This window comes from Sceloporus occidentalis, unplaced genomic scaffold (assembly GCF_023333645.1).
Source record: "Sceloporus occidentalis isolate IW3139 unplaced genomic scaffold, rSceOcc1.0.p SCAF_8, whole genome shotgun sequence".
Classification (NCBI taxonomy): domain Eukaryota; kingdom Metazoa; phylum Chordata; class Lepidosauria; order Squamata; family Phrynosomatidae; genus Sceloporus; species Sceloporus occidentalis.
Window position 1 is genome coordinate 29,815,923 of NW_028316988.1, and position 144,179 is coordinate 29,960,101.

General features: G+C 44.3%; 2 protein-coding genes across 5 annotated transcripts; one reads left to right on the forward strand and one right to left on the reverse strand.

The window, feature by feature from the left end:
* Positions 1-7,482: 7,482 nt before the first annotated feature.
* On the forward strand, positions 7,483-65,146 carry CRTC1 (CREB regulated transcription coactivator 1). 4 transcript variants are annotated; one of them, XM_089537074.1, is made up of 15 exons: positions 7,483-7,639; positions 36,221-36,337; positions 37,024-37,161; positions 38,238-38,299; positions 39,959-40,053; positions 45,538-45,623; positions 46,315-46,358; positions 47,727-47,947; positions 50,230-50,357; positions 51,301-51,552; positions 54,988-55,089; positions 59,096-59,182; positions 61,377-61,445; positions 61,725-61,920; positions 64,217-65,146. In XM_089537074.1, exons 1-15 carry the CDS (start codon positions 7,511-7,513, stop codon positions 64,426-64,428), a joined length of 1,938 nt encoding a protein of 645 aa, XP_089393200.1. In that variant the 5' UTR covers positions 7,483-7,510; the 3' UTR covers positions 64,429-65,146. The 4 variants fall into 4 exon arrangements, with proteins under 4 accessions (XP_089393200.1, XP_089393201.1, XP_089393202.1 ...); XM_089537075.1 differs by having other exon boundaries at positions 61,740-61,920; XM_089537076.1 differs by lacking the exon at positions 61,377-61,445 and having other exon boundaries at positions 61,740-61,920.
* Positions 65,147-81,344: 16,198 nt separating this feature from the next.
* On the reverse strand, positions 81,345-119,165 carry COMP (cartilage oligomeric matrix protein). The gene is made up of 18 exons (XM_089535836.1): positions 119,080-119,165; positions 106,557-106,608; positions 102,901-103,073; positions 101,803-101,940; positions 99,594-99,671; positions 99,075-99,233; positions 98,023-98,127; positions 96,359-96,466; positions 96,003-96,162; positions 94,302-94,420; positions 93,968-94,020; positions 92,989-93,182; positions 91,703-91,881; positions 90,978-91,026; positions 89,977-90,173; positions 87,976-88,148; positions 83,389-83,528; positions 81,345-81,795 (listed from the first exon to the last, which is right to left on the reverse strand). The coding sequence occupies exons 1-18, from the start codon at positions 119,143-119,145 to the stop codon at positions 81,746-81,748; spliced, it is 2,193 nt and encodes a 730-aa protein (XP_089391962.1). The 5' UTR covers positions 119,146-119,165; the 3' UTR covers positions 81,345-81,745.
* Positions 119,166-144,179: the final 25,014 nt, after the last annotated feature.

The window sequence follows — 144,179 nt, forward strand, 5'->3', positions numbered from 1 at the left end:
TCTAGACACTATACATTGGCCTTGTTAGCTGCCGCATCGCACTGTTGACTCATGTTCAACTTGTGGTCTTCTTGGACTCCTAGATCCCTTTCACATGTTGTCTCCTTAAGCCAGGTGTCCCCCATAATCCTATATCTGTGCATTTCATTTTTTCGCCCTAAGTGCAGTACCTTTCATTTCTCCCTGTTGAAGTTCATTTTGTTAGCTGTGGCCCAGCTTTCTAGTCTATTCAGGTCATCTTGAATTTTGATCCTGTCCTCTGGGGTATTAGCTAATCCTTCTAATTTGGTGTCATGTGCAAATTTGATAAGTATGCTCCCAATTCTGTCATCCAGGTCATTGATAAAGATGTTGAATAGCCCTGGGCCCAGGACAGAGCCCTCTGGGACCCCACAGGTCACTTCTCTCCAGGATGAAAAGGAGCCATTGCTGAGCACCCTTTGGCTTCGGCCGGTCAACCAATTACAAATCCACATAACAGTTGCCTTGTCTAGCCCACACTTTACAAGCTTGTTTGCAAGATTGTCATGGGAAACCTTGTCAAAGGCCTTACTGAAATCAAGATATACTATATCCACAGCATTCCCTTCATCTACCAAGCTGGTAATTTTATCAAAGAAAGAGATCAGATTTGTCTGGCATGATTTGTTTCTCTGAAACTCATGTTGACTTTTTGTGATTGTGGCATTGCCTTCTAGATGTTCACAGACTCTTTGTTTAATGATCTGCTCCAGAATCTTTCCTGGTATTGATGTCAGACTAACTGGACGATAATTGTTGGGATCCTCTTTTTCCCCCTTGTTGAAGATGGGGACAACGTTGGCCCTCCTCCAGTCTGCTGGGATCTCTCCTGTTCTCCAGGAGTTCTCAAAGATTATTGCCAATGGCTCCGATATTACATGTGCCAGTTCTTTTAATACCCTTGGATGTAGTTCATCTGGTCCTGGAGACTTAAATTCATTTAGGTTAAACAGGTATTCCTGTACTATCTCTTTACTTATTTTGTGCTGAAATTCCCCTATTCTGTCCTCTGCTCCATTATCCTCAGGTTGAGAACCCTTTGCCTTTTCTGAGAAGACTGAGGCAAAGAAAGTGTTGAGTAATTCTGCCTTTTCTCTGTCTTCTGTTAGCATTTTGCCATCTTCTCCACGCAGTGGCCCTACCATTTCCTTCTTCTTCCTTTTGCTATGGACATATCCAAAAAAGCCCTTTTTGTTGTTCTTAACCTCTCTAGCGAGCCTGAGTTCATTCTGTGCTTTAGCTTTTCTGACCTTATCTCTACACATGCTACCTATTTGCTTGAATTCCTCTTTGGTGATTTCCCCCTTTTTCCATTTCTTATACATCTTCCATTTAAAATTTAGCTCAGTTGAAAGTTCCTTGGTCATCCATCCTGGTTTCTTGAGACACCTCCCGTTTTTCTTTCTCACTGGAACTGTTTGAGATTGTGCCTTCAGTATCTCCCTTTTGAGAAACTCCCATCCGTCCTGAACTCCCTTCTCTTTTAGTATTTCTGACCACGGGATCACCCTCAATACTTCTCTAAGGCGGGTTATAAACCGCCGCTTTGCGGCAATCTGCCGCTGCCGCTGTTTGCTCCGTAAGGGAGCTGCTGCAGCCAAACTGCACGGCTCCGTTACGGAGCAAAAAAGAAGCTCCAAAATGGAGCTTTTTGCCGCTGGCGCACTAACGACGTCATAGGCGCCGCGACATGTCTGGACGCTATGTGTCCAAGACGTAAACATGGCGGCGGCCGTCTGGAACGGCCGTCACCAAAAAATACGTAGTCATTACGTATTAGGGTTAGGGGGGTGAGGAAGCACCGCACCTTCCTAACCCTAATACATAGTCACTACGTATTTTTTGGCGGTCTGTAACCCGCCTAAGTTTACTGAAATCCGCTCTCCTAAAGTCTAGGATGCGTGTCTGACTATGCCTGGCTTCTTTCCACTGTATAACAAACTCCAGGAGAACATGATCACTCCCACTAAGGATCCCACCATTTGCACCCCATTAACCAAGTCATCCTTGTTGGTTAGGATCAGATCTAAAATAGCTGACCCCCTTGTTGCCTCTTCCACCTTTTGGACAATGAAATTGTCTTTGAGGCAAGTGAAGAATTTGCTAGACCTTGAGGATTTTGCTGAGTTTGACTTCCAGCAAATATCAGGATAGTTGAAGTCACCCATCACTACTACATCTCTCCTTTCTGACTGTGTGGTCATCTGTTCTAGAAAGGCATCATCCAATTCCTCCGTCTGACTTGGGGGTCTGTAGTAGACTCCCACCATAACATCCTTGTTGTTTCCCTCCCCTTTAATTTTTATCCAGATGCTCTCCACCTGGCTTCCGGGATTGATGTCCTAGATCTCTTCACTGGTGTAAATATCTCTGACATATAGTGCTATTCCTCCTCCTTTCCTCTTTGGCCTGTTTATCTTAAAAATATTTCCACATTCCAGTTATGAGACTCATCCCACCAGGTTTCAGCGATGCCTATTATATCATATTTGCTTTGTTGTACTAGGAGTTCGAGTTCATCTTGCTTATTTCCCATGCTTTGTGCATTAGTGTAGAGACATTTAAGACCATTTGTTCCCTTTACTTGCTGCCTGTGCAAGGTTTTTTGCCTCCCACTTTTGGGTCCTTGCACTGTTTGCCTTGTTCCCTCTCTGTCAGTTTGACTATTTTCTCCAGCTTTTTTGCCTTCCATAATACTGTCTCCCTCCCCCACATAATTCAGATCAAAGCCCTCCTGATCAAATTCTTGAGACTATTGGCAAAAACGTTTCTGCCAACTGGTGTGAGATGCAACCCATCCCTTGCCAGAAGTCCCTCCTCATGGAACCGCAGCCCATGTTTGCATAGGGCTGCTTTTGCTTGTATGTAATGGCTTTCAGTCAAAGCTTTATGACATGGATAAGTGTGATGTGGGTGATCTCCAAATGGAGGCAACTAGGCTTTCAAAAGAGGCACATTCTGATGCCTGCTTCTGTTGGCTAGAGATGGGTTTGTTGTTATTATATGCCTTCAATACAAGGGAGAACTGAAGTACGTGTTTTATCTTAGTACGACCCATTGTAGCAACCTTCCACTGAATGATGCCTACACAGATCTAAAGGCATCCAGTCAGTAGTGGCACACAAATGTGGACAGTGAAGCCCACGTTTCACCCTAGAGATCCTGCCGACTGGTGCATTTGTGGCTATGGTGGCCAAGATGGTGGCACTGTGGAATGAGTGACAACTGTCCCCAGCAGTGGAGACCCAGACAATGAGTGGCATAGTGCAATGCAGGCTCTAATCCATCTTGTCAGTGTCGATGTTGACACTTCCTTCCCCACTGCTAATGGTCAGAACAAGACAAACATGCCACCTGAAACTCTTGAGTCGCTTCGTACGGCTCGTGGAGACTTTCAGTGCCCTGCATATGCCACAGCTTCTCCAAGTCCTTTGTGGGATATGGGCAAAACGATGGCAATGCAATCTCCTGCACTATGTGGAAAGTTGAACTTAGGTATAAACGTTCAAGAGAAAGGCAGTGGCAAATCTCTGAATAAATCTTGCCAAGAACAGGGTCAGTCAAGATTTATTCAGAGGAGAAGCAAAGGCAAGCCTCTGAACCAGGGGTAGGCAATCTTTTTGAGCCGGGGGCCGGGTTGCTGTACCTCAGACAACTGGGGGGCTGAAGCCAAAAAATAAATAATTAAATATTTTTTAAAAAAATTAAATATATAAATAAACCAGGACAAATGTAGGACTAAATTTTCAAATGGAAGACACTTTTTTAAAAAAAATGGAGGACACGTGAAAAAATTTGCTGATTTTTTAAAAAATGTTAATATAAATGCATGTTTCTGAGGCTTCTATAGACAATTGCCCCTGCGCGCGAGAGGCCAAAGGCCCCGGTGGCAATCGGCGGCAGGACCGGGCTGGGGCCGGTCCCAAGGCCTCGCTGGGCCGCATCTGGCCCGCGGGCCGCAGGTTGCCTACCCCTGCTCTGAACAAATCTTGCCAAGAAAGCCCCAGGATAGGTTTGCCTTAGGGTCGCCATAAGTCGGAAATGACTTGAAGGCACACAACAACAGGATGGTAATGAGAGACCTTGTAGCACCTTTGAGATTAACTAAAGAAAAAAGTTGGCAGCATGGGCTTTCCTAGACTTTAGTAAAGGTCATGCTGCCAAATTCTTTCTTTAGTTAGTCTCAAAGGTGCTACAAGATCTCTCCACATACTGATCCTACAGACTAACACGGCTGTATCTTTGAATTTTATCATGATAGTATGATGTTAGCTGGATCATTATGATATTAGCTGGATCTGTCTATACCTACTCTGCTTGCTTCCCTGTTATGTGTGATAACGATCCAACTATCTCATCTTAGAGGAAGACAAGGGCAAACCTTCTCTAAGAATGTGGAGTCGAAGGCTTTCATGGCCGGCATCCATAGTTTTTTGTGGGCTTTTCGGGCTATGCGGCCATGTTCTAGAAGAGTTTATTCCTGGTGTTTTGCTGGTATTTGTGGTTGGCACCTTCAGAAATCGCTGGAATGGAAGAGAGTGGGATATATATATATATATATATATACTGTATATAATGTGTGACTCTAGGTTAGTAGAAGTGATTTACATGTTAAGCTGTGTATTGTTCTATTGTTGTAAAGTCTTGCACTTAGAGCGAAAAAATGAAATGCACAGATATTGGATGGGGGGCACCTAGTTTAAGGAGACTTCTACGTGTGAAAGGGATTTGGGAGTCCAAGTAGCCCACAAGTTGAACATCAGTCAACAGTGCGATGTGGCAGCTAAAAAGGCCAATGCAATTCTAGGCTGCATCAATATATAAGGATATCTGCTCAAATTTTGGGAATATTAATTAGCTCAACACACCAATATGGGGCTCCTTACAAGTACCCTTTTCGGATCGAATCCCAACAGTGTTTACCAAGGGACCAGAACTTCCAGGAACTGATGCAAAGGCAAAGTCTTTGAATTTTAATCTAGTTTATTGATGCACAGGGGGACACACTCACACCCATACATTCACTCATGCAGTCACTCAAGGCTAATAGAAGAAAGGGAGGAAAAGTGGAAAGAGAACACAAGGCCTGCTAATGGAAATACTTGCCTGAGATGGTTTCCTCAGAATCAAGGTGGATGCAGCAACACTATGAAGGGAAATAGGGAAAGGGGTGTGTGGACCCAGGTGTACAAGCAGACTGACAGAGTGCCTGCCTGCCACCAACATGGAACTTTGAATGAAGGAAAAACTGGACCTTAAATAGGTTCCTAGTCACATAGTCAGTGGAGGCTGTTGTCCTACATCAAAACAAAACCAAATTCACACATCACTTGATCCATAGGCATCCTCTGCCATGGGAAAACGACTGTTGCCGGATCTGTGAAACATCTCCCAGTCATAAATCTGTCTCATAGGTGTGAAGGAATCTGCCTTTATGCACCTGCTAGCTGAGGCCTGCTGCCTACATGGTCTCTCCGCTTTCAGATCATGACAGCCAAGGGGCAGGTCCCATAATGCCTTTTCATTAGGGTCATAAGGAGACATACTTCACCCTATAGATGCAGGACTTGCTTAGAGGCCTCTATGATCAAGTGATGCCAGGGAAAAAGGGGCACCTGATTACCTCCACAGATGCATTTTGGGATAGGGATTTGGGGGGTATTTTTATAAAATTCCAGACTTGATAACAAATAGAAGTATAGTGTCTAGATCAAGGGAAGTAAAAGTGTCAAGAGAGACAGTCTATGTTTTTTTCTTATCTCTATTCTCTTTCTGAAGTAACAGGACATGGGATCGAAGCAGCGGTATAAGGAGATAGTTTCAGATGAAACAAAGTCAAAAGAATACATAGAATGTAGTATCTGTCTGTTTGTGTGTAGGTGTACAGGTGTTAATGTAGTGTAGGTGGATTGCGTATGTTAATGTGTTGTATTCATGTATTGTATAAAAGCTTATAAAAATTAATTTTAAAATAAGGGAAGTAATAGTGCCCCTCTATTCTGCTCTGGTCAGGCCCCACCTGGAATATTGTGTCCAGTTCTGGACACCACAATTCAGACATTGAGAAATTGGAGCCGTGTATCCAAAGGAGGGAGACTAAAATGGTGAAGGGCCTGGAAAACATGAAGCCCTATGAGGAGAGGCTCAGGGATCTGGGGATGTTTAGCCTGGAGAAGAGAAGGTTAAGAGGTGATATGATAGCCCTGTTTAAATACTTGAAGGGATGCCATATTGAGGAGGGAGCAAGCTTGTTTTCTGCTGCTTCAGAGACTAGGACCCAGTGGAGCAATGGATGCTAGCTACTGGAACATAGATTCCAGGTCAACATTTGGAGGATCTTCCAGAGAGTAATGGCTGCTTGACAGTGGAACACACGCTTTCCTCGGAGATTATGGTGGAGTCTCCCTCCTGGAGGTCTTTAAACAGAGGCTGGATGGCCATCTGTCAATGGGGATGCTTTGATTGAGAGTTCCTGCATGACAGAAGAAGGGGGTTGGACTGGAACAAGGCCCTTCTTGGGGTCTCTTCCAAGTTCCAACTGTACGATTCTGTTGTTGAATGGCAAGGCCTCCAAGAAGCTCCCAGAGGTTTGACCCAAGTCAGTTGTCTTAAAAGCACCCAGCAAGATAAATGTCCCAAACATACTGCAAAAATAATCCAGTTTGAGACAGCTTTCACTGCCCTGGCTCAGTGCTAGGGAATCCTGGGAGTTGTAGTTTATTTTGGCACCAGAGCTCTCTCTGACAGAGAAGGCTCAATGTCTCACAAAACTACAGTTCCCATGATTCCCTAGCATTGAGACAGGGCAGTGAAAGCGGCCTCAAACTGGATTATTTCTCCAGTGCGTTTTGGACCATGATTCCAGGTCGAAGAGGAGGAAAGAGAAGGATTGAAATAATGGGATTAAAAAAAAGGCAAGTTGGGGAAACGGGGTGCGCATGCGCAAAAATCCCCCCTCCGTGGAGGGGTGGTTTAAGCCTTCGCGCGTGCGCATTACGACTTTGGCTCAGACCATAGAGAGGAGAAGGAAGCCTCTTCGCGTGACGGCTTCACACAAAGGAGCGGCGAGGGGAGCCTAGGGCGCATGCGCTTCTCTCCCTCTAACTCTCCTCTTACTGCGCACGCGCACAGGCGTAAGCCTTGCCTCCCTCCGCGCTCGCGCATTGGCCTGACGCTCTTTAGGTCCGCAGATAAAGGCGCATGCGCAGTCCCCCTCCTCCCCCATTGGTCGAGCATGCGCAGTAGTAAATCGAAGGGGAAGGGGCGGAGCTTGTGCGGAGGAGGAGGGGGAATAGTCCCTCTTCCCTCAGCTTTCTCTTTAGTCTTACGGCTTTGCGCGTGCGCATGCGCAGTAGTAAATCGAAGGGAAGGGGCGGAGCTTAAGGAGGAGGAGGGGGAATAGTGCCTCTTCCCTCAGATTTCTCTAGGTTTATGCCTTTGCGCATGCGCAGTGCAGATAGAGGAGGAGGAGGGATGCGGACGGGGGAAGATGGCGGCCTCGTCGAACAACCCTCGGAAATTCAGCGAGAAGATCGCGCTTCACAACCAGAAGCAGGCCGAGGAGACGGCGGCCTTCGAGGAGGTCATGAAGGACCTGAGCCTGACGCGGGCCCACCGGGTGAGGAGCGCCCCACGGAGCCCTGCGCCGCCCTCCGTTCCCCCTCGAGACAGAGGAGCCCCGGGAGGGGAAGGGAGCCCTGAGGGGAAAGGGAAGGCGATGGCAACGGCAAGAACGCCCCTCCCTCCGTATTGGAGGGAGATGGCCTCTCTAGGGATCTCTAGGTCCTCCAGCGCAACTCTATGGTCAGCCTTTAACTCAAAGTCGCTCTGAAAGACCTAGAGAGAATATACTCCACTCGGCCATTCGTAGCTCCTCAGCGCAGTTCTATTACTCACGGATTTGATTAGTATCTATTATCTATCTATGAATTACTGATGAATATCTATTATTCTCGGATTTGGTGAATATGGCCTCTCTAGGAATCTCTAGGTCCTCCAGCGCAACTCTCTGGTTAACTAAAAGCTGCACTGAAAGGCCTAGAGATTCCTAGAGAGGACACTCTACTAGGCGTCTGTAGCTCCTCTAGTGCAACTCTATGGCCAGTGTCTGTTGGACATTGACCACAGAGTTGCCCCGGAGGACCCAGAGATTCCTAGAGAGGCGTTCTCTCAGGTCAAAACAGGGTGCTTTTGTTATTCGCATTTTTCTCTATTTGTGGGGGTCTTGTGCCCCTGACCCTTGCGAATATGGAGGGACAAGTGTTCATGTCTGCACATGTTAATATTCCATAAAATACGGCAGACAACAACTTAAATCGACATTAGGTAATGCAGTCACACAATGCCTGGGGACACTTCCCTGAACGGCAGCGTCTTCAACCCATTGCCCCCAACAACAAGCTGCAGACTCGTTTTAGTGACCTCAGAAGGATGCCAGGCCAAGTCAAGCCTGGAATTGAACTCACAGCCTTGTGGTTTGTGCGACGAAATGCACAGATGAGTGGCTGCAGTGCAGGCATTGAGCCACTGCGCCACCAGAGTTGTGGGTATGGTTCCCCAATGGCTTCCTTAGGGTTGGGGTCACCCCCCCCCCCTTCATTGACCTCCTGCTTTCATTTCACACCCCACACAATCCTGAGGAATGCTTCTCTTGTAGTAGTAGTAGTAATAATAATAATACAGTTTATTTGTATCCTGCTCCAAAAAGATCAAAGCGGCGACCAATAAAACATGCATAAAACACAATAAGCATACAATAAATGCCCCATTGTCCATTGCATCCCAAACCCTCCCAGCCTTCCCACCCACAATAAGATACAATTAAGTTATTAATAAGTGTTAAAACGATTAGTAAAAGCAGGGCAGAGGCAGCGGGCGGTTGCTAAATAATGAGTTAAATGCTTTACAACGGGGTTGTTGGAATGGGAAGGCTTGCAGGAAGAGATACGTCTTGATGTTACTCCTCAGTCGTCGTTCCCATAGACTACTGAATTCCATGCTAATAGCTGAGCGTCAGGCTCATATGAAGTCGGAGACTTTAATGGTCGGCATCCATAGGTTTTTGTGTGTGTGTGTTTGTGGGTTTTTCTGGCTCTGTGGCGATGTTCTAGAAGGGTTTATTCTTGGCGTTTTGCCGGCATCCATGGCCAGAAGAAGATTAGGAATGGGAATGGCAGCCATGAAAGAACTAGAAAAGAGCCTAGAGAGGAAAGATATCCAGGGCTAAAGTTAGAATGACCATTCAACAACAGAACAATACACAGATGGACATGAAAATCACTCCTCCCAACCCAGGGTCACACAGTATAATATATATATATATATATATATACACACACACACACACACACCACTCTCTTCTATGCCATCATTCTCTGGAGATGCCAGCCACAGATGCTGGCACAATGTCAGGAAAAAACCCTCTTCTAGAACATGGCCACAGAGACAGAAAAACCCATTAAGACCCCCTATATTCATGCTAATAGCTGTGACATAAACAACTAGCGAAATTTGGAGAGAGAAAAATAGCTTCCTAATTACAATATCATACCCAACCACCTAAATGTCTTTACATAGAAGATTTGGTGAAAATGTGATATTTTAAAAATTCAACTTTTTAAATTTGAAATTGTAATTTCAAACAATTCTGGGGCCTCTCCTTTCTCCTCCCGCTGAGCTTCGCCCCCCCCCCCAACCGTCTCTTAAAGCATTCAAAACATCTCTTAAAGCAGTGGTCCCCAAACCGTGCTCTTTAAGCAATTTTGGACTTCAGTTCCCAGAATCCCAGGCTGTTGGCCAACATGGCTGAGACTTCTGGGGGCTGAAGTCCAAACTCTCTTGAAGGGCACAGTTTGGGGACTGCTGTCTTCAAGGGAAGCAGGTGAATGCCACAGCCTGTTTCTGACAAAAGGTAGGTGTTTGAGGAACAGTGGTCTCAGCCCCCCTTTGGGGTGTCATCTGGTGCGCTCCACACCCTTTTAGTGACGCCACAGTGGTTGTTTGTCATTCTTTTTGGGTGGCATGGAGGGACCCTTGCTATGTTCCTCAAAGAGAATGAAAAGGCATCCAGTTCTTCCCTCTTCTCAGATTGTATGGGGGAGAGAAAGGCGGTATTGTTCAGTAAATTTAGTGGGGTGGGGAGGATGGGAGTGACAGTCCCTCTCAGTGGCGATCTCTAGGTTGGTGCCACCCCCCTCCATTGACCTCTTCCCATCCCACGCCATACAGAATGCTTAGTACTTCCCAACTTTGAATCACAGCCAGAAGGTGAGGCTCATGCTCTTGAAATCCATATTATTTGAAATGTTATTACTACAGTTGTTAATTGCTTATTACAAAATAACCCTGTTAGTTACTTAATATTATGCTTTGACATTAATGTTAATATAGTGCACCTTTCATATGCATGGGGGAATCCATTCCGGACCCCCCCAAGGGAAAAATGTAGGACCTCAAGTCTCATTGTTTTCAATGGTGGTGTGCTCCTGTATGGGTGTGCTGCGCGCACGCCACAGGCACATATGCCATTAAAAGTGTTGGGGTTGCCATCCACATGACGTTGAGTCCATGTATGGCGAGCCCACATATGACGCAGGCGTGCTGTAATTTGATTGTAGTACAGTGTGCCTGTGTCATACGTAGGCGCACTATATGTGGCTTTCAGCATACGCTTAAAGCTGCGGGGGGGCGTGCGGGGCGACACGTCTCATTAAGGTTAATGGGACATGCGCATGCCGCTGCGCCATGCACAAGCCCCATTACTTTCAGTGGGGCTCGTGCATACACGTTTTTTGTTATGCTGGAGGTCCAGAACGGATTCCCCGCATAAAAAAAGGGCACACTGTACATCTTTTTGAATCTTTGACTTTCTATTTTTGAGACTCCCTTGAGTTTCTTTGAAGGGTGAGACATAGTTTCTTATGCTTGGCTACTTCTTTCCTTAATAATATAATTAATGTGTTCCTTCAGTGTTCTGTGCTTTCATATATTAAGTTGAGATCTTAATGTTTGCTGCTTAACGTATTTTGATGTTTTGACCATTCGTCAATCCTGTTCATTTCCAACTGTTCTTTCAGAAATTTATAAGCCACAGAAATGTCAGGAATAAACTCTTCTGGAACATGGCCACAGAGCCCGAAAAAACCACAAAAAAGCCTAGTGGAGTGTTCTCTTTAGGAATCTCTAGGTCCTTCACTATGACTTTTGGTTAAAATTGACCACAGAGTTATGCTGGAGGACCTAGATATTCATAGAGAGAACATATTAAGTCAAAGCTGCAAATGGGGAGGGATGAGTGTAAAATCAACTAGCTAAAACGGTATGAAATGACCTATAAAAACATTTAAAACCTAAGAAAAAAACCACTATCTAAAGCACACACCCCCATATAAAATATATACACATTTATATATTAAAAGGCTGCTTGGATAAAAATAACTTTGCCTGTTGGCAACAGGAAAGCAGGGAAGGGGCCAGCCGAGCCTCCCATGGAAGGGCATTCAAATGGTGGGAGCAGCCACCAAGAAGGCCCTCTCTCGTGTCCTCACCAAGTCAGCCTGCGATGGTGGCAGGACTGAGAGAAAGCCTTCCCCTATAGATCTTAGGACTTTGACAGCTTCGTATGTGAGATACGGACTTTCAGATAGTCTGGACTTAAGCCGTGTACTTAGTACTCGTACCTATACTTAGTAGTAAATCCCAGTGCACTGAATAGCATTTGCTCACTTACGCGTGTGTTATGTAGCTCTGAGGGGGGGGGGGTTAATAACTGTTACTGCTTTTTAAATACATTTGAGCTATTTCGGGGTCAGGGGGGTGAGATGCTTATTTAAGTCAATGCTGTATGTGGGAATTTTGTGGATTGATATGTCTGGAGTGTGTGGGTTAGTAAGATCATTTAATATAATGCTAACTGGTCAATATGGATTGGCACCAGATTGTTATATCCGGGAGCCTCGCCCATCTTTTCTAGTGCCTACGACCAGGGAATAACATTTTATTTCACACAAGAAGGAGTCTGAGCAAGTTTGAGACAGTTAATTCCTTTTATTTTCTATCTGAGGAGGAGATGTGAGATAACAAGGATGCTTAATTCTTGGTACTTGCAAAAGGATTTGTAAGATAAGGCATTTACTTACCACCTGTCTCCGTAGGTGTGATATTTGTGAGTTCCTCTAAAAGCATGTCAGTGATTATTTAAATAAATGGTCCAGAACTTTTTAATGCACTAGATTGTAGGGAAAGGGGGAGTTTAAACATGTGCACCCTTTCCAATTGTTTTGGAATTTGTTTTTGGTGTGCTGTTCATATGTGACAAATAGTACATTTGAGAGTGGTAGCTGTATCGATCTGTTGTACCAAAAAATCCCAGCAATCCAATGTCTTACATCATTTTTAGGACAAACGAACATATTATGGTGTAAGTAGCAAAGTTTTTGCAGTAGTAGATACTGCAACCATCTCTTTTAGTACCAAGGGATGACTGAATTCTTTTTACACATACTGTGTACAGTAATTAGTAGTTTACTTCTGTCCTGAGAGGAGTAAGTGCCTTCTCCTTAGAATGAGGTGGGAAACATACGACTCTCCTGATGTTATATAGTCCTGATGTTGTTGAACTGCATCTCCCAGCAACCCTTGCCAGCTTGGCCAATGGTGAGAAATGCTGGGAGTTACAGTCCAATAATACCTGGAGGATTGCATGACCCCCCCCCTCAAGTCTTTCATAGCTTAGCTGTATTTGAACGTGTGCTTTTGAATCAAAGTGGTTTCCAAAAGTGGATTTTATTTTATTTCCCACACTCCACAGCAGGGGTGATTAGTGGGTTTTTTAAAATTCAAAGGCATAGATATGTTACTCTAGAACAGTGATGGCGAACCTATGGCACGCGTGCCAGAAGTGGCACTCAGAACCTTTTCTGTGGGCACATGTGCTGTCGCCCCAGCACAGAGTTTGCCAGAGTTTGTTACTAGAAAGCCAGAGGGACATGGCACTTTGAAATTGATAAGTGGGTTTTGGGTTGCAGTTTGGGCACTCGGCCTCTAAAAGGTTCACCATCACTACTCTAGAAAGTCAGTCTGCAAAGGGATCTTGTGGCCTAGACTTGGATCTGAGGAAGCCCACTCAGGTTTATGAAAGCTGATGCTACCATGAGCTGCTTTTCTTTCAGTTATCCTCAACAGTGCTGCAAGACCCTTTTCTATACCTGTTTTTGGAGCGTGTGTATGTAAGACAACTGTTGGAATAGGACCTGGCTGGGAGTAATTAAAAATGTTTTACTAGTGTAGCTTGTACTAACTTAATTTGTATTGTGCATGAACAGTAGTAGTTAACACCTCACTTGTACTGGAAGGTCATATGGTGGGCACAAGTACCCTAACGTTGCTACCATAAAGTTATGACTGAGCGTGTTCTAAAGAGTTGCCAATATCCGTTGGCTGGTACAGAACAATCAGCCATATAGAATCTGTTTTTTGATGAAGGTCAAGTCTCAGCTATGCATAATCCATCCACAGGACATTGCTCTTATCAGTGAAGCTCACCCTGCAATTTCCCCCCACGGATTAAGATTACAGCAGGAACTACTTCAAAGGTATTGAAGTGTTTCATTCTTTCTCCGACCACCATGAAGCAACAGGAAAGAGAGCAGTTAGATTTTCATTCGGTTCGGGATGCTGCTGAGTATTAAGGACCTGAACAGACAGGCCAAAATAAAGCTGCTTTGGGTCACTTTGGAGGTATGCTATTTAAATGACACATGCATCTTAAGAGGCCAGAAGCTGTGCCAAAGCTGTGTTCCAGTCCTTAGGACTGCTGTTTAAATGATGTATGTGTTGATGTTCTGGAAGAGTTTATTCCTGACATTTCTCTGAAGATGCCAGCCACAGATGTTGGCGAAATGTCGGGAATAAACTTTTCCAGAACGTGGCCACATAGTCCAAAAAACTCACAAAAAACTATACATGCTGGCCATGAGAACCTTCAACTTCACGCCCAGGCCATTCCCATTACCATGTACGGATGTGAGAGCTGGACAGTGAAGAAAGCAGACAGAAAGAAAATCAATTGATTTGAAAGGTGGTGCTGGAGAAGAGTACTTAGGATACTGTGGACAGCCAAAAGATATACAAATGGGTTCTTGGACGGATCAAGAGCTCTCCTCGGAAGCTAAGATGATCAAGTAGAGACTATCATACTTTGGCCACATAACAAGAAGGCATGGATCACTAGAAAAAACAATAATGCTATGAAGGTAGAGGGTAGAATAAAGAGAGGAAGACCGCAGACCAGATGGATAGACCTGATCAGGGGGGTTATGGACAAGGGCTTTCAGGATCTGGACAAAGCAGTGGAGGAGAGGGATTCTTGGAGATGTCTCATCCACAGGGTTGCCACGAGTCGAAGTTGACTGGGGGGCAGCTAACAACAACAGTGATTTGTCTCTATGTGTTTTTTGTATGTGTGGATAGGGTGAGTTCCCTTGAGGTTGTTTTAGTCACCTGATGCAGCCCCAATACCCCTTTAATATCTTCTCCGTAAAATTATTTTTCATGTATGGGACAGGTTTTGTAGTCCAGGTATGCTTTTTACTCTGCCTCTTTTGTTGTAAATGCCACCTTCTTCTGCTGTGGAGAAAAGAATGCCATTTCTTGATGGTCTGAGTCACAGGTTTTGCAACCTATGTCCAAGGGTCACTACAAGGGGTCCAGTTATTCCCCATAAGATCTAACATCAGATGAGTTGGGCTATACAAAAGGAGCTATTTAGGGCAGGGTTGGCTTTTCTTGTTCGCTTGCTTGCTTGCTTTTTGGTGGCCTTCTGAGGCCATCTGATAGAATAATAGATGTGATAGACATGGAAAACTAAGCATGAGGGCTGTGAGGTGATGGGGCATTTATCAGTCCACCTTAACAATGATTTGTCACACCAAGCTGTCTTTGATTTTCTAGGTGCAGTGCTGCTTAAAAGTCTTTGCAGATACATAAGAATGTACTATTTGTACCTGTGAGACTATAGTCTTGTCTGTTAGACTGTGACAACACTTTGTCATAAGAAAGTGAGTAAAATTTTTGTACATTGGATAAAATCAGACAGAATTGTAGTGTCCATGATAAATGCAACACAGATTATATTTATCCTGGTAACATCTTAAGTGGCATCCAGGGTTTGAAAGTGTGCTTTCTTTCCAGCTTTTCTTGATCTCTTGTGGGGGTTTTTGGATGGTGGTGGTGGTGGGAGATAACTACAAATTATAGTGTTATTATTGGAGCTTGCACCTCTGGCTCATTCCTTGGGAAGCACTATCACTCCCATCCTTTAAAAGTGTATTTCTACTGTAAGGTTTTATGGAACATTGATTTTTAACAACCATTTCCTTTCCTGGTTTTTGCATTTTGGAGCAAATGTATCCTAATTGCTCACAAAATGAAATTGCTGGAGGCCTAGGAACAGTGTGAGCGTACCATTGAATTGGCCAGAAAGTGAATTTTCTTTTTTGATGTCCTTGATGTAATATCAATATTTGCTTTTTTGAGGTTCTCAGATAAGATAGATTAGAAGAAAAGATTGCCTATTGCTGTTATCGTTCTCTGATATATTCTTGGTAAAGAAGCAGACAGACCTCACACTTGGTGTAGCTGGCATGGTGCTTGGAGGTTCATTTGGCTAGCTTGCTTCTGGGCACTTCCTGGGTTTGAGTTCATTATAGATGCCATGTTTTGGGATCTTTTGGAGACGACATTCTGAGTACGCCTCTTATAATAAGCTCCATTCTTTCAGACTTCACCGCCCACCATCCAAGCATTGACAAGTTCTATTGCTGCAGTAGTTTGATCCATCAATCTGCCTCATCTTTTACCTGTAGTTTGGTGACAGGAGGAGGGTGAATCTGGACCAAAAGTAAGATTCTTGTAGCTGATCTCACTTTTAGAACCTCTTAGACATGCTCTTTTTTATTTTCTGGTGGGGGGGGGCATTGGAGTGACTGATTCCTATGTCTTGATACCTGTGATAAGATTGTACATGATATATGGAAATTGCTGTGCTTCCTTTGGTATTACACACCCAGCTTTGACTGATTTGAGAATCTAAGCAGGCTTGGTATAAGTTATTACTTGAATGGGACACCACCAGGAAATCACATCTTTATATAGGAGCTCTGTTGGCGCAGTGGTTAAATGCCAGTGCTGCAGCCACAATGTTGTATGATCCTGGAGGGCTCCAGGTCAACTCAGCCTTCCATCCTTTCATAGGTTGGTAAAATGAGCTAGCTTCTTGGGGCTAGTTGGCTAACACATTGTAAACCGCTTGCAGAGTGCTAGTTCACTGATAAGTGATATAGAAAAGTACTTGCTATTGCTATATAGGACTAGGAAATAGTCTTGGCTGAAGGCCTGGAGAGATACTGCTTCTAGTCAGATGATAATTTTAGGACTAATGGTTTCTCTCAATATAAGACAGTTTTTTGTGTTATATGGTTTTTGTGGCTTGTCTGTTTTGAAGCCTGTTTGGGCTGTTTACTTGCTTTCTCGCCTCTCCTGAGTTGGAATCTGCTCCAAACCACAAGGCAGTGAAGCTTTTGTAGGCTGTCAAGTGCCACAACTGACCAGTTCAGCATAAATAACCAAGGCAGACATCTGAGTATTTGGCTTTCCTTCCACTCCACATGATGAGTTTGAAGGCAGGTAGCAATTTAAAAAATAAGTAGCAGCAAGGTGTTCTTTTGGTGGCACAGCGGCTAAGTGCCAGTAGTGCAGCCATAAGGTTGTGAGTTTGACCCGAGGGCTCCAAGGTTGACTTAGCCTTCCTTCCTTGCATAGGTCAGTAAAAGGAACATCCAGCTTGTTGGGGGCAATTGGCTTACACATTGTAAACCCCTTTGAGAGTGCTGAGTTCACTGATCAGCAATATAGAAATATAAACGTTATTGCTATTATGGGCTCTTCTTTTTAAGGATAGGCCTGATGGTGTTGGGCCTGTCTTTTCACTCCCTCCTAGGCTGGATGGAGACAGATGCCATGGAGGGAGGGCTCTTCTTATTGTGGCAACAGGGCTCTCCAACAGAGGCAGCGAAATGTCTCACAAAACTACAGTTCCCAGGATTCCCTAGCATTGAGCCAAGGCAGTTAAAGTGGTCTCAAACTGGATTATTTCTAGATTCTTACTTGGAATTTTAAGAAGCATATTTTCAAGCTGTGGCTGGTTGAATCTGTGGAAGCAGAATCCATGGATACGGAGGGCTAACTGTATTACACAGCTTTCATCTTGGTATTGAATGTGTGTGACTATCCCATCCACCTTGATCCCCAGAGTCTTGTGATTGGACTGAGACAGGGACCCAGGGCATGGTTACCTTGGAAGTGTGTGTGGCTGTACATTCGCTCTTCTCCTTGACTCCTACCGCCTTGTGAACAGTTCTGCAAAGAGAGGACAATAAAGAAGAAAAAGCCAACAAGTCACTCACACTGAATCTCTCTTTCACAGCCATACACACACTGTGTGTGTATACATGGTGTTAGCTCAGTACAGTTGCCCCTCCACATTTCTGGCTTTGACCTTTGTGGATTTGACCATTTGCAGTTTTGACCAATATATTCCCTCTAGGAATCTTTAGGTACTCCAGCGTAACTCTGTCAGAAGTTGAACATAGAGTTGTGCTGGAGAACATGGATGTTCCTAGAGGAAACATCATACTAGTGTCTAGTATGATTCTGTGGTCAGTCCCTGGCAGGTGTTGACCACAGAGTTGCACTGGAGGACCTGGAGATCCCTAGAGAGGTGTTCTCGCAGAGAAAAAGAATAGTGGGTTTTTTTTATTTGCAGTTTTTCCACATTCATGGGGGGTCCTTCACTCCTAACCCCAGCTAATGTGGAAGGACCACTATACTGGCTTGCCACCAGAGGTCAATTGGCTGGTCATGGAATGATGATCAAGGCCTCCTTGTATATATGATGGGCTACAAACATGTGATCCACAGGGATTTCTGGCGCTGGCAACTTCTTTTTCCTCCCCTGGTTTGAGAAAGTAGCTGTACACCCGGCCACCACTCAGCTGTTTTGCTATTCTGCCTCCTCGCCCACACCCTTTGGTTTAGTTGTGAGTTGGCATTCAGTTTGCTCAGTATTGCTGTATATCCCCCCCTTTCCCGCTCCCGCCCCCAGTTTTCTTTTCTGCTTGGCAACCAGATGCTTGGCTATCCCTTTGCTTCTGCGGAGGCGAGGCAGCATTCCCCCCCCCCCCCAAGCATTTTGCAGTGTTACCAGTTGTCTGTGGGTTTGTGTGTGTGAGAGTGAGCAAGAGAGAGAGATCAAATGAGCGAGTGAGAGGTGTGTGTCTGTTTTTCTTTTCTCCCCTTTCTGCAGTGTTTATCATGTTAGCTCTCTCCCATTCATTGTTACGGCAAAGGTTACACACTGCTCCTGCACTACAGCTTGTTCGCATGTGTCTCCCCCACGAACACTCGTTTTGGTTTTATCTGCCGACTCTTGCACCAATCCACAGTATTTCGGGGAGCAATCTGTTGCTGGTTTGTAATGTCTCCTTATTCTGCGTTGTTGATTTTACTGGGGATGTGAGGCCCCCTGTCAGATCCTCCTTCCTTGGAAACAACTTCAGTGTGAAGAGGAGATAGCTTTCGGAGTGAGGGGGTGGAGGGGAGGTGTCTCAACTGTTAGCAGGGAAAAAGGAGTATTCTGACATTTTGCTGTGTTACTGGAGTGTGGGAGGTGGATGGCTGATGAAGGGGGCCATGCGGCACTATCCAAGATCGGTGGAAGGAGGAGGACTTTGCTCTTGTGGTGGGAATCCATCTTGTCACATAGATTGGAGGGAGGAGAACGGATGTGTTGTTTAAAGTAAAGGGGGTAGCAGCTGTTACCAGGAGGGAGGAGTGGCTGTGTCTTCAGACATGCAGGTCTTTCTTTTTCCCCACTCCAGTTAATTTGTGAACAGAACAAGGAGAACTTTGGCTTGCAGTCACCACCACAGTAAGTCAGTACTGTAGTTCTGAACCTTTTAGTCTCCAGTATGTAGCAAGATCTTGTAGCACCTTTGAGATTAACTGAAAGAAGTTGGCAACATGAGCTTTCATAGAATAAAGCCCACTACCTCAGATGTACATGGCAGGTCATGCTGCCAACTTAGTCTCAAAGGTGCTACAAGATCCCTGCATACTGTACTACATACTCTTAACACGGCTATATAGGGGACAGGGAGGCACCACTGCAACACACAGGAACAAGCGCCATGAGTAGCCCAGTCTCCCAGAAATAAAATCATAGAGTTGGAAGAGACCCCAAGGGCCATCCAGTCTAACCTACTGCCATGTAGAAACACACTTTAAAGCACCCCCTACAGATGGCCATCCAGCCTCTGTTTAAAAACCTCCAAAAAAGGAGACTCCACCACACTCTGAGGGAGTATGTTCCACTGTTGTACAGCTCTTACTGTCAGGAAGGTCTTCCTGATGTTGAGGTGGAATCTCTTTTAATATACAGTGGGACCTCAGTATCTGTGGACTTGCCATCCATGGAGTCAAGCATCCGCGGATGTCAAGCCCTGTTGTCCCCAGTGGTGGCATGTGCATGTGGCCACCCTACCAATAGGTTCAACCTCTATCGTCCTCAGAGGTGGCGTGTGCATGCTGCCAACCCACCATTAGAGAGATCGTGACTTCAGGTAAGCCTCTGTCCCCTTGTCCTTAATGGCAACATAGCTGTGTGCACAAGCCACCCTTGGGAATAGTGAAAATTGTCCCTAATGGCGGTGTGGCTGCGTGCGAGTGCAAACATTGGGGACAACGGGACTTAAGGTCTCACAGATTTTGGTATCTGCAAGCTGGGGTCCAGAACGGATCCCCTGTAGATACTGAGGTCCCACTATTGTTTGCATCTATTGCTCTGTGTGCTATTCTCTGGAGCAGCAGAAAACAAGTTTACTCCATCCTCAACATGACATCTCTTCAAATATTTAAACAAGGCTACCATATCACCTCTTAACCGTCTCTTCTCCAGGCTCATCATCCCCAGCTCCCTAAGTCATTCTTCATAGGGAGTGGTTTTCAGACCTTTCACCATTTTGGTTGTCCTCGTCTGGACACACTCCAGCTTCATCAGTCTTCTTTGGCCTATTCACTCCTGGGAGTACGCCTTGGTTTTTGTCAGTTGTTGTGGCGCAGCGTTCAAGGCCACATTCACCTTTTAGGCTGTTTCTCTTTCTGGCATCTTTCAAGAAATTCACCTCCTGTGGTGCTAAGGTTCCATTTCTCAAAGGGATCCTCCTCTTTGGCTATCAGAGACTCTGGGCCTGAAAGCTGCTTTGGGTCACATGGGAGGTATGCTGTTTAAATGACACATGCATCTTAAGGGGGCCAGAAGCTGCGCTCCAGTCCTTTGGGCTGGAGCATGGCTTTGGTGTGGCTCCCAACCTCTTAGGACGCATGCATCATTTAAACAGCATACCTCCAAAGTGACCTGAAGCAGCTTATTTTGGCCTGTCTGTTTGGGCCCTCTGTGGCATTTCTCTGAGTGTATAGAGGTTGTTTCAAGAACTCTTGCTGTCATTGCTAAACAAACCAAAGCCTCTCAAAAAGCTGTTTTTTGCCCCAAACAGTGTTTTATAGTCTTTCAAGCTTCTGATAGTACTCAAAAGGCCCCCAGCAGAGCAGCAATCCAGTCAGCATGAGGGCAGATAGCAATGGTATGCACAACAAACTCAGTAAAAAACTCCACCAAACAGATAAGCCAAAATTAAACAAAACAAATAAAGCAGAGCTTGAAAAGGCCAGGCAAAATAAATCAGTTAACAAATTAAGAACTTAAAACCTTAATAGAAGATGAAAACACTAGAGCTCTTTAGATCACTCCCTATAATGCCGCTGCCATTTTTCGGGTTTCCTCCTCAAGCTTGTCCACATCCTTCTTGAATTGTGATGCCCAGAACTGGCCAAGTATTCCAAGTGAAGTTTGACCAAGGCAGATCCCTTTGGCACTACTACTTACCATGATCTGGATACTGTTCTTGTTGACACAGCCCAGAACAGGTGGCTTGGAGCCAGCAGCTTTCTTCCTCTCTTCACTGCTGCTGGTTGTTTCTTCTTTTCCTTACCGTTGTAGCCCTTTCCTCTTGCTGCCAATGATTTTGCCCTTGGCATAACTGTGATGGCAGAACAAGTACAGTGGTCCCTCCACATTCGCTGGGGTTAGGGGTGAAGGACACCCGTGAATGTGGGAAAAGTGCAAATAAAAAAAACCCCACTATTCTTTTTACCTGAGAGAAAACCTTTTTAGGAATCTCCAGGTCCTCTAGTGAAACTCTGTGATCAACATCTGCCAGAATTTGATCATAGAATCATGCTGGAGGACCTACAGATACCTAGAGAAGTGCTTTCTCTAGGAACTTCTAGGTTCTCCAGCACAACTCTAGGGTCAACTTCTGACAGAGTTGCCCTGGAAGGCCTAGAGATTCCTAGAGAAAACATATTAATCAAAACCACAAATAATCAAAGCCGCAAATATGGAGGGACAACTGTCGTCTGTATGTAGCTAGAAGTCTTTGAACACAGCTTTTCAAAAACCATTTGAAATATCTTAGCATTCTCTCTAACAGTCTCCGTGGCTGTGCATCCCTCCTTTTGGGTAGAATTCAAAGGTATAGCCATGTTAGTCTGGAAAATCAGTATGCAAAGGGAGCTTGTAGCACCCTTGGGACTCGCTAAAAGAAAGAAGTTGCATGAGCTTTTGTAGACTTCAGCTGCATCTGAGGAAGTAGGCTGAAGTCTAGGAAAGCTCATGCTACCAAGCTCTTTCTTTCAGCTAGTACTACATGATCCCTTTGCATCCCTCCTCTTATCATTTATGTTCCTTTTCCCAGGTTGTACACAGTGGGAGAAAGGACTGAGACAAAATAGGAGTCGAGCAGTTTCTGCTTTCTCCCTGTCTTCTTCCAGGCCTTCCTTTGCTCTTTCCCAAGTTACCATTTGTCATGCCTTATTTGACTAGTTTAGTCTTCTTGACATAACTGATTTTCTGCATGCCTGAAGGCAGTTGTTTCTTTCTTTAAAAAAGAAATTCTTCTCCCAGAGCTGTGCATTTTCACTTCTGGTTTGAAGTGGTGTAGTCCCCTGCTGGGGCTTTACCATGTTGAACTCAGAATCCAGTTGAAATATTTTGATTTGAAGCATATCTTTTTCAACCAAATCTTTTTTTCAGTTGATGTACAGATGGGTTGAAAGCAGCATCCATCATGTGGGCGATGGAGATGAAACTTAAGTGCAGGTGAATCTCCACCAGGGAGGTGTATGTGTGCAGAGGCAATTGTCTGTAGTGCCAAGGAAGAACAAAATGTACATTTAATTGTATGCAAATCGAAGCATGGCAGAACTTACCCTGTTGCAGAGTGCGCAGTTAAGTTGTGAATTGCATTGAACTGAGTGGTGAGTGTATATGTATATACAACCAGAGGTATACCTCTGCATTGTATGTGAGATGGCATGCAGAGTTCTTTTGCAAATGGACCTGAAATAGCAAGGAGTCTTTCTTTGAACACTGGCTGCTGCTTCTTGGACTACATTTGTTGATGGAACTACAGTTGGGCCTCCACATTTGTTGCTTTGACTTTTGCGGATTTGATTATTTGTGGATTTGATTAATATGTACTCTCTAGGAATCTCTAGGTCCTTCAGTGCAACTCTGGTGGAAGTTGACCATAGAGTTGCTCTGGAGGACTTAGAGATTACTAGAGAAAACTAGAGAAAACACTTCTCTAGCCATTTTTAGGTCCTCCAGTGTGATTCTATGGCCAACATCTGGCAGATGTCACAACAGAGTTGTGTTGGAGGACCTAAAGGTTCCTAGAAAGGTGTTCTTGCAGTCCAAAAAAATAAATAGTTGTTTTTTATTTGCGTTTTTTCACATTCACGAGGGACCTGTGTCCCTAACCCCAGCAAACGTGGAGGGCCCACTGTACTTGTCTTTTTATTTCACCTCCCACCCTGCCTTTACAAATCCCTTGTAAATGGAAACAAGCACAGTATTAAAAGGACATATCATCCTTGGCAATCTTTGAATGAGCTTTTTGAAATGGAGGTGGAAACCGCTCATATCTTCACACCGCAACAGATCTGAACTGGTGCTGTATTGGCTGAGAGCTGGGGAAGGCCCTTCCTCCATATTCTAGTGAAACACTCATTTTTAAATTTGCCTGTTTTACTTTACCCAAAGAGGACAATGTGTTCAGAGCAAGGGATGACCATTAAGAGGAGTAATTGCTACTGCCACTAGACATATTCATCCTGGGGTTACTGGTGCAGATACGGAAACAAAATCAGACCGCCATGTGTTCTTGTATCAGAACTGAAATCTACATGTGATTCTTTTCCATGGGGTACAAGCTCAGCAGAAGCCTCAGGGCTGGGTGGGAGGAGGGACTGTAAATTTTTTAAATCCAGAAATTTAAGTGTTAAATGTGTATCTTGTTAAATTAGATGATGAAGGCGTTTTGTAGTGTATGTCTCTGTTGCTTGTTTCTGAGATATTCATGGACGGAACTGAGTGACAAGAGCTAAACAACCCGTAAGCTCCCCCGCCCCCCCCCCCCAGCATCCAGATAAGACCTTGCTACATATAATGTTGTGTATTGGTGAGCTCCTTATTCCTACACACCCTCCAACGTTTCACAGATGTGTGGCCAGGCAACATCAGAGTGTGGTCAAGATGACAAAAGTTAGTAATTGGGGAGAACAGATAAGCTAGGAGAGGCTTTTGCAGTTGGCTTTTGCCTGAGCGAATTGAGAATGGTCACATTCTGCCCCTTCTCTCATTTCTCCCTCTGAGTTGAATGCATACTACTTTTATATTTTGAACTCATTTCATAGCAATTGAAATAAGCTGAGGATGAAGTGGAAGGTGAAGAAGGAAACCGGGGCAGTTTTAAGATCAGCTGAAAAAGTTGGGCAACAGAGGTTTAATTGGACTGTCGCTGTCAAATTGGGACATTTGAAGGGACATTTCTTGCACACTTGGTCCTCCACATTTGCGGCTTTGACTTTTGCTGATGAGCTCGCTCCTTTAGCTGCTTCTGTCACAAATAGTGGTGGTTGGGAAACTCGTGAGGCTTGTAGTTTCTGTGGTTTGGAGTGGCATCGTTTTGAGAAGGACTGACTAACTGGAGCAAGGGATTAGAGCACATGATGGTGGGGGAGAAGTGGCAGCAAAGAGGAATTTTCAAATCTGTGACTCTGCTTAAACTTTTAAAGATTTGTTGGGACTGGCTGGAGCTACAGTGCATCTCCTGCTTTCTTTTGTTGGACCTGCCGAGAGAAGAGATAGCAGAAGAAACAATGTTTGGAGAGGGGGAATCACACTTGAAGCTATGTGTGGGAAAACACATTGCTGGGGAAGAAGGGTGAGGAGTATGGGGTCAATTCTTGGAAAGAGTCCTTCAGCTTGGAGTGGCTCCCGTAGTTAAAATCTCTCCCTTTCCCTGTCCACTCCAGTCTCCAATCCATAGCATGTGGCTGGTATAAACTCCCCCTCTGTCCCCATGAAGAAGGATAGAGAGACCTTCCTCACCGGGGAGAAGCTTCTTCATTTGCACCTGGTCACTTTGGGATCAGCTATGGAGCAGCTAGCTGAGCAGCAACTGAGAGGCCTCTTGCCTGCACTGGCCTTTGCTGCAAGGTCGGCATGGGCAAGAGTCCATGTTTGGCCAGCTGCTCGGTTGCTGCTCCAGGGTGACCAGGTGGCAAAGGGGGCAGTGACCAAGGTTGGTTGTTTTGAATTTACAGTAGAACTGTAGACCTAATATCATGAAATATTCATGGGTGGGAGTGTGTGCACTAGGGTTGTCACCCAAGAGGAAAAGGAGCAGTAGCCAAAAAAGGTTTGAGGACCACTGTGTTAGAGTAATGTGATATACCATGCACCAGAATTTTCTCTGGTAATACTCTAACATTGTAAGCCAATTGAGACTATCACACTTGATACTATATGAGAAAACATGGTTCAACTCGAAAATACAAGCAAGATGGATAGACGCCACCAAGGAAGCTGCGGCTTCCCTGAATTTGGAAGACCTCAGCAGGGCTGTTGGTTATAGAATCATAGAGTCGGGAAGAGGCCACAAGGGTCATCCAGTCCAACCCCCTGTTTTGCAAGAACTCACTATCAAAGCACCCCTGACAGATGGCCATCCAGCCTCTGCTTAAAAACCTTCAAAGAAGGAGACTCCACCACTCTCCGAGGGAGCAGCTTCCACTGTTGAGCAGCCCTTACTGTCAGGAGGTTCTTCCTAATGTTGAGGTGGAATCTCATTTCCTGTACTTTGCACCCATTGCTCTATGTCCTAGTCTCTGGAGCAGCATAAAACAAGCATGCTCCATCCTCAGTGTGAAACAGGGCTAACCCTAACCCTCGTAATCACTTCTTCTCCAGGCTAAACATACGCAGCTCCCTAATTCGCTCCTCATAAGGCATGGTTTCCAGACTCTTCACCATTTTGGTTGCCTTCCTCTGGACACACTCCAGAGGAGGTTGGGTAACTTGGAGGTCTTTAATTGATAAGGCCATGATAAGTTGAAGTCAACGTGATGGCAACTAATGGCAACTGAGCTAGCCAGAGCAACAGTTTAACTCAATGCAGGATGATGTATGGGTTGTTGAGGTGAAAGAGGAGACATTGCTTTGTGAAGTCAGTGGATCAGGAACCACTGAAGGAGACCTCCCTACCTAATGGGATCCCTCTTTTTGCTTCTTGGCAAACCGTTCACACAGAGCTCACACAGAGGACTCCCCGACAGTAGCTGAATCATGTTGTTTGTTCTACAACAGTGGGCCGCCAATCAGAGATGAAATGATGGCAGGGGTGTCCTCCCCCCTTCCTACCTGCGCATACTGCCGAACCACTATGCTCCCAAGAATGTAAACATTACCCTGTTTGCTTTCAGATTTATCAGAACTCTGCCTGCTTGCATAACTACATATTCATTCTACTGCTAAAAATAAAAATGAGGACAAAAACCTATTTCTGTCTCTCTCAGCAGTGGGCATCTCTGCTTCCTTTGTTTATGTGTTTTTATTTTTGGTCCCTGTATGTTGGGTGGGGGGGGATAGGTTTTTTCATAAAAGGACAGGTCAGTTGCCTTTGGTTGATGTTGTGGCTGAGATATGGAGTCTTCTGGTTGAATTGTGCTTCTATCACACTGGCTTCGGCATGACAGGGGGTTGGACTGGATGACTCTTGGGGTCTCTTCCAACACTATGATTCTATGAAATATATGGAAACAACACTATTTCCATATATAAAAAGGAAGAAAGCATGTCCTAAAACTAGTCTAAATATGCTGATCGTCCAAAGAAAATCCAAATAGAGAACAGTCCGGCCAGAGAGAGGAGAAGGAGAGGAGCTGCTTGGCAGCCATTTTGAGACCGTGTGCTCGAGACCGTGTGCTCGTTGCTGAAGGGGAGGAGCTTCTGTGAGTCACATCTGTGAGTCACAGGGGGGCGGAGCTAGCAGACTAGCTTTATATACCAACTTCCAGAGCCTTCCAGAACAGTCCGGCCAGAGAGAGGAGAAGGAGAGGAGCTGCTTGGCAGCCATTTTGAGACCGTGTGCTCGAGACCGTGTGCTCGTTGCTGAAGGGGCGGAGCTTCTGTGAGTCACATCTGTGAGTCACAGGGGGCGGAGCTAGCAGACTAGCTTTATATACCAACTTCCAGAGCCTTCCAGAACAGTCCGGCCAGAGAGAGGAGAAGGAGAGGAGCTGCTTGGCAGCCATTTTGAGACCGTGTGCTTGAGACCGTGTGCTCGTTGCTGAAGGGGCGGAGCTTCTGTGAGTCACATCTGTGAGTCACAAGGGGGCGGAGCTAGCAGACTAGCTTTATATACCAACTTCCAGAGCCTTCCAGAATTTTCATTTTCTTTAACTCAACAACTCTGCTCAAGTGGCATCAGGTTAGAATCAGATATTGAAACAGAACCTTCCCTTTAAGTGTAAGATAGCAGCTAGTACTTACCTTTAAAGAAGTATTCCCAGTAGATTGACTGTTATATTTATTACTAAAGACTTTGCAGTATGGACAACGAGGGATCTGCCGCAGTCACCTGCAACTCTTGTGGGATGTTTCTCTTCTTGCCTACAGAAGTGGAGAATTTCACATGCACCAAGTGCAAGTTGGTAGCACTCTTGGAGGAGAAAGTGCAGCAGCTGGAGTCCAGAGTAGCTACACTTCAGCATATTAGGGAACAAGAGGATTTCCTGGACTCAATAGAACTAACCATCTTGGATGAGTACCACGCAGAGGAAGATGCTAGGGTGGAAGAGGTCACTTGCCAAACAGAGGAGGCAGACAGCTGGAGGAATGTCACAAAGAGAAGTAAGCCAAGAAGGAATTGTTCGGGGAGCTTGCAGCTAGAGAATCGATTCGAAGCTCTTTCCCTTATCAAGGAGGATGAAGAAGAGCAGCATGGACAGACTTCAGGGACGGAGCAGGGGAGCCTGAGAGTCCCACCCGAGGGAACAGTCGCTGCTAAGCCTCGGAGGAGGCGTGTAGTCATAGTGGGGGACTCCTTGCTGAGGGGTACAGAAGCAGTGATTTGTAGGCCTGACAAGATGTCTCGAGAGGTGTGTTGTCTTCCAGGTGCAAAGATCCGTGATGTGACAGAGAGGCTGACAAGACTGGTCAAGCCTACTGACCAATACCCCTTCCTTTTGGTCCACGTGGGAACTAATGATACTGCAAGACACAGCATTCAGAACATCAGAAGGGATTACGAGGCGCTTGGTAGGAAGCTGAAAGGAATGGATGTACATGTTGTCATCTCGTCTCTTCTGCCAGTTGAAGGGCATGGTCCAGGAAGGGAGAGGAAAATAGCAGATGTGAACAACTGGCTTCGCAGATGGTGCCGCTGAGAAGGATTTGGATTCTTCGATCATGGGCTGCGGTTCTATGAGGAGGGACTTCTTGCAACGGACGGGTTGCATCTCACGCCAGTTGGAAGAAATGTTTTTGCCAACAGTCTCAAGAACTTGATCAGGAGAGCTTTAAACTAAGTTCCGAGGGGAAGGGAGACAATATTAAGGAAGGCGAAAGGGATGGCGAAAATAGTCAAACTGACATAGAGGAAACAAGGCAAACAGTGCAAGGACCCAGCAGTGGGAGGCAAAAAAACTTGCACAGGCAGCAAGTAAAAGGGAACCATGGTCTGCAATGTCTCTACACTAATGCACAGAGCATGGGAAATAAGCAAGATGAACTCGAACTCCTAGTACAACAAAGCAAATATGATATAATAGGCATCACTGAAACCTGGTGGGATGAGTCTCATGATTGGAATGTGGAAATAGAGGGGTATAACCTTATTAAGAGAAATAGGCCAAACAGGAAAGGAGGAGGAATAGCACTATATGTCAGAGATATTTACACCAGTGAAGAGATCCTGGACATCAATCATGGAAGCCAGGTGGAGAGCATCTGGATAAGAATCAAAGGGGAGGGAAACAACAAGGGTGTTACGGTGGGAGTCTACTACAGACCCCCAAGTCAGACTGAGGAATTGGATGATATCTTTCTAGAACAGATGACCACACAGTCAGAAAAGAGAGATGTAGTAGTGATGGGCGACTTCAACTATCCTGATATTTGCTGGAAGTCAAACTCAGCAAAATCCTCAAGGTCTAGCAAATTCCTCACTTGCCTGGAAGACAATTTCATGGTCCAAAAGGTGGAAGAGGCAACAAGGGGGTCAGCTATTTTAGATCTGATCCTAACCAACAAGGATGACTTGGTTAATGGGGTGCAAGTGGTGGGATCCTTAGGTGGAAACGACCATGTTCTCCTGGAGTTTGTTATACTATGGAGAGGAGAAGCCAGGCAGAGTCAGACACACATCCTAGACTTTAGGAGAGCGGATTTCAGTAAACTTAGAGAAGTATTGAGGGCGATTCCATGGTCAGAAATACTAAAAGATAAAGGAGTTCAGGACGGATGGGACTTTCTCAAAAGGGAGATACTGAAGGCACAATTTCAAACAGTTCCAGTGAGAAAGAAAAACGGGAGGTGTCTCAAGAAACCAGGATGGATGACTAAGGAACTTTGAACCGAGCTAAGTTTGAAACGGAACATGTATAAGAAATGGAAAAAGGGGGAAATCACGAAAAAGGAATTCAAAGAAATAGCAGGCATGTGTAGGGGTAAAGTCAGAAAAGCTAAAGCGCAGAATGAACTCAGGCTTGCTAGAGAGGTTAAGAACAATAAAAAGGGCTTTTTTGGATATGTCCGCAGCAAGAGGAAGAAGAAGGAAACGGTAGGGCCACTGCGTGGAGAAGATGGCAAAATGCTAACAGGAGATAGAGAAAAGGCAGAATTACTCAACACCTTCTTTGCCTCAGTCTTCTCAGAAAAGGCAAAGGGTGCTCAACCTGAGGATAATGGAGCAGAGGACAGAATAGGGGAATTTCAGCACAGAATAAGTAAAGAGATAGTAGAGGAACACCTTGTTAATCTAAATGAATTTAAGTCTCCGGGACCAGATGAACTCCATCCAAGGGTATTAAAAGAACTTGCAAAAGTAATATCGGAGCCATTGGCAATCATATTTGAAAACTCCTGGAGAACAGGAGAGATCCCAGCAGACTGGAGGAGGGCAAACGTTGTCCCCATCTTCAAAAAGGGGAAAAAAGAGGATCCCAACAATTATCGTCCAGTTAGTCTGACATCAGTTCTAGGACAGATTCTGGAGCAGATCATTAAACAGAGAGTCTGTGAACATCTAGAAGGCAATGCCATAATCACAAAAAGTCAACATGGGTTTCAGAGAAACAAGTCATGCCAGACAAATCTAATCTCTTTCTTTGATAAAATGACCATCTTGGTAGATGAAGGGAATGCTGTGGATATAGTATATCTTGATTTCAGTAAGGCCTTTGACAAGGTTTCCCATGACATTCTTGCAAACAAGCTTGTAAAATGTGAGCTAGACAAAGTAACTGTTAAATGGATCTGTAATTGGTTGACCGGCCGAACCCAAAGGGTGCTCAACAATGGCTCCTTTTCATCCTGGAGAGAAGTGACCAGTGGGGTCCCACAGGGCTCTGTCCTGGGCCCAGTGCTATTCAACATCTTTATCAATGACCTGGATGACAGAATTGGGAGCATACTTATCAAATTTGCAGATGACACCAAATTAGGGGGAATAGCTAATACCCCAGAGGACAGGATCAAGATTCAAAATGACCTGAATAGACTAGAAAGCTGGGCCAAAGCTAACAAAATGAAATTCAACACAGAGAAATGTAAGGTACTGCACTTAGGGCGGAAAAATAAAATGCACAGATATAGGATGGGTGACACCTGGCTGAATGAAACTACGTGTGAAAGGGATCTAGGAGTCCAAGTAGACCACAAGTTGAACATGAGTGAACAGTGTGATGCGGCAGCTAAAAAGGCCAATGCTATTTTAGGCTGCATCAATAGAAGTATAGTGTCTAGATCAAGAGAAGTAATAGTGCCACTGTATTCTGCTTTGGTCAGGCCCCACCTAGAATATTGTGTCCAGTTCTGGGCGCCACAATTCAAAAAGGACATTGAGAAACTGGAGCGTGTCCAAAGGAGGGCGACAAAAATGGTGAAGGGTCTGGAGACCATGCCCTATGAGGAACGACTTAGGGAGCTGGGGATGTTTAGCCTGGAGAAAAGAAGGTTAAGAGGTGATATGATAGCCCTGTTTAAATATTTGAAAGGATGTCATATTGAGGAGGGAGCAAGCTTGTTTTCTGCTGCTCCAGAGAACAGGACCCGGAACAATGGATGCAAGCTACAGGAAAAGAGATTCCACTTGAACATTAGGAGGAACTTCCTGACAGTAAGGGCTGTTCGACAGTGGAATGCACTTCCTCGGAAGGTGATAGAGTCTCCTTCCTTGGAGGTCTTTAAACAGAGGCTGGATGGCCATCTGTCAGGGATGCTTTGATTTGGATTTCCTGCATGGCAGGGGGTTGGACTGGATGGCCCTAGTGGTCTCTTCCAACTCTACGATTCTATGATTCTATGATTCTATGAAATAGTGATTCTCTTGCTTTATTTAGTATGGCATCAGCCTCATGGAGAGAGACTACTGTGTAGTAGTTTGAGTGTTAGACTAGGATTCCAGGGTCTGAATTCCCACTTGGCCGTGGAAACCTACTGGGTGACTTTAGACAAGTCACATTCTCAGCATCAGAGGGAGGCCGTGGCAAACCTCTGAACAAATCTGGCCCGGAAAACCTCACAATGACTTAACCTTAATGTTGCCATAAGTCACAAACAACTCATACACAGAGCTTGATGAAACACATTTCAGCTGAGAACCAGATGAGTTTAACACTACCATTTAGTGCAGTGGTGATCAAATCTGCTATTCTACAGGCTGGAGCTCTTTGAAACCCAAGGATTCTGGGATTTGGAGTCCCCACAGACCTGCTGTACTGGCCAGAGGATCCAGGAAGTTACATTCCAAAAAACTAGCCATGCTGGCTGTGGGATTCTGGTACTTGGAGTTCAGCACACTTACTCTGCTGACTGGATGGATTCTGGGAGTTGGAGTCTAACAACTTTCCTGTGCTGATTGAGCATTTCTGGGGTCAGAGTCCAGCACGCTTACTCTGCAAGCTGGCTGAGGGATTCTTGAAGCCACAGTCCAACAGAGTTGCCTGTGGTGGCTGAGAGATATGGGAACTGTAGTCCAGCACAGCTGGAAGTTACTAGGTTGGGCAAAGCTAACCAGAAGGTGGAAACAGACATGCACAGTTTGGAAACAAGTCTTTTTATTCAGGTTCAATGTAATACCATCAACATGAGGGCATATATTAGATTCTCTCCACCACCCATGGGCCATTGTGTTTTTTTAAATTGTTCATTTTCTGTATAAAGCAGGCAAGTTTTAAGGCTGCATCAATAGAAGTATAGTGTCTAGATCAAGGGAAGTCATAGTGCCACTCTGTTCTGGCCTGGAATCCTGGTCTAGTTCTGGGCACCACAATTCAAGAAGGATGTTGACAAGCTAGAGTATCTCCAGAGGAGGGCAACCAAAATGGTGAAGGGTCTGGAAACCATGCCTTATGAGGAGAGAGGGAGTTGGGTGGGTTTAGCCCAGAGAAGAGACGGTTAAGAGGTGATATGATAGCCCTGTTTAAATATTTGAAAGGATGTTATATTGAGGATGGAGCAAGCTTGTTTTCTGCTACTTCAGAGAACAGGACCCGGATCCAAAGTAGAGGAAAAGAGATTCCACATAAACATCAGGAGGAACTTCTTGACAGTAAGGACTGTTCGACAGTGGAACACACTCCCTTAGAGGATGGTGGAGTCCCCTCCTTTGGAGGTCTTTAAACAGACTGGATGACCATCTGTCAGGAGTGCTTTTGAGTTCCTGCATGGCAGGAGGTTAGACTGGATGGCCTTTGTGGTCTCTTTCAACACTATGATTCTGTATGTATGGCAGGGAAGGAAACACAGGGGAGGTCATATGGGTTATAGAGCCAGCAGTAATTGTGATAAAATTGATATCAAAGACTTTGATGCAGGGAATACTCTGTCTTGCTTTCATGTTTGCTCCATGCCCAGATCTGGACAATTGGTTGACAACTAACCATCCAACCAATGGCAGGAACATGCCATCAGAATGCTTCATGAGATCCTATAATGGTGATTGGGAGGGTGGCTGGCAACCTATCGGGTATTAATCTTTAAAACCCAAGTTGCTGCAAGGGGTGGAGAGACTGTTGCCAGTTGGAGAAATAAATCAAGCTGCATCTTGCAGAAAGGGGGGAAAAAGCCAAGAGTGGAATAATTTGAAAGAAAAGTCCTTTTCTCCATCTTACCATCTTGTTTCATCCATTTCTTTTCTATGCTGTGAAAGATCTTTTAAAAGGGGAGGTAACACTATTTCAATGGCTTTGGAGAGGAAATGAAGTGGACATGTAAATTACATAAAATTACATTGTGCAGAAATCTCAGGTTTTGAAAAGCATTTCTCACCTGACAGTCCTGGAGTGGCTTTGTTAATGCTGTGGTGGTCTTGGCAAAGAGAAGCACAAAGGGTGAGAGTTGTTGGTCACGGACAACTCCAGCTTAGCTACTGTAACTATGCCTCCTGCATGGACCAAATATCCAAACATGAAGTGTTGGTTTGTTACCTGCTCGCCTGCCATTTAAAGTGATGGGGGAGAATTGAGTTTTTCAGATGTTCTGACAGTTTCAATCTCAGTGTTTTTCCTGTGTGCATGTTTGTTCTCTGGATTTAAAATGGAGGTATACTTAAAAGAAAATGCTTGTATTTGCTGAGTCAGGTTCTAGAGTAATGGGATAGGCAGTCTTCTTGTTTTGAAGTGGTGGCACAGCTTCTGGGGGAGTCACCTGCAGATTCATGTGTGGTACAGCAATTGGTTCTCAGGACAAGGGTCTTCTTGATGGTAGTACCCTGAAGAGGTTTGTCTGGCTCCCACCCTTATTGTTTATTCATAGAATCCTAGAATCACAGAGTTGGAAGAGACCACAAGGACCATGCAGTCCAAACCCCTGCCATGCAGGAATACACAATCAAAGCACCTCCAACATTAGCTGTATTAGTCTGTCTTAGTTGTACAAAGGGCTTCCATAGCACTTTTTGAGACTGAGAGAAAAAGAAAGAGAAAGCATGTGTGTGTCCTCAGGTCATCTGTCGACTTAAAGAAATGGTGTGCATTTCATAGGATTTTTGTGGGCAAGGAATATGTGGAAGTTGTTTGCCAGTTCCTTCCACTGAAATATAGCCTACAGCACCAGGTATTCGTTAGCAGATTTCATAGACTATGTTTATGCGGCAAGCCTCTTTTACTTCAGGCTCAAAGATGTTACAAGATCCTTGCAGACTTTTGGTTGAAGTTTCACATATGTCTGTTTAATGGATAGTGTTGGTTTTAATGATTTCAAATTGGGATAACAGTTTAAGTTGGCATCTTTCAGCCCTTTCCTAACCACTTAGGTCTGATCATTCACCACCCTTTCCCCCCATTCCAGTCCTGGGACCTCTTTTTGTACAAAGAGCTACTTTATTCTGAACTGAAAGTTTGTGAATTTTGCTGTCTTGATCCTGCTTGACAGGAGCTTTCTGAAACCCTGAAATCCTTTTACTTTTGAAGGTTGGAAGTTTGGGCTCTCTAAATGTTTTGGCCTACCACTCCCATCATCCCCAGCCAACATGGCCAGGGACTGAAGTGCAATCCGTAATTTCCTTTGGGACCAAAGGTTCCCATCTCCTTTCCTATGGAGTTGTCAAAGATTGGAGTCACCTGTGTTGTGCAAAGCATGTAAGGCAGCTGAGGTGGTTTCAAGGACCAATTTTCTGTCCCTGGGACCCAAAAGTTGCCAACCAAACAAAAGCAAAGATTTGTTAGTGGCTGGAAGTCTACTTCTGGATTTGAAAAATGAACATTTTTCCCAATGTTAAACAGCCCCAGGAATGTCTGTGATTGATTTAAAAAGTGAATTGGCACTCTTGGGAACTTCCAGGGCAGGCAATTCACTTCTTTTGGAGAGGGCTGGGAAAAGAATAGTATGAGGAAAGATGTTTGGGGAAAGGTTTGGGGAGCCCTCCACATACTTTTGAAAGCCATAATTTAATTGTAGGATTGAGGGGACCGCAAGTACCATAATAATAATATTTATTTGTAATGTCCTTTCCCAAAAAGGGTGGAACATCAAACATATAATCCAAACTATAAAATACTAAAATAATATACTAAAACACAACTCCTTATTAGTTACTACCCATCTCAGCCACCTTAGGCACACTCAACAACTCAATCTGACGAATGAAAAAAAAAGGCCTTCAATCTTTTATGAAAGTGGGTAAGATACTCTTCCAGTCCTCCCAGTCAGAGGTACAAAAGAAGACTGTTCCACAAATACGGAGCCAGATCATGAAAGGCTTACAGGCTAGATAGAGCCATACGTGTTAGTGGAACCACCAATAATCCTTTGCCTTTGTAGATTTTAAATTAAAATCCTTTGTAGATTTTAAATTCCTAGATGGTACATACCATGCTAGCTGTGCTGCCAGATTCTAGGGAGGTTAAAGCACAGGGCCTTAAACCAAGACCAAAAGCTTGCAATGAGACCTGGCCCAAACTGGTAGCCATTGGAGAGCGCTACAGGGGGAAGAGATATGTGAGTATTTGGGGAGATTTAAAACAACCTAAATAGCACTGTGGTGGATTAAAACTAGAGAAGCAAGAAATCAGGAAAGCAAATGTTCCACTAGGCCAGTGATGGTGAACCTATGGCACGTGTGCCAGAGGTGGCACTCAGAGCCCTTTCTGTGGGCACATGTGCCATTGCCCCAGCACAGAGTTTGCCAGAGTTTGTTACTAGAAAGCCAGAGGGACATGGCACTTTGCAATAAATAAGTGGGTTTTGGGTTGCAGTTTGGGCACTCAGCCTCTAAAAGGTTCACCATCATTGCAGTAGGCTATTACAGTAGTCCAGTCATGAAGTAACCAAGGCCTGGACAGGCAAATGGGCAATCTCAGTGGTCAAAACCCTACGGATCCTACAGATGTTCAAAAGATGCTTCAGCAGTTGCCCTGATAAAGGGGCGTAGGGACAAACAGTCATCCTGCAGGACTCCAAGGTTCCTGGCAACTGAGAAAGTGGGCCATTGTGTAAGCCTGTAAACACCGTAAAGGGCATGAAAGTGGGACTACTGAGCAGTCAAGATGAAACATCAGGATCTCTGATTTATACATGTTCAGCTGAAGACAATGAGTGGTCATCCACAGAGAAACACTCAACACTCACCACGTGCTTTCATACATTAGTATCAAAGTTCTGGGATATCAGCATAGTGCCGTCTGCGTAGATATGATACTGGAAACCCGCTTCTGAAATAAGAAATCCAAGGAAGCATATAGAATAAGAATAAGAATAGGTTCTTTGAGGCACTTTGAGGGAAGGTTGTTAACATAGCTTCCTGAAACGAAACAGCAGATGAACATTCTTACAAAAAAATTTAAACCTGGACAGATTGTTCCCTATTATAGCCAGTGATGCCATATAGTTCAGTCCCCAGCCATGTGAAAAATAACAAGCCTTCTATCTATTTCCTCTTATGTGGTCACAGATCATTGCTTCTGCCTATGGAATATGTACAGCTCAGTTCACTTCTCTTTCTCTTTCTTTCCTTTCTAGTTACAGCTACAGAAAAACCAGTATCTACAGTTGGGACAGAGCCGTGGCCAGTACTATGGCGGATCCCTGCCAAATGTCAATCAGATTGGGAGCAGTGCAATGGACTTGCCCTTTCAGGTATGGTTTGGCCAGTGTTGTTGATTGGGACTTTTAAAAATGCACACACACATGCCAGAATGATGGTGCTAGCTACATCATGAAGAACTGATTATTTATATATTTATACATATAAAATATATATATTTTAAGGGCTTGTCCCAGTTGGTGGCATCGCGAGGAGTGGTGCAGTGGTACAACCTATACCAGATGACATCCCAGAAGGGGTATGATACCTGGTTGGGCCATCCCTTTGCGCTCCCCCCATGCACCATCACCCCTGTGTGCTCCCACCACCCACATTGTCCGCATGTGGGCTTCCATGGCCGCCCTGCATGTGCTCCCACTCCCTGTGCCATCCTGCGTTTGCTCCCCACTCCCTTGCTCCCCTTTCACTATCCTGGATAGGGCAATGCAGCTCCTTTCCCTCCCATGCTGCCCTGTCCAAGGTGATGCAAGGGGGGAGCACAAGGATGGTGTGGGAGGAGAGGGAGTGTGTTCAGGGAAGTCCTGCCCCCCAGAAACCTTCCCCCATCACAGGTGACACTCATTGCAGGGATGCCACTGCCCCTAGTGTTATTGTAATGCTCTCCACCACCTGTACCTCAGGTGCATTCAGTTGTGCCTTTCTGCCCTCCCCCTTCACCCCTTCACTGTCAACCAAGAGAAGGAACCATCAGTCTCTCTTCTTTTTGCGTTTTCTTTAGACTCCTTTTCAGTCCTCGGGGTTGGACACCAGTAGGACGACTCGACATCATGGTCTAGTAGACAGGGTGTATCGTGACCGGAATCGCCTTGGTTCACCACACCGGCGCCCACTCTCTGTGGATAAGCATGGCAGACAGATATCCTTTGGCTTAGTGTCATGAGAGGAAAGTGGTGGAGGACAGGGCCAAGGAAATGATAGATCTGGATCGTGCTGCTGATAGAACTCCACTCAGTCACTCAGCAAGAGAGCCTGGCTCCAAAGAGCTTAATCACAGCAGCAGTACCAACAACACCAAACCATTTTTCACTCCTTTCAAACTAGGCTGCTGATAGCAAGAAAGCACTGTGGCTGGGCTAGCAACATCTTGAGTTTGACTGTGTGGACACTAGTTTGCATACTGAATATGAATTTCTAGATTGATTGGCTCAAGAAACATCTCATTCTGTGATTTTTAATTCTGTTTCGTTGAACTTATATTTTACACCTGGCTCTAGTTGCTGGCCTTTGAGGGTTCTGGTGAAAAAACAAAATCAGTCCTTCACACCTAAAGTCTGCTCAGACTTACAGTACTTAAGTTATACATCTTTTTACTTGGTACCTTCCAGATGTGTTGGGCAGCAATATCCAGCCAGCCAGTGCCTGGTACCCTCCAGATGTTTTAGCTGTTTTTAAATAGCATGCTAGAATAATACAGATAGGTGAGATCTGAAGTGGACAGGTAGTCAAGTGGAACATAGGGCCCAGTTACTTGAAAGTAATTAAGTCTGTCCACAAGCCATGAATCCCACCGGATGGTTTGGGCCAAATTCATAAGCTTAAATGGAATTGTGCTGGATAGTGGCTGAACATCATCTGACTATTGCTGAGCTGCCATGACACCCTGTGGCCAGAACTGTTGAACTGCTGGTGCTATTGAAAAGCAGCAGGGCTGCTCAAAAGCTGGTTCTACTGTCTATTACTTCTCCCTGAAAACTCTGAAGAAAATTTGTGTGTGTGTGAGGGTTGGTTGCTTTTCACAAACATTCCCAGTCTCTCTGGGGCATTGCATTGTTATTTCCAAGGCTGCAAAAGGCTGGTCTAGAATTTCTTTGTAAGACCAAGACCCACAGAAGAAGCAATATCTTGTTTCCATGCCATCCAAATGGTGGCTTGGCAATATGTATGTATCTTTGCTGAAAGTCATATATTTTCCCCTTGACTTGCTTGACTCACGTGGACAGCTGTCCTTACAGTACCGTCTACTTGTCCCCTCCTTCAGATACAAGCTGGAGAAGGTCTGTATATACTGATTTCTGAATTAAACATTCTGTCTGTGACTGTGGCATGTGTCTTTCATACATTTTTGGCCTAGTGTACATCCGGTGCAGAACTGTGTTTCTGGAGCAGAGACATTCTCCTGCTCCATTGTTTTTCGCTTACTTTGCTTTCAGTGTGTGTTTTATTTTGGATTTCTGCAATAGTTTTAAAATGTTGTGAGTTGCTAGTCCAACTGTATTAGACCACGATCCACCTGCTTACCATTAAAATTAAGAATGCACTGACAAAAGTTTTAAACCATATCTTAAGGTGGAACTGTAGTTATGGCTAACAATGGCTTAATAAAACTGAGTCACAGTTAAACCTGAGATGAGGGTACCTATGCTCCAAAAGCATGCATAGTTTGTATTCTGTATTCGTTCATTTACCCAATCATTATGCAGATTAATAATAATAATAATAATAATATTTATTTATTTATTTATTTATTTATACCCCACTCTTCAGCCAAATGGCTATCAGAGCAGCTTACAAATTGTTAATTAGACATTTCCCTGCCCTCAGGCTTACAATCTAAAGAGACAAGACACAAAAGGAGAAGGGAATGGCAGTGGGGAAAAATCCAGCAGGTCTTCTCTCCCTCTGATCCTGGACCATGGCAGATGGACCGGAGGGAGGCCCCTTCTTCTTACTCTAATTAGGCCTGATGGAGCTGGCCTGTCCTCCTCTCCCTCTGGATGGAGGATGGAGGGCCTTCTTCTTTCAGGCAAGGCCTGATGGAGCTGGCCTGCCCATCTCTCCCTCTGGATGGAGGATGGAGGGCCTTCTTCTATCAGGCAAGGCCTGATAGAGCTGGCCTGCCCTTCTCTCTCTCTGGATGGAGGATGGAGGGCCTTCTTCTTTCAGACAAGGCCTGATGGAGCTGGCTTGCCTTTTTTCCCCTCCCTTTTTCCCCTCCCCCATGCCTGTGACATGGTATTTTACCCTTCAATATTTCTAATCCATGATAGCTGTCAATTACCAGTAAAAGTTTAAAATAAAGTATGTCAAGCAACAACACTAAAATAGCAGTTGTGATTAAAGGAATAACAATCACTGTGATAAAATGAGTTTAAACCCAAGGTTAAATCCTGCAGCCCCCAGCAGCCCTAGCCAGCATAGCTATAGGTAAAGGATGTTGGAGCTGGAGTTCAGCGACATCTGGAGGACTGTGTGATTTCCACTCCTGCTTTAAGACGTATGTTAACATGTTTGACCAATAGAGCGTTATAACCATAGAATTTCAGGTTTAGAAGGGATCTTTTATTCTAACTGCTTTTGCAGTGCACTCTCATCAGTTGTTGAACTGATTAGGAAGTTCTTCATTGCATTACTTAGTATGCTGCTTGTTACATTTTTGTTGCTACTTTTCTTTTTTTGCATGAGAAATCTCTTAAGATTGCACAGTATCTTGACCCCCCCCCATACTGCCACCATGCAGCCCCCAGCAAATGACCCCCTCAGAAATGTTGCCCACAAGAGGGAACGGGTTGACATAAGTTCCAAGGCTGAAAGATTGCATATTGCTTTTAATTCACTGCCTCTGCATGTTGTCCGTCATCGAAATGTGTTTTCCACTCCATAGCCAGAGTAGTTTACACTTTTTCTGTTGTATTGTTGTTTTTGTTTTTAATCAGGACCAATTCAGATTCTGCCCTGCACCAGAGTACAATGACCCCTGCTCAGGCAGAGCCTTTCTCGGCTGGGTCGCAAGACATGCAGCAAAAAAGAGGTGAAGCTGTGTGTGTGTGTTTTAAAGGAAGCAAAGAACAATTCAAGGATTGTAAAACAGGATTAATTTTTTTTAAAAAACCCACTTTTCCAACAGTGTGGGGAGGTCTTCCTTCAAGCTGGATCTGGCTTTTCCCTGGCTCCATGCAAGCAGAGCAAATGACCTGTCAGTCAGAATATACGTCCCCAAAGGGGGAGAGACAGTTGCATCTTGAATTATCTGGAAACATGGTGGGGCCCAGTGGTGTCACAGGAGGGGGAGGGCGTGGTGTGGCCTGCAACAGGTGACACCCCAGAAGAGGGCGACACCTGGTCAGACCCCTGCTCCACCCCCTGCTCTGCCCACCACACACCTTCCTCATGCATTACACCATCCCCATGTGTTATGCTGTCCCCGCGTGCCACACCATCCTCCGCATGCCATCCTGTCATTTACCTCATCAGGAAAAGGATGGGGCAACATGAGGAGAGGGAGCACGTGCCGCCCCAGAAGTCCCCCAGTGCAGGAACGCCACTGACAGGGCCTTGCGCTCCAGCTAATCTGGTTTGGACTGTGAATTTGGGAGATTTTAAAGGCATATTCTGCTTTAAGGCTGTGCTTTACTTGAGTCTGTCCACCTTGGAGGTGGTGGTGGCCAGTCTCAGTGCACACAACTCTGATCTTTCTTCAGATGAGAAATCGGGGCAGGGTTGTGCTGTGAAGATGCCCTTTGGGTGGGTGCAGAGAGAGAGAGCAGACCATTAAGGGGATTCAGTTTGGGTCTGGATGAGGTTGCAAGGATGGCAGGGAGGCTTGATGGGGTCTCATAGCCTGAGAAAGACTATGCAGTGGCAGCTCTGACAGGCCCACCTTCAGCTGCACAGGTGAGTAGGGCAAATGCTCAATTTCCCTCTTTGGTGAAGAGCTTCAGTCCAGCTGTGTGATTGGATTTCATTGGTAGCCAGAAAGGCTTTGGCTTTTTTTTTTGGGGGGGGGGGGCGACTCAGAAGGAAGGGAGAAGAGGGGGAAAGTCTGTCTTCACACCAGGTGAATGAGTGCTCTGTGCTCCAGGGAAAAAGGCGCGGAAAAAGCCTTTCAACAAAGGAAGCTGGAGAAGGCACATTGTCCTCTAGTGGTAAAAAAGGAGAAAGACATGGCTAGGAAGCCCCATGCGTCAGTATTTCTCATCCTCCTTAGGAGAGGGGAGGGAGAAAGAAGGAAGGGAAAGCTTTTGGGGATTCCCCTCCCTCCCTCCTTCCTTCCTCCCTAAGGTCTGAAGGAAATCAAAGGATAGGGCTGCTTCAGTGGAGGAGGCAGAGTCCTCTGACAGGGAGAAGGGAACATTATCTTCAGAGCAGGGGGATTCCTCTTCTGAGCAGGCTTCCCCTTGATCATGTGATGTTGGCCAATTTCCTATTGTCCTGCGTAAGGTGCAAAAGTTGCTGGAGCTGAGTCTGGGATTAAGTTGGAGGGGTTCCCAGAAATTAGAGCTAAAACCATGCATGAGCATTGAGCAGTTACCTGTGGTGTTTGCAGAGGTCACGGAAGGGGAATGGGCTTGTCCAAGGATGGCACAAACACAAACTCCCTCAGCATTTGTATTCACTACCCACTGAGGTGATGGACAAATTGAGACCCCTCCCGCCATTGATGCCCCAGTGATGAGACTGGTTTCAGGCTCATTTTTCCTAAAGATGGGCATGATAAAGGCACCCAGAAGAGAAGAGAGTGGACATCTTTTTACATAGGGCACATGAGTCATCAGCTCTGACCATTAGGGTTGTCTCTGTGATCTCACTGTTTGCAGGGCTCAATAGGTTGTCTAAGGGGGTGGCTTTTATGGCAGATTCTAGTCTGGATTCTGTGCAGTTTGCTTGCAAAATATGGTGGCTGAGGTTGCTGCTAGGCATCAGCCTTAGCTGAAAACTTAGAATGCAGACAATAAGTCCAAAACAAATTTGGCTGGCTGTGACTTTAAGGGATCCAAATTATTTGGGGATGCCTTGAGAGAAGTGCTGGTTGAGACCAGGGACAAGAAGAAGGCATTGCCATTGTTTAGATGGAGGGGCATTAGCATCTTATGCCCTTATGATAGATTGGCCCAGCCTTACACCTTTTCTCTGGCGGTGATGCTGTCCAAGGTCTTGAGAAAGTTCAGAATGGAGAAGGCAGAGGTAATCCTGATAGCCCCCAGGTGGCTTTGACAACTCTGGTTCTCTTGATAGGAGGGCACTGTCAAGGCCTGTAGCTTGAAAGCCTTAAGATTGGAGGTCCATCACTCAGATACTCTGCAAGCTGAAGTAATGGCTAAAGAACAATACCTTACATTTAAGGAATGTCAAGGTATTGTTCTTTAGCCATTACATCACATTGCAGAATATCTGAGTTAAGGGCTTTGTCAGTCAGGGAGGAATTATTAATTTTCCCTCAGGATTCTTTGGTACTTTGCTTGGATACCTCTTTTGTTCAAAAAGTAAACTACATTCCATCATTCTCAGGAGATTGTCCTGTCCAGATCCCAAAGCCCCACAGGAGAAAGAATGATACATCATGAGAAGAGAGGACTCATTAGAAAAAAACAATAATGCTAGGAAAAGGGGGGGAGTAGAAAGAGAGGAAGACCATTTGCTAGATGGATGGATTCTATTAAGGAGGTCATGGGTGTGAATTTGCAGGAACTAAGGAGAGCAGTTGGGGACAGGCAGTCTTGGAGATGTCTCATCCACAGGGTCACCATGAGTTTAGATCAACTCGATGGCAGTTAACAACAACAGAGTAACCACTTGGACTTCTTCATTCTCTTTTGTCAGACATTGTAAAATTGATAAATTTGCTTCAGAAGACATTTTGGGAGACATGTTCTGTGGCAGGTGGTGGGTTCCAGTTAGGTCTGGCCCGCCCTAGATTGCGGAGACCGCTTGTGTAGGTCCCAGCTTGAAGGAAACTCCCCACACTGCTGGAAAACTGAACATTGATACTTACTGTGAAGGTTCCTCTTCAGCAGTGATGTGGAGGGATTCCTTGAAACTGGTGATTTCAGAAGGTTCTGTGTTTAGGGTAGCAAATTGTTTGTTGTCTGGAGCTTTGTGATTCCATCACTGGGGAGGTGGCCTGGCTTGCTCCTTTGGGATGGTGGATTTGGATTGACAGGTAATTTGCCTTGCCTATGTGGAACAAGAGCCAGCTTGAAAGAATTTCTCCCCATCACTCCTGAGAAAGAACCTTCATGGTAAGCATCAATGTTCTGTTTTAGGCCTTCAAAGCTATTTTAACCTATTGGAAATGTTTAGTATGTTTTTTTATCTTGTTTCAGTTATTTATGATTTTAATTTATAATGGTTGAAAATGGTTACATTAGTTTATCTGACTGTCATCCAGAGATTTCACGATGAAAGGACAGAATAAAGATACTTTAATAAAGGGTACACTTCAGTTTGAGGATGAGTGTGCTGAACGTGAAATGAAAGAATCGAAATCAACATGAATTTCTTTTAAAAAATATGTTTTCCAGTATCAATAACCCTTATTATCTGAATATATTTTCATCATCAAGACTCCCATCATCATTCATGTATATGTCATAATGAATGCTAATAATTTTACTATGTTTTCTGCTTGCTTGTTAAAAGAACAGAAGTCCTTACTGATAATTAAAACTAAAAGCTGGAAAACACAAACGGATTATTAATAAATAAAATTAAGCAATGCGTGAATCAAACCCTTGTTTAATGAAATATGTATATACAGTGGACCCTCCACATTCACTTGAGTTAGGAGCACAGAACTCCTGTGAAAGTGGAAAAACCTCAAATAAAAAAAAACACCTCTCTAGGAATCTCTAGGCCCTCCAGTGCAACTCTGTGGTTAACCTCTACTAGAGGTTGACCACAGAATCATGCTGAAGGACCTACAAATGTCTAGAGAAGTGTTTTCTCTAGTAACTTCTAAGTCCTCCAGCTTAACTCTGTGATCAATTTCCAGCTGAGTTGTGCTAGAGAACCCAGAGAGAACATATTAATCAAATCCGCAAGTAACCAAATCCGCAAAAGTCAAAGCCACGAATGTGGAGTGCTGATTGTATAAGTAAATAGAAACATTTCTGTATCTTTCCCCCCAATTCCTAGCATCTCCCACAGGTAAGGCTGTGGGTCCCAGAATCCCCCAACCACATAGGGAATTCTGGGAGCCATGGTCCAGAAAGAAAGTTTTTCCAGTTTTGCATTGGTCTGCCTACAGCTCATTTAGCTATGCACCCTGGGCTTACCAACGTCTACCCAGAATACCAGATAGAGGTCTTTCCCAGTCGTGATTCCTGCATTTATTTCAGAGAGATAATAGAGGCTAAATAATGTAGTGCCTTCTTTAAGCAAAGAAGATACTCCACTGTAGAGTAAGGACCCGCTTCTAAACAAATCAAAGCACAAAGCTGTCTTATGGCTGGCTTGCACCAGTAACCAATGTCAGTTGTGTTGGTCAACTTCAGCGGATTCAAAGGCCAATTTTGAGCCAACCACAGGTTGCATCCCCAACAAAACTGTAGACCCCAATTAGTCCAAATCAGAAATGACCAGAAGTTCACGTCCAATTTTTTTTAAACCATGCACAGTAAACACAGAGGTGAATGTCTGCTCTTTGGTGTTCCTAGGAATGTGATTCCCTTAGTTTTGAACACCAAATAGACACACAGCTAGAGACTTATATATAGGAGGATAGCTTCTGGACCCTGCAGGTATAGACAGAGTGCTGGTTGCACGTGGCCAACAAGCTTCATGTTGCTCTCCCCATTCTAAACCATACTGTAGTTGGCAACAGGTCTCTCAGGTTTTCAGTTGTGTCTCCAACCAACCCTACTTCCGAGAATTGGGATCACTACTGTGTGAATCATGCCTTGAATTCCCTTCTCCCTTTCCTCCACAGGGAAGAGCCTGGGAGAGGCCCTCCTCTTCTTCTTCCCTGTTCTGTATATCTATTTATTTGTACAGTTGGTCCCCATGTGGGTTCTTAGCCAGCACAGGGAATTATTAAAAGTGGAAAGAGGCCATGGGTATGCCTTCACATTCTTCCTTTCTTCTGACCAGCCCCAGGCTCATTGGGGCTCGATTGAACTGTGAGAATCCTCGGTGTTTATTGGGATACAGTTTACAAATGTGTGTATCTTTATAAAACAAGATTCCTGATGACACGGAGTCAATGACTCAGGAAGAAGCAGCCACAAGGAAAAGTGTCCTCTACATGTTCCCTGTTAACTCAGGAAGGTTGGGAATTTTGTTAGAAAGAGGCAAGGCTTGCTGACCTGCCCATCTCCTTCTGAACTTACAGCCCTTGCCTGAGCCAGTGGAATTGCCTGCATAAAGTCTTTGCACAGAATGAAAACGGGGAATAAATATTTGGGAAATAAGGAGTATATAATAAGACTGGGAAGGATCTCTGTTTGCCTTCCTTTTTCCAAAAGAAAACTTTTCCCTAGGATACGTTTCATATTCATATTGAAATCTTTCCTTCTAGTCTTATTACTGACCGTCCCAGGTATGGAGGAAGAAGCATCAGATACAGACAAGAACCTTTCGAAGCAAGGATGGGATACTAAAAAGGTACTGGCGCTAATCCTGCTCATACTAGAGGCATTGTAAAGAGGATGTTTATCTTGGTTGTGACCGATGGGGAAAGTTGGAGCTTTTTAGACTGCTTGTACACAGTAAAGTTTGGGAAAATTACTCTTTTCCCAGTAGATGAGGTCCCAACATCATGTAGTTTGGGTTGTCCTCCTTCCCAATCCCTGTAAAATGGCTGGACAAAATGTATCTTACAGGTTCCAGTAATGTCCGCTTGTGGTCTCCAGGGACCCCAAAGGTCAAAAAAGTATTTTTGCCACATCTCTCCCCCCCCCCCCCACCACCATTTAAGCCCAGGGAGGCATTTTTTAAAAACTGGGCTGCAGGGGACAAAAATTCCCTTTTAGCCCCCAGCACAGTTATGCATCCTTGTTTTAAAGCAAGGATTAGGGCAAGACCCACTGGATAACATCTGCCTACATTGTCTTTGGGCACAAAGTGTCAGTTCAAAAGTTCCTAGGACTCCATTCTTGTTGGATGCAACCAGCCTGATCAATCTTAGAGTATGATGGTAGTTGTAATTCAAAATATATATAGATAAGCACAACTTCCATGGCCCTGTTTGAAAGGAATGTGCAACTAATCACCTTTCCTATCCCTTCTTTAACCTAGCTATCTTGCTTCAGCTCTTGTGCCATACGTTAATCTGCTCTCCTCCATTTTCTTTCAGACAGGATCCTCAAGGCCGAAATCCTGTGAAGTTCCAGGAATCAAGTACGTTTGAGGGGCTGGGGATGTGTTGGATTTCAGATTAAAATAGGATTTGGACAGTTGGGGCTGGCATTTTGTAAAAAGCGAGATGCACTCTTTGTCAGAGGTGTCTGTGTGATGGGCCAATTGGGATGGGCAGGCTTGGAGCCTACAACTGTATTGCAGAGGGGCAAGGAAGGACTGCATTGATTGATCAGTAAGGCCATAATCTATAGCAGGGAATGCATCAAATGAACTAGTCACAGCAATATGCTGTTTTGTATCCTCGCATATACGGCTGGCTCTCTGTATACATGGATTCTTTATCCCCGGATTCAACCACCCATGACTTCAAAATATTTTTAAAATATATAAATTCCAAAAAACAAACTTTGAGTTTGCCATTTTATAGAAGGGACACCATTTTACTATGCCATTGTATTTAATGGGACTTGAGCATCCACAGATTTTGGTATCCAACATTTGAACAATGCCATTTCCTTATGAAATATTAAAATAAGACTATACATGAATGTGCAATGAAAATATGCACACTAAACAAAACATTTTTTATATACTGTGCCAGGTGAGGCGGGCGCAGCATCCACATGTAGATGTAAAGGGGGTCACATGGATAAAAAGTTTGAGAATCACTGCCTTAACCCTTGGCTAGTTGAAGTATCATGGTGAAACTTAATGATGATTTAGTGCTATGTCTGAATTGATGAGTCATTGTTTTTGATTAGCCAGCAAACCTGGAATTGAAATTGTTGATTGCTTTGGTTTTGCAACCCATGGTTCTTGTTGAGTCTAGCTAAGGCTTCTACAATTTCTACAGTTAAGGAAGTTTGTGATTTAAAGCAGACACTATGCCAAGCCAAGAGTAATAAAGCTCATAAAGTAATTGAACTATACAACCAGCTCCAAAAATGGTTGATGTTTTTGTTTGGCAGTTCAGTTCTGTTCTGGTTTCTAAACAGTAATAAATGCAGACCATTGTTTGGAGCGATGATGAAATTTTAGCCTCTGGGTTTTTCCATGTGCTTTATTTGAAAGCAGTCAAATTTGGCTCCCGAAAGAGACAAATAGTCTAGTCCCCAAAAAATAAATAAATTGCAAGTTCTCTCTAAGACAGCACTTTCTTAAAGCAACTTATTTGTATTAAGACACTGTTTTTAAATTGAGCTTTTGAAAAACACTGTCTCTTAAGAAGCTATTCCAGCCACTCTTAACTCCTTAAAGAAGAGATTAAAGTAAATATCTTCATGCCATGAGTTCTGGGCAAGAAGGATAGCCACGTCTAGGTCTGTAATTTCCTCCTATGCCTTGGGCTATATGTTTACCAGAATTACTGTGCCTCATTTTTCTACTTGTTTTCTCCTTGAAACACAGCATATTTCCATCAGCTGACCAGGAAAACACTACCACGCTTATCCCTGCTGCTCATAACACAGGTGGCTCTCTGCCAGACCTGACAAACATCCATTTTCCTTCTCCGCTCCCAACGCCACTAGACCCTGAAGAGTCCAGTTTCCCATCCCTGAGCAGCTCCAATAGCACTGGCAACCTTGCTGCCAACTTGACGCACATGGGCATCAACCCAGCCAATCAGGGTAAGTGCGGGCATGGATGTACCATGGGTAGAGTCCCAAAAATGAGAAGACAGTGTCACTTCCTCTCCAGAGCTGCCCATCCTGTGACATCACTTTGTGTTCCAAATTGTTCTATTGATATTGTTGTTGTTACAGTTCCAGATAGAGAGATAAGTTTATAAGTAATAATAATAATAATAATAATATGTTTTATTTATAGACCGCTATTCCGCGATGATCATAGTGGTGTACAGTAAAATCGTTAATACAATAAAAATACAGTTAAAGGAGGGAGAAGTCTCATCCTTCAGGCAGTCCAAGATGTTGCTGGTCTGCCTGATGGCTCCCTCTGAGGCCGAGATGACAGTTGAGGAGGGAGGGGCCTCTTCCTTCAGACAGTCCCTGATGTTGCTGGGTCTGCCTGATGGCTCCCTCTGAGGCCGAGATGACAGTTGAGGAGGGAGGGGCCTCTTCCTTCAGACAGTCCCTGATGTTGCTGGGTCTGCCTGATGGCTCCCTCTGAGGCCGAGATGACAGTTGAGGAGGGAGGGGCCTCTTCCTTCAGACAGTCCCTGATGTTGCTGGGTCTGCCTGATGGCTCCCTCTGAGGCCGAGATGACAGTTGAGGAGGGAGGGGCCTCTTCCTTCATACAGTCCCTGATGTTACTGGGTCTGCCTGATGGCTCCCTCTGAGGCCGAGATGACAGTTGAGGAGGGAGGGGCCTCTTCCTTCATACAGTCCCTGATGTTTCTGGGTCTGCCTGATGGCTCCCTCTGAGGCCGAGATGACAGTTGAGGAGGGAGGGGCCTCTTCCTTCAGACAGTCCCTGATGTTGCTGGGTCTGCCTGATGGCTCCCTCTGAGGCCGAGATGACAGTTGAGGAGGGAGGGGCCTCTTCCTTCATACAGTCCCTGATGTTACTGGGTCTGCCTGATGGCTCCCTCTGAGGCCGAGATGACAGTTGAGGAGGGAGGGGCCTCTTCCTTCAGGCAGTCCAAGATGTTGCTGGTCTGCCTGATGGCTCCCTCTGAGGCCGAGATGACAGTTGAGGAGGGAGGGGCCTCTTCCTTCAGGCAGTCCAAGATTTTGCTGGGTCTGCCTGATGGCTCCCTCTGAGGCCGAGATGACAGTTGAGGAGGGAGGGGCCTCTTCCTTCAGACAGTCCCTGATGTTACTGGGTCTGCCTGATGGCTCCCTCTGAGGCCGAGATGACAGTTGAGGAGGGAGGGGCCTCTTCCTTCAGACAGTCCCTGATGTTACTGGGTCTGCCTGATGGCTCCCTCTGAGGCCGAGATGACAGTTGAGGAGGGAGGGGCCTCTTCCTTCATACAGTCCCTGATGTTACTGGGTCTGCCTGATGGCTCCCTCTGAGGCCGAGATGACAGTTGAGGAGGGAGGGGCCTCTTCCTTCAGGCAGTCCAAGATGTTGCTGGTCTGCCTGATGGCTCCCTCTGAGGCCGAGATGACAGTTGAGGAGGGAGGGGCCTCTTCCTTCAGGCAGTCCAAGATTTTGCTGGGTCTGCCTGATGGCTCCCTCTGAGGCCGAGATGACAGTTGAGGAGGGAGGGGCCTCTTCCTTCAGACAGTCCCTGATGTTACTGGGTCTGCCTGATGGCTCCCTCTGAGGCCGAGATGACAGTTGAGGAGGGAGGGGCCTCTTCCTTCAGACAGTCCCTGATGTTGTTGGGTCTGCCTGATGGCTCCCTCTGAGGCCGAGATGACAGTTGAGGAGGGAGGGGCCTCTTCCTTCATACAGTCCCTGATGTTACTGGGTCTGCCTGATGGCTCCCTCTGAGGCCGAGATGACAGTTGAGGAGGGAGGGGCCTCTTCCTTCAGACAGTCCCTGATTGTTCTTAAACAATAAAATGAAACCTTGCAGTAGGAATTTAAGGGCAGGAACTTCATAGGGAGAGGAGACAGCGTGGGGGAAAGGGTCAAGGAATCAGAGATCCAAAACACATTGCAGAAATAATCCAGTTTGAGACCACATTAACTGCCCCGGCTCACTGCTAAGGGAATTCAGGGAGCTGTAGTTTTGTAGCCTTCTCTGTCAGAGAGTTCTGATGCCATAAATAACTACAGTTTCTAGGATTCCCTAGCACTGAGCCTGGGCAGTTAAATCTGGAATTACTGTAGGTACCTTCTGTCCTCTCTGCTGTGTAGCCAGAAAGGTTCCTGAATATATATGTTCTGCACTAGTTCAGAGTGCTCCAAACTAGCTTGCTGAAAATGTATTTGATGTAAGAAAATCCTGCTGGAACCCTGTTGCCAATCTAGATAATTTTTCTCTTTTGGCAACAGGTATGACAACGACACAAGCCTCTTCTCGGCAGCCAGCTGTCAGCCCCCTTTCACTGAACACAGACTCAAGAAGAACTCAGTCCCAACAGGTCTCTCCTTCACTGTCACCGCTATCACCTATCACTCAGGTATGAAGCCTGGCAGCCTGGAAATCATGAAGGATAACATAGAAGACTTTCCTTGTGACAAACTGAGTGGGAGCCTCGAGCTGTATCCTAGTCTCTGTGGTGGCTGTGTGGTTTCACTCAACTCCCTAAAGAGGATACTGTGTTGCTTTACATGAACTACGGTTCTTCTTTCTATGAGTCATCAGGCCGTGGTGGCCTGGCGCAGCACTGATGCATCCACAGTCTCCTGATTCAGGGTTCGTTGGCTTTGGCCAGATGTACATAACATTAAGGTATATGATTTTAACTGTGGTTTGTGAGATAAACCAGTATCCTGCTTGCAAATGATTAAAAAAACATGCTTTGTCTCACTTAACTTTGGGTTGTTCCCCCATCACCACTGCTGCTATTTCTGTGAGTGTTCGGTGACTTTACAGGGCTGAGGAATATGTGGGTTTCCAGATGCTATTGGACTACAACTCTCATCATCCTTCAACACTGGGTATGCTGACTAAAGTTGCAATCCCACAGCATCAGGAGAGCCACAAATTCACCAACCCCTTGTGTATACTACAGTCCTTGGTGTCTTGCCAAGAACTGACAAGGTGTAATCAGGCTGAATCTTATGTACCGTGTGGTGAGCTCATTCAGGGTGAATAGCCTTTGGTTTTCCAGATATTGTTGATCTAAGACCCCTACAGTCCATGATTGTTGGCCAAGATTTCTGGCACTAAAGTATAGCAACATCTGGAGGAGCTTTGAACAAGAACTTCCCACTGGTTCTCCAACAAATCTTGCATTTTTGTGGCTGGGGATGAACGCTTTGTCTGTTCATGGGGCCTGATAACTCCTTCTGGAGCAGAACGTTTGAAGGAGATACCTTCCCCGTTTTCTAGAGCTAGCATCCCAATCTGATAATGGTTCTAGCTGAGTGATGCCATTTTCCTGTCCTCTTCCCCTTAAGGCTGTGGCAATGGATGCTCTCTCCCTCGAACAGCAGCTTCCGCCCTATACGTTCTTCACCCAAACAAGTGCACAGCAGCAGCAACAGACCCAGGTGGCGAGCGCCCTGCCACCCAACGCTTCTTTGATGCAGACCTCCGGCTTGCAGCGAGGCGTCCAGCTCCCCCCACTTTCGGTCACCGTCCCTTCTACAATCCCCCAATCTCCTCCAGGCAGCCAAACCCAGACTTCCATGGGGATAGACATCGGTTCGGTAAGAGGGATGGGGAGGAGAAAGCCCTAGGAAGGCCAACAGTTCCTTTGGTTCTTGCTGGGGAGTAGGGATCCCAGAACTTTTCTGGCCTGTGAGAAGACAGCTGAGCCCTTCATATATGCACATGGGAAGCTTGCGGATCAGAGAAAGACACTTCTCTACAGATAGCCAGTCACAGGCTTTTTCTCAAAAAATGTGCATTTCTATACTCTGCGGTGTTTCCTCGGGGCTTCTCCCAAGCCTGCTGACAATTGAATTGAAATTTCAAATCAATGTTAACTGCCAACACCATTGGAAATTATTGTGGAGACGTCTACTTGTTGCTGTTCTGACTGTCCTAAGCGAGACCTATAATTCCCAGGGGGTTTGGTGGAAACTGAGTTTCTGAAAAGGTCTGAGATACGTTTTCCGTGTAGGGGAGATATGTCCCCAGTTTCCTGCACATCCCACTCAGCTTGACCCTCCTGGAATCAGAAGGAGCTGCTATTCCTGGTTGTTGTTGTTTTTTAAATGTCTCAGTAAAAGGGAATAGGCCTAATAGCATCTTTGAAATCCGGAGGAGTCAACCAGAGTTACAGAGATGATGCAGGAAATGGCAGGAGTGGTGGTGATGGCTCAGTGGCCTTCCAGAGGTTTTCCTGTCATAAAATTGCAAGCCTCAGATTGTGAGGGACTGGTCTATAACAATGATATGCTGTTTCTAACCTGTCAGGCTTTCTCCCATCTAAAGAAATAGGGCTGGGTAATGGGGTGGAGAATTATTAGAACCAGCAGGAGCCATGGGCAGGTATAATCAACTCCCATCATCCCTAACCATTGGCTGTGCTGACTAAGGCAGTTCAGAGTTGCAGTCCAGAAGCTTTTGTCAGCCACGTTTTCCAGACCTTTCCTTCTTCCATTGGCTGGAGCCTACAGTATAGCCTTGCTCTATTGGCTAGGCAAAGAAGGACATCTGGTCTCCTTTATACCACAGCCCTTGAATTCAAAAGCTTTATGCTGCCTGTATCTTTTCTTTTTTTCTAAAACCTAGGCCCATAATATTCCAGAAAGGAAATCAGGTTAAACTGGATCCTGATCTCAAAGGTCAGCAATATAAACTTGATTTTATGGGTTACACTTCAGCTGAATTCAGACAGCAGGGTCAGCCCAGGTTAGCCTTCATGATTTCCTCTGGCATGTGGCCACAAAGAGGAGACGGGAGTTTTCCACTTCCATTTTGGATTGCTTCCAGTCTAATGTGTCACTTAAAACTGTGCTTCATCTTAACTGTGGTTTGTTGGAAACAAAACAACTTCGGAGATTACTGTACTACACTCTTATAGTGCAGCTATTCCACGTTTGCTGCTCTGGCTGCATCCTGTTGCATTCTGGGATTTGCAGTTTATGGAGGGGCATTTGGAATTCTCAACCAGAGAGCTCTTAGGTGTCACTAAACTACAAACCCCGGAATGCAACAGGAGGCAGCCAGAGCAGTAAAAGTGGAATGACAGTGCTATAAGAGTGTAGTATGGCAATCTACTTCATCATTATCCATAGTTTGAGGCTGACTTCTGTCACAAAACAGTTAAGATTAACAGCAGTTTGTCAGATTCATCTAGCATAGCACATTATGGTTAATTACAAATAGAACTGAGAACATCAAGACTATGGCAAAGAGACAGCTTGAGACTCTAGGGGAAAGCTATGCTTGGTTCATTTTCATTGTGATAAACTGTAGTTTTATCTTGATGGCCAGACCTCTACCAAAAACAGCTAGGGTTGCAAACCGCCTTGTGAAGGATTGTGTTTGTTTTCCTCCTTCTTTCTCTTCCTTGCTGTCTTTCTCTCCCTCTCTTCCTCTTCAGATTCGTATTCACATTGGCAGAAGTGATTAACTTTTAATATTAAGGAAGGCTGATAGGTAATTTTTTTAAAGATAGAAATTGATCTGATCAGAAAGGCCAGATTTTGCAACTGCTAGAAGTCTTAATGGCTTTTGCTGATGCTTTTGCCCTATCTCCTTCATTGGGCTTGTCGTCCTGGAAGCAGTGAAAGCACCACCACCCGACTTTGCTAGGAATCCACCTCAGTCTGCTTGTGGGAGGCTGTGGCCTGAATGGGGACATTGTCTCATCCTGAAATGGTGATGTGAGACCCACACGCAGATCTAAAAAACTGTCTCTGAGCTCCATTCTTGTGCTTTAGAAGTTTCACTGGTCAGTTAACCACATGCTTTGGAGCATAGCTTTACACAGCAAGGTGGTCTACAGTTTTCATTCTCCATTTGGAAGCTTCAGGGGGAGAGAAGATACCAGCCATGCAATAGATGTGACCCCAAAGACCCCTAGTTTTTAAAAAAAAATAAATCCAAATGCCCCCTAAAAATGTGACAGTAATTTGACCGTGTCTTTGCCCTGCCCCCTGGCAGTTTAACCCTAGGGATGGCCTTTTTCCATTAGCACGTAACTGGAAAAAAGGACTCTTCTGGTCCAGAGAAGGCCAAAAACATGGTGAAACTGCCCCTCCATGCCATCAGAGGATTTGGGGGGACAGGGTTTACCCATAAGGTCCTTGAATGTGGGGGAAGTCTCTTAAACCTTTGACAGTTGCCTATCACTGGCTTATGCTGTGGGGAAGCTATAGTATCTCTGATACAATTGTAGTGTATTACACAAAGTCCCACCTTTCCTTAAGAGGTCAAAAGAAAACACAGAAAGTGTGTTTCAAGGAATGAGAGTTTACTTAGTACAGTGGTCCCAACACATTTGCTGGGGTTAGGGGTGAAGGACCTTTGTGAATGTAGAAAAAAACACTATTCTTTTTACCTAAGAGAACACCTCTCTAGGAATCTCCAGGTCCCCCAGTGCAACTCTACGGACAACGTCTGCCAGACATTGATAATAGAATCATGCTGGAGGACCTCCAGATGCCTAGAGAAGTGTTTTCTCTAGGAACGTCTAGGTTTTCCCGCTCAACTCTGCGGTCAACTTCTGGCAGGGTTGCGCTGGTGGACCTAGAGATTCCTAGAGAGGACATATTAATCAAATCTGTGAATAATCAAATCCGCAAAAATCAAAGCTGCAAATGTGGAGTGCCAACTGTAAGGGGAAAACCCAGTGCTGAGCACAGTTTTTCTTTATTCCAGAAAGCTGAGAGAGGTGCAGGAAAGGGCGATGGACATGATGATATGTGGCGGGTTCAAATGCCTTTCTCTCCCCCCCCCCCCCCCGCTTTTTTCTTTTTGACATTCACAACCGCTCTGGGCATTGTTCTAACGGTACTGGCTAACACACTGGGTTTGTGCAAGATGTTTCTCCCTTTCGCCTCCCATATCATTGTCTCTCTTCCTCCGTTCTGTGGCTTACCTGCTTCAGGTGTAAAATGACAGATACCTGTGATTTCTCTCTATCTCCTTCTGAACCTCTCCCCAGTCTCTAACACTGTGTCCTTCTGTAGGGCTCACTCCAGCAGTACCGCAGCAATGCCGGCTCCCCAGCCAACCAGTCTCCCACCTCTCCTGTCTCCAATCAAGCTTTCTCTCCTGGAAGCTCCCCTCAAGTAAGGGACCATATGCTTCTAAGACTTCCATGCTTCTTGTGTTTGTTTTTTTGTTTTTCTTCGCCTTTTTTTTTCTACTTAATTTGCCATTGATCAACTTTTTAACGTCTTTGACTCCCCTCCTTTGTATTAAAAATTATTTGAAAATGTATCCAAATTGAAAGCTTGGAAAAACTGTTAGAGACTGGCACTCTCAGAATCTTCAATTGTCCATGCTGGCTAGAGGATTCTGGAAGCACTACTTGTCCATGCTGTCTGGGGGGATGTTCTAGGAATCATAGTCCAAAAAGGGAACTTATGAGCTGTGGTTTAGGTGACCACGCAGTGGCCCCATCTATTGGAGAGTACTTCAGAAATTCATTCTATGCACATTCTGATGTGAATAGCCTACATAGTCAACTTGATTCCATATTTCCTGATTAAATGTAATTTTTCTCAGACATATCAATATGCATTTGAAGTGCATATCTCCGGATAAAATGTTTTTAGAACAGTGTACATTTGCAATACAGTGGAATGTGTATTTTGTGAATATAAGGTTAAAATATATAAGGATGTATTTCTGGCAAGGGTGGGCTACATTTGTGCCATGAGCCACATGCACCCCAAGGCTATTTTGGTGGTTACCAGGGCCTCTGAGGGACCAAAAATTGGCTATGGGGACTGTTTTTACCATGTTTCTCTCATCTAGACACAGTTTAAGACCAGTAGAGGCATGTTTTTGGAATCAGGAATTGACTTCTGCTTGCTTCCTGTGGTTAAAAATGTCCTCTCTTGGGCCTTAAATGGCCCAGGAAAGCCCAAACTTATGATAGAAATGTCCCAAAGAGACACAAAAATGTGCAGTGCTCCAGGGTCTTGGGATGAGGGCTTAATGTGGCCTCCTAGCCCTCCACAGTTGCCCACCTCTGATTTATGTACATAACTTTGTATAGGTTTCACTCAAAAATGACATTAATTTGGAAGCAGAACAAACCTGTGAAAAAGCACATGAGAAATTGACTCATCCACCTTGTTTTATGTTATTGACAGAACTTTGGAAAGGTTACATTTTGAACAACAACAACTTCTGAAATCCCCCACTGGCCATGTTCACTGGATTGTGGCCCCTGATAGCTTCTCTGAAGTAAAATTTAGTCATTGGCTTACAGACTTTCTCAGAAGCATTGGGTTAACTTACAGCCAGTCAACCTGGGCTGCTATCCTGTTACTGGAAGGCTTGTTCTTGTTCTCGTTGCAGGGGAAAGCCATCTTCAGTTATTATTCTGGATAGCTCAGGTGGAGCAGATAAACAACACAAAGGACACTGTAGAGCAGGAATATAAAAATATCTGTGTAAAATCGCTGGACCCTTCCAGACCTGGGGTGTCACAAGAAGAAATATTCTGCCTATATTACTGTCCTCCTCCCTTCAGAATGCAGAGGGCTTTTGCAACACTTCTTTTGAAGCCAAGTTCCACTTCCAATCAGTTGTTCTGAGCAAGGAGCTGTGTTACCAGCCTTTTTTCCTAGCAGAGCATTACACTTGGTGCATTAATGCGCACCCTTGGTTATCCACGGTTGGCCAGGTTCCCCCCAACCACCCACTTAATGAAAAGGAGGAAAGCATCAGCAAAGTGATCATCCCCCTCCGCCTTGCACTGCCAAGCTAGTCAAGGACCAGGCTTGGAACCTGAAATGCTGAATCAGTGAAAAAGGCCCCAGCTAATATCTTCTGAATGGCCTTTGCTGGCAGTGAACATATTAAAAACAGCAGATTTAGGAATCCCGGAAGGGGAATTTATGTATATGTTCTTGGAGAGATGGTTCAGAGCACCGATTACACACCACCTTGCTCCCTGGCACTGTTCTAAAATATAATGCTTTATAATAACCAGCCTGGGGTGAACAGTGAGAGAGGAGGAGAGTAGATGAACAAATAATAATAATGTAGCAGAGAGGCAGTGGTTTCCAAATGGTGTTCGGGAAACCCAGCACCTCCTCAGTTAGAAGGCTGATAAGGACAGAGGGACTTACTTGAACATTGCTCGGCTCACAATAAGCACTCTTAGGTGTGCTGTAGAGCAAAGCTGTGCAAATTCAAGATTGCTGGCCATGGTGTTTTATTTTAGGCTCAATAGAACTCTAGGTCTAACCTCAAAGGTACTCTCCATAAAAAAGGTGCAAGTTACCTTTGAGTTGAGCCTTTGATCCATCCAGTTCAGTATTGCCTAGCTATAGCATTCCCATGGTTTAGACAGGACTTCCCAGCCCTGTTTGGAGGTGTCACACATTGAAACCCCTTATGTGCATAGCGTGTTTATTTATTTGATTTAGAATCTATCTTTCTCCTAAACTGAAACCTGGGACAGTTTACAATATAGGTTAAAATAAAATGGCTAAAACAATGTGAGGCACAAAAGTTTTTTTTTTTAAAATTAATAATTGATCCCGTTAAAACACTACCTTAAGACATTCATAGAATTGGAAGAGACCCCAAGGGCCATCCAGTCCAACCCCCTGCCATTGCGGTGGTTGTTTCCAGCTTATAGTGACCCTAAGGCAACCTGATCATGGAGTTTCCTTGGCAAGATTTATTCAGAGATTTGGAGACCAGCATGGTTTGGTATCCTAGAGATTGTTATTTACACAGTAACACCAGTGTGGGTACTTCCTTGGAAGCTTTACCCCTAAAAGAAGGTATCATAGTGCCTCCATGTGTTGAGCTTTTCTCCAGTTTCACAACAGCAGCCAAAAGGTGATCAGATGTAGCGCTCCTATGGCCCAAAAAGCCATGGGTGGGGGAGCACTTGGGATTGTGATTCACAGCTTGTGATTCACAGCCAAAAAAAAAGGAAGAATGGCTTTCATTCACTCAGAGTTTTAAGGTCTACCACCATCACATAAGCTCTCATCCCATAAAATATAGACTTTTAAAAATTCAGCCCCCTGACACAATGGTGTGTATGTACTGTATATGTGTTCAGGGAAATTAGAAATATAACCACCATTTCCCAGAACTTGCCGAGGATATTTTTTTTTTTTTTTGGATATCTCCCAGAATCCCACAGACAGCATGGCCAATGGCCATGGCCGGGGGAGTCTGGTAGTTGTCATTTTTAAAAAGTAACTTTTCCAGTTCTTTGCTTTTGTCCCCCCTTTTCATCGCAAATCAATATTTATTCTTAGGAATGTGAGCTCTGTAGTATATAATTGTAACAGTAATTGACACACAACATTGCACTGTTCTTATGTGGTGTTCAGCCACTAAGGAAGACTGGGGCAGTATGTACAACCTGACCCCACTTGTTTAGGATTTGCTTCCCCTGATTACTCACTATAGCTGACATCTCTTTTTTTTTGCAAATGGATCGTCCCCTCTCCAAAATTCTGTCACATCATTCATTGATTTTTCTTGCTGATTCCCTACATTTTATTTTATTTTACTTTATTTAAATCTGAAGCTGTTTTATATAATATAGTATTTTTTTCTTTTCAATGAATATTCTGTTGGTTGTTATAATTTTAGCTTTTTATTTTGTATGTCGCTGTGAAGACTAAGCCCTAAGAGAAAGTTGGTTGACTTTTTTTAAAAAAAAAAGTCCTTCCAGTAACAAAATATAATTCCTCTGAATCTTAGAGTTTAAAGGCATTTTGGGGGTCATCTAGTCCACCATTATGGCCAAAGGACTATGGGAGTGGTCGTCTGAAACCTCTGGAGGCCAAAAGTTCCCCACACCTGCACACCCAGTGGGTTTCACGGCTCAGTGGATATTGACACCTAAAACTAGTCCTAGTCCAGAACTCACACTAGACTGCTTAAACATGCTGTTAAAATAAGGTCGCTGTTAATTCTGAAATCCAGATTTTTCTCTCTAAATCAGCTAGCGATACAGACTTTAAGAGGAGCCCTTAAATGTGCATGAGGTGGGCCGCTGGGGCAGCTTTTTTCTTTGCAGAAATTTCATCAGAGAATCAGAGGGACTCGGCTCCAAGAAGTGCTAAGTGTTGTTTTCTCTACTTGCAGCAAACATCCATCTTGGGGAGCGTCTTTGGAGACTCTTGTTATGATCAGCAGATGACAGCTAGACAGGCAAATGCGTTATCCCACCAGGTGAGCAAGCGTTCTGTTTCTTTGCACCACAGTTTAGAAGTGCTACTATTTTAGATGACAGCTTCCAGAATCACAGCTTGTAGGAGTTGTCATCCAAATAAAATAAAATAAAATAAAAAAACCCAACAATTTTTCCGAACTCTGCTTTACATGCAGATATATATACACGCACTTTGCAGCTCCAACAATCCCTGAACACTGTACTCTGAGAAATAAACAGAATTGCTAAACAGGCTTAGGAGGCCTAAGTGAATTGCTGTTTTGGCATTATCCCAAACTATTCATTTCAGAGAATATAACTGGATCCTTTTTCTGCATTGCATGGCCTAAGATTGTTTCAACAAAAGTTGCCTCAAGAAATAGTGCCTTAACATCTCATGTGTGAGTTGCCATTAGGAGCCTGCACCTTTTGGAATAAAGTAGGAATAGGAAACAGTCCATGGTCTGTGTTCCACGCCGTTCTGTGCAGTTGGCAGGGTCTCCTTCCTCACCTACGTAGGAGACTGGCTAGTTCCAGAGGTCTCTGGAAGGAGCAATTTTCTAAAGCTAAGCAGAATGGCAGAGTCAGTCCTGGTGCAAACATCTAGATTGGGGTGAACAAAGGGTGCTCCTTGGGTTGCATGCTGTCCCTGGGGGTAAAAAATGTCCACACCCCTAGAGTAGGTGGGTATTTGCACCACATTTGGAACTCCCCCCCATACCAGCTGGGGTTAAAAAAAATCAGTGCCCAAAACACCTTCTAGGGGATGTGGAGGTCATTAATATATAATGACCCCCACATGTATATCTGCACAAAATTATTCCTTGAAACCTTTGCGATGTGTGATTGCTGCAGAAAGACTGCTGATAAACACTATTTTTCCCCCACAGCTAGGAGAAAACTATGGAAATTATTTTTTTTTAAGAGCTGAAATGTTTCATCCCTTGTGCTGTTCTTGGCAGGTTTCCAGGGTTGAACATGTGCAAAATTTGCCCCCAAAGCTTGCTTATCTCTTGTGTGAAGGATTGCAGTGTTATGGGGTTTTTTTTAGCATTTATATGAGAAGGCCCAAATAGGAATAGATATCCATTTTGCCTGCAGTATGGGGAGGTAGTCCTTCCGCTGGGTCTTGCTCCTCTCTTCTTCCTTTAGGCAGGGCTTCAAAAACTGTCACTCAAACTCACCATCTCCTGGGTGGAGAACCAGACCTTCCCTCCGCCCCAGTTGTGTCTAGGGACCTCCTGGAACTTGGATATGGTGCTGAAGGCTCTGTTGAGGGAACCATTTAAGCCATTAAAGGATATGGAGTTGAAATTCCTGAAACTGAAGGTATTGTAGGGTATCTAAACTAAGGGCACTTTCGGTACCCAAGGAATTGTGTGTGGTTTCATAAAGATTCAGTGGTTCTTTGTTTGGTTCCCTCATTTGTCCCTAAGGTAAATCCCACCTTTCACTGAGCACAGAAAGTGGTGCTTCTCTCATTCTGCTCGGACCCACAGATTCCACAGGAAGATTTGTGGCATAGAGTGGATGTATGTAAGGAATTAAAAGTTTATGGCGAAGACCAGGGAGTTGGGGCAGTCAGATTTCTTCCTCATGTCCTTTCAGGAGGCCATGAAAAGTCAGAAGGTTTCTTCTTGGACGTTGGCTCGTTGTTTGAGATGGTGCATTGAGTTGGCCTATGTACATAGGTCCTTACTAACACCAAAGGGGATCCAGGAACATTCCAATCACAGTATGGCTACAACAGCAGTTCTGAGGACAGGGGTTCTCTGGCTAGAGATTTGCAGGACGGCTACCTGGGCTTCCCCCATTGTCCCGAATTAGACATTATAAGATCAACAGGTGCTCCACTGCAGATGCAACATTTGAGAGATGTGTCTTGAAGCAGTTCGTACATACATAGGAATATTTTGTGGGTAGTAACATGACCCTTAGATAGGTCTCAGCGGAAGGATTGCCCCCTCCCACACACACACACACTGGAGGAAAACAGAACATTGGTACTTACCGTGAAGGGTTTTTTTCTGCAATGTTGGGGAGGAAATCCATTCCCAGCCCTTGTTGGATTTTAGCGTGGGAATGTCTATGTTGAGTAGTTTTTAGTAGTCTGTAACCACAGCTTGTCATACCATCACTGCGGGGGAGGAGGGTCTGGCTCTCCTCCTAGGGGATGGTGAGTTTGAGTGACAGTTTTTGAATCCCTGCCTAAAGGAAGAAGAGCAGGAGCAAGACCCAGAGGAAGGATTTCCTCCCCAACATTGCAGAAAAGGAACCTTCACGGTAAGTACCAATGTTTTGTTTAAGGTACACCCATGCTTAAAAGTAAGGCCTGTCTAGAAAGACTTCAGTCTGATTGGAGGGGCATCCTGTTACAGAAGTCTGCCATGATATCAAAATGGAGCCTGCATGTACAGGGGCACTCTGTCTCATAATACTAACTGCTAGGGACAAAGAAATTTGGGAGAGGCTGTCTTCCTCCTCTGCCTGGGGGAAAGCAGATACGAGGTTAAGTAGACCTTTGGTCTAATCTGCCAAAGCTTTTTAAGTCTTTATCTCCAGGATTTCTTCCTCCAGCTCGAGCAGTTCAACATGATTGAAAATGCTATCAGCTCCAACAGCCTCTACAGCCCCTGCTCCACTCTCAACTACTCCCAGGCCGCCATGATGGGGCTCACTGGCAGCCATGGCAGCCTGCAGGACACCCAGCAGCTCAGTTATGCCAGTCATGGGAACATTCCCAACATCATCTTAACAGGTAGGGCAGCTCTCTGGGCACAGAGGGTGGGACACCTTCAGACCTTGCTCTAGTTGGGTGGATGGTGAAGCGGATGAGGATAATAGTCTTTGTTTATACACCACCTTTCTCCCAGATTGGGACTCAAGGCAGGTTACAAATTTAGATGATTACAATATAATTAAAAACATACAAAACCTAGAATCTTAGAGTTGGAAGGACCATGCAGGAATACACAACTATAGCATTCTTAAAAGATGCCTAACATAAACATTAATATTAAAATAGCATTAAAATTAAAGGGAGCCCTGGTGGAGCAGAGCTTAAATGCTGGTACTGCAGCCACAACGTTGTAAATTCAATCTGAGAGGAGGGCTCCAAGAGTGACTCAGCCTTCCATCCTTTCGTAGGACGGTAAAATGAGTACCCAGCTTGTTGGGGGCAATCTGTTTACAGATTATAAACTGCTTAAGGAGTGCTAGTTCCCTGATAAGTGGTATAGAAATGTCCTTGCTATAATTATTAACCATATTAAAATTTAAACCATACCCTTAAAAAGGATAGAAAAGAGTTAAAATGTACAGTGCCATTTATAACAATGCAACACCCTCTAATCTCACCTCAAAAATCTTCAATTCTAAAAGCTTGCCAGAATGAAGCTGATGGAAAGATAGGAAGGAGTGAGTTACAAAATTGGATCAGCCACTGTTTCACATCCCGGATCAGTTATACTTGTGAAGGTAACGGGACTGAAAGGAGGACCTCTACTGAGAATCTCAAGATCTAGGCAGGCTCATACAAGGAGATACAGACTGTCACATAGCCTGGACCTAAGCTGTCAAGAGATTTATAGGTCAGAACCAGCCCTTTGAATTGTGCCCAGAACAAATGGGCAGACAATAGAATTGTTGGAACAGAACAATTGTGTGATCCCTGTAGCCAGACCTACTGTATACACTCATGTATAAGTCTAGAAATTTTAGTCAAAAAATTGACCCCGAAACCCTTGGTGAAAGGTAAGAGTGTAATCTATCCTGGGAGCATTGACCCTCCTTCTACTATGTCATTCATCCAGCCTTTAGGGTGATCACAAACCGCTGTGCCTTCTGGAATTTTGTAAATTCTTTGCAAGTGTTTTCCTTTGCTTCATCCTTTAGATCAATGATTATATGCCCCTAAGTTTTACCCTTGACTTATCCATGGGTCATATCAAAATCTGGCCTTGGCTTATACATAAGATCAACTTACAATTGAGTATGTATGGTAGTTAACACACTGGAGTGCAGCCAGAACTCTCCCCATATCCTTGGATGACCTTGGGCAAATCACACACTCTCAGCCCCAGAAAACCCCAGGATAGGGTTGCCATAGTCGGAAATGACTTGAAGGCGCACAACAACAACAATCCTTGAAGGGCTATAACACTAGAGAAGATAAAGACAGTGCCCAGCAGGAAAGATTCAGAGTTCATGTGCTTAAGTTACAATTCCTTTTGAGAGGAGTTAATGAGAAACGTTTTAAAGTTAATTTTCAAAAGTTACTTTTTAAGGGGCATTTTAGATACATTTGGAATGAACTTTTTCAGGTTTTGTGACCTTCCATAATGCAAGTTACTGTTTAAGAAAAGCAGTGATAGTGAATTATGGCACGGAAGCTGCATTTCAAATTCCAGAACGACTTGATTTTCAAACTTTTTGGAGCTTTGGTTAGAGGGCAGTTGGCTTGAGCTGTGTAAAAGCAGGCTGATAGTGGCACCAGTGATTCCTTTTTTTACATTTGGATCCTGCCCCTCCTCCTCAAGGGGTTGCCTATTGTTCACACACACACACACACACACACACACACACACACACACACACACACACACACACCACCATTTTTATTCTCCACACAATCCTGTACGGTAGATAATACAGAAAGACTGACTGTCCTAAGGCCATCTTGGGAGTCTCTCAATCCCAGTCCAGCCCTGTAGCCATTATTTCATACTGCCTTTCAGAAGGCTGGTGGACTCTTCCTTGCTGAGCATCTTCAAGCCAAGAGTGGACAAGCCATCAGTTGGGAGCAGTTTTTGCTTTGTTTTTTCTTGGGTGAATCAGGGATCAGGTTAGATCAGGCTAGTCTAGGAGTGAGAAATATGCAGGCCACACAGGGTATTTCAGGAGGTCCATTGGGGGAGAGGCAGTGACCACCCAAAAGTGGCTTAGGTGGAAAGAAAAACAGACTGATCCTGACCAAAAGTATCCTTTCTTTTCTCTCTCTCTCTCTCTCTCTCTCTCTCTCTTCCTTCCTCCTATTTTTGTTCCCCACCCTCCAGTTACTGGAGAATCGCCTCCCAGCCTGTCGAAGGACCTGACCAGCTCTTTAGCCGGGGTAGGGGACGTCAGCTTCGACTCGGATTCCCAGTTTCCTCTGGATGAACTCAAAATCGACCCCTTGACCTTGGATGGGCTGCATATGCTCAATGACCCAGACATGGTCCTTGCTGATCCCGCCACAGAGGATACTTTCCGGATGGACCGGCTGTAGTGGACAGAGGACTGGTGGGCAGGAAGGGGGGGTGATGCGGGGAGAGCGAAAGAGAGCACGCACATGCACACATGAGATCACCAAGCCCCCCCTCCAGTGTATCCGAGCTGCTCCGGGACTCCGAGGGAGAAAGGACTGGCCTGCCTTAAGGAGCTACCAAGAGCCAGAGCTCCACTGTTGTGTCCAATTTTAGCAGCACTTATTCAACACTTGCAGAGTGGCCCTCCTACCCCTTGCCAGTTTCATCCTCCCGCCCCAGCACCCCCTTCCCAGCCCTTCCACAGGCTTGGCTGTTGAGAGAGGCTGTTTTCCAAACCAACCCCCCTTCCCTTTGATCTCTCTGCTTGTCACCAAAGCTTCTAGCATTTGGTCCTTTTGTTTTGCCTTTGCGCTAAAAGGTTTTGGGGTTTGGTGGGACGTGGTGGCAGAAGAGGTTGAGCCCCTTCCCATTCGGTCAGTCCCGGGGTGGGACAGGACAGAGTTGTCTAAAAGATAAATGTTTGTTTGTTTTTTGGGGGAAAATATCTATGTAAAACTACCAAGCCTTTGATTTATGTTACAGAAACAGCCACCTCTGCATGAAGGGGAGAGGGATTTCCTGGGTTCAGAGTGGGGATTGTTCGACAAAGTCTAGGGAAAAGTGGGGAAGCCACCGACCCACTAATGTTATGCTGCTCCCTTGTCACTAAGGAAAAGGAGAGTAGAGTGAAATTGGATGGGGGGGGGGAATTCAGATAACTTTTGGGGGTTTGGGGGAGTGGGAGGTGGGGTGTCAATGATTTACAGTCTCCTGCCTATTTCCCCGAATCTCTTTCCTTGACAGTTGTTGAGAACCGTAGTTCTGCCTGTGCACGCACGCTGCCGTTTACAGAAAGTTATGTGAGCTACACAATTTGCTCAGCACAACAAATGGGGTAAAAGATGCTTGTGTTTTTCTTTTTGTTTTTCCTCAGAGCTTTTACTTTGCAGGGGGGTGGGCTGGTAGAAGAAGCGGGAGAACACACTTTTCTAACTGTGCTTGCAAGTCCTGTCGTTTCGTTGCCTAAGGAATGCAAATGGCACTCTTTTTGCAGATCTTTTTTTTTAAAAAACAGTTGTTTTTTTTAACATGTCGGTTCTTTGCTTTGCTTGGAGAAGATAGTTAGTGTACACTATATATAATCAATGTACGTTTGTTGTTTTTTTAAAAAAGCTCTTTCTGATGCATGGCATATTTGGCTCCTAGGAAAGACGAGCAAAATCTGTTGGGTCTCAGACTGGCACCTTGGCTGGAGTGACTCAGGAGGTGCCACCAGAGCGGGTTGCCTTGGACAGCAGAATGATAGCACTTTGAAGATAATGGGAAGAGAGGGACACAGACCCTGAGGATAGTAGTGCCCAGGAGCCCCCTACACATGCACACACACACACCAAAAGCCTATGTACACACACTGTTCTTTTGGTTCAACTGTGTTCAGTCCTCACATACAGAAAATTGGTATCTTTTATTGGCACAGGAGCGATTGTTTTAAAGGACTGGTCTCTCAACATGAACACACTCCAGCTTGTCTGAGTCTCAGTTGCAGATATATAGACTGCTATCACCTGAAGAGATGTAAGGTGTGCTGTCTGTTCAGTTTTCAGTTTTTTTCAGACAGCATCTGCTCCCCCCCCCCAGCCCAATCCCAAGCAACCTTTAAAGCCCTTGTTTGCTGTGCCATGTAGAAGTACGGGATGTTTTGATGAAGTGCTCATTTTTCAATCTCTGTGGTTGCTCAGGGGTATTCAGAATACTTTGGGAATGTTAACTTAAACAGGGTGCTTGGGCTGGTTACAGCTCACCTTTGAATCCTTCTAGTTGGCCTGAGCTGAGCAAGGGATGCCAAGGATTTTACCCTTCTTCCTGGAACCCTTTGCTTGAGTCCTACCACATCTTCACTCAGTTTTTCTTCTGCATCCCAATGTCTCTTGCTGCTTCCGTTCTTGGACTCTTGCTCCCACAAGTTATTTTTCTTTCTCTTATTTATCCTTGGAATTCAAGGCAGCTTGTAAATGTTAAACAGGTACAGTACGCCCTAGATATCCACCAGAGTTTGGTTCCAGGACCCCTTGGATAGCAAAATACGTGGATGTTCAAGCCCCATTGAATACAGTGACATAGTCCTTTGTATAAAATAGCAAAATCAAGGTTTGCTTTTTGGAACTTATATCTTTGTGAATATTTTCAAGCCGTGGATGGCTGAATCCATGGATATGAAGGGCCGACTGTATATCTAAAAGTTCATATCATACAAAAGTTAAAAATATAACGAAACTAACAATAGAATCAAAAGCAGTTGAAAGCATGGCCGTTAAAATGAAGCAAAAAAACATATGTGGGCAACGCAGCACATTAGTAAGGCCCTTTTTCTTTGGGTCTCAGAGGTCAGCCAAAACCAAAAGGTCTTTGCCTGCCTGTAGAAGGCTAGCAAGGAGGGTAGCAGTCTTCTTAGAAAGGGAGTTCCAGAGCTTGGGGGCAGCCACTGAGAAGGCCCTGTTCATGTGCCTGCGAAGGTAGTGCGACAGAGAGAAGGGCCTCCTCAGCAGGTCCCAAAATACTGACATGCTCATATGGGCATTATATTTGTATTTCTCTCTGTGTGTGTGTGTGTGTGTGTGTGTGTGTGTGTGTGTGTGTTTGTATCACAAGAAAATCCCTTTATGAGTGCATGGTTGCTTCTGTTTGCATCATTTCTGCCATCATCAGTTTATCATATTTTTTGCACTAAAAAAAGAGAAATGGGTGGGAGTTTATCCATGTACGGTCTTGTCAGATTTTGTGTGCTTGCGTGACGCTTTGGTGTGCTGTTCCGCCCACCCTGTTCGGTTTGCCTCTCCTTTCACCCTTGTGGTCCTTTGAGCCTCATCACTTCTAGTCCTCCAGATGGTCCACGTATTTCAAGATGGTTGTGGCTTCTTGTCATCTTCAGGAGGAATCCCCTTGGTTAAGACAAGATTAGCAGAGAAGGTATGATGCAGCCAGGTCTAAGTCTCACTCTGGCACTTCTCTTCAGGATCATTGGTTGCTCCCTGTGATCTCACTGTTATTCATCTCTCTGTTCCTGGCCTTCTTTTGTTGGATTCTATGCATGTCAGAATCCTTTTTTTTTTTTAATCCTTGCATCTGTTATTTGGGGGAAGGACAGAGGAGAAGCTCAAAGTTTATGGGTTGAGGGCAGTGTGTGGAGATCCATAACTCTTACAGAGAGATGTAAATGGCTATTTCTTTCTCTCTCTCTCTCTCTCTCTCTCTCTCTCTCTCTCTCTCTCTCTCTCCATATGTACATAGGAGAACGTGTTTATTGATAAATTGTAAGTAGTTTTACAAAATGGCCTTAATTTAATATCTGTCTAACTTATCTCTATACACTGACACTTCTTACCAGAGTGCAATATCTTTTGGAGTAACTAGGAGCTAGGGACCACTTGCACTGAGCAAATGTTCATTGGGTTTTGAGTGTTTTGAAGAAAGGGTTTTGGAAGCAAAGATTGAAGATCAAGGGGGTCATAGCATAAGGAATAGGTTAGAAGATTTATGTGATGTTTCCTCTCTCCTTCCAGCTGAGGACACTGTAGCTTCTTTTAAATGTTTCCTGTTGCATATCATTCTGTTTTATTTAGGGGCATTTATAATAACATTCTGTATTTATGCACCTTATTTTCTGTTGCTTTTTTAAAAACTGCATTGGGTTCTTCTTCCTCCTGCCTCCCAGACCTAGATGTATTGGCTTTCCTCTGAATCACAGCTGAATAGAGTCTCTGCTTAGGGGAAGCAGGGAGCTATTGTGAGTTAAAAGAGGGAACTTTCTGAGTTTTGCTTTGAATTTGATTGAGCCTCATAATGATCATGGTCTCATTCACTTTGGCCATTGATGCCCTTCCATCATAAAGTTCAGGGAACAATAGATGATTCTTCCTTGCTGTCTGATTTAGCTCTCACAACACCCCTCAGAGGTAGGCTAGGTTGGGAAGGAAGCAAGTGTACCAAGTAAGCTTCATGGCTGAGTGGAGCCTTGATCCAAGTGTTAGTCTGATCTCTAATTCTTGTCTATTCTGCTTCAGCCTTATTGTCTCACCTGGGATTGCAGAGCAGGAAGGTGGTGCCAGTTTTTACTGTACTAATGGTGGAATACATTGAATTGTAAACCTTTCTCCACCCCAAATGTGATCTGAACTCTAAGGTCAGAATTCAAAATGACCTTAAGATTTTAGAGAGTTGGGGCAAAACTAACAAGATTAATCTCAACAGGGAGAAATGTAAGGGACTGTAATTAGGCAGAAAAAAATGAAATTCACAGATATAGGATGAGGGACACTTGGCTTGACCATAGTACATGTGAGAGGGATCTGGGAGTCTTAGTGGACCACAAACAGAACATGAGCCAATAGTGTGATGCAGCAGCTAAAAAAACTATTATGGTACAAAGCTGCATCAGTAGGAGTCAAGTGTCTAGATCATGGGAAGTAATAGTACCACTTTATTCTGCTTTGGTCAGACCTCATATTTTCCTTAGAATCACAGAGTTGGAAGAGACCCCAAGGGCCATCTAGTCCAACCCCTTGATGTGGTCTAGAACTGAAATACCAGTTCTAGGCATGACAAATCAAAAGAGATGTTGACAAGATGGAATGGGTCTTCTTGACCCACCTCCCACCCTCTTTATTCAAATCTTTCCACACAGTAAAGCTGGACTTCATCTCCCACCAGACTCAAGCAGCAAGATTGGGGGCGGGGGGGGGGAATAGTTTGGGAAAGACTGTTGTACCACCACCATCCTGACCTCTCCATCTCAGATTTTACATGCAAGTTCTTTTTCCTAGAATCATAGAGTTGGAAGAGACCACAAGGGCCATCCAGTCCAACCCCATTCTGCCATGCAAGAACTCTCAATCAAAGCATCCCCATTGACAGATGGCCATCCAGCCTCTGTTTAAAGACCTCCAAGGAGGGAGACTCTACCAGACTCCAAGGAAAGAGTGTGTTCCTCTGTCAAACAGCCCTTACTCTCAGGAAGTCCCTCCTAATGTTGAACTGGAATCTCTTTTCCTGGAGCTTCTATCCTTTGTTCCGGGTCCTATCCTCTGGAGCAGCAGAAAACATGCTTGCTCCCTCCTCAGTGTGGCCTCCCTTCAAATACTTAAGCAGGGCTATCATATCCCTTCTTAACCTTCTCTTCTCTAGACTAAACATCCCCAGCTTCTTAAGTCCTTCCTCATAGGGCTTCATGGTTTCCAGACCCTTCACCATTTTAGTCACTCTCCTTTGGACACATGGCTCCAGTTTTTCAGTGTCCTTTTTGAATTGTTTTTCCCAGAACTGGACACAGTATTCCAGGTGGGGTCTGACCAAAGCAGAATATAGTGGCACTATTCTCTTGATCTAGACACTATACTTCTATTGATGCAGCCTAAAATCGCATTGGCCTTGTTAGCTGCCGCATCGCACTGTTGACTCATGTTCAACTTGTGGTCTACTTGGACTCCTAGATCCCTTTCACATGTTGTCTCCTTAAGCCAGGTGTCCCCCATCCTATATCTGTGCATTTCATTTTTCCGCCCTAAGTGCAGTACCTTACATTTCTCCCTGTTGAAGTTCATTTTCTTAGCTGTGGCCCAACTTTCTAGTTTATTCAGGTCATTTTGAATTTTGATCCTGTCCTCTGAAGTATTAGCTATTCCTCCTAATTTGGTGTCATCTGCAAATTTGATGAGTATGCCCCTAATTCTGTCATCCAAGTCATTGATAAAGATGTTGAATAACACTGGGCCCAGGACAGAGCCCTGTGGGACCCCACTGGTCACTTCTCTCCAGGATGAAAAGGAGTCATTGCTGAGCACCCTTTGGGTTCGGACGATCAACCAATTACAAATCCATGTAACAGTTGCCTTGTCTAGCCCACATTTTACACGCTTGTTTGCAAGAGTGTCATGGGGAACCTTGTCAAAGGCCTTACTGAAATCAAGATATACTATATCCACAGCATTCCCTTCATCTAAGAAGCTGGTAATTATATCAAAAAGAGAGATACAGATCCTGTATAAGTTTCAGCTCATTAAGAGAAGCATGACAATCCCAGTGGCAAGCATCTTCAGGAACTATATTGGTGTTGGAAATTATTTTTATTTCCCTAAAAGTTTTGGGGTTAGAAGAGTCTTGGGACAGAGATAGAATATGAAAGGTCAGAACTTGAATAAGCAGCAATCAGATTAGCTGGCCCCGTTCAATTTTTATTATTACAGTGTTCTCCCCACATTCACAGGAATTCGGGGTGAAGGACCCCTGTGAATGTGGGAAAACTGCAAATAAAAAAGCGCTGTTCTTTCTACCTAAGAGAAGACCTCTCTAGGAATCTCCAGGTCCTCCAGTGCAGCTCTGCAGTCAACATCTGTCAGAAGTTGATCACAGAATCATGCTGGTGGACCTACAAATGGCTAGAGAAGTGTTTTCTCTAGGAACGTCTGGGTTCTCCAGCACAACTCTACTATCAACTTCCAGCAGCATCACTCTGGGGGACTTAGAGATTCCTGGAGAGAATGTATGAACCAAAACCGCCAATAATCGAATCCACAAAAGTCAAAGCCTCAAATGTGGAGGGCCAACTGTAATAACAATAAGGCCTGTGTCCTAAGCCAGACATAAGTCACACTTGGACACAAACCTGGCTCTTTAGGTTCTGACTAAAATGGGCACAAAGGTGGGAAGAGGCATTGATGTGTGTGTACTTGACAGTTTTGGACGTCTGTTTCATTTCTTGGGGAGGGAGCTCAGTCCAGGCCCTGCTGTGCAAGGGCAGCTTCATTGAATGGATTGTGATTTCCTGCATGGCAGAGGGTTGGACTGGATGGCCCTTGCGGTCTATGATTCTATGGATGAGCCAGGATGGCAGGCATCCCACTTCTGTCTCCTGCTCCCAAAAAGACCTGAGTGGGATCCTCTTGTAAATTGTGGTGCCAAGGCACATTCTTACGAAGATGAGTTGGTGGGCGGCATAAAGGCCCCCCAAACCCTTGCCATGCTTTCAGGCCACCCTCGGAAGCACTGCATGTATGGCAGGGGGACACTGCATCTTGTTCTTGCTAGGCTTTTTTGCATGCTAGCCTATGCCTCTCGCACTAGGAACTTTGGGGGCATCTTCTCGTTGGTCAGAACCTTTCCTGGTATTAACTTGCTCTTTCATTTGCTTGCTTGTTGGTGTTTTTAAGCAGCAAGCCAGGAGGCTGAGTATCTTTAAACAAAAGGAAGAAAAATGAAGAGAGCTATGATACTCGTTTTTACATCTAATTTAAAATTTCAATTAAATTGTTTTTTTAAAATGTTATTCTATTTTATTTTAAGGCTGGTTCATTTTTAAATCTGCTCGCCCAGTCTGGCCCGTTGGATGAATCCCTTCAAAGTTCAGAAAAAGGACCCCCTTCCCCAACACTGATAGCGCTTTAATATTTTATTTTTTAACAAAAAACCTCTTGTCACTGTGACAGCATTGTGAAAGAGCAATTGAAATCATATATGCATTCTTTTTTTTAAATAAAAAAGGGACAAAAGGAAAAAAACAAGTTTTAATTTTCTTCTTATTATTTTTTTAAGTTGTGTACTTTTGTGTTTGTGGCAGTGGGCACCCAAGTTGGCATTTCACCCACTTTCTACAGGCACTGCGCTGTCTTTTGTATTCTGTATAGATCATTTTGACCTTTCTTTCACTCTCTCACTTGTTTTTTTAATGGCAGCGAAACAGAAAGCGTTTTAGCATTTCGGTGGAATTTATGTACAGTACATTGCAAGATGTGAATGGGTGGGGAGGGACAAAACATCAACACTACTTTAAAGAACTTAATCTGTTTGTGCTTCAGTACTTATTTATTCTTCTTTCTTTAAGGTTTGGGGAGGGTGTGTCTTGTGTGTGTGTATGCATGTAGGTATGTATGTATGTATAAATATATGACTGACATGTGTGAGTGGTTGGTTTCTACTATTAGAGGAAGGCCTGAGGAGATGGCTGGGCCTGGCGCTTTAGAAATGCACTCTTGAGTTAGCTGCTTCTTCAGTAAAACACCTTCTGTTCTTTATATGAAAATAGAACAAAATATATAATAGCTGTCAGTATCTAGCATGCCTTATTGAGCGCGCAGGCTGTGATAAATTCTGGGCAACCTCTCTATTTTCAAATCAAGTCACATCTTTCTGATGGACAATCTTGCAAGCTAAAAAGGAACTGAAAGCATTAACGTTTTGCCTGGTTTTCCTTCCTTCCCCAACCCTTAATTTTCCCAAATGTATAAAATATTCAGTTTTCCACCATTTTATTCTTTCAGACATGCAACTAAAATCAGAGGGAAGGAGATGTCAGAAAACTAGTTTGCCGTGTGGTGAGGAGGGCTACCGTCTACACCAGTAGCATCGCTTCTGTGTCTCAGAGTGGTGCCGTTTTGGGACAGACTGGAGCAAAGAGTTAGAACACATAGTGGTGGGGAGAATTGGCCACAAAAAGGAGTGTTCACATTTGGGACCCTGCTTAAGCTTTGTGAGCTTTGCTGGGACTTGGTCAGCAGGTTGGAGCTGGGCTGCTGCTCCTGCTTTCTTTTATCAGACAGGCAGAGAGAAGAGGCAGCAGAAGAAACAGTGTTTTGTGGGAGAAGGGACACTTGAAGTCTCTGGGGAAGGAGTATCTGTGCTTGATTCTTGGAAAGAATCCTTCGTCTTGGAGCAGCACTGATAGTTAAAATCTCTCCGTTTCCTCATCCACACCTGTCTTCAGTCCAGAGCATATGGGTTCTGTAAACCCCCTACACACACCGGCTGCATATTTCTGTGCCCCGATGAAGGATTGAGAGTCTCTGGGGAGAAACTTCTCCCATTGCACCTGACTGCCCTGAGAGCAGCAACTGAGCAGCAACCGAGAGACCTCTTGTCCACATTGACCTTTTCCGCAAGGCCAGCATGGTTGAGAGGCTTCTCAGTCGCTGCTCAGTCCGATGCTCAGTTGCTGCTCCCAAGGTGACTGGGTGCAAAGGGATCAACAACTGAGATTGGTTGTTTTGAACTTGCAGTACAACAATAGACCTAATATCAAGAAATATGCACTGGGGTGATTCTCTAGGGTTGTCATCCAAAAGGAAAGGGGGTGATAGCCCCAAAGAACTGGGGGACCACTGGTCTACATGATGTATCATGAACATGATACGTCATGTACAGATCAGTACATGAGAAAAGGATCGAGGATTTGGTAGATTTTGAGCCAGCTGTGTCATGTAGCGGCAAAAATCTCTAATGTGTTCTTAGATCTTCGGCTACATTGATGTGATCATACCTTGCATTAGGCAACATTAATGTGATCATAGAGCTTTGGCTACATTAAGCAAGAAGTGCGGTGCCGTAACCAAAAGGGAGTGCCTACTTGGAAGCAATAGCTCTATTATCTTTTGAACATGTCAGGCTGTACCAAGAGTACCAATTGGTAGGCAAGATGCGGAACGAAGTCTGGAAACCGAATCCTGCAAGGAACATTTGAAATAATGAGTGATGTTTAGTCTGCAGAAAAGATTGCAGAATGACACTTAGTCATAGGGCAATATTACACTACGCTGTTAGAGCTCTATTTTCCCACTTTAACTGCTATCACTGCTTCCTGTGGAATCCCGGGATTTATAGTTGAAAGAGTGGCATTTAGAATTCTTGAGCAGAGAGCTCTTAGACCTCACTAAACTGCAAACCCCAGAATGCCACACAAGGCAGCCATAGAAGTTTAAGTGGAATAATAGAGCTATAACAGTGTAGTGTGATATTGTCCCTTCCAGTTCTGTCATCACCTCCCTGCTGCTCTTCAGTCTTCAGTCTGGAAGGAAATGCATCCTGACTTGACGTTCACTGATATTTTGTGATTGTGAAGCAATTGGAATACATCTGCCAGTGTTTTGGGGGGTCATTGTTTTGTGTGTGTCTGCACCCAGAGTTATAATAGATACCAGGGCTGTGGAGTCACTATACCAAGCCTGAGACTCTTGACTCCTCTATTTTTGTATTCTTTGGGAACCCTGATGCTTAAAAGCTGGTCCTGCAGCCACAACGTTGTGAGTTCGATCCCAGGGCTCCAAGGTTGACTCAGCCTTCCATCCTTTTGGTAAAATGAATACCCAGCTTGTTGGGGGCAATTGGCTAACAGATTGTAATCTTCTTAGAGAGTGCTAAATTCACTATGAATCTGTAAGTTCACTTATAGATTGTAAACTGCTTAGAGAGTGCTAAGTTCACTATGAAGCGGTATAGAAATGTAAAATGCCACCGCTCTCCGACTCCTCCATGGCATTGCACCATTTGTCTTCACATGGCTGTGTCACACCCCGACATCTAAAATGTTTTCTGTCACAAATGTGGGTGAAATGCTCAAACACAGCCTTCTTCACGGGAGGCTTCTTTGACATTGTGAATTTATTTAATAATAATAATAATAATAATAATAATAATGTTTATTTATATACCGCTTTTCCAAATTAGATCAAAGCGGTGTACAACAGGAAGTACAATACAAAGTAAACAAACAAACATAACAGACCTCTCTCCCCCTCAAGATGGTGGTCGGAAGAGGGCTCTTAGTCTTTCAGGCCAGGCCTCTCTCTCCCCAAGATGGTGGCTGAAGGGAGGGCTTTTCTTCTTCCAGACAGGCAGTTGGAGCTTGCCTGCCTCTCTCCCCCCAAGATGGTGGCTGAAGGGAGGGCTTTGTCTTCTTCAGGCAGGCAGTTGGAGCTCGCCTGCCTCTCTCCCCCCAAGATGGTGGCTGAAGGGAGGGCTTTGTCTTCTTCAGGCAGGCAGTTGGAGCTCGCCTACCTCTCTCCCCCCAAGATGGTGGCTGAAGGGAGGGCTTTGTCTTCTTCAGGCAGGCAGTTGGAGCTCGCCTACCTCTCTCCCCCCAAGATGGTGGCTGAAGGGAGGGCTTTGTCTTCTTCAGGCAAGCAGTTGGAGCTCGCCTACCTCTCTCCCCCCAAGATGGTGGCTGAAGGGAGGGCTTTGTCTTCTTCAGGCAAGCAGTTGGAGCTCGCCTGCCTCTCTCTCCCCAAGATGGTGGCTGAAGGGAGGGCTTTGTCTTCTTCAGGCAGGCAGTTGGAGCTCGCCTGCCTCTCTCCCCCCAAGATGGTGGCTGAAGGGAGGGCTTTGTCTTCTTCAGGCAAGCAGTTGGAGCTCGCCTGCCTCTCTCCCCCCAAGATGGTGGCTGAAGGGAGGGCTTTGTCTTCTTCAGGCAAGCAGTTGGAGCTCGCCTGCCTCTCTCCCCCCAAGATGGTGGCTGAAGGGAGGGCTTTGTCTTCTTCAGGCAAGCAGTTGGAGCTCGCCTGCCTCTCTCCCCCCAAGATGGTGGCTGAAGGGAGGGCTTTGTCTTCTTCAGGCAAGCAGTTGGAGCTCGCCTGCCTCTCTCTCCCCAAGATGGTGGCTGAAGGGAGGGCTTTGTCTTCTTCAGGCAAGCAGTTGGAGCTCGCCTGCCTCTCTCTCCCCAAGATGGTGGCTGAAGGGAGGGCTTTGTCTTCTTCAGGCAAGCAGTTGGAGCTCGCCTGCCTCTCTCTCCCCAAGATGGTGGCTGAAGGGAGGGCTTTGTCTTCTTCAGGCAAGCAGTTGGAGCTCGCCTGCCTCTCTCCCCCCAAGATGGTGGCTGAAGGGAGGGCTTTGTCTTCTTCAGGCAAGCAGTTGGAGCTCGCCTGCCTCTCTCCCCCCAAGATGGTGGCTGAAGGGAGGGCTTTGTCTTCTTCAGGCAAGCAGTTGGAGCTCGCCTGCCTCTCTCTCCCCAAGATGGTGGCTGAAGGGAGGGCTTTGTCTTCTTCAGGCAAGCAGTTGGAGCTCGCCTGCCTCTCTCTCCCCAAGATGGTGGCTGAAGGGAGGGCTTTGTCTTCTTCAGGCAAGCAGTTGGAGCTCGCCTGCCTCTCTCTCCCCAAGATGGTGGCTGAAGGGAGGGCTTTGTCTTCTTCAGGCAAGCAGTTGGAGCTCGCCTGCCTCTCTCTCCCCAAGATGGTGGCTGAAGGGAGGGCTTTGTCTTCTTCAGGCAAGCAGTTGGAGCTCGCCTGCCTCTCTCTCCCCAAGATGGTGGCTGAAGGGAGGGCTTTGTCTTCTTCAGGCAAGCAGTTGGAGCTCGCCTGCCTCTCTCCCCCCAAGATGGTGGCTGAAGGGAGGGCTTTGTCTTCTTCAGGCAAGCAGTTGGAGCTCGCCTGCCTCTCTCCCCCCAAGATGGTGGCTGAAGGGAGGGCTTTGTCTTCTTCAGGCAAGCAGTTGGAGCTCGCCTGCCTCTCTCTCCCCAAGATGGTGGCTGAAGGGAGGGCTTTGTCTTCTTCAGGCAAGCAGTTGGAGCTCGCCTGCCTCTCTCTCCCCAAGATGGTGGCTGAAGGGAGGGCTTTGTCTTCTTCAGGCAGGCAGTTGGAGCTCGCCTGCCTCTCTCCCCCCAAGATGGTGGCTGAAGGGAGGGCTTTGTCTTCTTCAGGCAAGCAGTTGGAGCTCGCCTGCCTCTCTCCCCCCAAGATGGTGGCTGAAGGGAGGGCTTTGTCTTCTTCAGGCAAGCAGTTGGAGCTCGCCTGCCTCTCTCCCCCCAAGATGGTGGCTGAAGGGAGGGCTTTGTCTTCTTCAGGCAAGCAGTTGGAGCTCGCCTGCCTCTCTCTCCCCAAGATGGTGGCTGAAGGGAGGGCTTTGTCTTCTTCAGGCAGGCAGTTGGAGCTCGCCTGCCTCTCTCCCCCCAAGATGGTGGCTGAAGGGAGGGCTTTGTCTTCTTCAGGCAAGCAGTTGGAGCTAGCCTGCCTCTCTCCCCCCAAGATGGTGGCTGAAGGGAGGGCTTTGTCTTCTTCAGGCAAGCAGTTGGAGCTAGCCTGCCTCTCTCCCCCCAAGATGGTGGCTGAAGGGAGGGCTTTGTCTTCTTCAGGCAGGCAGTTGGAGCTAGCCTGCCTCTCTCCCCCCAAGATGGTGGCTGAAGGGAGGGCTTTTCTTCTTAATGTCAGTCAACATTACAAATGCTTTTTTTCTTGAAAAATCAAAAAGGATAAAAAAAAAATTTTAATTTTAAAGCCAGAGTTGGAGTCGGTTTCTACCAGCTCCACCCAAAATTGCTTCCAAAACAGCCCTGATAGAAACTTCACACAACAGATGGTTGCAATGCTTTTGCGCCATCCAGTGAAAGATGCTAAAATGCCTGTGGAGCATGGCCATGTTCTCATTGCATATGGTGTTGGACAGGCATTGTGCAGGCATGCCCTCGTGTGAAGACTGGGGATAGAGGTGCATATATAAATCACTAAAATCACATGTATAAATCACTAAAAGAGACAGGACACACATGGTTATGACCCGGCAAGGGATTATTTCTCTCTTGATGCAAAATAGAAAGCATGACAATTGCCGTATATTTTCCACTGTAAGCCAATCTCATATATAAATCAAGGTTAGGAGCCCAAAATGATAGACTTTGATATGACCCATGGATGTAGAGAGTAAGACATTAGGGTCATGTAATAAAGGATCTAAAGGATGAAGGCAAGGAAAACAATGCCAAATAACGTTCAGGACGCATAACTGTGTTCACACTGAAGGCTGGACAGATAAGAGAGTAAAGGGAGGTCAGTGCTTCCAGGATTGCATTTCATTGGGGGATGTTTTCTACTTTTATGAGAGTTAAGGTACAGTACTTACATTGACTTGTGGATAAATCAACTCAGATTATTTTGGGTCAGTTTTTTGACTAACATTTCTAGGCTTAGACATGAGTATATACAGTATATTTAAGCAAAGCACTTTAGATTTCAGAGAGCTAAGTGCAAACTTGCATGATCATAATTAGATCTGGATATTTTGTGACGAGGGGTTGAATGTTAGACCTTTTTATCCTGTCTCCTCCCATTTCCCAAAAAGTAAAGAGTTAAATTTAGTACAAATGCCCAGTTTATTGAAGTGGAAAGGATTTATCTGGTTTCAGAGGCTTCATCTGAAATAGTTGTTTCCCCCTTCTGTTGAAAGATTGTGAGGAGCTGCTTCATTTTCATGTTTGTTTTAAAGCCAAGATGGATGTATCTTATCGCAGTTACTCGGTTTCCCCCCAGTAAAATGCTCTAGATTGAATCTCTTGGCGGACCAACAAACCTCTTTCACCCGCTGCTCTTAAAAAGTTCCTTGAAGCTCAGATGCCAGCAGCTCAAGCCCCCCAGGTCTCAAAGAAATGTGCCAAATGCTTTCTAGGCGGATTTTCTCCATCTTTTCTCCGGGCCAAGACCTGCTAGAGGACATTTTTTAAACAAAAAGTGAACGGGAAATTATTGCGGGTCACCTTCCGTTTTTAAAAATACTTATCTCCAGGACGCAAAGAGGCCTGAAAACATAGTGAAAATGAGGGTTTTTGGAGACATTTGGGGCAAAAAGAATTGATTTTCTCTCTTGTGCTGGTGGTGATGAGGGTCTGCGGGGGGCTGATGTGGCCCAGCGGCCTTCCAGTTGCTCACTGCTGCTTTAAACTTTGTTGTGGAAGGCAAGGTTGAGACTGCAGAAGCATTTAGATTAGGAGAAGGACTGGGTAAGGTGTGATTTTCAATCATGGCCACTAACCAGATCCAGTGGCCACCAGGCTGAAGGTGCCCTGTGCGAATCACTTCCTAAAATAGAGACAAAGACCAGGAGAAAATTATTTTCTGACATGGGAGGGGAAACCACCCGTTCAAAACGTCAGTATTTATTCTACAAGCGAACATATTTTCCGTCCGCAAGATCTGTTTAAATATATGTTGTTATTATTATAATTACAACGTTTTTGTCTTAAGTAGTTCCTAAGTGTATGCGGCATGAGCGGTTGCACCTTTTAACATAATCCATATTTATAACAACATTTTATCTGTACTACTAGAAACATCCAGAATTTTAAACATTATTGCAGCTTAACAATTTATTTATTTTTTAAAAAACTGTTAATTCTCGCTCGTAGGGTGGCAATGTTTTAAGATGTCGTTTTCTTTGGGGAAGCAAATTAATGTCTCTCCTTGACCCCCGCACCCCAATTTCAGACATGAGACATGAAACTAAAATAGCTGACAGGGGTGGGAGGATGAGGTTCATCTGGAAAGTGATGCAACTTTGTCCAGACAAGCGTATATGTGTGTATGTGTATGTGTGCATGCATGCTTGTCTAGATAGATAGATGTACAGTTGGCCCTCCACATTCACTGGGGTTAGCGGCACAGGAAAACATGCAAATTAAAAGAAAACACTATGTTTTAGGACTCACTAGGTCACTGATGGTGAACCTTTTAGAGGCCGAGTGCCCAAACTGCAACCCAAACCCCACTTATTTATTGCAAAGTGCCACATCCCTCTGGCTTTCTAATAACAAACGCTGGCAAACTCTGTGCTGGGGTGATGGCACATATGCCCACAGAGAGGGCTCTGAATGCCACCTCCGTCACGCATGCCAGAGGTTCGCCATCACTGCACTAGGTCTTCCAGCGCAACTCTGTGGTCAACATCTGGTAGAAGTTGACCATAGAATCACACTGGAGGACCTACAAATACCTACAGATGTTTCTGCTCTAGTAAACTCTTAAGTCCTCCTCTATGGTCAATTTCCATCAGAGTTGCATTGGAGGAACATGGTGGCGAACCTGCGGCATGTGTGCCTGCTCTGGCACGCGAATTAAAGCTGCCAATGCGGAGGGCCAACTGTATAAATATACCTCACATGCTTCATGTTTGAGGGTTAAGAGTAAAGGTGGGGAAGCAAACAATTCTTTCACTTATTGTATCTTAAGACTCCTTTCTATATATATATATATATATATATATATATATATATATATATATAAAAACCTTGAGAACGAGTGGAATGACTTTACTGATATATGCAAATCCTACAGGTTTTTTGGGGGGGCGTGGGAGGACTTTGGGGGTAAGGAGCACAGGAACTCTGGAGCATAGAAGCTTAATTTATTGTGGCTTTTTCTCTCTTGGCAAAAAAAAATATGGATCCCTGAAGGTGGCTTTGTAAGCGTGTGTGTGCTTGTTCTTCTTTTTTGCAATATACGAAAATGACAATGATGTGAAAAAAAGCCGTAAACCTCTGTGTACATTCTTTTCAATTTTTGTTTGTTCGTTTGTTTCGTTTCCTCTTTTTTTTCCCTGTGAAGGCTTTTTTTTTTTTTTTTTTTTGTCTTTGTAACTTTGCATTATTTGTAAATGAAATGTAATAAAGTTCAGCTGTTTTTCTCTCTGGCTGCTCAGCCTTGCTTTTCTGAATACTGATGATTGGGAATCCAAGGCCCAAAAATTCATGATACGAAAATAATCTGGGATGAATCTGGGTTATTTCCTTGGTGTTCACACTTACCCTGAATGCACTTGGTGCGCTTTTGGGAGGAGCTACCAAAAGACCCACTTAACCCGGGATATTCAATACCGAGTCTTTTTCCCGACTTTTCCTGAATGATCCGCATTGTTTTCCATGGGAAATTTTCTACGGGGGTTTGCCCCACATCACTCCTCTTGGCTGTCACAAACTTTTCTACTTCTCCCATCACTAACTGGAGGGGGCTGACATGCGAAGCTGGTGCTGTGGCCCCTTCCCAGAACGTAAGGCCCATCACTCTTGAATGGAATGAATCAGAATAGTTTGGTGGTTTCACAAACCTGTGTTCTTTTGTTTTTTAACAGAAACGAAACGAAAGATCTGAAACGTTCACAAAAAGGTTTATTCCAAGAGCAGAAATGGCCCACTTCTGGAGGGAATGTCCCCTTGCTCCCAGTGCCTCTGAACAAGTTTCTGCTTTGTGCCCGAATTCAAACTGGTAAGAGCTGCACCCAAGGGATTTAAGGGGGGGGCTCAGGAGAAGCCAAAGAAGAGACCATCCCCATGTTTTGGCATAATGGCAGGGCCCTTCTACACTACATTTTAATCGTGGCTTCAGAACATCCAAGGTATTGAGGTTTACGAGGGATTTAGGCACTAACATCCAATTTTCTGCCTTCATCTTGGTTCCCTTTGCTCACTTGGGGAAATCTGGGAAGTAAAGCAACAAAGAACTGAATAGCATCTTTCTGTTCTGGAATCAACCTGGGATTAGCTGCTCTTCAACATGACTTAGATGTGATCTTAAACAAGGCCCCACTTGCAGCCAGCCACTCCATGGAGACTTCTGAGAGAGTGTAAGAGGGAAGTGATGTGCAAGGGCCAGGCATTTGCAAAGCATTCTGGGACACTTCACAATATAGATTGTGTTGTTGTTGTTGTTGTTTTAAAAAAAATACAAGCAGTGCACGCAGGCATAGTGAGTCTCAGGTAAATCCGTCCAGGTGAGGCAGTGGTGTTTAGTAGTCTTGCTGGTTCCGGTAAGATTCGTAGTCTTCAGGGATTGTATCTGTAAATGGGAAAGATGAGAAATGAGTGTGAATTAGAGGGAACTGCAGGCATACAAATGTCAAGATCTTGTCTTCCTAGCAAAGAGTTTGATGGGGGGGGGAGCAATATTGAGGCCATCCAGATGCTGTTGGACTGCAACTCCCATCAGTCCTATGCCAGCAAGGACTCTGGGATCTGTTGCTCAACAATATGTGGAGGGCCACAAACCCTAATACAGGCCTAATACAAAAATTGTGCTCTCTGGGTAAGCCATTTCTGTGACTATTTTGCATGTGTTACTCAGCCCTTCAGAATAAGGTTCTGCTGTGTAAAAACTGAAGGAAAATGAGGGGTCCTGATAAGGACATTTTGAATTCGGATCCTGTCCTCTGGGGTATTAACTACTACTCCTAATTTGGTATCATCTACAGATTTGAAAAGCCAGCCCTCTATTCCATCATCCAAATCACCGATAGAGATGTTGAATAGCCCTGGGCCCAGGACAGAACCCTGTGGCACCCACTGGTCACTACTCCAAGATGAAGAGGAGCCATTGCTGAGTATCCTTTCGGTTTGGCCAGTCAAGCAATTACAAATCCACCTAACAGTTGCATTGTCTAGCCCACTATTTACTAGGTTTTTTGCAAGGATTTCATGGGAGACCTTGTCAAAGGCTTTATTGAAAACAAGGTATGCTGCATCCACAGCATCCCTGCCAAGTCGAGGATAGAGCCAAGCTTGTGACTCTGTTTAAAAAAGAGCTAAGATTAGCCACATGACTTCTTTTTGAAAAATCCACACTGATTTTTAATTCTCACAGCATTCCTTTCTACGCACTTACAGACTTGACTGTTTTGTGACCTGTTCTAGAGTCTTTCCTGGCATTGATGTCAGATTGACTGGGCGGTAATTGTTTGGGTCCTCTTTTTTCCCCTTTTTGAAGATGGGGACGTTTGCCCTCCTCCAGTCTGCTGGGACTTCTCCTGTTCTCCAGTAATTCTCAAAGATTATTGCCAATGGCTCCGTTATTACATTTGCAAGTTCTTTTAATACCCTTGGATGTAGTTCATCTGGTCCTGGAGACCTAAATTCATTTAGATTAACCAGGTATTCCTGTACTACCTCTTTCCCTATTCTGTGCTGCATTTCCCGTACGACATCATCTGCTCCATTTTCTCCAGGTTGAGCACTCTTCTCTTTCCAGAGAAGACTAAGGCAAAGAAAGCGTAGTTCTGCCTTTTCTCTGTTCCCTGTTAGTATTTTGCTATCTTCTCCATGAACCTACCATTTTCTTATTTTTCCTTTTGTGGAGGACATAACCCAGAAACCTATTTTTGTTGTTTTTAATCACTCTAGCAAGGCAGAGTTTGCTGAGCATTCTCTTAAGATTTCACATTGGGGCCACAATTAATGTAATATAACAACACGAGTGGAGTTTATCCGTCTTTGGCATAAAATTTGTCTTTCAAATGACCTTGTCATTTTGTTACGCTACCAACTTCTTCCTTGAATCTATTACCAACGGCCTGCTCCCCACCTCCTGACCCCCAACTTGTTGACTTAAATTCTGCTAGCATTGACAGATGGGTTCTTCGAGGGCTGTCCTGCTCACCGTTGCAACGATATCGTAGGTTGGACCAGATGATGTTCTCCTGCGAGAAGCAGAAGACACCCAGGCGGCCTCCTCGCATTGTCGTGTCAAGCACAACTCCTGTGTCTGCCACCAGCTCAGGGCCTTCATAGAAACGAGCTCTGGAAAGGGAGTCCAAAGGATGCAGATAGGTCAGGTTTTAAAAGATGATGCTAAATCCATTCTCACCCTGTTGACCAAAGAAGCTCAACAAATCAAAACGTTGCTTCTCTCATAAAAACTGGTGGGGGAAACCTTTGGCCCTCTACATATCATTGAATTCCAACTCCCCCATAGAATCATAGAATCGTAGAGTTGGAAGAGATCACTAGGGCCATCCAGTCCAACCCCCTGCCATGCAGGAAATCCAAATCAAAGCATCCCTGACAGATGGCCATCCAGCCTCTGTTTAAAGACCTCCAAGGAAGGAGACTCTATCACCTTCCGAGGAAGTGCATTCCACTGTCGAACAGCCCTTACTGTCAGGAAGTTCCTCCTAATGTTCAGGTAGAATCTCTTTTCCTGTAGCTTGCATCCATTGTTCCGGGTCCTGTTCTCTGGAGCAGCAGAAAACAAGCTTGCTTCCTCCTCAATATGACATCCTTTCAAATATTTAAACAGGGCTATCATATCACCTCTTAACCTTCTTTTCTCCAGGCTAAACATCCCCAGCTCCCTAAGTCGTTCCTCATAGGGCATGGTCTCCAGACCCTTCACCATTTTTGTCGCCCTCCTTTGGACACGCTCCAGTTTCTCAATGTCCTTTTTGAATTGTGGCGCCCAGAACTGGACACAATATTCTAGGTGGGGCCTGACCAAAGCAGAATACAGTGGCACTATTACTTCTCTTGATCTAGACACTATACTTCTATTGATGCAGCCTAAAATAGCATTGGCCTTTTTAGCTGCCGCATCACACTGTTCACTCATGTTCAACTTGTGGTCTACTTGGACTCCTAGATCCCTTTCACACGTAGTTTCATTCAGCCAGGTGTCACCCATCCTATATCTGTGCATTTTATTTTTCCGCCCTAAGTGCAGTACCTTACATTTCTCTGTGTTGAATTTCATTTTGTTAGCTTTGGCCCAGCTTTCTAGTCTATTCAGGTCATTTTGAATCTTGATCCTGTCCTCTGGGGTATTAGCTATTCCCCCTAATTTGGTGTCATCTGCAAATTTGATAAGTATGCTCCCAATTCTGTCATCCAGGTCATTGATAAAGATGTTGAATAGCACTAGTCCCAGGACAGAGCCCTGTGGGACCCCACTGGTCACTTCTCTCCAGGATGAAAAGGAGCCATTGTTGAGCACCCTTTGGGTTCGGCCGGTCAACCAATTACAGATCCATTTAACAATTACTTTGTCTAGCTCACATTTTACAAGCTTGTTTGCAAGAATGTCATGGGAAACCTTGTCAAAGGCCTTACTGAAATCAAGATATACTATATCCACAGCATTCCCTTCATCTACCAAGATGGTCATTTTATCAAAGAAAGAGATTAGATTTGTCTGGCATGACTTGTTTCTCTGAAACCCATGTTGACTTTTTGTGATTATGGCATTGCCTTCTAGATGTTCACAGACTCTCTGTTTAATGATCTGCTCCAGAATCTGTCCTAGAACTGATGTCAGACTAACTGGACGATAATTGTTGGGATCCTCTTTTTTCCCCTTTTTGAAGATGGGGACAACGTTTGCCCTCCTCCAGTCTGCTGGGATCTCTCCTGTTCTCCAGGAGTTTTCAAATATGATTGCCAATGGCTCCGATATTACTTTTGCAAGTTCTTTTAATACCCTTGGATGGAGTTCATCTGGTCCCGGAGACTTAAATTCATTTAGATTAACAAGGTGTTCCTCTACTATCTCTTTACTTATTCTGTGCTGAAATTCCCCTATTCTGTCCTCTGCTCCATTATCCTCAGGTTGAGCACCCTTTGCCTTTTCTGAGAAGACTGAGGCAAAGAAGGTGTTGAGTAATTCTGCCTTTTGTCTATCTCCTGTTAGCATTTTGCCATCTTCTCCACGCAGTGGCCCTACCGTTTCCTTCTTCTTCCTCTTGCTGCGGACATATCCAAAAAAGCCCTTTTTATTGTTCTTAACCTCTCTAGCAAGCCTGAGTTCATTCTGCGCTTTAGCTTTTCTGACTTTACCCCTACACATGCCTGCTATTTCTTTGAATTCCTTTTTCGTGATTTCCCCCTTTTTCCATTTCTTATACATGTTCCGTTTCAAACTTAGCTCGGTTCAAAGTTCCTTAGTCATCCATCCTGGTTTCTTGAGACACCTCCCATTTTTCTTTCTCACTGGAACTGTTTGAGATTGTGCCTTCAGTATCTCCCTTTTGAGAAAGTCCCATCCGTCCTGAACTCCTTTATCTTTTAGTATTTCTGACCATGGAATCGCCCTCAATACTTCTTTAAGTTTACTGAAATCCTCTTTCCTAAAGTCTAGGATGCGTGTCTGACTCTGCCTGGCTTCTCCTTTCCATTGTATAACAAACTCCAGGAGAACATGGTCGCTTCCACCTAAGGATCCCACCACTTGCACCCCATTAATCAAGTCATCCTTGTTGGTTAGGATCAGATCCAAAATAGCTGACCCCCTTGTTGCCTCTTCCACCTTTTGGACCATGAAATTGTCTTCCAGGCAAGTGAGGAATTTGCTAGACCTTGAGGATTTTGCTGAGTTTGACTTCCAGCAAATATCAGGATAGTTGAAGTCGCCCATCACTACTACATCCCTCTTTTCTGACTGTGTGGTTATCTGTTCTAGAAAGATATCATCCAATTCATCAGTCTGACTTGGGGGTCTGTAGTAGACTCCCACCGTAACACCCTTGTTGTTTCCCTCCCCTTTGATTCTTATCCAGATGCTCTCCACCTGGCTTCCATGATTGATGTCCTGGATCTCTTCACTGGCGTAAATATCTCTGACATATAGTGCTATTCCTCCTCCTTTCCTGTTTGGCCTATTTCTCTTAATAAGGTTATACCCCTCTATTTCCACATTCCAATCATGAGACTCATCCCACCAGGTTTCAGTGATGCCTATTATATCATATTTGCTTTGTTGTACTAGGAGTTCGAGTTCATCTTGCTTATTTCCCATGCTCTGTGCATTAGTGTAGAGACATTGCAGACCATGGTTCCCTTTTACTTGCTGCCTGTGCAAGTTTTTTTGCCTCCCACTGTTGGGTCCTTGCACTGTTTGCCTTGTTTCCTCTATGTCAGTTTGACTATTTTCGCCATCCCTTTCGCCTTCCCAGTGCCTATACAGGATGGAGCTAATGGGAGTTGTCATTTGGAGGTGCAGAGATTCCCCATGTCTATTGTAAAGGTGAAGCCAAAGGCTTTTGTGACCGCCACCCATAGTTTTTTGTGGGTTTTTTGGACTATGTGGCCATGTTTTAGAAGAGTTTATTCCTGATGTTTCGCCAGCATCTGTGGCTGGCATCTGAAGAGAATGCTTGCCTGGAAAGGAGTTGGGTATGTGTGTGTGTGTGTGTGTGTGTGTGTGTGTATATACACACACACACACATACTGTGGGAAGGCAGGAGTATATATATACCCAATTCTTTTCTGTGCCAGCATTCTCTGACGATGCCAAAGCCACAGATGCTGGTGAAACATCAGGAATAAACTCTTCTAGAACATGGCCACATAGTCCGCAAAAAACCACAAAAATCTATTGTAAATGTTTCTCTCTTACTGAATTTAATACTTCCTGATGATGATGATGATGTTGATACTTACTTACTTATTTATACCCCACTCTTCAGCCAAGGCTATCAGAGCAGCTTACAATTTATTAATTAGACAAATTATGATGTTATCCTTAAACACGCCAGCATGACAAACACTTTGCTAAGAACTTTCTAAGGTTAATTTTTGTTAGTCGTTTCCCTCACCACCATTTGTCAAATGTACTGTATTCTAAAGAGCACTTCATATCAAATCAAAACCATTAAAGACAATATGAAAAATCAAATGAATGCAAAACATACATCATTTTAAAGACCTCACCCAAACCAATGAATACAGCAAATGATTCCCCAAGTACTTTTTGGAATAAATACGTAGAGAGCTATTGTAGCACCTTTTGAGACTAACTAAAGAAAGAAGTTGGCAGCATGAGCTTTCGTAGACTAAAGTCTGCTTAGATGCATTTGACCAAATGCATCTGAGGAAGTTTTGGCCTGTCTGTATAGGGCCTTAGACTGATACATTGTCATACAGGTTCAGAGCCAATAGGCAACCCCTCTGAAATGTGTAACCCCCCCTCCCATTTTGCAAGGAACTTGTAGATGCCAAGTTACACATTGATGTCATTCCAATTATCAACATCAACCCAGACAATAGCGAGTAAACTTCCTAGCGCTATCTAAAAAGAGGACCAGGGCAGAACCTGTTGGACTGGCCCAAGGAGAATTCTGTAACCAGGCTGCCATTGCCAAGAAGTCTCAATGTGGGTATGCACCCGTTCGGTCTGCTGGTCAACAGGCCAAAGTGAAGGGGCTGTTGGATCGTTCCATGCCATGTGTAACAGTTTGGGCCCTTGCTGCCGCTTACCGGACGTAGCCCACTTGGGGGCGGTGCTGTAAGAACCAGCGGTAAGAAGTTTTGTCTTTCCAGCCAACATTTCGGGGGTCTTTCCACAGCAGCTTCACTTGGTCCGCAGTGTCTCCAGTGTGCCAGAGAGAGTTCCTCAGATATTCCCCAGGCCCAGTCTTTGATTTCACCGCCTGGGTTTGAAAATGAGGTAGAGATGTGCCACTTAGAGAGGGCAGAAGTAAGATTGGCTTCTGGACCGATGGCCCAATAATAATAATAATAATAATAATAATAATAATAATAATGTATTTATATCAAACCTCTCCATCAGGATCAAGGCGGTGGCATACAAATGCATGAAAATACAACATTATAAAATAAATCCATTGTCCCTCCCATCAACATAACAATTTAAATTCCCTTATAACAATAAATTTTCTGGTCTCAGGGCCTAAGATGTGTAGATGAATCGGGGAACTCCCTTCCCAACACTGAGCCCAGAGAGATTTGGGAATGGGGAAAGATAGAGGGTTCAGGACTTTTAGGGACAAGACAAGAGATATAGGGGAAACATGGCAGAAGTTTATAAAGCTGCAGTATAGGAAACAACACTATGGATATAGCCCTTTTTTTTCCTCCCTCTCATATCAACCAAGATGGGACCATCCAACACTAACTTGAAAGAAGACTCAGCAAGCAAGAAGAAAGTTCTTTTTTCTGCAATTGTCTATGGAAATTGCTTCTGTCTTAGAAAGCTAAAAGAGGGCATTAGGCGAATTGATGGGGAGATAGGAGTCTTAGTAAGTGAGATGGCCATATGAGGCCTCCATGTTCAGAGGCAGTCTATCTCTGAGCAACATCAGAGGGAAGGCATCCCTTTACCACTTTGCTGGTGGGTTTCCAGTTAACCAGTGTAGGACGCAAGATGTCAAATGATCTCTTTCCTAAAGGGCAGACTTAGGTCCAAAACACATTGCAGAAATAATCCAGTTTGTGACTGCTGCCCAGGCTCAATGCTAGGCAATTCTGGGAACTGTAGTTTTGTGAGACATTTAGCTGCCTCTGTCAGAGAGCTCTGGTGCCACAGTACACTACAGTTCCCAAGATTCCCTAACACTGAGCCTGGGCAGTTAATGCTGTCTCAAACCGGATTATTTCTGCAGTGTATTTTGGACCATAGTCAGTTACTCTGCAGAGAACAAGTCAAGAGCAATGCAGGAGCTGGCAAGAAACAAAGATTCCTTCTTCCTTGATGAATTTCAAGGAAAAGGAGAATTCAGGACTGGCTGATATGTCTTGTTTGGCTGCAACTGTAATATAACTCATAGGGATGATAGGCGTTGCAATCCAACATTTGGAAGGCCACACATATGGGGACATCATTGGGATAAAAATGTAGACTTGGAAGAGATCTTTGGCTCTCAGAAGGCGCTGGAAAAGGAAGACTGGAGTCTTGAAAGCAGAACTATCTACCCACCTCTCTCTCTATGAGCTTTATCACACTAGTCGAGTTCCCGTGGGAAAATGGGATTTAAATTAGAGTTAAATTCGAATTTAAACCGAACTCACAAATTTGGGAAGTTTATTAAGGCAAGTTCCTGCTAAAGTGAAATGACCCAAAGTTACACCAAAGTTAAAGCAGAGAAAAACGCCACCTTTTTTACTTTCGGAGTTTCCCGAAAGTAAAAAGCTGCCATTTTCCTCTGCTTTAACTCCAGTTTAACCTTGTGTTATGTCATGTTAACAGCGACGTCGTGTGATAAACTTCAGGTATTTCCGGGTCTTCTCTAATTTAACTCTTGTTGAAATCCCGTTTTCCCGCTGGAGTTAAATTCAACAAGAATTAAATTAGAGAAGACCCGGAAATGCCCGAAGTTTATCACACGACACCGCTGTTAATGTGACATAATGCGAAGTTAAGCCAAAGTTAAAGCGGAGAAAAACTAAATCTCGCTAGTCTGATCAACTCCACAATTTCATTGCTGATCTTGGCTCGGATTTTGGCCAAACCATTACTACCTTCAGCTGGATCCCAGGTTCAGCAACAGCTCGGAAGGGGTTTGCTTGCCAATATGTTTGCTCCATCTGCTTCCACATAACCACATAGAAGCTAGAACTGTCCTGGTAGCCGAAGATGAACCCGGCGTAATCGTCATCCGTGGCCGTGTTCACGTGGAAAGTGCCCTCAAAGTCCACGCCGTTGAATGCGGTGTAACCTGAAACCAAGAGAGGAAGAGGACAGAAGTTGTCACTGGCATCCTGACCGGTTGACCATGTCATCCGGTCTGGATACAAACGTGCCTCAGTTAACAAAGCCTTTATTAGAGCAGTTTATAAGATTAAAAAGTGTGTGTTTTAACTGATGCATGTGATTAACAGATATTGTTTGTTAATTTGTTGTTCCCCACCTTGACCCATACAGATAGGTAAGAAATTATTATTATTATTATTATTATTATTATTATTATTATTATTATTTCTTACCCACCTCTCTCTAGGAGTTGAGGTGAAGAACAACAAATTAACAACACACACATCAGTTAAAAACACACTTCAATTTAAAAGAAGAAATTAAAGTAAAAATAAATTATTATTATTATTATTATTATTATTATTATTATTATATTTTGCAAGAAACTTTCAGGTGATCCCTAGAAGGTTCAAAATGTGTTGACTTATGCAAGGCTTTCCTGAGCTGGTTGTTTGTGAGCATCTTTTTAGTTTTGGACAAAAAGTTAGCTGAAACATGTTGAGCAGCTCTCCCTTTTTTGTCGTTCAGGAATCTACCCAATTCTTCTCAAGTTACTTTTCTGTCTGGTACCAAATTTTCCATGAAGTAATGCTCAGGAACATGTCAGCTTTCTTAATGGAGGTATACCTGCGCTTGCTTAGTAGCAACCATCATCATCATTTAACCCTCATCCCTGGATAAGTCACACTCTCTCAGCCTCAGATGCAGGAATGTAAAGCAAATAAAGCAACAACTGCTTGTTTCCAAAAGCGTCCAAAACATTACTTACCGACAGCCAAACCTGGGTCACTGTTCATAGTTTGAACAATCTCCATACCCTGGAGAAAGAAAAAAATGAAGGTTAATGTTGTTTAGTCTGGAGGGTTCTTGAAGCAATGAAATTGGGGTTCTCTAGATGGCCTACAACTCCCATCCCTTTTGCCATCTTGAGCACACACTGATATCCAAAGTGTGTCCAAAGGAGGGTGACTAAAATGGTGAAGGGTCTGGAAACCATGTCCTATGAGGAACGCCTTAGGGAGCTGGGTATGTTTAGCCTGGAGAAGAGAAAGTTAAGAGGTGATATGATAGCCCTGTTTAAATACTTGAAGGGATGTCATTTTGAGGAGGGAACAAGCTTGTTTTCTGCCTCTCCAGAGACTAGAAGGCAGAGCAATGGATGCAAGCTCCAGGAAAAGAGTTTCCAGCTCAACATTAGGAGGAACTTCCTGAGAGTAAGGGCTGTTTGACAGTGGAAAACGCTCCATTGGAGGTCTTTAAGCAGAGGCTGGATGGCCATTTGTTGGGAATGTTTTGATACAGAATTCCTGCATGGCAGCGGGTTGGACTGGATGGCCTTGTGGTCTCTTCCAACCCTATGATTTTATGATGTGGTTTGACCACATGTGCCCAGGTTTTCATCTGTGAAACAGCAGAAGGTATGTGCAAAAGGAGCGTGGGGCATGTTAGGTAGTCCCCCTCCCGTGTGTGAGTTAATGTTGCTGTCCCACCAACCTGGTTGAGGACGATCCAGTTGGGGTCAATTTGTGCATCACCCTCAGGATCTAACACAACTGTCTGGAAAGCCCGGAAATCAGTCAGTGTCACCTCGGCGTTTTCGGGACACACGTCGATGCGGTCGATCACCTGGTCCCTGTCGAAGTCGTCTTCGCAAGCATCTCCAATGCCATCTCCTGCAGAAGAAAAGAGGAGAAGGTGAGCTCCCCAACAACTCCGAGAATATTGTCCAAAAGGCAACTTTATTAAGGCAAGTGAACTAGTGTGGGATCTAGGGGATGGTCATTTATTCTATCTTCTCTATTTCAAGGATTTTTCCCTAGCGTTTCCAAGAAAAGTTCAGACAGAGATGACAGCAAGTCAAAGCCCTGAGCAAAAGCATGCCTCCCTTCTTCTGCTACTGACACCAAGAAAAGTCTAGGTCCATGCCTCAAAGATCTTGCAATATCATATTTAAAATCTGGGCAGGTTGGAGACTTGCCACTCCACTTCTAATAAATAGTATACTAATAAATAGTATAGTGTAGTGGTTTGGGCATTGGGCCAAACCACTGAGAGACCAGAGTTCAAATCCCCCTTCAGTCATAGAAATTCACAGGGTAATCTTTGGCATAGTGTTCTCTCTCTTTCATCCTCAGAAGAAGGCAATGGCAAAACTTTGGCAAGAAAAAAACCTAGGAGAGATAGTGTGGTATAGTGGTCAGAGAGTTGGAGTGGGACGCCAGAAGACATCCTATGCTTAGCCATGGAAACCCATTGTGTGGTTTTGGGTATATTATACTCAGTTTTTTGTGAGTTTTTTGGGCTATGTGGCCATGTTCTAGAAGAGTTTATTCTTGACGTTTCGCCAGCATCTGTGGCTGGCATCTTCAGAGAATGCCAGCCACAGATGCTGGTGAAACATCAGGAATAAGTTCTGAATCTAGAACATGGTTACATAGGCCATAAAACCCACAAAAAACTATGGATGCCAGCTATGAAAGCCTTCACCTTCACACTCTCTCAGCCTCAGCAGAAGGCCATGTCAAAACTCCTCTGTACAAATTCTACCAGGAAAACCCAAATATATCTCTATAAGTCAGAAATGACTTGATGGCACACAACAAAATTGGAACAACCAATTGCTAGATCTCAAGATGTGCTTCATAAGAGTACATGGTCTTCTCTGAGTCATGCCGTCAATGGACATGTGTGTGCATAAAGCCACATTTGTGTGTGTGCACAGAGCCATTTTAGGAAGGTCTCATGGGCTCCATAGAAGAGAGAGACAGGATCATTCTCACTGTTTGAGTCCTGTTGCCCAGGATTGGGGACCAAGCGACAATTGTCAGGGCCTGGGGGCCTCCGATCTGGGATGCCATCATTGTCATCGTCGTCGTCACATTCATCACCAATTCCGTCCCGGTCTGAATCCAGCTGAGAGCTGTTGGGCACAGATGGGCAATTGTCCCTGGAGTCCTGATGGCCATCTCCATCCCTAGATGAGAGAAAAAGTGGGGAAGGACTTAGCTATATGTTCGTAAGGCACCTTGTACTCCAGTATTCGGAAAGGGCAAGACATAAATGCCAAAACAGCAACCCTAACTAAAAGTAGACGTTGAGCATATGTAACATTGGAACCATGGCCAGAAAGAGAGAGCCTTTTAGACATAGGAGTTTATCATACGGGAGGGATCCTGTGCAAAAACGGGATTTAAACTGGGGAAAAAACGCAAAATTGGATTGATTTTCAGACGTCTGACATTAAACAGAACAGAAAGTGGAAAAACTCCCAGAAAAGTGGGTTGTTTTTCAGATGACACCGGGGTTAATGAGCATTAACACGACATTAACCCAGACAGAAAGGCGACAAAACGCGCTGCTTTTTACTTCTGGGAAATGCCAAAAGTAAAAAGCGGCACCTTTTGTTGCCTTTTTGTCCAGGTTAATGTCGCATTATTGCTCATTAACCTCGACGTTGTTTGAAAAACAATCCGCTTTCACGTTTTTTGCTCTGGGTTTTGAATCCCGTTTCTGCACAGGATTTGGGCACTTTGCCTCCATGTGATAAACTCCATAGATGGGAAAGGTGTGACTGTATAGTAGTTGTTGCTAGACTGCCACTTCCATCAGGACATAATGCCACTTCTGAAGTGCTGCTAAGAAAGGTAATGGTCCTTGCGCACAGGGCTCCGGTCCCCTCCACCTGCGCATTGCAGGAAACTTGTTGCTCATAGCTTCCATGTCTGTCTAAACCTTCCAGGAACTGTTTCTGCTACTCACCGGTCTTGGTTGGTGTCACAGGGGTCACCAACAAGATCGTGGTCGGTGTCTTTCTACAAAAGTGGGAACCAGAAAAGAACGTCATTGAGATAAAAATAAAACTTGACAAAACAATCTAAGAGGCTCAGAGGGAACATAGGCCGAGATCTTTATTGCTGCCGAGGAAGTGAAAAAGCCCACCAATGCAGTTTTGCTCTATGTCTGGAGAAGGCGTACTCACACAAGCATAAATCACTATGACAATTCTGGATGCCCATATCCACCAAATGCCCATTTCCATCAATAGCATCCTGGGCTTCCCTTCCTCTTTCCTTCCACTCAGGTGAGGGCTTACCTGGTCTGGGTTACTGATCAATGGGCAGCTGTCACAGACATCTCCCACGCCATCTCCATCACTGTCCCTCTGGTCCGGGTTGGGTATCCTCATGCAGTTGTCCATCACATTTTTAATCTCTGTGAAGGGATACCAATGTGAAACAACTCTGTTTATATATATGAAAAGCTTCCCACGCCACCAGTTTCATCTGATGGCATCAGATTCGTTTTAATCTCAACAGTATAACTTAATTCATTACAGGGTTCTACAGTCCCTGACTCCTATTCCTTGATCACACTAACAATGCAACAATGCTAAGAAATGGCTTCTATATAAATAATTTTTGTTTGGAGGTAGGCAGAGTGAAAAGAGAGAGAAATGATTTGATAGCATTCCTGTGCCAGCACTATATTGGTCCATTCCTCTATGAGAAAACTAGACACTTTGCAATGATTGAATTGCAACTCCCATGAGGGAGCTATCCTGAGCTGGTGGGAGATGCAGCCCAAAGGGTGCTCAGCAATGGCTCCTCTTCATCCTGAAGAGTGCCACAGGGTTCCACAGGGTTCTGTCCTGGGCCCAGGCTATTCAACATCTGACTTGGATAAAGGAATAGAAAGCATGCTTATCAAATTTGTAGATGACACCAAAATAGGAGGAGTAACTAATACCCCAGAGGAGAGGATCAAAATTCAAAATGACCTTAATAGGTTAGAAAGCTGAGCCATAAATAACAAAATGAATGTCAACATGGAGAAATGTAAGGTACTGCACTTAAGGCGGAAAAATGAAATGCATAGATATAGGATGGGAGACACCTGGCTGAACAAGACTTATATGTGTGAAAGGGATCTGGAGTCCAAGTAGACCTCTAGTTGAACATGAATCAACAGTGCGATGTGGCAGCTAAAAAGGCCAATGCAAGTCAAGGCTAAATCAATAGAGGTATAGGAAAGTAATGGTGCTGCTCTATTCTGGTTAGGTCAGGCCTCACTGGGAATACTGCATCCAGTTCTGGGAACCACAATTGAAAAAAGATGTGGACAAGCTGTCTAGAGGAGGGTGACGAAAATGGTGGAGAGTCCGGAAACCATGCCTTATGAAGAGAGACTTAGGGAGCTGGGTATGTTTAACCTGAAGAAGAGATGGTTAAGAGGTGATATGATAGCCCTGTTTAGATATTTGAAGGGGTGTCATGTTGAGGATGGAGCAAGTTTGTTTTCTGCTGCTCCAGAGAATAGGACCCAGAGCAATGGATGCAAACTACAGGAAAACAAATTTTAACTAAACATTAGGAAGAACTTCCTGACAGTAAGAGCTGTTCAACTAGTGCAATATGCTGCCTCAGAGAGTGGTGGAGTTTCCTTCTTTGGAGGTTTTTAAACAGAGGCTGGATGGCCATCTGTCACAGGGAATACATGAATTGTGTCCAGTGGCAGAGGATTGGACTGGATGGCTCTTGTGGTCTCTTCCAACTTTCGGATTCTATGATTTGATGATTCTAGTCTAACCCTTTGCCATGGAGGAATTAATAACTAAAGCACTCCTAAGATTGGGATTATCTTTCATGTGAGGGAACAGAGGTGGAAAGCCTCATTTCAGAATAGGCATTCCCTCTATATGTCTGTGAGATAATAGGGCACAGTTAGCTGAAGAGGTTCCCCCAGACCATCTTCTCAGCATATCATTTAATAATTGAACCGAAGCATAGACACTCACTGTCTCCATCCATGTCATCATCACAGAGGTCTCCCTGTCCATCTCCATCGCTGTCTTTCTGGTCATTGTTCTTTACATTGCGGCAGTTGTCGCAGGCATCTCCAAAGGTGTCCTGGTCACTGTTTCGTTGGTCTGTGTTTCGTACAAATACACAATTGTCCTGAAGGGAAGGGAGAGATTAGCAGTCATTGGAGTGTGAGAAAGAAGATGTGGGAACTGACACGACGGATGTCCAAATACAGCCCAGTGTGAAAGAATGCACTGCTATTCTACTATCTTGGTAAGCACAAAAGGAACAGTTTTCAAACAGAACAACCTAAAACTCGCACAAATGACTCAAAGACATGAGTTCACACCTCAATGTTTGTTATCCCATCCCCATCAGCGTCGTCATCACAGGCATCTCCAATACCGTCCCTGTCCACATCTTCTTGCCCAGAGTTGGGAACGCTGACGCAGTTGTCCTGGGGAAAGTAAGGAAGCAATGGTTGGATGTTAGAGGTACGCCGTGAGAACAGGGATATGATATCTGAATTATTCTTTTGAGGGTGCAAATAGGCATTTTGTGATGGACGACCCAAGTTGAAATACTCCTGGGGCTTTATGTAGCCTGGCCAGGAGTTATAGTACCATAAGTACATAAGAAGGAGCGCTGGAGGTGCTATGGTTAAATGCTGGTATTGCAGCTGAGTTGTAAATTCAGTCCTAGAGGAAGGCTCCAAGATTCACTCAGCCTTCCATCCTTTCGTAGGTCGGTAAAATGAGTACCCAGCTTGTTGGGGGCAATTGGCTTACACACTGCAAACCACTTACGCAGTGTTACTTCACTAGTAAGCAGTATAGACATGCTCTTGCTATTGCCATTTTCCATTATTCCATATGTAGATCTGATGTCTCATTCTGCAACAGATTTTAACAAGGCAGTGCTACGGCTGCTGGGATGATGGCTTGGTGCAACAGATAGGAGCTCCTCACCAAGGCCATGCATCCCGATCTCAACATCTTCAAACTCACAATGTGGAAAAGGAAACCTATGCCAACCAAAGAAACCCATACCAACCAAATCTTAAATCAAAACCTTCCAATTCTAATAAATTCTTGGTTTTTTAAAATAGTTATCCATTCCTGTAGCCAAACTGAACAACAGGCGGAAAAAATGCACTTTCAACTTTGGCAGTACTAAGCCTCTTCTTTGTTGCTCACCTTGCAGAATTTTTAATCTGCCTCTTAGCTTCGTATCCTGCAAAATAAACTTCAAAATATCCTTCTACCGTTATTTAAATGATATATTATCCATTAGTAATAAAAATGATAATAATAATAATTTATATCCCGCCTCTCTGTACAACACAACTGGGGCGGCATTGTTTGAAATAAAAACAACATCTTAGGCAACAAACTCATAGTGACAAACTTTGTTTTATTCCATTTCATCAAATTCTGTTTGGCTTTATTTCAAACCTTAACACAATTGAAATAATTTAGACTTAGTATTAGAAACGTTTACAGACAAATATTTAACCGTTTCCCCAACTTTAACCCCATTCTCTCGATTAATAACATCTGGTGTTCTTTTTTCACACTGATTTCACTGATGACTTTTATTATCATTGCTAATTTATCTTTATTGATTGTAAAACCAGCCCATTCATCCTAATCCTTTGAAATGCTTTAACCTCTCAATACTATCCAAAGTGATTCTCAAGGAAAATCACCAGGTCAAATGCTCTTAATTTATAACAACAACATTTAACATTGATTCTTTGGATAGCTTTATCTTCTCTGATCGCTTTATTCATTACTTCCAAAGAAGAGCAGACAATGGACAACCGTTTCTAGTCCCTCTCTGGATCTCTCCTCTTCTCTCACAAACTATGCTGTAACATCTCTAGGTAACTTCCTTTCTCTTGCAACCCAGGAATCAGTTTAACTCCCCTGGCTCAATGCTGTGAAATTCTGGGAACTGTAGTTTTGTGATGAATGTAGATCCACACTCTAAAAGTCATTGAATGCCTCTTACCTTGCGACACTTCTTGTCAGTGCAGCGAAGCTTTTCATCTGGAAAACCGTCAATGTCTGTGTCCCGTCCACAAACGTAGCCATTTCCAGCCCAACCAACAATACACTGGAAAGAGAAGGAGTCATAAATGGAGATCACAGCTTGAAAAACTTACTTTTCATGCTGTAGGACCTACAAATGCCTAGAGAAGTATTTTATCTAGGAACTTCTAGGTTCTCCAGCACAATTCTATGGTCAACTTCTGGCAGCGCTGCGCTGGCGGACCAAGAGATTCCTAGAGAGGACATACGAATCAAAACCACAAATAATCGAATCTGCAAAAGTCAAAGCCGCAAATGTGGGGACTGTAGGGACTGATGTTCAGAACCCCATACAAACACACACACACATTTCTTATTCTGATATGCTTGAATATAATGTTTATATGATATACTGGAATATTAATGTTTCTAACTGGATGTATGGTGATTTTTCTAAACATTTTATTACTTTATGCTGGCTGTAGGCCGTAATAAATTCATTCATTCATTCATTCTTCTGACATTCAAGTCTCTCCAAGCCAGTGTGGTGGAACTGTTAAGAGTATTACCCTGAGATCTAGGGGATCTGAGTTCAAGTTCCTCATCCTCTGGTGGCCTTGGGCAACTAATTCCCTCACTCTTTTTTGTTGTTGAAAGGATGGACTTCAGTGGACGAGAACACACTGCAAAAAAGCTGGGATACTAAGGCCCCATACAGACAGGCCAAAATAAAGCTGCTTTGGGTCACTTTGGAGGTATGCTGTTTACATAATGCATGTATCCTAAAAGTCCGGAGGCTGTGCCAAAGCCACGCTCCAGTTTTGAGGACTGGAGTGTGGCTTTGGCACAGCTTCCGGAATCTTAGGATGCATGCATCTTTTAAACAGCATACATCCAAAGTGACCTGAAGCAGCTGTATTTTGGCCTGTCTGTATGGGGCCTAACATACCTGAAAATAAATCGGCACTCCTGATTCTCAAACACTATTTTGGGATATCAGCAAAGAAACAAGCAAAAACCATCTGGACTCACCACACAGGCAAGGGTCCCATCCCGCTCCACAAAGCACTCTGCTTTCTCGTGGCATGGGCTGAGTTCACCATTGGGGCATCGCCGTTCTGTCTTGTTCCGGCAACCGGCGGTCTGGTCCCCCACGAAGCCAGTCTTGCACAACCCACATTTGTAGGAGCCCTGTTAGAAGATCATGCTTAGTTGGGGAAATATTCTGAAGACCAGCCAAATAGCCAAGCACATTTCCATCCCACTACTCTTACCCCACGCTTTCCTTGGAGAATGTGTAAAACCTGTCCCATTGTTTTGTGGAGCTCAAGGTGCAACTAGTGCTTTGCAGATTTCCCCTGACCATCTACTCTAGTCTTTGGAATAACAGGGAGGACAAGTGGTCAAGAGTCTGCAACTAAGCCCCACCAGGAACAGCTATCAGGGTATGTTTAGTATGGAAAAGAGCGGGAGAGGATAGGGTAGCCATAGGTAGATACATGAAGGACTGCGATGTAGAAGATGGAGAAAACGTGTGCACTGGACTATTACCCGGGTGTTGATGCAGATGGAATTTGGAACACAGGCTCTGGCTGTTCCCGATTCGCATTCATTGATGTCATTACAAACCTGTTTGAGGGAGAGAAAAGGACACATGAGAATGGAGAAAAATCTTGTGCGCTTGGCAACTGTTGATGATCCACATTTGGGGGACACAGTCTCTAGCTCAATGGTATAGTACACAAGGGTTTCTATGCAGATGCTCCCAGTCCCAACCCTTAGCATCTACACTCAAATTCAAGGTGGGGGACCTCTTTACACCTCCACAGTGGCAGGATTCAGTTTCAGAAAAGTTCTCATGGGCCACATCCCAGTAGTGGATGGAGTCAAAGACAAAAAAAGCTGGAGCCAAAAAATCCATATTTTATTTTCAAACTCTTCAAGGCAAGAAGCTAAGCCTCAGGGAAGATAGTTACGCCTTTTAGAAAGGAAAAGAACCCACCCATCTAAAGGGCCACAACTGATGCTGCAGGAGACCAAATTTAGTTCTAGGGCCTGAGTTTCCCTCTCTGTTTGGTTTCTATTAGGATCTAATCCTGGAAGCTTGGATTGACTCATTCAAGGAAGACACAGCCACCCTGAGTCTGGAAGACCCAAATTTGGAAGACTTGATAACTGGGATCTTAGAAATTTCTCATTCCACAGCAGTGGTTCTCAACCTTCCTAATCCCACAACCCTTTAATACAGTTTCTCATGTTGTGGTGACCCCTCAACCATACAATTATTTTCATTGCTGCATGCAAATATATGTTTTCCAATGGTCTTAGGCGACCCCTGTGAAAGGGTCGTTCAACCCCCAAAGGAGTCCCAATCCACAGGTTGGGAACCACTGTTCCACAGGGTTTCGCATTCTTCATCCATAAGGTCACCATAAGTCAGAGTTAACTTGAAGGCAATTGGGGTTAAATGAGAACAAAAAGGTTTGGAAAAGGTTCTTTTCCACTACTCTTACCCCACACTCCCCTTGGAGAAAGTGTAAAACCTGTCCCATTCTTTTTATAGAAAGTTTCCCCCTGACCATCTATGCTAGTATTTGGAATAACAGGGAGGACGAGTGGTCAAGGGTCTGCAGCCAAGCCCAGGGTTCTCACAATCGTCCAGGAGACTGAGAATTGTAGTCCAAAAATGTAATGCTTCCAAGCTCTGAAGAAACTGATAATAGTTCCTCCTGATCCAACTGAGTAATACTGGGATAGACTGAAATCTTTTAGCATGTGCCCCAGTCTGTCTTACGAGAACAACTGAGCAACATAATGTCCCTAAATAGAGGACCAGCAGTCCAACCTGTACTTAGAGTGTTAAACTATAGGGCCATTCATATTATGGAAACAAACTGGTTTATTTCCATGACACTCACACTCACCCTGACCACAATTGATGCAGTTTCAGGGGGGGGGAGATGCCAAAAAGTCCACTTAAACTGGTACATTTGGCACCAGACCTCTTAGCAGTTCTTTTTTAAAGAGCAGCAATGATCCGCATCTTCGCTACTATTAGTACACTACCAAATTGATTCGGATTGCACTACATCATTCCCGGAAATGGAGGCACCTCCATTTTAAACCGATACAGTGGCAAATGTGAACAGCCACAGGGTTAAAATGGCATGGAAAGATTCGATCGTGGCAAACATAGTGGGAACATGGAACCGTTCTGAATCAGTTCTGAATCGGTGCAGAGACACGAATCTCTTTATTCAAAAAAGTAAGTGTGAATGACCCTTATGGATGGAGGAGATGGAAGTTCATATCTGCACTGGACTGCTAACTTCACTGTGTGATCATGGGCCAGTCACTCTCTTTCTTTCTGTCACCATCACCTACTTGATAGGGTTGTTGTCAGGTTTCTAAAACACGGAGAACCCATATATTCTGCTTTGGACTCCTTGAGAGAAAGGCACAATCGAAATGAAAAAAAAAAGCATACAACTAAATAAATTTCCCCGTTTAACGCAATGCCAAGCTGCCTGCCTTTCCAATCTGTTTCCTTCTGCAACCCTGCCTTAATTCTCTTGATAGTTCCTTGGAGTTAACTGAACACTGCTGGGGTGCATTGAAGTGCACTCTTTGGTGCACTATCCGTCAAGAATGTAATCCACATATATTTTATAAACTCTCAAAAAAGAGACCTTTTTTAACACAAAGTAATTATTAAGCGATCACAGCAAACACCTCCTTCCCAGATCCTCCTAGTAGTTACCTGCTTGTTAGCCCTGGCAAAGGCTAAGCCCACTCCTTCATGCACTGGCCCAGTATAACCAGGTGGACATCTCTCACACCGAAAACCAGGCGATGTGTTGACACACTGGACTCTAGGGAAGCAGGGATTTGCTGTACACTGCAACGAATTAAAGAAAGAAAGAAAGAAAGAAAGAAAGAAAGAAAGAAAGTGTAAGGGAAATATAATGTATGCATACATAGTGCCTTGCAATGAATAGGGAATGAACATTTACAAGAAGACTATCAACAACGCGATATAAGCTTATGACTTGGGTTCCCCCCCCCCCCCAATAACCTTATCTTTGATTGTATACTGAAATTTTAGTAACTTGGTAAAAGTAACTTTGAGTGATTCTATAGTAACTTTGTAAGAAGCAGATCCACGGAAAAAACGTTTTGAGAAAGTAAAGATTGCTGTTGATTTAGTGCAATTTAAATACGACCCAAGGTAAAAAGAAAATAACGAAGTTGAGTGTTAAAAGAAAGGAATTGGTTTTCAACCATTATGAATGTAGAAGGTTTTTATTCTTACAAAAATAACTAACTACTAGAAATGACTAGTATGTAAACAATACAATGTGCTATGTTTTATTTGTATGTTATAAATGTTATGAATAAAATATGAAAGCAAGATTTAAAAACAAGAAACAAGATTTAAAAACCATTAAAAATACCCTGCAAAGGTGGATTGTTTTTCACACATGACAGAGTTAATGCGACATTAACACAAACAGAAAGTAGACAAAACCCACCGTTTTTTACTTTTGGGATTTTCCAAAAGTAAAAAAGGAGCGGGTTTTGTCTAGTTTCCGTTCAGGTTAATGTCGCGTTAACTCTCATTAACACTAACGTTGTCTGAAAAACTACTTTTCCCCCCTGTTAAATCTAGTTTCTGTATGGGATCCGTCCCGTGCGATAACTCCATTTTATTTATCCAAGCCAACTGTAACTTTAGGGACGTGTGTGTTTTATGTCTCACCCAGGCTACTGTGGGAAGGGAGGAACATGCAGCAGAGAGTGTTTTGTTTTCAGAAAAAGAGCCCGCAGGCATTATTTGCCCATCGGAAGGCATCCTGACCTCATTAATGTCCGTGCAGTGAGTCCCGTTGCCAGTGTAGCCCAGAGGACAAGCGCCGCAGCGGAAGCTGGTGGGCGTATCGGTGCAGGTGACCCCAGGGAAGCAAGGGTTGGGGTAACATCGGTTAAGGGGTGTCACGCTGATGAGGTGCCCAGTCGCTCCTGTATTCATCCCTGGGAAGAAAAGAAGACAAAGAAAAGAGAGAGATGACACCTTCCATTGCTTGATACAATCGAGCCAGTTGGACACCTGGCTGAATGACAGATTTCTACGTGTGAAAGGGATCTGGGAGTCCAAGTAGACCACAAGTTGAACATGAGTCAACAGCACGATGCGGCAGCTAAAAAGGCCAATGCAATTTTAGGCTGCATCCATAAAAGTATAGTTTCTAGATCAAGGGAAGTAATAGTGCCACTCTATTCTGCTTTGGTCAGGCCTCAACTGGAATATTGTGTCCAGTTTTGGGCAAAACAATTCAAAAAGGCCGTTGAGAAACTGGAGCCAGTGAAGGGTCTGGAAACCATGAAGCCCTATGAGGAGAGCTAAGTATGTTTAGCCTGGAGAAGAGAAGGCTAAGAGATGATAGGATATCTCTGTTTAAATACTTAAAGGGATGTCACATTGAGGAGGGAGCAAGCTTGTTTTCTGCTGCTCCAGGGAATAGGACACAGTGGAGCAATGGAGGCAAGGTACAGGAAAAGAGAATCCAGCTCAACATTAGGAGGAACTTCCTGACAGTAAGGGCTGTTTAGAGGAACACACTCTTCCTCGGAGATTATGGTGGAGTCTCCTTCCTCAGAGGTCTTTAAATAGAGGCTGGATGGCCATCTGTCAATGGGGATGCTTTGATTGAGAGTTCCTGCATGGCAGAATGGGGTTGGACTGGATCAGGGCCCTTGGAGTCTCTTCCAACTCTAGGATTCTATGATTCTAGGATGGTCGGAGACTACAGTCCGCCTTCTGTATCGGCAGACTTGCCATCCATGGATTTAACCATCCAAGGACGGTGAGCCCCCATTTTTCTTAATGGCAGTGCATGCACACAGCCGCATTAGCAGCCACATGCGTGCAGCCCCACCACTTGCTAAAATGAGACTTGAGCATGTGTGAATGATGGTATCCATGGGGAGGGTCCAGATATGGAGGTCTGACTGTATAATTTCACTGTTCTGTCGCGTGTTGCTCATGTTCTCCACCTTGCTTTCCCTTGTGTCCAAAATACATCCACATACACACATCCCATGCGCTAACTGGGAACAGGATAAAGTATTTGAAAACATTGAAAAATGTGCTTCCTGAGTGTCATGAAATGTTGATAAGAAGAACCCTGGAATAGCAAATATCTTCTTTGCCTGGAACTTACTGTATATACTCATGTATAAGTCTAGAGATTTTAGTCAACAAATTGGCCCAAAGAACAGAGTTGACTTATCCATGGGTAATGTAAGAACTGTACTTTAATTCTAATAGTAATGATAATAAAAAAAGGAACCATCGTGGGGTGAAAGGCAAGAATATAATCTGTCCTGGAAGCACTGATCTCCTTCTATTCCCTCATCCATCCAGCCTTTAGTATGAATACATAAAGTTATGCCTGCTGGAATTTTGTAAGTTCTGCGGCATCGTTCTCCTTTGCTTTGCTCTTTATATCCTAAATTTTACCCTCGACTTATCCATGGGTCATATCAAAATCCATAACTTTGGCCCCAAAAATGTATACCTGAGGTTGTCTTATAGTTGAGTATATACAGTATTCAGTGCAGGATGCACAAGATGCTTTGTCTCCCGCAACTTGGAGGCAGAATAACACTGGAGTTTATCAGACAAGGGGAATTGGAAGGATAATCCGATGGCAATCTGAACGCAATCATGGGGTTTCACGTTATTGCGTGATAACCCCCTACACACAAATTCGGGCAATGGGAAGTCAGTCCAAGCGCAGTCATGGGGTTTCACGTTATTGACTGCCACACACAAATTTGGGCAATGCCATGCTGGTTTTGGGCAATGGGAAGCCAGTTCGAATGCAATGAGCATTCACGTAATTTCACTAAACTAGGGACTTTACGTAAATGCATTCTGGCCCCACTTTCTTTTCATTCGAAATTAAGAGAAATTCCTCACGTGTGATAAACTCCATTGTTACTCCGCTTTGATTTTTCCTAAGTTTCAGCATCAATGAGGTGGAAACAGCAGCAGACGCCCAGTTCTGCATTGCTGGGCAATAAGAGGCCGCACCTCAGGTGGAGTTAGCAACACCTGGATGGATGCACCTGGGAGTAAGAAAACAGAAGCCAGGTTGCAAAAGAATCCCTTATACTCTTCTCCCTTGCCGTCGTTTTAGGTATTTATTTATCACAATATTTATAATCCCATCATATATCCAAAGATCAGCTAACGATAAAATAAATTTAAATCCATAAATAAATTAAAAATATATCAAATAGTATATTTGATATATACAGTTAAAACCATTTTATTTAGTACAGGCATAGAACATATGGCTCCTGGATAAAATCAGTTAGGCTTTAAGGCTTTAATAAAAAGCCAGGTTTTAACTTGGCATTGAAATGATGTCGATTTTGACCATTAGATAAGTATATATTTGAGTAAATTGTTTTTAAAGCCGACTGTTTTGGAGTTATTTTAATGGTAAGTCATTACGTTATCATTTCGTTGCTTTCTGATTTTAGATTGCACGCCGCAGGTAGGTTTTTATCTGTCTCTTGCTTGATGACTATGTAAAGTGCTGCGTAAAACTTACTGTGCTATATAAGTAAACAACAACAACAACAATAATAATAAATGATGCCAAGCCTTTTGCAAGATGGCTGGCAGGAGGAGAGAGAAATCCTCTGGGCACCTTAGCAGTGATGTATTTCAGACAGAGGCTGGATGCCCAACCTTTTTAATACCTCGCCAATTCCCTCATAAGTCTATGCAGGATCAATAAATCTACATTTTGAAGATAACTGGGAATGTATAGACTCTGAACACATTCCTTCCTTGGAGTGTAATGGAGTCTCCTTCCTTAGAGGTCTTTAAACAAAGTTGGATGGCCATCTGTCAATGGGGATGCTTTGATTGAGAGTTCCTGCATGGCAGAATGGGGTTGGACTGGATGGCCTTTGCGGTCTCTTCCAACTCTATGATTCTATGATTCTATGGAAATTCAGGAAGGATATTTATTCTATATTTAAAATATTCTATATTTAAAAACAGTTGGTAAATAACAAGATACGGAATAAGATGTATAGACATCTCTATTATGAACGGATAGGGGAGGAATGCAGAAATAAGTGTAAAAGAAACCAACAAAACAGGAATAACAACTGAAAGAGGTGGAATAAAGAAAGATGTTGTATATATATATATGCTCTTTACTTATTGATATCCCACAGAACTGAAATTAGGAAAGGGAGATGTAGGACGAATAATACATAGGAGTTGGCACTTTACTATCTATTGTATACATAAGGGCATGCTATATTTATTTTTGTTTGCTTATGTGCTGGTTTAGTTTTTGTATTGCTTGACCATTTCGTGTTTTTTCCACAGACATAAACACACACACATGATGGAGAAAAACTAATAAAAGTGACCTATTAAAAACAGTGTATGCAGGATAAGATGCATGCACCATTCGACTGACTTACCACAAGCATCACATTCCATGACTGTGTTCTTCAAGAAGGTGATCTCCTTGATCTAGGAGAAATCGCAAAGAAACAAATGGGAAAGCAAGTTTATAGCTTCTGGTGAACGAGTTTCAAATACACACAAAAAGTTGTCTTCTGCCAATGAACTCTGCAAATGGTCAAGGCCTGTTGCAGCTTCCCTGTGAGGAAAGGTTGCAATGTTTAGAGCCTCTTAGAAAAAAGGACAGAATGGAAAGAAAGGAGGAACTTGAATGATAGAGATGTAGACAATGGAAACCAATGGGGACTCCAATATTGGTGTTTTTCCGGATTCGTGGGGGTGGTCCAGAGCAGATCTCCCGCGCGTCAGAAGGGACGACTATATTCCCATGCCTCCTACAGGTTGTTTGAGGTCATTTGAGGTGCATTAGGGGCTCTGAGAGCCCCCAAACTGGGTCTCACACTGCGATAAACCTCCAAGATATAGCCATGTTAGTTTGTAAAACCAGTATGCAGAGAGATCTTGTAGCGTGTAGCACCTTTGAGATTAACTGAAAGAAAGACGTTGAGCGTGACTTTAATCTACTTCCTCAACTCACACTATGATCAATTCCAGAACTATCCCACAAGTATCCTGTTGTTGACAATGAACAGACAGTAGCACTATGAGAATATACTTTTCCATGCAGTTTTGCAGTCACGCTATAACAACAAACCAGTAACACTATGATGGTGCTTTAGCATTCCACAACCGAAAGACACTTTCCGTTTCTAGATTGTGAAAAATTATTCTGGGAGTTTACACAATAGTGCAATTGCATCATTGTTAGCTTCAGCACATGTGCAGTGGCGCAAATAAAGTGTTATTGGCAAGCCGTTCCCAGGGTTTCCCCATCAATATGATATTAGGGTGCTCAACAATGGCTCCTTTTCCCCCTGGAGAGAAGTGACCAGTGAAGTGTCCAGTGGGGCTCTGTCCTGGGCCCAGGGCTATTCAACATCTTTATCAATGACTTGGAGGACAGAATTGGGGGCATACTCATCAAATTTGCAGATGACACCAAATTAGGAGGAATAGCTAATACCCCAGAAGACAGGATCAAAATTCAAAATGACCTGAATAGACTAGAAAGCTGGACCAAAGCTAACAAAAAGAAATTTAACACGGAGAAATGTAAGGTACTGAACTTAGGGCAGAAAAATGAAATGCATAGATATAGGATGGGGGACACCTGGCTTGAGGAGACTTATACGTGTGAAAGGGATCTTGGAATCCAAATAGACCACAAATTGAACATGAGTCAATAGTATGATGCAGCAGCTAACAAGGCCAATGCAATTTTAGGCTGCATCAATAAAAGTATAGTGTCTAGATCAAGGGAAGTACAGTGCACCTGTGTTATATGCGGGTGCATTTTACATGGATTCCAGTATATGCTGGAAGCCACAACAGAAGTGAGGGAGGTGTGCGCCAGAAGCATGTGCCCTGTATGCCACCGCCGCGCCTCCGCAGGCACAAGCCCCATTCATTTGAATGAGGCTTGAGCATCCATGTTTTTCCTTTACGCGGGGGGATCCAGAAAGGATCCCCTGCGTAAGGGAAGGGCAGACTGTAATAGTGCCCCTCTATTCTGCTCTGGTCAGGCCCCACCGGGAATATTGTGTCCAGTTCTGGGCCTCACAATTCAAAAAGGCCATTGAGAAACTGGAGCCATGTGTCCAAAAGAGGGTGACTAAAATGGTGAAGGGTCTGGAAACCATCTCCTATGAGGAACGACTTAGGGAGGTGGGGATGTTTAGCCTAGAGAAGAGAAGGTTAGGAGGTGATATGATAGCTCTGTTTAAATACTTGAAGGGATGTCATACTGAGGAGGGAGCAAGCTTGTTTTCTGCTGCTCCAAAGAATAGGACCCAATGGAGCAATGGATGCAAGCTCCAGGAAAAGAGATTCCACCTAAACATTAGGAACTTCCTGAGAGTAAGGGCTGTTCGACAGTGGAACACACTCCTTCCTTGGAGATTTTGGTGGAGTCTCCTTCCTTGGAGGTCTTTAAACAGAGGCTGGATGGCCATCTGTCAATGGAGATGCTTTGATTGAGATTTCCTGCATGGCAGAATGGGGTTGGACTGGATGGCCCTTGCGGTCTCTTCCAACTCTATGCTTCTATGATTCTATGATACTTGGTTATTCACAAGAGAAGTACTGGATGAGCACGACATCATGTGAAAATCTTTGCACAATAACGATGCGCGAGTTTGGGTTTGTTTGTATTTTTAAAGGCATTTAATTGAATCCAGAGCTTGTTGTAAAACCCGGTCAACGCAGCCCTCTGAAAAGTGGAGATTTTCCTTCTTCTGCCAAAGTCATATTATGGGTGGGAGGGGAGAAGAAGGAAGGTTTGTACATTGCAAAGGAAATGAGCAGCACCTTTGTGCCACAAAGCAAAGCGTGTTCCAAGCCTTCTTTTAGAGGAGGGAAATGCATAAAAAAGGATTTTTCTTAAATGTCAAAGAAGAAAAAGAGTACAGTTGCAAGTCAATGGGGAAGTCAGGGGAGTTGTTGATGAGATCCCCTTATTTCTGGGAAAGGGGTTATGTCCTGCTTTTCCACCAAGGAAATTAAGGTTGTGTATATGGCTCTCCTCCCCAGGCACTGGGTTTTATTGTCACAACAGCCCTGTGAGGTAGATCGGGCTGAGAGACTGACTGACGCAAGGTCAGTTTCTGAGTCTCAAGGTTCAGGTTCGAACAAATCCCAGCCTTGCGTTATAACCACTATTTATCACAGACTTTGGAAGGCATTCACACTCAGTTTTTTAGTCTCAAGGAGATGCGGATCAGCCACACTGACGCATATCGGGATCACTGTTCCCATTATGTTTTGGGTTTACGAATCAATCCGAGTCATTTTAACCCTTGTGATATTCATACATGCCATCGTTTCGGGATTAAAATGGATCCACCTCCGTTCCCTTGTACGATATGGAATGATCCAAATCAATTTGGAAGCGTATTCACACTGCCAAAGATGCGGACCGATGTGGATCCGTCAGGAAAACTCAGGAAAAAACATGGTATCGAATATCCCAGGTTAAGTGGGTTTTTTTGGTAGCCTACTACTCCTGAGGCTATGGCTCCCATTTAGCATCTCATATAATTTGGACCAGGAAGGCCATCCTTAAATTATTAATGTTTATGGAACATGGCCCTTCCAGTTTTGGCTGCAGAAAAAAAGAACTTCTTCTGTTACCTTTTCCCCCCCGGTATCTTCTAGCAAATACATAAGATACCATTCTAAAGCTCTACTTGGGAACTTCCTTTAAAGAGGTGCAACTAGTCTTAATCTATCACCATTATAAAATGTACAGAAAAAGAGTACATGGGATAAAGATTCTCCTAATCCTTCCCCACAAGGGCATATGTGATCCCTGTGCTCAATTTGCTGGAAACATCCCTCTAATACAAAGGAAAGGAATCATTGGCATTGGAGATGATCAGACGGGGGACGTGACGTCCTTTTCTCATCCTTATAGCGTGACCATGAAAAGATTTTCATACGATGTCACACTTATCCTGTCAGCATCCCGTCATTAACCTGCAAATGACCACAATCACGCGAAAGACTTTCACATACCATCAAGCTTAATTTGTCATTGCCCTGATATTGAAGTAGAATTGTCCCATTCTTGCCCTTCATTTTGTATTAAGCAAAGAACGCATTAATGTAATTCCACTTCACTGTCAGTTTAATGACAGGATCAAAGTAAATATGTGAATGTCTTTCACGCAGTCGCTGTCATAAACAGGATAAAGACGGGATTTGCTCTGTTCCCATGTCTGATGATCTTTGTTGTTCCTGCTAAATTGGCATAGTTGGGAGTATGAATCTTGGATTATTCTTCTTGGGTGACTAAAATGGTGAAGGGCCTGGAAACCATGAATCCCTATGAGGAATGACTTAGGGAGCTGGGGATGTTTAGCCTGGAGAAGAGAAGGTTAAGAGGTGATATGATAGCCTTGTTTAAATACTTGAAGGGATGTCATATTGAGGAGGGAGCAAGCTTGTTTTCTGCTGCTCCAGAGACTAGGATCCTGAGCAATGGATGCAAGCTCCAGGAAAAGAAATTCCAGCTCAACATTCGGAGGAATGTCCTGACAGTAAAAGCTTTTCGACAGTGGAACACATTCCTTCCTTGGAGATTTTGGTGGAGTCTCCTTCCTTGGAGGTCTTTAAGCAGAGGATGGATGGTCATCTGTCAATGGGAATGCTTTTACTGAGAGTTCCTGCACAACAGAATGGGGTTGGACTGGATGGCCCTTGCGGTCTCTTCCAACTCTACGATTCTATGATTCTAGATTCCAAGTCCTGGCCCTGTAAGGAGTCTATAACACTCTCTTCCCAAATTCAAGGTGCAGAAGAGGTTGCCTTGCGAATGGATGAAATCGGTCTGCCAGAAAATGTTGGAGAGTATGAAGGTATGGGGGGAAGCCAAGCAAGAGCTGGGTGGAGAGGAATAAAAGCCTCATGGTCAACTTCCAGAGCCCTCCCCACTCACATCAAGTTTGTCCTGGCACCACGACGTTGTCTGCTTTTCCAGTTTAGCTGGCAAGGAGGGCAGCAATCCGGGCGGAAGAAAGAGAGACTGGAATGTGGTGTTACACAAGAGGCAGCCGGACAAAGCAGACTCCGGCAGGTCCAAGGACAAAACCGCCTCCTGGAAAGTGCCCAAATGACTGCAGATGTTGTGTTTGTGTGTGTGCCTTCAAGGCACCTATTGACTTACGGTGACCCCATGAATTTCATGGGGTTTTCTTAGGCAAGAAATCCTCAGAGGTGGTTTTGTCATTTCCTTCCTCTTAAATACAGAGGTACTGTCAGCCCCTCCACATTCGCAACTTGGACTTTTGTGGATTTGATTATTCACGGATTTGACCAATCTCTAGGAATCTCTAGGTCCTCCAGCTCAACTCTATGGGCAATGTCTGCAGAAACCAAGCTGGAGGGCCTAGAAATTCCTAGAGAGAACACTTCACTAAGCATTTGTAGGTCCTCCAGTGCAAGTCTATGGACAACCTCTGGCAGATGTTGAGCATTAGAGTTGCGCTGGAGGGCCTACAAATGCCTAAAAAGGGGTTGTTGTTTTTTTTAATTTGTGTTTTTCCCCACATTCATGGCTCTTGTGTTCCTAACCCTAGAAAATGTGCAGCCACAAAAAGCTAGACCTATAATCTCACTTGCCATGTACACATTTTTAATAAACAAAAAATAACAGACAAAGAAGAATAGAAGGTAAGATTAAAATCTATTGCTTTTCCTTCTATTCTGCTTAGTATCCATAATGCTTTTTGAATACTTTCTTATAGAAGAGATACCTGGCGTTGATGCTAGAACAGACCTGCTGAATGAATGGGAATTTGCTAAGTCAACACTTATTTAAATTCTGTTTGTGCAATGAGTTTAAGCTAATTACAATTAGATTTAGGCCTTTGCACTTTTAACTGGTTGAAAGAATTTTTAGGCTTCACTGTGCTACATATTGATGTTTAAGGGGATTACTACATGTGTTTATTATATCAAAATTTTTCTTTGTGCGTATGAAATCCTACAATCCTTTTCCTGGACCATGGACAGGGCGATATATTTTTAACCAGAAAAATGAAACATTGGCAGACACGAAAGGATGTTGGATCTAAGCAAAACCTATACACAGGGCAGTCAGTTGTGCGCTTAAAATAGAACAAATCAGCAAAATAAAACCTACTCTGTGAAGAACTGGACTCTTAAGTCAAAAATACTGTGTTTGTGGAGTGCTGATTTAAGACAGGTAAATAAATAAAGGTCCAGTACTCAAATAGCATTTACAAAACTCATACAGGCATTTCCAACTGGTAAGAGATTTTGAAGCAGGAGAGAAATGCTTGTGTGCCACATGGAGCATACAGCAGTTCTACTGACTGCCAGTCCATTCTGGACTCAGTTCAAAGTGCTGGTTTTGACCTATAAAGCCCTACGCTGCTCAGGTCCAGGTTATTTGAAGGACCGTATTATTGCTTATGAACTAAGCCCATGCTGTGAGATCGGCTGGGAAGCCCCTTGTCTTTCTCCCGTTGCCCTCAGCGTTATACCTGGCAGGAACACTGGAGAGACAGGACCTTCTCAGTGGTGGCCCCCAGGACCTGGAACTCGCCTCCCAGAGAAGTTAGATGGGCATCCTCCATCCTCCATCTTCCATGTTCTCTGTAGATTGTAGATTGTCAAGACTTTTCTGTTTCGACAGGCCTTTGAAGACTGATTGTACAAGGCTTGGCCTAAAGAATGTGCTGAATTTTATATTTCGTAACGATGGCCAACTGATTGGAAACCATCCATATACATCCCCATCCACAAAAAGGGAGACACAAAAGACTGCTGCAACTATAGGACCATAGCACTAATCTTCCACGCAAGCAAAATCATGCTCAAAATTCTGCAACATAGACTCCAACCATAAATGGAGAGAGAGATCTCAGGAAAGGTAGAGGCACCAGAGACCACACTGCAAACATACAATGGCTAATGGAGCACACCAGGGAATGCTAAAAGAAAATCAGCATGTGCTTTATAGATTATAGCAAAGCCTTTGACTGCATAGATCATGAAAGGCTATGAAATGCCTTTAAAGACATGGGAGTGAAAACACATCTAATAGTCCTGAGGAGGAATCTGTACTCAGGACAAGAAGCTACTATCAGAACAGAACATGGAGAAACAGAATGGTTCCCAATTGGCAAAGGGGTCAGATAAGGCTGCATCTTATCATCCTACCTGTTTAACTTATAGGCAGAACATCTTGTAAGAAAAGCATGCCTGGACATTGAAGAAGGAGGAAGGAATATCAACAATGTAAAGTATGCAGACGACACTATACTGCTAACAGAAAGCGTCAAAGACCTGGAACAACTACTAAGAAAGTCCAAGGAAGAAAGTGTAAAAGCAGGCTTACTGTTGAACATGAAGAAAACAATAGATAATGACCATGGACAATCTACGCCAATTCAACCTCGACAATTAGGAAATAGAAACAGTAAAGGAATTTACATATCTGGGATTGAACATTGATAGAAACGAGGACTGCAGCCAGGAAATCAGAAGAAGATTAAGAACGGGGAGAGCAGCTATGAAAGAACCAGATCCAAATCCTAAAATGCAAAGATATATAATAATAATAATAATAATAATAATTTTTATTTATATCCCGCCTTTCCAATTGCATGATCAAGGCGGCTTACAAGACAAGAAACAATAAAATACAAGTAAAACATCACAATATAAAAAGTTTAAAAACATCATTACTAGGGGTAGGAATGGGAATCTATACAAATCACAATTCACTAGGGGCAAGAAAAAGACAATATATTGCACTAATCCGGGGTCGAAAAACAGAGGGCAAGGAGCAGAGAAAAAACACTATTACCTAAAGTGAAAAAGCCAACTGGAATAGATGCGTTTTTAATTGTTTCTTAAAAGAAACTAAAGATGCAGAGGAACGGAGCTCTACAGGGAGCTTATTCCACAATGAGGGGGCGGCGATAGTGAAAGCCCTCTGTGAGGTCCTCACCAAATGGGATTTAGGGACCTCTAACAAATTGGTCCCAGATGTTCTGAGTGTGCGGGGCGGATTGTGTGGGGAGAGGCGGTCCTCCAAGTACCCTGGGCCCAAGCCATTTAGGGCTTTATAGGTCAAAACCAACACCTTGTATTGAGCTCGGAAGCGAATGGGTAGCCAGTGGAGATCTTTTAAAATAGGTGTTATGTGGTCTGTCCTGGAACTACCAGCGACCAGTCTGGCTGCCATATTCTGCACCAATTGAAGCTTCCGGGTTTGGTACAAGGGTTGCCCTATGTAGAGCGCATTGCAGAAATCCAGTCGAGAGGTTACCAAAGCATGTACAACAGTTTCAAGGTCCCCTCGGTCCAGGTAGGGGCACAGCTGGCGTATCAGCCGAAGCTGATAACTAGCACTCCTGATCGTCGCGTCCACCTGAGATGTCAGATGAAGCGACGAATCAAGGAGTACTCCCAAGCTGCGCACCGAGTCCCTCAAGGGGAGCGTGACCCCATTCAGGACAGGCTGACAAATCTCACCACCCGGAACCGAGGGACCTATCACCAGTACTTCCGTTTTCCCTGGATTCACACTGAGTTTGTTCTCCCTCATCCAGCCCATTACCGACGCCAAGCAGGCATCTAGAGGAGAGATGCCATCCTTAGTTACTGCATCAGTCGGAGACACAGAGAAAATTATTTGGGTGTCATCAGCATACTGATAACACCGCGCCCCGTGTCTCCGGATGATCTCTCCCAGCGGTTTCATGTAGATGTTAAAAAGCATAGGGGATAAAATCGCTCCCTGAGGGACACCGGATGTAAGTGCCCTCTTATCGGAGCGACAATCCCCCAGCTCCACCATCTGGAATCTACCCGAGAGGTAGGACCGGAACCACTGCAAAGCAGTGCCCCCGATACCCAACTCCCCCAGGCGTTCCAGAAGGATACCATGGTCGATGGTATCGAAAGCCGCCGAGATGTCCAAGAGCACTAACAGGGACACGCTTCCCCTGTCCATGCTCAGACGGAGGTCATCAACTAAGGCGACCATGGCAGTCTCAACTCCATAGCCCGCCCGGAAGCCAGTTTGAAATGGGTCCAGAAAATCGGTGTCATCCAAGATCGATTGAAGCTGGAAGGCGACTGCTCTCTCGATCACCTTCCCCAAAAAAGGTAGCAGCGAGATGGGCCGATAGTTGTTATGAATCAGGGGGTCTAAGGAGGGTTTCTTGAGCAAGGGTTTAACCACTGCCACTTTCAATTTAGATGGAAACTGACCCTCTCTTAGAGAAGTATTAATGATGCGGTGCAACATAGTCAGCACCGCATCTCCCCCCTGAGCTGCCAACCATGAGGGACAGGGATCAAGAGAGCACGTCGTCTTCCTAACGCTTCGAAGGATCTTGTCCACTTCATCGGTACTAACAAACTCAAAGCGATCCAGTATAACTGGGGCCACGGATGCTTCGGACGCCTCTCTTACAGGACCTGCATAAATACTGGCGTCAAGATCAGCCCTGATCTGAGAGATTTTATCTGCAAAGAAGTTATTAAAATCATCACAGCAGGCTTTAGATGGTACCAGAATAGGGCTCAGGGAGGGAGGGAGCTGAGTCAGCTCTCTCACAACCCTGAACAGCTCTGCTGGACACGACTCTGCGGACGCAATACGTGCAGCATAGAACGAATTCTTAGCTGCACCTATTGCCACTCCATAGGCCTTCAAATGAGAGCGAAGGAGTGTCCTGTCAGATAAACGCTGATGTCTTCGCCAGTTACGCTCTAGTCGTTGCACAGCCCGCTTCCTTACTCTAAGATCTTCCGTATACCATGGTTGTTTATTAGGAGCAGGCCGGTAAGGACGCTTGGGAGCGACACTGTGTATAGCCCTGGACAGGTTGGTATCCCAGATATTAGCCAGGGCATCAACAGAATCGCCGTCAGAACCAGTCGCATATCCCTCTAGGGCTTCTTGGAACCTTTTGGGTTCCATCAGCCTTCGAGGGTGGACCATCCTAATGGGTCCGCCACCCCCGGGGGAGCTTGAGGTAGAAGCCTTGATTCGAGCCTCAACCAAGAAATGATCCGTCCATGACAAGGGAGAGATGTTTGAGATCTCTACCCACGGAACCTCCATGTCCGTACTAAAGATCACATCAAGGGTATTACCAGCGCAATGCGTAGGCCCTGAGACTAGTTGAGACAGGCCCATGGCTGTCATGGTAGTCATGAACTCCCGAGCAGCACCTGTTGGAACTTCACTGGCCTCGAAAGGGATGTTGAGGTCTCCCAAGACAAGAAGTCTTGGGGACTCCAACACCAGTTCCGAGACCAGCTGTGTGAGCTCGGCCAGGGAGTCTGTTAGCGCACGGGGTGGCCTGTAGACCAACAGAATCCCCAGACTGTCTCTAGCCCTCAGGGACAGGTAAATACACTCGATGTGATCTGTTTTCTGGACTGGGATCCTGGTTAAGGAGAAGGTGTTTTTATGGACCAAGGCAACACCACCACCCCGTCCACCTAACCTGATCTGGTCCTTAACTGAGAACCCGGCTGGGAGGGCCTGGGCCCACACTGCCTCGCCCTCAGGCCCAAGCCAGGTCTCAGTAATGCACGCCAGGTCACAGTTTTTGTCCTGCAAAAGATCATAAATGATGTGGGTCTTGCTCTTTATGGACCTGGCGTTGCATAGGAGCAGAGACAGGGTTTGTGGTACGACTGGGCTGAACCCCAGGCCTTTTTGGTTAGGAAAGTGGAAGGCAGGGGAGATAGATATTATGCATCGATCTCTCCTTCCATTTTGACATAAACCCACTTTCCTACTGCCATTCCTCCCCTTGCCCCGCACAACCTCAATAGGCGCTCCAATTACACATGCATCCTCCATAACAGCTGGTATCTCACATCCCACGTCCACCCCCATACCTATTACTAACCACAATACCCCCAAACAGAGAAAAGCAAAAAACGTCATTCCCTAACAATAGAGCAAACCAAATTACAAAAGCCCCTACACACAACCAACAAGATTTTATCAAAACTGAAGATTCCCAATCTTCCCTCCCAAAGGATCCTGGCGCGATGTCACGAAGTCAGGGGGCGGACACCAACGTCTTCAAAAAAAAAAAAAAAAAAGGCAAAGTCCTCCCCACAGCTGGAAGCTCTCCTGCCCAGGTGTCAAGGGGCATACGTCGGCGTCCTTCGGGGCCCGGCAAGCAGGGATTTTATGGAGGAGAAGCTGCTCTCACCAGCTCCTCCCTCCCTCAGAGGTGCCGTTTGGGGGCAAGGCAAAGTCCTCCCCACAGCTGGAAGCTCTCCTGCCCAGGTGTCAAGGGGCATACGTCGGCGTCCTTCGGGGCCCGGCAAGCAGGGATTTTATGGAGGAGAAGCTGCTCTCACCAGCTCCTCCCTCCCTCAGAGGCGCCGTTTGGGGGCAAGGCAAAGTCCTCCCCACAGCTGGAAGCTCTCCTGCCCAGGTGTCAAGGGGCATACGTCGGTGTCCTTCGGGGCCCGGCAAGCAGGGATTTTATGGAGGAGAAGCTGCTCTCACCAGCTCCTCCCTCCCTCAGAGGCGCCGTTTGGGGGCAAGGCAAAGTCCTCCCCACAGCTGGAAGCTCTCCTGCCCAGGTGTCAAGGGGCATACGTCGGCGTCCTTCGGGGCCCGGCAAGCAGGGATTTTATGGAGGAGAAGCTGCTCTCACCAGCTCCTCCCTCCCTCAGAGGCGCCGTTTGGGGGCAAGGCAAAGTCCTCCCCACAGCTGGAAGCTCTCCTGCCCAGGTGTCAAGGGGCATACGTCGGCGTCCTTGCGCACAAAAGTCAGAATCGTACAAGCCACTGTATTCCCTGTTGCCATGGATGGATGTGAGAGATGGACAGTTAAGAAACAAGATAGAAAAAAAATAAATCCATTGGGGATGTGCGGCTGGAGAAGAGGGCTGAGGATGCCGTGGACAGCCAAAAGGATAACTAAATGGGTCTTAGAGCAGATCAAGCCATAAATTTCCCTGGAAGCCGGGATGACAAAACCGAGGCTGTTGTACTTTGGACACATCATGAAAAGGGAGGACTCACTGGAAAAAACAATAATGCTAGGAAAGGTGGAGGGAAGCAGAAAGAGAGGAAGGTTGCATGCTAAATGGATGGACTCTATTAAAGAGATCATAGATATGAATGTACAGGAACTAAGCAGAGTAATGGAGAACAGGGGCTCTTGGAGATGTCCAGAGTTGAGATCCGCTCAAGAGCAGTTAACAACAACAACAAATGTTTATTGTGCTGGGTTTCCAGCGCTTCGATGGCTTTAACTGGTTTTAATGTTTTGATCGTTTAATCACTTTATAACTTTTTGTATCTTGTGAATTTTAAGCTATTTTTTAAAAAGCTGTTGTTGAGAGAGACGACCACCTAAAAGTCTAAAGGACAGTTGGGCAGTTTAATGATTACAGCATAGCATGGCTAAAGCAATCTAAACTAGAGAGAGAGAGGAACAATGGGATTGTGAAAGATTAACCAGAACTGTGGAAACTTGCCAGGAAGGCAGGAAGGCAGGAATGAGTCAATAAACTGGTTTTGGGAGATGTTGAAAGTTAACCCAAAAGAAGATGCTGGTTAAGCTATGCTTGCATTTTTGGAATGTATAAAAGGTTTGAAGAAAGACAATTGGGTGTGACAGTCTTGGAATTGCCATCTAGGCAGCTGTCACCCCGTACGGAGAATAAAGGTGTGCTTATTTTGAGCTACAGTTCGGACTCCTGACTCTCTTTGTTGCTGGGTGCTCTAAGGACCCTTCCGGCATAGGTTGGGAGGGCTTGCTACCCTCCCCCTTCATTGTAAGCCACATTGCATCAGAGCTGGGGAAAAGGCAGGGTGGTATTATTGTTACTATTTGTTGACTGCGGGATATGCGTGCAAAGAGGTATTTCCAACAGAGCCATGAGGCTGTTTTTGCTTACCTGCTGTTTCAGCAATTCTGTGATTTCTCTCAGCACCTGGTTTGTCTCTCTCATCTCTGACAACATTTGGGGTGAAAAGTCTCCTCCTGCAATGAAACAAATGCCAGGTCTTAGGGGATGAGAGAACAAATCCCCTTCTGTGTCCTATGTAACTTCTGCCAACTTAGAAAAAGATGCCCCTATTTTTCTGCTTCTTCCATCCCTCTTCACTGTGTTGGAACAGTAGCCTAAACCCTTTTCTAGGATCAGTTTGTAGAGAGATCTTGTCGCACCTTTGAGACTAGCTAAAGAAAAAAGTTGGCAGCGTTAGCTTTCATAGATTTCAGTCTACTTCCTCAGATGCATTTGACCAAGTAGAGTCAAGTTTACAAAAACTCCAATTGCCAATTTCTTTCTTTAATAAGTCTCAAAGGTGCTACAAGATCTTTCAACATACTGATTCTCCCGACTAACACGGCGGTATGTTGAATTCTAGGATTGCCAACTTCTTTACCTCCACCAGGGCTCCTGTGCCGTCCTAACAGCGGTGAAGCCAGCAGAAATTAAGCATCAATTTTTGTTGTACAGCGCAAGCATCATCATAGCAGGGAGAAACCTATCCTGCAGAATGTCTGACACACCACACAGCTATGAAAAAGCTGCAGGAGTTTCCCCAGTTTGGAAAGCTGACCACCTTACTCAATCTTCTCCTGTTGTAGTATCACCTTTCTTCCAAAGTCTCTGACCAGTCCAACTCCATTCTGCCATGCAGGAACTCACAATCAAAGCACTCCTGACAGATGGCCATCCAGCCTCTGTTTAAAAACCTCCATAGAAGGAGACTCCATCATTCTCCAAGGGAGCGTCTTCCACTGTCAAACAGCTCTTACTGTCAGGATATTCTTCCTAATGTTTAGCTGGTATCTCTTTTCCTGTAGCTTTAATCATTGCTAGTCCTAGTCTCTGGAGCAGCAGAAAACAAGCTTGCTCCCTCCTCAACATGACATCCCTTCAAAGATTCAAACATGGCTATCATGCCACCTCTTAACCTTCGCCAGGCTAAACATATGCAACTTCCCAAGTCGCTCTTCATAGGCACGGTTTCCAGACCTTTCCCCATTTTGGTTGTCCTTTGCTGGGCATGTTCCAGCTTGTTAATATCCCTCTTGAACTAGAAGTGGACACAGTATTCCATGTGACGTCTGACCAAAGCAGAATAGAATGGCACTATTATGTCCCTCGATCTAGACATTACACTTTCCTCCTCATTGGAACTGTTTGAAATTGTGCCTTCAGCATTTAACTTTTAAGACATGTCCATCCCTCATGGACTCCCTTCTCTTTTAGTATTCCTGACCATGGGATCACCCCCTGTATTTCCCTAAGTTTACTCAAATCAGCTTTCTTAAAATCTGGAATGCATGTCTGACTATGCTTGGCTTCTCCTTTCTGCTGTAATACAACCTCCAGGAGAACATGATCACGCTCACCTAAAGATCCTGCCACTTCCACTCCATTAACCAGACCGTCACTGTTAGTTAGGATCAGATCAAAAATAACAAATCCTCTAGTTTGGGAAGTCGATGGCTTTCATGACCAGCATCCATAGTTTTTTGTGGGTTTTTCGGGCAATGTGGCCACGTTCTAGAAGAGTTTCTTCCTGATGTTTTGCCAGCATCTGTGGCTTTGGCATCTTCAGCAGAGAATGCTGGCATGGAAGAGAGTTGGGTATATATACTCCTGCCTTCCCAGGGTCACACAGTATATCCATACCCAACTCCTTTCCAGGCAAGCATTCTCTGAAGATGCCAGTCACAGATGCTGGCGTAACATCAGGAATAAACTCTTCTAGAACATGGCCACAGAGCCCCCAAAACCCACCAAAAACCTATAAATCCCCTAGTTGCTTCTTCCATCTTCTGGACACCTGCAAAAGGCAAGTGAGAAATTCGTTGGACTTTACATTTTGGCAGAGTGTACAGAGATCTGGCAGCACCTTTGAGACCAACTAAAGAAAGAAGTTGGCAGCATGAGCTTTCGTAGACTTAAGTCTATGAAAGTTCATGCCGCCAATGTCTCCCTTTCATTTACAGTGCTACCTCGGGTTACGAATTTAATTCGTTCCGCGGCGCGTTCGTAACCCGATACATTTCGCAACCCGAAAAGCTGCTGGAAAGCCGCTAGCCGCTAGCCGCGCTTTGAATTTCGCGCCGAAACGCGCCGAAAAGATTTTCGTAACCCGAAAAATCTTTCGTAACCCGGAACAGTTTTTTTAAATCTAACTTTTTCGTACCCCGGAAATTTCGTAACGCGGTGAATTCGTATCCCAGGGTACCACTGTAGTCCCAAAGGTGCTACCAGATCTCTCTACATACTGGTTCTTCAGACTAACACGGCTATATCTTTGCATTTTTGGCAGAGTTTGACTTCAAAACAATATCAGGATTGTCAAAATCCCCTATTACTACTGCATCTCTCCTTCCTTGGAGGTCTTTAAACAGAGGCTGGATGGCCATCTGCCAGGGATACTTTGACTGAGAGTTCCTGCATGGCAGAAAGGGGTTGGACTGGATGGCCCTTGCAGTCTCTTCCAACTCTAGGATTCTATGAAATTCTATGAATGTGTGGTCATCTGTTGCAGGAAGGGATCATCCAAGTCCTCAGTTTGTCTTGAAGGTCTATAGTAGACCCCATCACTACATCTCTGTTGTTTCTCTCCCTCTTAATCTTTACCCAGATGCTTTCAACCTTTCAGGTAACACTACTGTCACCTGTAAACTTAAGCCTTCAAAAATCTTCCATTTACAGGTTGTTGTTTTTTTAAAACAGACAAAAAACAAAAAACAGGTGGAATCAAAATATGTAACTTTTCCTCCAAGGAGCTCAAAGGAGGTAATGCTCCAGAGTATCCTCGGTGAGAATTAGAGCTGTATATACTCAAAGTCCAATAGCTACACCACTATCTGCTTCGGATTTAAACGCTTCTTTCATATCTTCCTTCTCAAATTTGGATTCATTGGGGAGGTGTGTTGATGTGAAGATTTTCCAAGGATGTGTCGCCTATAATTTCTCCAGTTGCCATGTGCCATAGCACTGTAAATAGTATTAACAACAGTTACATAAAAACCACCATTGAGATCATCATGCCAAATCCATCTTCAGTGCCACCATTCTTCAACAGCTGGACATTGGATTTGGGGGGGAAACACCCAAAAACTTACATGCAGTGCGCAAAAGTTAATCTCACCATAAGAGTATGTGATTCTTTAAAAAAGAAATTGCTTCGGGTCATAAAGCGCTGGAATTAGAGCCCCCAATATTTAGAAATATGTTAACCTGGGTAGAGGGAATATTAGTTCTTCAGATTCAAGGTTTATCACCGAAAGCGACACAGATGTAGAAGTTATTTGTTTATGATATTTATATGTCGCATCCCAGACCACAAGTGCCGCCAAAGCAATGCGCAGCACATAAAAGCATACAACACAGTACTGAGATTTTCAAAACTTGTAGAACATTAAAAATTAAAACCATCTTTGAAAACTTTAGTTATCCTTTAGGATATCCTTAGAGCCTTAGATATTCTTTTAAAACAAACCTGAAGAGTTATCAACAATGTCCCAAACGTTAAGACACCTACCATTTAGAGAAGGTATTTTTCAACAACCAAAAAACCAGATGGGATAAAAATTGTCCCAACAAATGTATTGCTTTTATGTCAATTACAGTTTTGGAAACAAGGAGGTTTGGTGGGTACTCAACATCAACATTTCACCTCTTGTAAGGATGCTTCTTTTTGGCTCTCGGAGTTTGGGTACCGTGGAAAATGTTTGATTCTGCATCCACAAATACTTTTGAAGACATGGGCCTTTTTCCTAATCCACAATACATGGGGATTTTCATGGAGTGGGGTTAGAAGAAACCCCAAATGAATGCACCGAATGGACTTTAAAAACAGTCCCTGGGCAATCGGAGAAAACAGCCATCTTCTCACCTGGATCTCTGATGTTTTTGATTCGTTTCCCATAAAGACAACACTGGTTTGCGCTAAGATCTAATGTTTCAAATAGAACAGAAATCAAGATGATCCTAATCTTTTGATCAGAATCCGAAGTTGTGAGATTTGTTACTTTTTTGACTGCTTGTTATACTATGTACATGTTTGCCTATTTATAATAAAATACATATATTATTTAAAAAAATCCACTCCCGGGTGATTATTAATCAGAATTTTAATTCAATAGAACCAAGAAAAATACTAGATGTTTATAAGGGAGAACAGATTCCAAAAGTTAGTTCATTCCCTATGCAAAGTTTCTGGAGTTTTAGACCATCAGGGACTGAGATCGTATCCAAAAATCTAGGTATCAATATATCTTTGGATAATGTAGTGTGTTTCAAGCCAAGTCACTTGTTGTAGTGGTTTAATTTGATGATGATCAAATCATCACAATCATATCATATCATTTGCTGCCATCATAAATACATGCGAGTCTTCCTCTGAATGTCTGAGAGCGAACAAACCTGGGAAGGTAAATCGGGGATGTGATATGTGTTACTAGGTACTGTATTGTATATCAAACTGATTTTACTGCAAGCCACTTTGATTGTTGTTAATAGAAAAGTGGGATAGAAATAAATAATAATCATTATTATTTATTAATTATAAGGCAATTGGATTAATTTACCTCTTCCGCCGGGCATCTGGCTGGATGCATAACAGCAAAGGCTGAATAGAAAAATCAAACTTGGAGTAGCAGTCATTCTGAGATCCTGAGGATGTGCGGAGTAAGTGGCCATCCACCTTTTAAAGCTCTTCGGGGTTTTTTATTCTAAGCCAGGGGGAAAACTGTTGACCTGAAAGCCTTGCCTCCGCTTTTGTGGTTTGCTCTTTATGAAGCCGCACATTCCTCCCTCTGAAGTTTTTTATTCTCTCGGACGCCGGAGGAGACGTCACTCCTGGCTTGGCAGAAAGGGAGAGAAATTAAAGTTATAAAAATAAACAGGATGAGTAAATCGTTGGGAAGGCTCCTTACGGTGCCCATGGCTTTTCTGAATTGCTGGCGCAGAGATCGGCAGGAAAAAATTGAGAATTAAAGCAGATTAATTTGTAATGCAGCACTTCCTTTACATTTTTTCCCCACCTCTGTGAAATCTTTGGCTTACGGACCTAGCCATCTTTTGCTCATATTACTCCCAGGTTACCATTGCTTTCCCATTTCTTCTTCCTTGGGCCACATTTAGATCAAAAGCTATTTGGGGCAGACACCTTTCTTTCTTTCTTTCTTTCTTTCTTTCTTTCTTTCTTTCTTTCTTTCTTTCAGTCATTGGTGGGCCACTTGCAGTCTCCATAATTTTGTTGGGCCACAACTCCTCATGCCTAATCCTAATCCTAATAAAAGAAGCTGATCTGCAATCCATCAACATGGGTTTCGCAACATTTTATTTTATTACAATCAACGGACCAAACGTCAACAAACAGCAATGACATACAATAATAGTTAATACTTAAAATTTCACATTATATTAAAAAGACAAAGAGGGAAAAGTAAAATGAAATAAAATAGGATAATTATACATGCATGAAATAATTATAAAATTTTAAACAGACTAATGAGTATTATAACATTTTAAGAGACTATCTTAGGTCTGCAGACCATCGCCGCTGGGCAAAAGCTGGCCGCCCTTATTGTTATTGTTGGGCACTGGTCTGCGAGCAAATAAGGTACATAAAATTCGTCTGTTCTTATGGGATACTAAGAATTGGATAAATAAAAATAGGACAATAGCCATTATAAAAAGGACAACACAACAATACATGACCAATAGTCTCCATGTGGGCATATATGTACTTCATAGGGAATTTTTTGTATCTCCCTTCCAATAAGGCTGAAGGTAGGACACTTGCTAAGGTAAATGCTATCCTGTATTTTGGAAGAGTTAGAAGACTCAGTAGCTAACAAAAATGCATTACCAATGTCTCTAAAATCAGAGCATGCAGAGGCTGCTTTAACATGTTGTTGCAATTCCTTATCTATTATTCGTTGGTGTATTTCCTGTTTTGCTTTATTATAGCGCATTGCCAAAATGGTAGTATATGAAAAACCCAATTGGGCCAGTTTCTCATTCAGAGTTTTATTCCATCTGGAAAGAAACCTATCAAACAATATCAATGGGGCTAATCCTACTGAAGTGAACAGCAATCTGAGCCAAAAATTAAACTTATGTACCCACGCCTGTGATCCGACTGTCATTTGACCTGTCTCCAAGTACAGGATTGCATTAGGCACACACCTTGGAAGTACAAGAATGGATCTCCAAAATTTAGTTTGTGTAGTTTCCATTAAATCAAAATGAGTATAAGCAGACCGTTGCGCCCCATATAACATCTGGGCCAGAGCCTTCCTATTAAAAACCTGGATGGCTGAGGGAATATGCTGACCTCTTTTAGTTAAAAAAAAGGATGTGAGTGATTTAATATTTCTTTGAGGATTTGCTGTGGCATTTATAGGGTTACAAACATCCCACAAGGATCCCCCTTAAAAGCAACATGTGCTCGAGTGTGCATTTGGCACACGCCTTGTTAATGGTGGGACTGCAGCCCCCAGTGTTTTTTAAAAAACTGGTTTTGGACACAATCCAAAGCTGCGGTCCAAAAAAAAAGTGTTGTTGCTGTGTCTCTTCAAGTCATTCCTGACTTATGATGATTAAGTCTGACTACGCCAAACTTGTCATGGGGTTTTCTTGGCCAGGTTTGTTCAGAGGGAGTTTGCCATTGCCTTCCTCTGAGGCAGAGAGTGTGACTCGCCCAAGGTTAGCCACTGAATTTCTGCGGCCAAGTGGGGATTCGAACCCACGTCCAACACTCAAGCCACTACTCTTCCCAGGCTTCCCAATCTCCCCGAACATGGCACCTTCTGTAGCAATGGTCTTCAAGGTGTGATCTGGGGAAATCTGTGAACATTTCCTAGTGCAGTCATCCCTCCATAGTGACAGAGAAGTTTATCAGAGAAGGGAAATTGGAAGTATAATCCAATGGCAATCCGAACGCAATTATGGGGTTTAACGTTATTGCGTGATAGACCACCACACGCAATTTTGGGCAATGGAAAGTCAGTCGAAACGCAATCACGGGGTTTCACATTATTGCGTGAGAGGTGATCACATGCAATTTTGGGCAATGGCAAGCTATTTTCAGGCAATGGGAAGTCAGTTTGGATGCAATTCGAATTCACGTAACTGCACTAAACTAGCGACTTTAAGTGAATGCGTTCTGGCTCCACTTTCTTTTCATTCGAAATTAAAAGAGAAATTCCTCCCGTGTGATAAACTCCAGAGTTTGCATCCACAGATTCAACCACCCACTGTTTGAAACACACACACACACACACACACACACACACACACACACACACACATATATATATAATTGGACTATTTCTTGCACTAGCAAGAACGGAAATGACCCAAAATGGGAGCTTGGTGGACTTGACTGTGGAATGTGATGTTGATGGATAAAATTTGATTCCTTACATCAGAGTAATGCTTGTTGTTTTTAACTGGAAGGGAAATGGTCTTTATTTTTACAATATATCAATGGAATGATGGCTCCATGCCCTCCACCTGCAAAACATCTCAATTGTTGGCCCGAAACTTTGATAAACATATAACTCTATTGTGAAGTCAAAGGCTTTCATGGCCGGCATCCATAGTTTTCTGTGGGTATTTTGGGCTCTGTGGACATATTCTAGCAGAGTTTATTCCTGACGTTTCACCTGGCTAAACATCAGGAATAAACTCTTCTAGAACATGGCCACAGAGCCTGAAAAACCCACAAAAGACTAATAACTCCGTTATTTCTTATTCTCTGTTTGTAATAGCATCTGGTTGCTGTCTTGAGGTTTAACCTTGTAATCCACATTTTCAACTTGATTTTTGTAGTTATAATGTAAAAAAAAGAAAACAACAGATTTCTATCTCTATTTATCTATTTGTACATTCCCAAAAATCAGGCCTTGAATTTGCTGTTTAAATAGAGAACACCATTTCACTCTGCCATGGTATATAATGGGACTTGAGCATCCCCGAACTTTGGACACCGGTGTGTCCTCCTTGCAAAAATGACATACAAGGCCAGAAGGGAATAGAAGCATCGAAACAATGGAATTGAACCGGCCAAAAAACCAAAAGCTCAGCATTAACCCTATAATGGTCATTAACCCTATTATGTCTCAAGTTATAGATCTTGTCCCTATTCCAACAAGAACAACAACTCTGATAGATCAAACCGAAGCCCTGGGCAGCCCTATGTCCTGCTTTCAATAAGGAGCCAGATACTCTGATTCTAAGACCATAGGCAAGCCGTGAAAACTATAACACTCCCCTATTCCTTGACATTAGGAATCCGAGATAGACTGCTCCTGTGTGTAGAGGATCCCTTTTAATGTTGTAATAGCCTTCTCAAGAGGAGCCCTGCTGGATCAAACTAAAGGTTGACTGAGTCCTGTTTCAAATACTGGACAGCCAGATGTAAAGGACAGGAAAGAGGAGTTTCTTACTTTCAAAGTGCTTTTTGTAGAAGCCTAGCAGCTGCTAACCAGTGCTTAGCAGATGATTTTGTTGTTGTGTGCCGTCAAGTTATTTCCAACCTATGGCGACCCTATCATGGGGTTTTCTTGGCAAGATTTGGTCAGAGGCGGTTTGCCTCAAGGGTCATCCAGTCCAACCCCATTCTGCCATGCAGGAACTCTCAATCAAAGCATCCCCAACAGATGGCCATCCAGACTCTTTCTGAAAACCTCCAAAGAAGGAGACTCTCCTATTCTCCGAGGAAAGAGTGTGTTCCTCTGTTGAACAGCCCTTACTCTCAGGAAGGTCCTCCTAATGCTGAGCTGGAATCTCTTTTCCTGTAGTTTGCATCCTTTGCTCCATTGGGTCCTAGTCTCTGGAGCAGCAGAAAACAAGCTTGCTCCCTCCTCAATATGACATTGCTTCAAATATTTAAACAGGGCTATCATATCACCTTTTAACCTTCTCTTCTCCACGCAGCTCCCTAAGTCGTTCCTCATAGGGCCTCATGGTTTCCAGACCCTTCACCATTTTGGTCACCCTCCTTTGGACACATGGCTCCAGTTTCTCCACATCCTTTTTAAATTGTGGTGCCCAGAACTGGACACAATATTTCAGGTGGGGCCTGACCAAAGCAGAATACAGTGGCACTATTGCTTCCTTTGATCTGGACACTATACTTCTACTGGTGTAGCCTAGAATCACGTTGGCCTTTTTAGCTGCCGCGTCACACTGTTGACTCACGTTCAACTTGCAGTCTGCTAGGACTCCGAGATCCCTTTCACATTCCGTCTTGTTAAGCCAAGTGTTCCCCATCCTATATTTGTGCATTTCATTCTTTTTGCCCTAAGTGTAGGGGCATTATAATATTTGAGAGTGGGGCAGCGGTGACATGTACTGAAGCTGGATAACCATCAAGTGATGGTGCTTTGGGGAAAGAGGTGTGATCCTCTGGGGAAGACCCAGAGGGCCAGAATGGGGTCCCAGGAGGATCGGATTTGGTCCCAGGGCAGCTGAGGTTACTCTATTCCTGCTTTAACCTCCATATTCAGAGGCATATTCCCTTAAACACTTAGAGAACCAACTGTGGGTTAAACATAGGGAGAGGGAATATGGGTCAAGTCCAGCAGGACCTCAAGTTCAGAAAATTAGGCTTCAGCAGTTGAAACTCAAAAAAACCTTCATTTAAGAAACTATAGATCCCGTCCGTGAGCCACCATGGTGTAGCGGTTTGAATACTGAACTATGACTCTGGAGACCAGGGTTTGAATCCTTGGGCAAGTCACGCTCTCCCAGCCTCACAGGATGGCAATGGCAAGCCCCCTTTGAAGAAACTTGCCAAGAAAACCCTGCAATAAGTTGGAAACGGCTTGAAGGCAAACAACAACAACACAGATCCCATCCAGCCATGTTCATTGTCAGAAATAACCAGCAAACATTAAAATTGTCCTCTTAAACTACACACCGTTTCAAGGTTCAGGTGGGTTTAATTCAATGATCCCCAAACTCTGGCCATCCAGGTGTTTTGGACTTTGGTACCCAGAATCCCAAACCACTGGCCAAGATAGCTGAGACTTCTGGGAACTGAAGTCCAAAACATCTGGAAAAACCAGAGCTTGGGAATAGATGGCTCGATTCATATTTGTTATAATTAATAAAAACACTCTCTGCACCGCAGAGGAAGGCAAAAGAAAAACCCCTCTGAGTAAATCTTGCCAAGACAAACTCGGTGGTACCTTTTGTGGCCTTAAGGTTGGCCATAAGTCAGAAACAACTGGAAGACATACAACAACAGTCCTGCAAGGTTGCTGCAACCGTCTTAAACTGAGAAGGTGGGGGAAAGGAAAGCCCCTTACTATCTTACATGATCCAGGGCCTGTATGAATGGGCTGGGAAGAACATGTCCAAGAATTATTATGTTTTTAAAGCGCCTCGCTTCAAAAGAAGTCTCTACATATTTTTCATAGATGTGGCTACATATCTGAAAAGGCTGCTTGTCAAGGGCAGGGAAGGGGAAACCATGAAGGGCAAGACGGAACGAAGCGGAAAGAACAGGGACAAGAGCCTCTTGTGAGTCCGAGGCGACAGGAATTCCCATTAGCAAGCCAGAGTTTGGAATATGTTGAAACAGGCATCCATAGATATGGAGGAGCCAACTCCAAAGGCCAGTGTGTTTTGTTACATAAAAAGGTTAAGAGCTGGAAATGGTCAATCCTATGCCAGGAAGAAAATGAGCGTGTTTTTCTTAGAATCGTAGAATCACAGAGTTGGAAGAGACCCCAAGGGCCATCCAGGCCAACCCCATTCTGCCATGCAGGAACTCACAACCAAAGCACTCCCGACAGAAAGCCAATCCAGCCTCTGTTTAAAGCCTTCCAAAGAAGGAGGCTCCACCACTCTTTGCGGGAGCATCTTCCGCTGTCAAGCAGCCCTTACTGTGAGAAAGTTCTTCCTAAATGTTGAGTTGGAATCTGCTTTCGCAGAGCTTGCATCCATTGCTCAGGACTATATGTCCCATTCTCTGGAGCAGCAGAAAACAAGCTTGCTCCATCCTCCAATATGGCATCCCTTCAAGTATTTAAACAGGGCTATCATATCACCTCTTAACCTCCTCTTCTCCAGGCTAAACATACCTAGCTCCCTAAGTTGCTCCTCATAAAGCATGTTTTTGAGATCCTTCACCATTCTGGTTGCCTTCCTTTGGATATGCTCCAGTTTCTCAATGTCCTTTTTCCATTCTGGTGCCCAGAACTGGACACAGTATTCCAGGTGGGGCCTGACCAAAGCAGAACAGAGTGGCACTATTACTTCCCTTGATCTAGACACTATACAGTGTGCCCTTGGCTTCCGTTCCAGATCCCACCCCCGCGTAAGCCAAATACTGCATATGTTCAAGCCCCATTCATTCGAATAGGACACTCTATGCAAGTCTGAGTGTATGATCAAACCCGCATATAGCGCGCCTGCGTATGACATAGGCACACTGTACTTCTACTGATGAAACCTAAAATTGCATTGGCCTTTTTAGCTGCTGCATCGCACTGTTGACTCATGTTCAGCTTGTGGTCTACTTGGACTCCTAGATCCCTTTCACACGTAGTTTCACTCAGCCAGATGTCCCCCATCCTATATCTGTGCATTTCATTTTTTTCTGTCTAAATGCAGTACCTTACATTTCTCCCTGTTGAAATTCATTTTGTTAGTGCATCCAAGAATTAATACCATTTCTACTGTATAACTCATCACACCTAATACCCAACATTTTTATGGCATGCAGGCTGTTTATACAACTGCTGACCAGGCTTTCCAGAGGCATTTAGCTGCTGAAAGAAGAATACTGGGCTTGGTGGGTATCTTTTGGCCAGTGTGAGGAGTTTATCAGACAAGGGGAATTGGAAGTATAATCCGATGGCAATCTGAACGCAATCATGAGGTTTCAGGTTATTGCATGATAGACCACCACTAGCAAATTCAGGCAATGGCATGCTATTTTTGGACAATGGGAAGCAAGTTTGAATGCAATGCGTATTCACATAATTGCGCGAAACTAGCGACTTTAAGTGAATGTATTCTGGCCCCACTTTCTTTTCATTCAAAATTAAGAGAAATTCCTCCCGTTTGATAAACTCCTGAGTGTTGGTTTAGCCAGTGTTGGTGTAGTGGTTTGAGTGTTGTGTTAATTGTTTGAGTTGGAGTGGGTGGCAGGGGCAAAAAAAACCCGGCACCAATAGCCTCCAGGCCCTACCCAAATCTTGAAGGCCAGATGCCTCTGAATGGGACAAGCCAAGTTATCTTGGTGGTCAAACTCCAGGAATCGGCAACATTGGATACACTGTCCATGTTTGCAAAACAGCAAACAATATAAGGAAAAGTGGGGGGAAATAGAGGAGTTATGGTCTTAGAATGATAACAATTCGCTTTGAAAACAAATGACAAATAAGGAGACACGCATTCATGCAACATGGATCTGGAAAAATAATAATGAAATAATGTTTTGGAGGAAATCCACAATGGATAAAAACGGAAAGGGAAAAACAAAGTCAAGGAAAGACTCATCTTTATGTAATTACCTACTTTTGTAATGTAGATTGTACATGTATTACATATTGTACATTGTTATAATTTGGTAGAACTTTTATTTACTGTATTGATTGATTTTGATTGAAAGAAAGGTATTGTGGTGGCCGACAACCTCCTTACGGAGACAGGAGGATGTGGCCTTACCCCCCTAGGTTGCCAACTTGCTCCACCAGCATAGTTCCTCAGCTGCTAGGAAATAAAGAAAATGTGGGATGGATTAAGGTGTATGTGCACAGATGGGCAAAACTTCCCCTGCTAAATTGCCTGTATGGAAAAAGTAAGGCAGGAGCGGTCAACTTCAGAGGGTCCAGGGGGGTAATATTTCTCCCCTAGGATTGATCACAAGTGGCGACAGCCCCCCAAATGGGTAAAAATAAAGAAAATGAATGCTGACAATGGTCAGACTCTTTTGGGTGAGTGTGGGGTTGCCCCTGTTTTAATGAAAACCTGCAATTTCTGGAGACTCAAACAGCTACACCTAGGAGCCCCGGAAGCCAAAACAAAACGGAGGATCATGGGAATTGATGCGGGGGGAACACCAGGGCCACAGCAGACATGCATGTCACACTAAACAACACCTCATTGAATGCGAAGTAGCCTGGGAATAGGATTTGTGAATTCCCTAGTTCACTGAATTTACTTAAGTGTGGACTGACGCATGATTGCGTTTGGAGTGTCACCGAATGCGTCTGATAACCTTTTGCACAATAACGTGAATACGCATGATTGTATTTGGGATGACACTGGATTATACTTCCAATTTCAGTTGTGTGAAATCGTCCTCAGAGAATAGAAAATTCAATTTTTGGCTTTTTGTTTGTTTGATATCGGGGCAAAACCCAGCATTAGGGCCAGAAGCAACCTACAAGCCACATATAGCCCACATCAGCTCTAAGACGGTGGTTAGATCAATGCGTTCAATAAGGAAAGGAACTCAATGGTTAATGTCTGTTTATAGAATAGCAAAAATATTTACATTACGGAAAGCTTGCAGGACGATGCGCAGACCAGTTTAGTATTTACGGCTAACAAGTTGCCATTTTTCTCTCAAAGGAATGAAAGCATAGCAGCGCCACCTCCACATACAAAAAAACTGAGGGTATGCGAGGACAACTAACAGCGATAGCGAATGACGAGAGCTGAACTAATGAGGACAGTTTTGAACAAGCAAGGAAATATTTCCAAGCAAATGTTTTCTTATGGAGGACTTTCAATAAGTCTCCCGAAACAGACAAATGTGAGTGATCTCTATGGACGTTATCAGACAAGGGAAATTGGAAGTATAATCCAGTGGCAATCTGAACACAATCATGGGGTTTTATGTTATTGCGTGATAGACTACTACACACAATTTCAGGCAATGGGAAGTCAGTCTGAACGCAATCATGGGGTTTTATGTTATTGCGTGATAGACTGCCACACACAAATTCAGGCAACGGCATGCTATTTTCGGGCACTGGGGAGCCAGTTCGAATGCAATGCGCATTCACGTAATTGCGCTAAACTAGTGACTTTAAGTGAATGTGTTCTGGCCCCACTTTCTTTTCATTCGAATTTAAGAGAAATTCCTCCCATTTGATAAACTCCTATAAAAATTCATGCTGACAACTTCTTTCTTTGTTAGTCTCAAAGGTGCTGCAAGATCTCTCTACATACTAATGTCAAAATATGACCTGTCTTAGAATTTATTACAGTATAACACTTCTGAATGACAATTCCTGGGTGGGATTCACTCCATAAGTCTTGGTGGTCCCATTTTCTCAGATAATCTCAGCCTCCTTCTGTCTAGACCAGTGATGGCTAAACTCTGGCCCTCCAGGTGTTTTGGACTTTAGCTCCCAGAATCCCAGACTATTGGCCGAGGAGGCTGGGGCTTCTGGGAGATGAAGTCCAAAACACCAGGAGGGCCAGAGTTTGGATATCACTTGTCTAGAGGCTTGAGCAGTCCTTCTCTCTTGTGCTGGGGTCCATGCCAAAGTAAATATATGACTAGCCTGACTAGTAACCATTGATGGTTTCCATCCTACATGTATTTACTTTCCTGGATTGGATTGATGGCCCTCCAGCCCTTTGACTAGTAAACATTGATGGCTTCCATCCTACATGTATTTACTTTCCTGGATTGGATTGTTGGCCCTCCTGCCTTTTGGACATTGTCCAGTTTGGTAGCCATAGCTGCATACTGTGGCAGTGAGTTCCGCAGATTAAGATTTTGCACCATGTAAAAAAGGTGTAATTTCATCCATCCTGGATCTCTCACCATCCATCTAGGAGCTGGACAGAAGCAATTGAGAAATGTAGCAGGCTGGTTCCCTCTTAGCTGGAGATACATCAGAGGCCAAATTCGGTCAGCCAGGAAACACAATGAGTGAGGACTGGAAGATGTAAACTTTCGGTAACAGGTAGGCGTCTCCCCTCCTGCTTCTGCCTTGAGGACACCGTCTGGAAGCGATACTCGCTCCGTATTTTTTTGTACCAGGCCGAAGGAACAGCAGCAGGCAACAAGAGGTGGAAGCCAACGCTCAGCTTCTGGCGGATGGTTTTGCAGAGCACACGGCGTCCCAGCTGGGTGAGATCACTCCCTCGCCTTTATTTTCCTTGGAAATAAACCCTGCGTAGTTCTTCGGTTGGGTCAGGGGACTTTGTAGATCTCTCCCAAGCTACTGTTTTCAAACAAGGCTGTACACAGACAGAAGCCAGGGAGGAGAAGAGCGTCCGTTGCCAGTTGCGACTCCGTTTCTAGTAACCAAGGGGTTGGTTTGAGAAAGGAAATGTTAAAGCACCAGATCAAGAGCTATGGATCTTTCTTTCCCTCTTCAGGTGGGGAATAAGCACCATATATACTCTACTATAAGTCGACCTTATATATAAGTCGAGGGCAGGTTTTTTGGGCCCAAATAATATGACCCATCGATAAGTTGAAGGTAAAACTTAGGGGCATGAAGCAAAGCAAAACAAAGCCAAAGAAACTAGAAAATCTAACCAGTTATAACTATTTGTGGTCACATTATAGACTGGGTGGATGAGAGAGCAGAGTGGGGTCAGTGCTCCTAGGATTGGTCAAGTTCTTTCCTTTCACCAAGGGATTGTCCTATGTATAATATATGAGTTAAAGTATAGTACTTACGTTGACCCGCAGATAGATCGACTCAGGCTTTGGAGGTTCATTTTTTGACTGAAATTTCTAAACTTATACATGAGTACATACAGTATGTGAGCTTCCCATTGGCAGGATAGGCTTGGATGAAGAGTCCCATAAGTTCTGCGGTCACAGAAAAGTGGCCAAGGGCCGTATGTGGACAGTGGGTGGCCCACTCCTATCCCAGTTTAGTCTAACACCCTACCCTATCCTGTTCCTATCAATTGAAACGTTCTGGTGCTTCGGCCCTGCAAGCCTGACTCTAGTAAAACTATTGGTCTGAGAATAAGGAGCCTCAGTGCCTGTTCTAGGAACTCCTGGGAAAGCAGCAGTTCCTTGACCCTCAAATCTCCTTGCCAGCTTGCATTCGCAGAGATGAGAGAGAGAGAATAATGACTGTGTGTGTTGTAGTCCACAGAAGCGGCGCAACCAAAATCCAGAGACATCTGTCACAACACAAATCACAGTCCTCTGAAATGTCTGATGTGGGGATCACCCAGCAGTATGTTTTCCTTTTGGTCTTTGTGGTTACACACATGAATCACACATAAATCAACAGACATGTGCACACATGAATCAACAGAATGATCTTCCATTACCCAGTGTACCCGTCACTCCTTCAAACCCCGCTGCGCTGACAACACAGCCAAGGGCTAGAAGAATGATAGAATCCTATGGGTCCTGCCAATTCAGGAATGTACTGTTAGAGCACCCTAAGGTGGTCATTTGACTTCTGCTTTAAAGATTAGTGACTTCTATTAAAATGCTTCCTGCTCATACTTGGGACATTTAATTCATTGTACAACATGCACTAGGAAAAGGGAATGGCAGCGAGGGAGGATTAAGTCCAGCAAATACTGCTTGTTCCAGGGCAGTTGCAGTTGGGATGGATGGAGGGCCCTTCATCTGCTCCTGGCCTTAGGCTTGATAGAACCATGCCTGCCTCTTCTTTTCTCCCTCTGAGGTCAGGATAGTTTCATTTCTTCCTTTTTCTCTCTGAACGTAGTTTAAATCTTTAGAACAACTGGAGGGAACCAGCTCCTGATGAAGATGAAAACTGCTATAATTTCTTTCTTGGTCTGAATCACCAGCTGCTGGCCTTTTTTGGACTCTGCTTCAGAGGATGTGTATGATGATCACTTCATGGTTTGGCAGCAGGCTGGGGAAGCAACTGGGTCCATCTATTTGGATAGTCTGTTTGGAGTAGCAACAGGATCATGGCAGAACGTGACTTGTTGATCCGGAGAGAGACAGCAAGGGAGTGAAGTAGCTCATGTCTACATCAGAATAAGGACCTCTAGGTAGATCAGAAGAACTAGTGAGAGGTGGGTATGAGGAACTGTGTTGGCAGGTCTGGTGTCTGAAGCCAAAGACAAGAAGGCATCTCCCTTCATTTTTTGTGCTGACAGGTACTTGGGTTACATCTAGGCACAAAAGTGGGATACTGCCCTGGAATAAGCAGTATCTGTTCTCTACCACACCAAAGGGCAGCAGGCTCATTTCACATTTCAGGCACACCATATAGTACACACTGGGCTCTCCTCCAGTGCATTGCTTTATGTATGTATTGAGATTTGTATTGAGATTTGTTGTACTGAGATATGCATTGTTATGTTATTGTTATGTGAATCTGTTGTAAACCGCCTTGATTAAGTTTTTAGAAGGGCGATATATAAATAAACCTTATTATTATTATTGCTGGTTGATCCCCAGCATTCAAGGACCTAGGCAAGTGCCTCATTCATCCTAATGGAAGAGCCAGCCTGATCCTGTGCGATTAGGGTTGCCACATTTTAGGGGGTGGCACTAAGAACAGAATACGGCGAAACAGAAGGGTTCCCAACTGGCAAAGGGGTCAAGCAAGACTGGAGGAAGGAGCGTCGACAATCTAAGCTGTGCTTAGTTTTCACCCTACTACTGGCGAAAAGCATAAAAGACTCGGAACAATTAATAAGAAAAGTTAAAGAAGGAAGTGCAAAGGCCGGCTTATTGCTGAACATAAAGAGAACAATAATCATGACCACAGAGAATTTACATAAATTCAACTTAGATGGACGGCCAAAAACACAAACCAATGGGTAACTGAACAAATTAAACTTGAATTTTCCCAAGAAGCAAAGATGACAAAACTGACTCACTCTCTCCTTTTTGAATGTGGGCTCATCTCCCCCAGGAAGGCATCATCCACATCCTTAGTCTGGTTTGGGGTGTGTAGTATATTCCCACTATGACATCCCTTTTATTCTCTCCCCCTAAATACTTACCGAGATGCTCTCAACCTGGCTTCCTGGATTTAAGTCATGGATCTCTTCACACGTATAAACTACTCCCCCTCCTTTCTTGCTAGGCCAATTGCTCTGAAATAGGTTATACTAACCGATTACTAATTCCACTCATGAGACTCATTTCACCAGGTTCAGTGATATCTACTATATCACATTTATTATGCTGTATTAAGAGTTCGAGTTCATCTTGTTTATTTCCCATGCTCTCACCCGCCACTTTGCTATGTATAGAAGCAAGCAGACTAGACTAAATGCTTCTTATTCCCTCTCCCTAAATAGATGAGAATCAATAATCCCTCAGTTCATCTTGATCAACAAAGAGCTTTATCACATTAGCGAGATCCTGCGAGAAAATGGGAGTTAAACAAAAGTTAAGATAAATTCGAATTTAAACAGAACTTGCAAATTCGGAAAGTTTATCACACTAATTGCTGCTAAAACAAAATAACGCAAAGTTAATCCGCAGTTAAAGCAGAGGAAACCAGCAGCCTTTTAAATTTGGTTTGTTCCAAATAAAAAAAGCTGCCAGTTTCCTCCGCTTTAACTGCGGATTAACTTTGTGTTATTTAACATTAACTGTGACTTCGTGTGTTAAACTTTGGGCATTTCCGAGAACCAATGATCCTAACCCTCTTTCTTCTCAGCCTGAAGCCTTTAGTACCAAAATCCTCATCAACAAATCAGAAAATGGGCATTTCTTGTTCCATCCAACCCATGATCCTGTCCTCTTCCTGACCTTTTTCCTGGATGTACCTTAACCAAGATTGCATGGCAGGTGATGTCATTCCAAACGGTGCCACGGAGCATTGCTTGGTATGACTCCCTTCTTCCATTGGAAGGATAAAGGCAGACATACCTCACACCCTGCCATCCCAACATTTTAACCAAATGTTTTTGCTCTCCATATGCCCACCGGCCTTTAAAGTCAGGACACCAAGCAAAGACGGGAAAACTGCGTCAGACGGAAAGCGAGCCACGGACAAAAAAAATGTGTTATTGTCATTAAAACAAAAAAGTTTGACTTCTGGTAAAAGATGGGATGTGAAAGGAAGACCCAGTGCCAAAGCATTTTTCCCCAAATGGCTGGCTCACATTCACTCGGAAGACTAAGCAGCGGCGGGGGGAAATGAGTAGCATCTTGCCATCTCTAATATCGCAATTTATTTATCTATTTACCATTTCAGTCTCAGAGCCAGTCAACTGAATGATTTCATCCCCACCTGCTTTTTGCTCCACTTTCTTATCCCACGAGGCGCCATGTTCCCACCAGTTCCCTTTTCAACCAGTAGCTCAGCTGCAGGCCAAGGAGTTCAAGCCCAGTACTCCGAAGGGAGGGGAATAATAATAATAATGATTGTCTTTTAATCGAAAATGACATGAGTAGTGGAGGAAAAAATGTCTGACGCTTCCTGCCAGGGTTCTTTTTAATGGCTCCTCTGGGCGAGCGATTACGCCATGCGCTGCGTTGGGTGGCGATGGTAGGAGAGAGGCAAGCCTCAACATGGCCACCTGCAAACTTCATTACAATGAGCCCTTTAGAAAGCGGAGGGGAAACATACAAGACAAAACACACCACCATCAGCATTTTTCTTCAGCCAAAGCAAAACAGCCGCTGGAAAAACAGCAAAGATGGTCCCCAACCAGCTATGGGGTGTAAGCAGCAAGGGAAGAAGTGAAATATCAGGCCACCTCAACAACCCCGCAGATGGCTGGTTGAATCCTGTGTGGAAAGATCATGTTTCTTTAGCCAAATAATCCCCCTTCCCAAAACAGATCAGCCTCGCTCTTAGGAGCAAACAGGAACAACTTTGGCCTGTTACAGACTGCCAAATTAAAGCTGTTTTGGGTCTCTTTGGAGGTATGCTGTTTAAATGATGCATACACCCTAAGAATCCGGAAGCTGCACCAAAGCTGCACTCCAGTGCTTAGGAATGGAGTCTGGCTTTGGCGCGACCTCCGGACTCTTAGGACCCACGCATCATTTAAATAGCATACCTCCAAAGAGACCCGAAGCAGCTTTATTTTGGCAGTCTGTAACAGGCCCTAATTAACAAAAACCAGAAATTTATACACTGATATTATTGGCGAGAGATGTCCTCATTAGGTGAAAAGTATCTGCCTAGAATTACGGTCGGTCCTCCAATTCCATGGATTTCGCATACATGGCTTGAAAACACAGTCACCCCGCCTAACTGGTGGATCTAAGATCCGCATCCTTGAATATCCGCCAAGGGGTGACCTCCGCTACTTTCAATGGTGCATGCGCATGGGGTGGGTGCCCTATTCAAGTCTATGGAGCATGAATATGCAAGACCCTCCGTTTTTGTGGTGGTGGTGGTGGGGTTCCGGAACGGATCTGCCACAAAAACAGAGGGCCAACTGTATTCCAGAAAATAATAGTTTCAAAAAGCAAGCCTTGATTTTGCTATTTTATATAAGGGACACCACTGTATATTATAACAGAACCTTAGCATCCATGGATTTTGGTATCAAGGGCCCACAGTAGTTTCAACAGTCATAGAATCCACTGTCCTTAAGATCCACTGTCAATTATCTTTGAGAATTCCTAGAGAGCAGGAGAGATCCCAGAAGACTGGAGGAGGGCAAATGTTGTCCCCATCTTCAAAAAAGGGGGAAAAAGAGGGCCCAGATTCCAGTTAGTCTGACATCAACACCAAAAAAGATTCTAGAGTAGATGATGAAACAGTCTCAGAAAGAAAGGGCATGGTTACTAAAATAATATAACGGTTTGAGTGTTGGACCAGGAGCCTGCAAGACTCGGGTTCAAATCCTGGGTCAGTCCTGGAAACCCTTTGGCAAGTCATCGACTCTCGGTCTCAGAGGAAGGCAATGGCAAACCTCCTCTGAAGAAATTTTGCCAAGGATTGCCAAGAGTTGACTTGAAGAAGCATAACAACAATGCTTAAATACCTCCAAATTTCTCAATGGTCTTTGCTGTGACCCATGAAGTCTCCTATTCTGCTATGGGAGATTCTGGCCTGAATGACTTTTGGCAGGTCATTCTCTCTTAGCCTGCCCAACCTTGCAGGTTGTTGGTGAATATAAAGTGGCCGCAGCGGGAGGTGGGAATGAGTTCGAATTATGCACCTTGTCCCATGCTCCTTGGAGAAAAGGAAGGAATAAAGTGTAATATGAACTCTCTTGAGAGCCAGCATGGTTATTGTGATTTGAGAGTTGGACTAGAGTTCCGGAAGACCAAGATTCAAATCCCCACTCAGTCATGGAAACCCACTGGGTTACCTTGCGCAAGTCACTCTCTCTCAGCCTCAGAGGAAGGGAATGGTGGCAAACCTCCTCTTAAGAAATCTTTTCCTCTCCCAAAACAAATCCCTAGGATCGGATTGCCATTAATGGGAGCCGACTTGAACTCGCATAACAACACGAACAACAATGCACTCTCCCACCACACTGTACAAAATGTGGCTCCGTGGTGCCTACTCCCAAGGAAACACATTTGAGTGCTCAGGTTATCAGATGCTCTCTCTATTTCAGCACCACTTTTCTCATTCTCTGTTGTTTAGTTATTCACACGATCTTTTGGCTCCACGGTGGATTCGAAAGAGCTTCCACATTTAGCTATGAGTTCCTCTTTGGTCAGTGTATAAATAAAGAAAATTGTTAATTCAACACAAACGGGTGGATTCTACAGGTTCCCAGACTCCATAAAGCTCTGTCTTTTTCCTCTCTCTTGCACAGCTTTCTTGCCAAACCTTTCTGTTGACCATCTACTGACTGAGAAATGATGACAGACAAGGTATTTCTTTGTGGGCATCACCGCCGTCTCAGTCGGACGGAGGTGGCCCAGCTTACCTTTCCATTTCTCCAGGCCTACCGAGTCGGTCCTTTCATTTTCCTTCCATTACAGTCTTCCGTGAGTTCAACACTGGCTCCTTTCTCCAAAAAATGTACACCTCTCCTTTGCTCAGGTCTTAACAGAGCAGAGCCCAGATGTGCTGCTGCCAAACCTTTGCATTCCATCATTTTTGTGACGGCGTCGTCCTGTCTTTTTGTGTGCGCATATTCCTTTTCCAGGCCTAGTTTGTGGCAATGCCCCCAGCCCCATCTGCTGCCTGTCCAAGCGTAGAAGGTGAAAGCACTATAGAGGCAAAACATTTTCTCCTGCAACCTTCCTTGCCTCAAACATGGGGGTTAACTTTGGTGGGAAGGGAGGAACATGTGGATATCTTCCATTTGCAGTTGTAACTCTGGCATTTTCACATTTTTCCTGTTGTTTTTCATACAGGGGAAAATAATCCATTGAGAAAGAAAAGCAATACAGTGGTCTCTCCACATTCGCTGGGGTTAGGGCTGAAGGACCCCCATGAATGTGTAAAAATCATAAATAAAAAAATACTATTCTTTGTTCCTGAGAGAATACCTCTCTAGGAATCTCTAGATCCTCCAGTGCGACTCTATGGTCAACATCCACCAGAAGATGACCATAGAATCATGCTGGAGGACCTACAGATGCCTAGAGCAGTGTTTTCCTCTAGGAACATCTAGGTTCTCCAGTACAACTCTATGATCAACATCTGGTAGAGTTGCGCTGGAGGATCTAGTGATTCCTAGAGAACACATATTTTTTAATCAACTATATTAACTATAATAATCAAATCCACAAAAGTTGAAACCGCAAATAAGGAGGGCCAACTGTAATAGGCCCATGACGTCTTTTGCAGTTATGCAGGTAACATTATATGCAGGGGTCATGTAAGGAGGAAATGTTGCAACCATTCCACATTGCAGTTATTGAGTTTTAGCTCATGCATATGATCATAGTGCTGGGACTTTTTTGATGAACCAGGACGATGCTATCATCATAGACCCCAGCAATCTCAGTAGGCTCAAGAAAAACCAAACTGCTCCAGACTCTCTAGCTTGAGTGTTCCTCTTCATTCATAACTTTTGCCCTCTTGACCACACTCTGATGTTGCTTGGCCACACATGTCCTGGTTCTCATCTGGAGGTTATGCATTGCCTTTCAGTTCCAGGAACAAGTTAGCTCATCTTGGAGATCCGTCAGGCCCTCCTCGACTCTCCCTGCTCCAGAGTTAACTGAGTGCAAGCAATGCCAGAGTGTGCTCAAGAAGGCAACATTTGTTAATGAGGAGGAAAGTACAAGCCTGTTATTATCATAGTTCCTGCCATGCTTGCTAGCTATATATTTTGTATACACTTAGTTATAGTGGATGATGGGATGTGCTACACAATTGGTGGTGCTGGGTGAAAAGATAGTTATCATTCAGGGTGCCAAATAATGAGCAGATGTGAGGGAGGAAGCAAGGAGCTGTGAGCTATGAAGGTCATGAGAAGGTTTGGTACAAGGGGAACAAGGAGGGATAGTCCTGGGAAATGAAATGTTTTGGGTTGTGGATGAATGAGATGTAAGCCCATGGAAAACATCTCATTTGCCATTGGAGTTTATCACACTGGAGGAATTTCTCTTAATTTTGAATGAAAAGAAAGTGGGAACAAAACGCATTCATGTGAATTCGCTAGTTCAGTGAATTTACGTGAATATGAATTGCGTTCGAACTGGCTTCCCATTGCCCGAAAATAGCTTTCCATTGCCCGAAATTGCGTGTGGTAGTCTATCATGCAATAACATGAAACTCCATGATTACGTTGGGACTGACTTCCTATTGCCCGAAATTGTGTGTGGTAGTCTATCACGCAATAATATGAAGCCCTATGATTGCGTTTGGATTGCCATTGGATTATACTTCCAATTTCCCTTGTCTGATAAGCTTCTATGAGTCTTCATTGTACTGTTTAAATGACAATGCTTCAGTCCTGATATCATCCAGCTGTTTTCTGAATAAAGCTTTCTGACTCTGCTGGCGCATGTGTTTCTGAACTGAAATCCACCCGTACATGACAGTTTGTCAGGAATCCTTACTGTCCTGAATTGCAGCAGCATGCAGTCACAAAGGAAAGACCAAAAAGGTGGCTCTGGAACTGAAAAGGGGAAATAAGGCGTAGTTTCCCAGAGGAAAGAATTGAAGCAGCTGCCTCTGCCATCTCTTGGACCCTGAGTGCCGCTCCATCAATGGATCATCAAGTACACTGGTACCAGATGGCACAACCCTTACTGAAAGAGTGGCAACAAGCCCTATGTATGATGGAATGGGACACGAGAGTCGTGAAGCTTTTGCCCTGGGAAATTTAGAAGGAGAGGAACAGGAGGCTGAGATGCAGCAACTCTTTTGGCATTAACTGAGATGTGTGGCCTTGTGCAGGTCCTCTGGCTGGAACAGGACAGTGACAACGGAGTTTATCAGACAAGGGAAATTGGAAGTATAATCCAATGGCAATCTGAACGCAATCATGGGGTTTTACGTTATTGCGTGATAGACTACCACACGCAATTTTGGGCAATGGCAAGCTATTTTCTGGCAATGGGAAGTCAGTTCGAATGCAATTCGAATTCACGTAAATTCGCTGAACTAGTGAATTCATGTAAATGCGTTCTGGCCCCACTTTCTTTTCATTCGAAATTAAGAGCAATTCCTCCTGTGTGATAAACTTCAGTCTGTGATAGCAAAGAAAACGTTAAGTAGTTTTGCCTTTTCTCTGTTCCCAGTTATTATTTTGCATCTTGTCCATGAAGCAGCCCTACCATTTCCTTGGTCTTCCTTTTGCTACGGACATAACCAAAAAGGCCCTTTTTATTGTTTTTAACCTCTCCAGCAAGCCTGAGCTCATCTGGTGCTTTCGCTTTTTCGACCTTCTCTCTGCATGAGCTGGCTATTTGTTTGAATTCCTTTTTGGCGATTCCTCCTTTCTCCATCTCTTATATGAACGTCTCCTGTTTATAACTTAGCTCAGCTGAAAATCCTTTAGTCCTCCATCCTGATTTCTTGAAACACTTCCCAGTTTTCCTCCGCACGGGAACTGTTTGAAATTGTTCCTTCAGTATCTCACTTTTAAGAAACTCCCACCCTTCTCTGTTAGTATTCCTGACCATGGGAGTGCTGCCAGTATTTTCCTTCATCTCGAGAAATTTAAATACATTTGGGTCGGACGAC

Excerpts from the sequence above, each read along its gene's own strand:
- CRTC1 (XM_089537074.1), top strand. The coding sequence starts at position 7,511 with ATGGCGGCCTCGTCGAACAACCCTCGGAAATTCAGCGAGAAGATCGCG. Across the intron at positions 36,338-37,023 it reads CAATGGACTTGCCCTTTCAG|ACTCCTTTTCAGTCCTCGGG; the intron begins GTATGGTTTGGC and ends CGTTTTCTTTAG. Across the intron at positions 38,300-39,958 it reads TCAGATACAAGCTGGAGAAG|GACCAATTCAGATTCTGCCC; the intron begins GTCTGTATATAC and ends GTTTTTAATCAG.
- COMP (XM_089535836.1), bottom strand. The coding sequence starts at position 119,145 with ATGTTGTCAGAGATGAGAGAGACAAACCAGGTGCTGAGAGAAATCACA. Across the intron at positions 94,421-96,002 it reads TGATGACATGGATGGAGACA|AGATTAAAAATGTGATGGAC; the intron begins GTGAGTGTCTAT and ends ATCCCTTCACAG. Across the intron at positions 91,027-91,702 it reads ACTGGATCGTCCTCAACCAG|GGTATGGAGATTGTTCAAAC; the intron begins GTTGGTGGGACA and ends TTCTTTCTCCAG.